This window comes from Aristolochia californica, unplaced genomic scaffold (genome assembly GCF_029961685.1).
Source record: "Aristolochia californica isolate CCGP_79_NKW_82.1479 unplaced genomic scaffold, dmAriCali1.0.hap1 SCAF_8, whole genome shotgun sequence".
NCBI lineage: Eukaryota > Viridiplantae > Streptophyta > Magnoliopsida > Piperales > Aristolochiaceae > Aristolochia > Aristolochia californica.
The window spans coordinates 1,725,955-1,864,514 of record NW_027182279.1 but is presented as its reverse complement, the minus strand read 5'-3'; the positions used below and the strand labels follow the sequence as shown (position 1 = coordinate 1,864,514).

The 138,560-nt window shown below is 40.4% G+C and overlaps 20 protein-coding genes, 1 long non-coding RNA gene, 1 other non-coding gene and 3 pseudogenes across 25 annotated transcripts in view; 7 read left to right on the top strand and 18 right to left on the bottom strand.

The window, feature by feature from the left end:
- The window catches only part of LOC137938800 (endoplasmin homolog), a 5,276-nt gene extending 3,214 nt beyond the window's left edge, over positions 1-2,062 (top strand). Inside the window, exons 12-15 of the mRNA XM_068783840.1 lie at positions 91-226; positions 359-509; positions 1,132-1,536; positions 1,631-2,062. Coding sequence (XP_068639941.1) covers positions 91-226; positions 359-509; positions 1,132-1,536; positions 1,631-1,879 — 941 coding nt within the window. The 3' untranslated portion in view covers positions 1,880-2,062. The remainder of the gene's footprint in view (positions 1-90; positions 227-358; positions 510-1,131; positions 1,537-1,630) is intronic.
- A 1,385-nt stretch (positions 2,063-3,447) lies between these two features.
- Positions 3,448-5,591, bottom strand: LOC137938803 (thaumatin-like protein 1). The gene is made up of 3 exons (XM_068783843.1): positions 5,250-5,591; positions 4,443-5,112; positions 3,448-3,830 (listed from the first exon to the last, which is right to left on the bottom strand). The coding sequence occupies exons 1-3, from the start codon at positions 5,305-5,307 to the stop codon at positions 3,620-3,622; spliced, it is 939 nt and encodes a 312-aa protein (XP_068639944.1). The 5' UTR covers positions 5,308-5,591; the 3' UTR covers positions 3,448-3,619.
- A 4,481-nt stretch (positions 5,592-10,072) lies between these two features.
- Positions 10,073-12,030, bottom strand: LOC137938624 (thaumatin-like protein 1b). Its single transcript, XM_068783592.1, has 3 exons — positions 11,559-12,030; positions 10,785-11,469; positions 10,073-10,623 (listed from the first exon to the last, which is right to left on the bottom strand). The coding sequence occupies exons 1-3, from the start codon at positions 11,614-11,616 to the stop codon at positions 10,437-10,439; spliced, it is 930 nt and encodes a 309-aa protein (XP_068639693.1). The 5' UTR covers positions 11,617-12,030; the 3' UTR covers positions 10,073-10,436.
- A 1,794-nt stretch (positions 12,031-13,824) lies between these two features.
- Positions 13,825-16,091, top strand: LOC137939304 (uncharacterized). Its single transcript, XR_011109938.1, has 2 exons — positions 13,825-14,018; positions 15,170-16,091. It is a non-coding gene; the product is annotated as an uncharacterized lncRNA (long non-coding RNA).
- Positions 16,092-19,164: 3,073 nt separating this feature from the next.
- LOC137938155 (auxin transporter-like protein 2) lies at positions 19,165-21,855 on the top strand. The gene is made up of 8 exons (XM_068783144.1): positions 19,165-19,364; positions 19,512-19,697; positions 19,797-19,909; positions 20,012-20,195; positions 20,300-20,397; positions 20,580-20,787; positions 20,937-21,194; positions 21,318-21,855. Exons 1-8 carry the CDS (start codon positions 19,206-19,208, stop codon positions 21,576-21,578), a joined length of 1,467 nt encoding a protein of 488 aa, XP_068639245.1. The 5' UTR covers positions 19,165-19,205; the 3' UTR covers positions 21,579-21,855.
- Positions 21,856-25,133: 3,278 nt separating this feature from the next.
- Positions 25,134-26,197, bottom strand: LOC137938156 (cold shock protein 2-like). The gene has a single exon (XM_068783145.1). The coding sequence runs from the start codon at positions 26,130-26,132 to the stop codon at positions 25,473-25,475; it is 660 nt and encodes a 219-aa protein (XP_068639246.1). The 5' UTR covers positions 26,133-26,197; the 3' UTR covers positions 25,134-25,472.
- An 898-nt stretch (positions 26,198-27,095) lies between these two features.
- On the bottom strand, positions 27,096-31,078 carry LOC137938702 (ferredoxin--NADP reductase, leaf isozyme, chloroplastic-like). Of its 3 annotated transcripts, none has more exons than XR_011109899.1 (11): positions 30,818-31,020; positions 30,498-30,732; positions 30,258-30,391; positions 29,930-30,008; positions 29,675-29,766; positions 29,419-29,496; positions 29,215-29,277; positions 28,906-29,140; positions 28,682-28,813; positions 28,223-28,359; positions 27,096-27,408 (listed from the first exon to the last, which is right to left on the bottom strand). XR_011109899.1 is itself a non-coding variant. In XM_068783708.1 (9 exons), the coding sequence occupies exons 1-9, from the start codon at positions 30,920-30,922 to the stop codon at positions 28,746-28,748; spliced, it is 1,089 nt and encodes a 362-aa protein (XP_068639809.1). In that variant the 5' UTR covers positions 30,923-31,078; the 3' UTR covers positions 28,411-28,745. The 3 variants fall into 3 exon arrangements, 1 of the variants encoding a protein (XP_068639809.1); XR_011109898.1 differs by having other exon boundaries at positions 27,096-27,394; XM_068783708.1 differs by lacking the exons at positions 27,096-27,408; positions 28,223-28,359 and having other exon boundaries at positions 28,411-28,813; positions 30,818-31,078.
- Positions 31,079-34,035: 2,957 nt separating this feature from the next.
- LOC137939308 (protein NUCLEAR FUSION DEFECTIVE 4-like) lies at positions 34,036-36,169 on the top strand. The gene is made up of 3 exons (XM_068784586.1): positions 34,036-34,365; positions 34,599-35,428; positions 35,504-36,169. Exons 1-3 carry the CDS (start codon positions 34,036-34,038, stop codon positions 35,979-35,981), a joined length of 1,638 nt encoding a protein of 545 aa, XP_068640687.1. The 3' UTR covers positions 35,982-36,169.
- A 1,786-nt stretch (positions 36,170-37,955) lies between these two features.
- Positions 37,956-40,721, bottom strand: LOC137938814 (uncharacterized). Its single transcript, XM_068783859.1, has one exon. The coding sequence runs from the start codon at positions 40,345-40,347 to the stop codon at positions 38,371-38,373; it is 1,977 nt and encodes a 658-aa protein (XP_068639960.1). The 5' UTR covers positions 40,348-40,721; the 3' UTR covers positions 37,956-38,370.
- Positions 40,722-55,441: 14,720 nt separating this feature from the next.
- On the top strand, positions 55,442-56,728 carry LOC137939283 (uncharacterized). The gene has a single exon (XM_068784552.1). The coding sequence runs from the start codon at positions 55,624-55,626 to the stop codon at positions 56,578-56,580; it is 957 nt and encodes a 318-aa protein (XP_068640653.1). The 5' UTR covers positions 55,442-55,623; the 3' UTR covers positions 56,581-56,728.
- An 891-nt stretch (positions 56,729-57,619) lies between these two features.
- LOC137939401 (L-ascorbate oxidase homolog) lies at positions 57,620-60,134 on the bottom strand (annotated as a pseudogene).
- Positions 60,135-64,356: 4,222 nt separating this feature from the next.
- Positions 64,357-68,889, top strand: LOC137938979 (translocase of chloroplast 101, chloroplastic-like). Its single transcript, XM_068784122.1, has 2 exons — positions 64,357-64,638; positions 64,886-68,889. Exon 2 carries the CDS (start codon positions 64,927-64,929, stop codon positions 68,635-68,637), a length of 3,711 nt encoding a protein of 1,236 aa, XP_068640223.1. The 5' UTR covers positions 64,357-64,638; positions 64,886-64,926; the 3' UTR covers positions 68,638-68,889.
- Positions 68,890-74,323: 5,434 nt separating this feature from the next.
- Positions 74,324-74,428, top strand: LOC137939631 (small nucleolar RNA Z279/snoR105/snoR108). Its single transcript, XR_011110007.1, has one exon. It is a non-coding gene; the product is annotated as a small nucleolar RNA Z279/snoR105/snoR108 (small nucleolar RNA).
- A 1,667-nt stretch (positions 74,429-76,095) lies between these two features.
- Positions 76,096-76,977, bottom strand: LOC137939324 (dirigent protein 23-like). Its single transcript, XM_068784606.1, has one exon. It carries the CDS (start codon positions 76,894-76,896, stop codon positions 76,318-76,320), a length of 579 nt encoding a protein of 192 aa, XP_068640707.1. The 5' UTR covers positions 76,897-76,977; the 3' UTR covers positions 76,096-76,317.
- A 1,166-nt stretch (positions 76,978-78,143) lies between these two features.
- LOC137939400 (dirigent protein 22-like) lies at positions 78,144-78,725 on the bottom strand. The gene has a single exon (XM_068784668.1). It carries the CDS (start codon positions 78,723-78,725, stop codon positions 78,144-78,146), a length of 582 nt encoding a protein of 193 aa, XP_068640769.1.
- A 2,070-nt stretch (positions 78,726-80,795) lies between these two features.
- Positions 80,796-81,540, bottom strand: LOC137939473 (dirigent protein 4-like). The gene has a single exon (XM_068784742.1). It carries the CDS (start codon positions 81,458-81,460, stop codon positions 80,918-80,920), a length of 543 nt encoding a protein of 180 aa, XP_068640843.1. The 5' UTR covers positions 81,461-81,540; the 3' UTR covers positions 80,796-80,917.
- Positions 81,541-86,159: 4,619 nt separating this feature from the next.
- On the bottom strand, positions 86,160-88,292 carry LOC137939182 (probable amidase At4g34880). The gene is made up of 5 exons (XM_068784397.1): positions 87,753-88,292; positions 87,424-87,638; positions 87,049-87,288; positions 86,709-86,907; positions 86,160-86,627 (listed from the first exon to the last, which is right to left on the bottom strand). The coding sequence occupies exons 1-5, from the start codon at positions 88,284-88,286 to the stop codon at positions 86,271-86,273; spliced, it is 1,545 nt and encodes a 514-aa protein (XP_068640498.1). The 5' UTR covers positions 88,287-88,292; the 3' UTR covers positions 86,160-86,270.
- Positions 88,293-92,426: 4,134 nt separating this feature from the next.
- LOC137939399 (probable amidase At4g34880) lies at positions 92,427-94,187 on the bottom strand (annotated as a pseudogene).
- A 3,178-nt stretch (positions 94,188-97,365) lies between these two features.
- Positions 97,366-98,400, bottom strand: LOC137939396 (uncharacterized). The gene has a single exon (XM_068784664.1). It carries the CDS (start codon positions 98,398-98,400, stop codon positions 97,366-97,368), a length of 1,035 nt encoding a protein of 344 aa, XP_068640765.1.
- Positions 98,401-99,430: 1,030 nt separating this feature from the next.
- On the bottom strand, positions 99,431-105,601 carry LOC137939393 (protein PSK SIMULATOR 1-like; annotated as a pseudogene).
- A 1,538-nt stretch (positions 105,602-107,139) lies between these two features.
- LOC137939204 (uncharacterized) lies at positions 107,140-109,116 on the bottom strand. Its single transcript, XM_068784427.1, has 3 exons — positions 108,866-109,116; positions 108,087-108,579; positions 107,140-107,756 (listed from the first exon to the last, which is right to left on the bottom strand). The coding sequence occupies exons 1-3, from the start codon at positions 109,014-109,016 to the stop codon at positions 107,405-107,407; spliced, it is 996 nt and encodes a 331-aa protein (XP_068640528.1). The 5' UTR covers positions 109,017-109,116; the 3' UTR covers positions 107,140-107,404.
- Positions 109,117-111,569: 2,453 nt separating this feature from the next.
- On the bottom strand, positions 111,570-115,797 carry LOC137938788 (eukaryotic translation initiation factor 4B3-like). Its single transcript, XM_068783826.1, has 2 exons — positions 114,677-115,797; positions 111,570-112,003 (listed from the first exon to the last, which is right to left on the bottom strand). Exons 1-2 carry the CDS (start codon positions 115,744-115,746, stop codon positions 111,955-111,957), a joined length of 1,119 nt encoding a protein of 372 aa, XP_068639927.1. The 5' UTR covers positions 115,747-115,797; the 3' UTR covers positions 111,570-111,954.
- A 3,751-nt stretch (positions 115,798-119,548) lies between these two features.
- LOC137938687 (probable magnesium transporter NIPA6) lies at positions 119,549-125,702 on the bottom strand. The gene is made up of 9 exons (XM_068783679.1): positions 125,264-125,702; positions 124,493-124,549; positions 124,292-124,382; positions 124,048-124,208; positions 123,718-123,845; positions 123,500-123,637; positions 121,260-121,352; positions 121,028-121,145; positions 119,549-120,023 (listed from the first exon to the last, which is right to left on the bottom strand). Exons 1-9 carry the CDS (start codon positions 125,409-125,411, stop codon positions 119,929-119,931), a joined length of 1,029 nt encoding a protein of 342 aa, XP_068639780.1. The 5' UTR covers positions 125,412-125,702; the 3' UTR covers positions 119,549-119,928.
- A 3,538-nt stretch (positions 125,703-129,240) lies between these two features.
- LOC137938675 (peptidyl-prolyl cis-trans isomerase-like) lies at positions 129,241-130,024 on the bottom strand. Its single transcript, XM_068783662.1, has one exon. The coding sequence runs from the start codon at positions 129,965-129,967 to the stop codon at positions 129,449-129,451; it is 519 nt and encodes a 172-aa protein (XP_068639763.1). The 5' UTR covers positions 129,968-130,024; the 3' UTR covers positions 129,241-129,448.
- A 783-nt stretch (positions 130,025-130,807) lies between these two features.
- On the bottom strand, positions 130,808-138,050 carry LOC137939044 (ARF guanine-nucleotide exchange factor GNOM-like). Of its 2 annotated transcripts, XM_068784214.1 has the most exons (4): positions 137,999-138,050; positions 135,174-136,020; positions 132,013-135,091; positions 131,755-131,842 (listed from the first exon to the last, which is right to left on the bottom strand). In XM_068784214.1, exons 2-4 carry the CDS (start codon positions 135,903-135,905, stop codon positions 131,835-131,837), a joined length of 3,819 nt encoding a protein of 1,272 aa, XP_068640315.1. In that variant the 5' UTR covers positions 135,906-136,020; positions 137,999-138,050; the 3' UTR covers positions 131,755-131,834. The 2 variants fall into 2 exon arrangements, with proteins under 2 accessions (XP_068640314.1, XP_068640315.1); XM_068784213.1 differs by having other exon boundaries at positions 130,808-135,091.
- Positions 138,051-138,560: the final 510 nt, after the last annotated feature.

The following is a 138,560-nucleotide window of genomic DNA, read 5'->3' as shown; positions in this document are numbered from 1 at the left end:
AGTATTTTTTTTGTTATACTTGTGAAGACATCTTTAATGACTTTACTCTTTTCTTCTGTTCTAATTTTCTTTTACTCCAACGGCAAACAGAGCTCAGTGATGAAGTGTTGTTGAAGAGAGGATCATATGCCAAGTTCTGGAATGAGTTTGGGAAGTCCATAAAACTAGGTATTATTGAGGATGCAACTAACAGGAACCGTCTAGCAAAGCTTCTTAGATTTGAAAGGTACGGAGATATTTTTTTTCCTTTTTGACTTGTAACATCTCTCTGGAGAATAATTTGGATACAATTTATCCCGAGTAATTCACTTGCTTTCTTATGGCTACATGGGTAACAAGTTTCTGTATTTTATTTTAGTACCAAGTCTAATGGGAAGCTAGCGTCATTGGATCAGTACATTTCTAGAATGAAACCAGAGCAGAAGGACATCTTCTACATTACAGGGAGCAGCAAGGAGCAGTTGGAAAAATCTCCATTCCTTGAGAGGCTCACCAAGAAAGACTATGAGGTATAACTCTATGCGAGTAGGGCCCAAGTGTTACGACCAAAAAGCAAGACCTTTTTTTTCGTAGAGCAAAAACAGACCGTTGATAATTTGTTTAGGGACTGATAGAAAATCTTACAACTTGCAATTATAACCATTGAGGATTTGTTAAGAGACTGATAGAATATCATACAACTTGCAATTATAACCATTGAGGATTTGTTAAGAGACTGATAGAAAATCTCACATTTCCATTGCCTTCCAAAGAGTAAAGATAGTCTGTAGGTTTTTGGTTTTTTTTTTTTTCTTTAAAGATAATCTTAGGTTGCTGGAATTACTGCAGCCAGCTGAAAGGACGTTTTCTTTTCACTTCCTAATATAAACTCCTATTGCATTCTAAGAGAAAGAAAACAAAACTCCAGATGATTTTTTCTTTTTGCAAAATTCTTATAATAGGTTTTTTAGTTAGGTAAGCATAATGTACTCCGTTTATATAGACATCTTTACCAAGTCTTAGTGTTGTTCACAGATAATTAAAACTGCATTGGCTCACATTTTCTCTTTTTTGTTTTTTTTGTTTTTTTTGTTTTTTTTTTTTTGGTGAAAGGCCTGAAGTACCTTAAATTTTAATCTATTATCATTGCAGGTAATTTTCTTCACAGACCCAGTAGACGAATACCTGATGCAGTACTTGATGGACTATGAAGACAAGAAATTCCAGAATGTGTCGAAGGAGGGCCTGAAAATTGGAAAAGAATCGAAGACCAAGGAACTCAAAGAGTCTTTCAAGGAGCTCACCAACTGGTGGAAAGATGTCCTCAGTAACGAAAATGTGGACTCTGTGAAAATATCGAACCGACTGGATAACACTCCTTGTGTAGTAGTGACATCAAAGTATGGATGGAGCGCCAATATGGAGAGGATCATGCAAGCGCAGACTCTATCTGATGCCAACAAACAGGGATACATGAGAGGTAAAAGGGTTCTCGAAATCAACCACAGACATCCAATCATTAAAGAGCTGAGGGAGAGAGTTGCCAATGATCCACAGGTAAAAATATTTTTGCCGCAGGTGTGTCTTTCCATCTCTGATAAATTTGTAATCAACTTACAGGGTGTTAACTAAAGTTGTGATTTGATTGTAGGACGAGAGTTTGAAACAGACTGCTCGCCTTGTTTATCAGACAGCGTTGATGGAGAGTGGTTTTCTGCCTAATGATCCAAAAGATTTCGCTTCTCGAATTTATGATACAGTGAAGTCAAGTATGGACATTAGCCCCGACGCTACAGTGGAAGAAGAAGCTGACGTAGAAGAAGAGGAAGCAGCTCCCAAAGATGCTGAAGCTAAGGAAGACGAAGAGACTGAATCTTCTTCCTTGAAGGATGAATTGTAGGCTATGTCATAAGGGTGTGCCTCTTAGATTTTGGTACCTAGGTTGAGAGCCCTGCAAATTGTTGCTCACCTTTAAAGGATTGTGAAGAAGTGAACTGCAGTCGTCGTGGTCAGCGGAATTTTGACTTGAATGTACTTGAAATATAATTAAATTACGCGTTAGAATTAGTTTTTTGGAAACATACATACTAGCTACCACTCCATTTTGATCTTGGAAGACAACGGTAACACAGCAAGACAGCGACTAGGTTGAGAGTTTGGCTTGATTTTAAAACTTCAAGTGAGCCTTAAATTGAGCTATTCCCTAATTTCGTGATGGCCTCGCTTTTATTGTCAAAGCCCTTCTAAAACCTACAGAGAGTTCAGAGGCTTCGTTTTTCCGTCCCAAAAGAGGTAATTCGTCGCAGAGATCCCTGCAAAAAGTTGAAGAGATCGGGCTGAAATTCAGCATCCAAGAGAAGCAAATGAAATGCTGCTAATCTTGTGTAGTTTATTTAACTATTATAAATTTAATTTCCCACGGAATGAAAGTGTGATTTGCGTTGCCAGTACAGTTCATGTTCGATCAAATGGATTACTGATGAATCATCTCAGTGCAGTTCCAAGCTATCATTGAAAGCTCAGAGAGACAGATCTAGTACTACACTACCAGAAATAATTGAATGTGAGGACCCATTTTCAGTCTAATCCTTCAATGTCATCATGTTTGGCCTGTGTTGTTATAGTCTTCGAGCCTGTGATTTCATTTGTGTTGAATCGAAGAGAGCCCAGCAAAGATGTTCATCGTAGACACAAATCCCACTAAATAAGGAATCTCATCTCTAAGCTCCTTTTCCACCAATTTGCATTTCTGTACTTTTGCTTTTGTCTCTCTTTCTGGGTCTAACAGATTCATGTTTTACCTAAACAAACAGTTTTAAACTTGCTGTGATGGAACCCAAAACAGAGAGCATCCATTACCCAGCTTCAATGAGTTTTACGACCAGGGAAAGAAGCATACGGAGATTCTCTTTCCATGTCGGATATTTTAGGGGTTGATGTGAACCCTTATCTCAGTCCCGTCAATGGATGGCTGACTCATAAACGTCCAGAGCCACTTCAAAACCCATCAAAGCTTGTCCGAGAACCATGTTTAAACATTAAAGACTGTTGAAGGTGGTCCACTTCAGTACACCACTTTAGTGAAAGTAAGAATGGGGATGGAGTAAAAGATCTCAGCATAACTTCGACATTTTCACAAACAGCTAGAGGGCATTTTTATAGAACCTTTACTGCTGTAATCAGCCATTCATTACAGGATGTTTCTCATCATTTCCGCGTCCAAAGAGAGAACAGGAACCATAAAATAAAAGAAAGAAAACGAAAAAGGTAGCAGCAGCACCCCAGCTTTTCCACGTAGAACCAATCAACCAGCCTACCTTGCAATTGCAGCAAAGTGGAGGCATCAAGATCCACCAACCATCGAGAACCCATTTTCATATTCCAGTACTGTGGTTCAATTTTTTATTGAGAATGAAATGATCTAACAGAGGAAGCTTTGCTTGGCTTGTGCTTACATGGACAGAACAATTCAGAATAAAAACTTCTTCTAATATTAACATCACTGTCTGAATCTCAAAATGGGTGTTACAAGAGGAAAATTTGTCTAATATTTAAAAACCCATGTGGTCATAGGCAGAGGAGCTTGATTGGTTCGCTTTTTCTCCTTCATTTGGAAGTGGGGGAAGACAGAGTACAAGAGTTACAAGAGAAGCAAAATGACTGACACAAGAATGGCGGAAAAGAATGAAGTTTCATGAGATAATGCTGGCGTCCCTGTCGCATCTCCAATCGCCAAGCCTGCTATGTCTGCAAGCATCACTGCACCAGCGCCAGTTCCGCCATTGTCAGTACTGGCAACGTTGCCAGCTGTTTCAGATGTCATTGGAGGAGGATCTTGAGACGATTTCTGACTGTAGAAGGATTAAAAAAAGAAGCGTCATTGTAAACACTTTACACTTTTCCTTTTCACCGCTTCTTTTACTCTAAAAAGACACCATCAAGGAGTGTTCCATCGTGAAAGGAATCTACAGTTGGAAAAGATAATGGATCCATCCTCACTAGCCCGGTGTTAAAAATTCAATAGAACACTCATCATACAACCCAAAAATCAAAAGAGAACAGTTAGCCTCTGAGATTTTCAACTTCTTTTTGAGAAATCCACTACGAAGTGGATCTTTTTTTCTCCAAGAAGCACAATGAAAACGATCAGATGAAATGAAAAACACCAAATCAATCTGTATCTACAAAACCAAAGCCAAAAAGCTAACAGAAGAAAGAATCATTAAAAGCTAGAGCAAATTGATAAACTAAGTCACCATTCTGGACCATGACAATGACAAGGGACTGACCTCTCTGCAGAGAAAAAGAACCAAGTTTTCTCAAGAAAAATGAAGGGAAAGATTGAGATTGAAAATACAGACAAAATATGTCAAAAACAAAGAGAAAACAGAAGACTGCGAAACAGAACAAAAACCTAGATGGCTTCAGTTTTGGTGCATTTCTGGGTGTGTAGGAATTTTTACCTAGGCGGACCAGGACAGAAGGTGATCTCATAATCCGCTCCAGAACATGTAAACGTACTGGTGGCGTCGTCGTAAGCGTAGCTATACGATTTCGGACACGCCGACTTGAACATCTCTGAGTATATCGACGGCCGGCATGTGTTCGGGGACGAATACTCGCCGCTGCAACAGTACTCCGGCTTGGCGAAGGCCTCGCAGGCGCTCCTACAGGCCTCCCCGTCTCCCACCCGGAGCTCAGTCGGGCAGCGGCGGTTCAGGTCGACCATACACCCGGTGGACTCGCAGCTGCCTGTCCCGCCACTGACGGTGACGAACATCGGGAGGTTGTACCCGTCGACGAGACTCACGTCGTAGAAATCCTGCGTGCCGGAGCCCAGTGTGAACTCCGCCAGGGTGGCAGGTGGAGCGGCTCCGGCGCCGTTGCATTCCACCTGGCCGGACCCACAGTCGCCGGTGGCACAGCTGCCTTGTCCCGATGAGTCGAAGTTGCAGACGGTGCGGCCCCAGAAACGGCCAGACCAGCCGGTGGGAGCTTGAAAAACCCGAGATGTACCTTTGGGAAGCTCAAAGCCGGTGCTTTCTAGCCTTTGGCTGCCTGCACTTGAAAGAATCCCCGGCCAGACCGTGTACTCGCAGCTATTTACGAACGTGAACGTCGCTCCCATGACCCCTGCGAAAACCAACAACAGCGCACGTCTGGTAAGAAACTGTAAGATCGAGACCAGTCACAAAAACCAAATCTTGCTACCGTCACTGAGTAAGAACCCAGGACAGAGCTCTCACATTGACATTTCCACTCCATTATACCTTTAGAAACGAGGAAAAACAAGAAACCCAGAATCTGAGAACAAGAGAAGACATCCATTGCTGCTATGTCCTTCGACTGTTCTTTTTATATCTCAGTGCCTTTTTTCCACCTGTTGAAACAATCCAGTGATTCTGCTTCTGGGCTTTCAGGATCCGCCCTCCTGGTTCAAAGAATCTGACTCTAAGATATTAAAAAAGCCGCATTGATTGAAACAATGGGTGGTTTGCTCTCGTCTCTAAGTGTAGAACAGTAGCCGAAACAGTGCAAATTGCAGACGATTAATGACGAGGTTGGCAATCACCCATCCACTGGTTTCTGAGAGACTGTGCTGGGCAGACTGCAGCCTGTGAGAGTAATCTCCTACTCTTTCCGCGAATCATATATTAATAACATAACCCGTTCGGTGCGCCGCGGGTCCCGAGGTACTACAGAAGCTGGTCAAGTTCTTTGACTCCTTTTTCCCAACTTTCCCATTTTTACCTTCTCTTAAAAATGAATACTAACTCGGATGAGTGGACTCACTCACGAATTGGAAGTGGGATCTGAAATTACATAAATGCCCTGCAAAGTGGAAAGACGTTGGGAGGAATATTTAAAGGGTAGTGATACTTTTGGAAGTAAAGTTGGGGTTTAGATGCTCTTAATTCTCAAAGAATCAAGGTGAAGGATATATTTGTCATTTTACAACCTGAATTACTACACATAAATAGGAAATTAATTTCCGTAACGCCTCGTGAACGGTCTTCGGTACAGCAGATACTTCAATCAAAGCATGACACGTGGACACACGTTCATCATGCAATGCTAAACGGTGCCACGCGGCGCTGCTGATCCCGGTCCACCGACCCGCTCTTCGAGATTCGACCGTTTTCGCCAAGCGACGACCCCGCAGTTAACGCCGTCACCTCCGCTATCCTCGTGTGCCGCGATTCCTGTTAACCAAAGTCGGCACCGTCAGAAGGTGACCGTTACGGGTTCGACCCGGCTTGCGGGTCCCAACATCACGTAAACCGCGAGTAATGGGAGAGTGGGGCCGGTTGAGGGAAGGAGGTGTTGCGAATCCGCGTCAGATGAACGTGGCGCAACAAAGTGGGCCGGGTCCAGCTTTGCGGCCCATGAAAAAGAGGGTTTGACTGGACGACACGTGGAATGTCAGCCCAGTGGGTGAGTGGTGAGTCTAATTGTGGTTTCACATAGATTAGAAACTCCGTAATTGTCTATGCATTAAGTAGATTATAATTTTGTTTCAAAATACAACTTATGTTGGAGGTGACAAATGATATGAAAACTCTTTGGCATTTCAATTCTCATATGGATACTACCACATGATCAGCTATGAAACACAGATGACTTTCGTATACAAATCAATACTTAAAACATTTTTCAAACTTATAAGTAAGGTATCAATTTAATCCAATTACCCGATTTTTTCTCCGCCATTTATTAATTAAACGAAAAACAAATCTTACCTATATATGTAATTAGGTAATTTTACCCGTTTATCGATTATGTAAAGGTATTAATATAATTTTTTATATAGCTATATAAGGGAACCTTTTTATGTATGTTTTTATATGAATTTTACTATCTTCATATATTTTCATAATTTTAAATTTTTTTATATATTTTAAAGTTATTTTTTACAAAATTTTCATTTATTTACTTGTTTACACGATTATTAACCAAGTAAATAAACATAACCAAAATGACTTAAAATAATAATCAGATGAAATAGATTTGGAATATTGAAATGATAATCACAATGGTATATAAGATAGCTTATATATTCCGTTTTGTTCTTATACTGTTTATACTGATAGAGATACACTTTACATGGTATCAGAGTAGGTACTCATATATAGGCCTCCACCCAAATTATCCACATGTAAAATCACAAAAAAAGACCTAAAAATGAGGGGGAGTGTTAAGGAATATCCCCCGTGGATTAGTGACAACAAAGATCTTGAGTTTATTAGTTGGGAAAGAGACATCCTAAGTTAGCTAGTCATTTTAGGATAAGGCCTTATACCCAACTTTATATGATATTAGATACTCATATATGGGCCTCCACCCAAATTATCCACACGTAGTCTTGTTTGAAGCAAAGCCACATTCTTTAATGAATCACATTGAATCCTTGATTATGAAAGCTTAAACATGCAAAACGCTGTTTTTTATACAATCTTCATGCATTTACCGAGAATAACAAAATAAATAACAAAAATATCTCAAGCTCTATTTACAAGAACAAAGCAATATCTTGCGTTTTCTTTCTTCTAAGCTGGATTGAAGTGAAGGGGAACAGATGTTCTTTCACTCCCTTACGTCGTTCTCAGAAATTTTATCAACAAACAGATCCTGAACTTTTTCTAAGCTGTCTAGTGATCTGTTCCAAAATCCAGTTCAACCAATATAGAATAAGAAGAAGAACGACCAATTTCCGATTATTTTCATTGAACGAAGTTTACAATTCTTCAAGTTACAATTTGAGATTCTGAACAAAATTCCGTGAGGTGCATGGCACTTTCCTGTAACCAGAGAGGACGCATTGATCTATCTTCTCTACCAGCTCAACGCCGCGGCCATATTATATAAACCCATCCGACGACCATATCCCTGGACGTCCACCGCTGTTCATGAGAGATAAGTTTTCCCTCTACTTTAATTTCAAGAGAACATCTCTCTTCTTTCTTCCCTTTTTTTATCGATCTCCTTTATCATAGAAAATCCATGGCAAACGCTTCTTCCTCTTCTTTTCCGCTGACCTTTACTGCTGCTGCTTTTTGTTTTTCTTTCTCTGCAGAGGATAAACCCAACTGGTTAAAAGAAGACACAGCCAACATGGGTCTAGTTAAATCCTTCATGGCAGAATCTGCCTTTCCAGTACGTAGAAAACAGGTCAAAGTTGAGAGATTGTTCGTCTCCTGTGCCACCTTTATTAGGTGAGGTGAGGTTGCTTGGCCAGGAGAGATCCGTCTCCTAGTCATCGATAAGGTAATAGATTCATGGCTCTGTGTTAAGATAAGCTGGTGCCCAGTAACGGAGAAGCTATCAATTTGAATTCCACCTTCTCAAGTACTAGGGTTTCATTCAAGACGAAGAAGCTTGAATACTCTGTCCGATGCCTTACAGGCTATACTATCAGCTTGATACATATCGACAGTGCTTAAGTAACATCAAGATTAAGAACCCCATGATGTTCCTGACACAGACATTCTTGGAAGTACCGTGACATACCGTAATGGGATGGTCCTACCTCCCACTTCCTGCCATGCATTTTAAGGGATTCCTTTAATGGGTCTCTTTCTTAATGAAGGGCACCTGCCCATCGAATATGGTTCGGACTTCTTCATACATGTGTAAAATGGTCACCTCCTTGATTACATAGTGCTGATTTCTGACCATGAGACACACGTAAAAAGCTACCTTCCTGAGTCATCCCCTCCATGAACACCCTTCCATGTCTCTTCTTTTTCTCTCCCTTCCCCTCCTCCATTAATATATCAACTTCTCTTTAAAGGAATTCTCCCACCTTAATTCCTGAGCCACCGTTTACACGTACTTGCAGATGTGACTGTGACTCTCCATCTTTGTTGGGGATAAACTCCAAGTTGCTGTGGCCTGTAGAACCTTGTGAAGGTGATTGACATTTCCGAATTGGCCCACAGAACAAAATGTCAACGAAGGAATAGCCAACTTTTTTGTTCTTAGTTCCTTCTAACCAGATGGAGTAGGAAATAATACTCAATCATGAATTGTCGTAGTGGGGTTAGGTTACTCTGCATTTTGTCGATTTAACTGAAATTTTTTGAAGAAGAGGAAGAAGAAGACCCACGTAATTGAATTGCAGAAAAGAGAGAAAGATTTATCTCCACGTTTTGAACAGAATATCAGCTCTCTGAAACTATAAAGCATCAAGCAAGCAAAACTGCTGCGGATTCTTCTTATTTGTATATTTCAGTTTCTGAGTAGCATAGAATTCATTTTCAGAGGTCACAGAAAGCGAAACAGCAGCGGAATCCCCCATCTCTGTTGGGCGTATAGAGACAGTGAACTAGTGAGAAGAAGAGCAATCAACCCACGCAACTCGGATCTCTCCCCGCAAAGCCACTAGAGGAGGAGGAATAACCGTCTCGGTCAGTTCTGGACCTTCACGTCTGCTTTCCGACCTCCGGCTTGCAGGAGGCCTGCCGGCGCTTTCAGTCGCAATCCCACCATCAAAATCACTCACTCGAATAGATTCGTCTCTGAGGGATTTCGTCAAACACCTTGAAAAACACCAAATAAACAACGTTCCGGTAAAAGCTCAGAAAAGAGTAAACAAAAACATGGGAAAAAGAGTTTTGACGAGCAGACATGGCACGAGAGACATTGGATCATCCCATGTAGAAAATCGGAATGGATAAAGTGGGCACATCTGTTTGGGAATCATGTTGTGGACCAGTATGGACAAAAGCTTTCAATGATCTACCCTTTCTACCATGTTTCACATCAGTAAAAGAGACCCAGACCCAGCTATTCTCCTCTGACAATCAGAACGCGGCGGCGAATTCTAGTCCTTCCATGACTTTCGTTCCGTGAAAGAATTCCAGTCCCAGTTTCACAGACTCATTTACTGATTTAAGTGTCTTTTCGTCAATGTAAATATCCAGAAGAAAAAAAGAGAACACAACCTCCAATCACTCCCATAGTCTTCTAACGATAACGTAAACACCCAAGCAAAAAATTTCCGATGGCTTTGAGCATTAATATCCATCACGACACTGCTCCATCAAATCAAAGTGTAAAGAACGATTCAAAATTGCAAACACAGCAACCCCTTTCTCTATTACCATTCCAGAATTAATTAATACAGAGTACTCCTAATTTAAATATCTAAAATATAAAGAAAAATTATAAAATAAAGAGGAATCCCCCCACCGACCAGAAGGCAGGGGGAGCGCTTCGTATATCTTTCATGGGTATCTGATTGAAGGAAAAGAACAAATGGCGATCTCGAAAGAAAAATTAAAAAAGAGAGAGAACGGGTTCAACTCGTTTGTCCCAGTCAGGTTCGTGTCACTTCCGGCCAAACCCCGTCGGTCCCGCAATAACCGAAATGTCCCGCCAGCCAGAAACAGCTCATGTGTGGCAGCCCCACCGGAGTGACGATCGATGCTAAATTTAGCAAGTAGTACACGCCACTCTCAGAAAAGCAGGAGTTGCCACACTGTCGACAAAATCGCAACGAAGATCGCGAGGCGGGAGTAGAACCCCAAGTGGGAGGTGGCGTCGTTCGCGTACTCCGTGCCGATGAATATCATCGATGAGTTCACCAGCGGCGGCTGCACAGCCTCTGGCCGCTCGTCGCCGTACTCAGTCGCCGACTTCTTGCTGTGAAGGAGAAAAAAGTCAAAAGGTCAAGAAATGCTTTCCAATAATAGAAACTTCTCCTGACGGTAAATTTATTTACGTTAACGCCATTATTGGCAGAAAAGGACAAAAGCAGTTGGATTTTTTCAGCTTAGTTAACTGAGTGGCGATGATGTAAATACCTGGAGAAGTTAGGGCAGAAAGTGATGACATAATCGGCGGAAGCGCAGGTGAAGGTGCTCGTGCTATCGTCGTACGCGTAGCTGTAGGCACGAGGGCACGCGTGCTTGAAGAACTCCGAGAAAGAAGAGGGTTTGCACGTGTCAGGGGTGGCGTAGGCGCCGCTGCAGCAGTACTGCGGCGTGTTGAACGCCAAGCAGGCGCTCTTGCAGGCCACGTTCTCGCTTCCGTCGGCGCTCTGCACGCGGAGCTCCGAAGGGCAGGCGCCGTTCAAGTCCACGACGCAGCCGGTGGTCGTGCAGTTGCCTGAACCGCCCCGAGGGACCACTATCATGGGTAGGTTGTAACCATCGACCAGGCTCAAGTCGTAGAAGTCGAGTCCGCCACTGCCGTTCAGGGTGAACTCCGCCAGAGTTGCGGGCGGTACCGCCCCGCCGGTGCACTCCACTTTTCCCGATCCGCAATCGCCGGTCACACAGGAGAATTTGCCGGTGGAATCCTCCGTGCATTGGGTTCTGCCCCAGAAGCGGCCCGACCAGTTGGTGGGTACGGAGAGCGCCCGAGACTCGCCCTTTTGGAGGGGGAAGCCCGTCTTCGACAGCGGCGCCGTCCCTGCTCCTGACAGTACTCCCGGCCAAACCGTGTATTCGCAGTAGTTCGTCATCGTAAACGTGGCTGAAAGAACACCTGAAGAAAAAAACATAACAGATAAGAGGACAGCAGAAAATACAAAACAGAGCAAACCGAAAGCAAAGCAACGTAAGACCATGACATACCTGAAATGAAAAGAAGCTGCAGAGAAAGGAAGTACTCCACGAATGATAATCTCGCCATTTTTAGAGAAACGAAAGAAGAGAATCTAACTAACAAATTACTACTAAAACGAAGACCAGAAGGAAGGGGGCAATCCTTCCTCCTAATCTATCTGTTTCAGTTCTTCCACTGTGAATCTCAGACTAAAGTCCCCCTTCTCCTTTTCTCACCCATACAGGAAACTGAATACAGAAAATGGAAGTGCTCCCAAGGTAGGAAGCAGGAGAAGGCAGAATTGAGCGAGATGAGGTCTGGAAGACAGGCAACAATCGCCAATTTATAGAGCGAGTTTCCTTTTCAGTTTCTTTCTCGGTGGGATATTCAGCGGACCCACATTTAAATCTTTCTCCAAAGTCGGCAACTCTCCCTTCTTCCCCCCCGGACCGTCAACGCAGAGGCGGTTCTAAGGCAGGAAGAGAGAGAGAGAGCGATGTGAATGGCCTCTTGGAGGGAGGAGCTAGCGATGACGCACCTGTATTTAAAAGCCTCCCTTGCCTTCCTCTCCCAACCAGGTTTTTGAATAAAGACAAGTTTCCCAAAATAACCTTCCGCGCAATCCTTTAATAAAGAATATTGTGAATTAAAATAAGGTATAATTTATTTTTATTAATAATTTAAATTTGAAAATAACTAAAACCTTAAAATTTAGCTTGAGATTGAGGGTATTTTAGCGATTGGGCCGGTTCACGTGAACAAGTGATCATATTCGTCTGCGTTCCGAACGGAGACACGTGTTGAATTTGACCGTTGAGATTTGCGTTTTTGGTTACCCGGGCTCGTGGATGCGCAGTTTGTCGTGGGCCCGGCCCAAATTGACAGGTAACATTTGATACACCCGCATTAGACCGTCCACTCTTCAAATTTGGTTGCTCAGTCACCAAATGTAACGTATTAATTAATTTAATTTACATAATTTAATCCTCAATTATGTTTTTTGAATTATTATTTTATTTACATATAGAAATATATTATATATTATATTTTTTATAAATATTATTATTTATTTTGATAATTTTGTTATTTTTTTAAAATTTAAATGGTTTTATAGCTATTTGTTTCATGTTTTTCCTATTTATTCAATTTTTTATATTTTTATTTTACCTATTTTATTTAGTGGTAATATATATGAGAAATTACATAGTTAACTTATTTTAGTCCAATAGTTAATTAAGAAAATGAAGTTTAATTATGTGGATAGAGCATTTAGAGCTTGAAGAAAATTTATTTAAGTACTTAGGGTAAAAAAAAAAAGGGTTGCTCCAAAACACTGGGGGGAAGGGTTCATACCATATCTTAAATATTTTGGTGAATCCTTTTTGCATGTGATAATTAATTGTCAAATGTTTTTGGGTCACTAGGTTTATTGAGTTAAGTACTTATGTCGTCCGTTCCTAACAGGGCGGTATTTTGGGTAGTATTGGCTAGGTGTTTAACATTTGGTATTAGAGCGGGCTCCCACGTCGCGAGCTCGGGTGATCGGGAACCCTAGACGCAGTGGCTATAAGGGATTATGGGATCCTGATTCGGCCCCCATCGCTAAGTGTTAAGCCATCGTGGACGTTAGATCGCGAAGGTGGGGTGTGATGTTATGGTCCTGCGTTAAGTACCTATGCCGTCCGCTCCTAATAGGCCGGTTTTTTGGATAGTATTGGCTAGGTGTTTAACAATGTGTAACCAACATGTTTGGATAAAAAAATACTAAATACCCTAAATTCTAGATCATATTATAAGCATACTGCAAAAAATAAAAAGAGTTAAATTTTTTTAAATATATAAATAATCCCACAAAGTAATTATATTTTAAACCGGGCTCATACGCCTCGTTTATTTATTTATATTAGGTGATATGACATCATTGTCCATGCTTGAAGCAACGGGACGAGTCCCTCGTGGTCACGTTTTAACCTTGATCCGCTGTTTAATGCCTTAATCTGTCATCTTCTCAATTAGATGCTGTGGGCCCGGTTAATGGACTTCCCAAGTTTGAACTTTGACTTCCAGAAAAGGATCACAGCCGTGGGGGCCCACATGGGAAAAACTCGTTGCTGTCCAACGACTGCCAAAGCGGATTCGCTGTCCTCCGAACTGCGGACATGTCCCGATTAGCTGACTCGATTCCGGGCCCGGATAGTTAGATACCGAATCTTTCCACGCAGGATTAATGCCGACAGTTGCGGGACCCTCTACCCTGCCTTTGTTTACACGTCTCAGATTTTTCGAACTAGGCCAGATATCGAAAGAATTCATGCACTGGGTTGGGCAATTCCAGAGATCAGAACGACGGGGACGAGCACACCGTGGGAAGGCGGATGGCGACGAAGGAAGCAAGCCAAAACAGACACGGTGACGGAATTAAATTCGGAGCCATCAGCCACAGTGTTCTCCGAATCATCGTCATTATAAATGGGGTTAGTTGGTTCTGGGTAAGGTTCTTGTCTTAATGTGGAATGCGGTGCCAAACCCTTGGGAGGCCTGGATTGATCTGAATTGGGGTTTTATTAATGGGGTTTAAGGGATCCCCATGGTTCATGGGTCTGAATCAGTTGATATGTTAAGGTTGAGATCGAACTCAATCACTGTCTTGGCGGTGGACGGTGAGGTTTTTTCTGGAGTCAGCCACAGACAATCGCTCCCTGACAGATTTTTGAGTTCGATTAAAAAAGAGAAAAGAAGCGGAGAGAGTTGCAGAGAATTATTTTTATTGGAGTGATGATTCATACTTGTTGTTATGTACAAATTATTGTGAAACCTGTGGCAACAGAAAAAAAAAACTCACCTTCCAGATGATCCTAACTATCCAGGAAAACATGTTAAGGGCCTCTAAAAAATGGTGAAATACCAGATTGTGACATGATCCCTTCAGGTTGAGGGTAGGGCTAGTTAGGCACAAATCACATAAACTTAGAAGGATACCCAAGTGAAGCTTAATATTTTGTTATTATCTCTTCTTCCTCTTCATGCTCAGTTTCTTCCTCATCCTCGTCCTCCTCTTCTTCATCACCAAATATCCAGTTCCCTTCACCAGTTAAACTTTGAAGCTTAGAGTTGTCACCATCCCTTGAGGCCTCCAGGCTGTACATTCCAGAGCAATTTTCCTAACATGACATACAATAGTTATTGAATTATAATGGGAATAAGCAAAAACATTACAAAACTGACAGAGAGTTTTTTTTTTTTTTTTTTCTGCCAAGTCTTATCAGCTAAATTGATCTTACACTTTGCTGAAAGCCTCTGCCTTTGGCTACTGCCCTGTCAGATCCACAGTTTTAGCATTCCACCAGCTTCGATGAGAGATCCTCAACATCTCTTCCTGCTGCCAAATCAGTGGCAAATGACTGCCCACCTTTAGGAAGTAAAATTGATGACAGGTGTAGTGAATTTCATGTTTCTTGTAAACAGGTTTATGTCTTGAAGTTGAATGAGAAAAGTAATCAATTGGACAAGTTGGGTTAGAGTTGAAGTGAACTGCACTTTAGACTCTAACATAATATGCTTCAAGAGTATGTTTTTTGAGAGAATGAAGTTGCATTTTGATCAATCTTTTTGTTTCCTCTGCCAATGGAATACTTTACAGATCATTCTCGAATCACTTCAGGAGAAAAGCTTGACACCATCTTACAATGACATAGTAATGGGCTTCGTAAAGGTAGAAATTGTTGGCATGAGCTGTTCCAGATGAGGAATTCATCCGTAATCTGGAACAGCAAGAAAAGAAGAAGAAGCAAGAATCAGTGACACTTCGAAGCTAAACAGAAATAGAAAATATGAAGGTGGGGGTGTTAGAAAATTTCATGGCAAAGAAACCGCAACGGAGGCTTGCCATCAGAAAATCAAGGATGGCGTCAGGTACGCTTCTTGCCGTTATTCATTTTCTAAATTTTCTGAGAATGTTTTACAGGGGAGAAAAAACTCAACAAAATCTTCACTAACATGATCGCGTCGAAAACCTCTCGGTCGACGGAAGCCACCCTGAAAGCCACCAATATATAAGATTAAAAATTCGAACTTTAACGAAACCTCTCGTGCCTACGAGGCTACGAGATGGAGAAGCAATGTAAAACCTGGGGATTCGTTTAATCTGAGGAGTGGAGAAGCTAGTCATTGCGCCAGCTTCGGGCCTTCACCGCGTTTCCACTCTTCTTGGCTGGGAGTGCAGACCCGAAAGTCTGATAGAGATCCGCATCAGGTAGTCTCAGGCCGTTGGATCGAAAATCTATTGCTCGAGAGTAGAGAGAGGCGATTCTCCAGTGGACGCACGGAGGGGAAGACGCGAAGAACGGTTGGAAGCTGTCGGAGAGAAAGCGTCAGCGGGCCTGGTTCTCGCGTCGCGACTGTGGAAAAAAAGGATCCGGCGGCCTGGGTTCAAGGTTTATCGGTTCGGAAAATTGGGATCTTGGGTTGAGTTGAGTATTGGGGATGGTCTGGTTGAAGTATGTGGCTTGTTACTATCAATTAATATGTTTTATATATTTTTATAAATTATTATTTTTTCCCTCCATCTAAAACCCATCAAAGGGGAGAACCTCTATTTGAATTTTCAATTTTGTGTTGAGTTTTCACAAAGATGGATTTTAAGTCAGGTTCATAAGATAAGGATCGATTGACCCGAACTTAACCCATGACCACCCCTATTGAGGGGAACCTATGGTAAATTTTTTTAAAGATTTTTAATTAAAATTAAGTTTTATTTCTCATGTTATATATTTTAGTGGTAAATAACTTCTTTCTATTAAGAGAGGTCTCTAGCAATGTTGTTAATGTCAGAGTGGTTCCGTCCACTTTTGTAGGAGGAAATTTTTCGTATCTAACAGATCGGTCTTTATGGGTGTATTAGAAGTACTAGATTGGTGAGTATTCCAAAGGTGACAAATTAAATTTGATCAGTATGACTCTCCCTCTTGTTTTGAGCTTCAAGGCAGACCTCAAGAGGATATTTATTTTAAAAGGAAGTACTTAAAACTTTCATCAGGCCCTAGCTATTATTGTCATGTAAGCTGCTTTTCATCATGTGGGTTTAGTCCTTGGTCTAGACCTAGACCGAGCCATAAATAAATGGGCTCCTCGAGCAAAACACTCAATTGCTCCTGTTTCAGCTTTTGCACCCGCATGATGTTATATTTGTTTGAAGCTCAAGTGCTGAAACCCCTTCATTGATTTCTGTTCTTCTCTTAGGCTTTTATTAGACCATCGATGCCCATTTGCCTGTAAGCAATCGGCAAGGCACAGCCTCTCTAGATTCACGGAAATAATTACAGACCTTGTCTGTCACCCAGAATTGGACTGATTTGCTTAAGTTTGCTCAGGCTAAGCAAAGCAAGCGTTGAGAATACTCAAATCTTTTGAGATGCTAATCGATTCCCCTCATGCAATACCTAGACAAATACCCAACAGCACATTCTCCAACATATGCTTCATGCTTAACAAGATAGCAAAAGGCATTTCATCCGCACAAAGAAAGAGGCCATCATGCTCTACAGTCAAAAGAAATCGATTGCCGAACTTTAAAATTACACGGAAAATACTGTGGTGATGTAGAGCGATAGCAAGTAATGGACAGAGAATTCCATGAGGCAACATGATACTGGTTGTTCCCAATTGACTGCAACTCAATCATACTGAGTATGGCAAGAGGGACAGGTGGTTCTCAATTGTGTTCACAGTCGAAAGGAAGGAGAGCTTCCCAGAAGAAAGCTCGTCTCCGTATTCTCATTCTCATTTTCTTTTGAGATGATGAGAACGAAAAGAGGACGTGCTTAAGAGTCAACAAAAAAGACCCATGGATGTGATCCCACAAGCGATGGATCAGTGGAGCTTCAATGATTCCCAGAGATGAGCTTTCAAGTCCATGAAAAGGTCTAATTTGAGCTATGTGCTCAAACCTTTGTTTAAAAATGGATTTGTGGGAGATGATCGTATCTAAGGCCGGTCTAAATTGGATCAGATCATGAACGGGCAAATTATCCAGTTAGTTTCTCTGGATGGATATATATATCAGGCGTGCTGCATGTCTTCTTCCTCTCTACTAATCAACCAGAGCTGCATATCATGACAGGAAAGCCATTTATGAAAGAGAATAATTGTTCATCATGGTTGACTTGCCATGAATTCAAAGAACTTATCATTCCCTTTCTCTAGAATCTCCACTCTTCAGCCTACACGACTAAGAGAGCTCTTAAAGTTATAATTGAGAGGGAGACCCCATTGACTCGCTTTAAGCGCAACAATCTTGGTGAACTATTAAAAGAGACGATGAGTACAAATTGATTATGACGAATCGATTTGAATCATGTGAAGGACAAGTCTCAGCCATTAATCGAATTTGTTTTCATACGAGTCAATATTCAGAGAAGTTCTTTTCTTTTCTTTCTTTCTTTCCTTCTGTAAGAAGAGACAGAATCTGAAGACAGGTCTCCCTGCGTAGACCATTCCTTGTCCAAATTCGATCAAAGGGCGGCCGGTCCTTGTCCAATTCAGTTCTGAACTTCTGAACGATTGGTTCCAATGCCTGGTTTCCATCACCAAACAAAGAACAAACAAGCCTACAATTACATGCAGCATAAAAGGATTGAAAACACAAATTGGGAATAAAAAACAGCAAGCCCCTGTCGGTCGTGGGTCTATAGCAATGATAAATCCAGATCCTATCTGTTCTTAAACAAAAGAGTTCACATTGAAATCCAAAACCTAATCCTCAAACCATTTGCATCATCCCCACGTAATAAAGCTGCAAATTTAGGCACACCCCAATAGAAAAAGGAGGTTCAGGGATTCTTTAATCTTCCAATAAAACAGAGTGTAAAGAGGGAAAAAGAATGGAGAGAAAGACTCGAAAAGAGGTGCTGGGATTTAGGGGGAGAAGGGGAAACAGGAGAAGAAGCGTATTAATAACTCTGCCGTTTCCCTAGGGCACATCACATTTCATTTGCTAAGGGGCATGTGAGAAGGCTTTGGCCTCTTCTCTCTGTCTCCATTCCCGCACAGACCCATGTGGGGGGAAGAAAGCTACTTTCCCTTTGCATCTCTCAATTTTTTCTTCTCTTAAAGTGAACACGCCCGTTTGGATGCAATAATGTGGTCGTCCCTGGAATAATTCTCTCCCTCCTTTTTATTATTTCCTTTACTGTCTTGTTCTGTTCTTTAATTATTTCTAAAAACAGCCAAGTTTTTTTCTTCTCCCAAGAAGCCTTTCATGGCTTCAAATGGTCGAGAAATGAAATTGTTCTTTCGTAAAAAAAGTATTTGGGTTCTGTGAATAGGAACTAGTAAGGATTCTCTGAGCAATTATGAGAAAGCTTAACAATCCAATGCATGTTAATCAGCTCGGGAAATGAGTAAAACCCATTCGTGCGGAGTTACCAGCATTAGCGTAAATAGACTATTTCAAGCTAATATGAACAAAAGTCGATTCGTCAAAACCAGCTTTAGGAGCAGGAAAAGCGGTTTTGTCTGTGCTGCAAAACCACCAATCTTTTGGAACAGTAGTGTCCCGTAAGTTAGAGCTTGTCTTGTATAAATACACCATCTAGACCTCAGCTTCTCCCCGACATCCCATTCCATTTTTTTGTTTTTTCCTTCAGAGAAAAGAGAAGAGATCGAAGAAGCCGAGATCCATGGAGCCCTTGGATAAGGTGGTGGAGACTGTTATTGTAGGCAGCTATGTGGAGATGGAGACTGAAGGAAAGCCTAAAACCATGAAATCCAGATTGTCCAAGTTCTTCTGGCATGGTGGCTCCGTTTATGATGCATGGTTCAGCTGTGCCTCCAATCAGGTACGTCATGTTTCTTCTTGTCTACATTTCCGGAAAGAAATTTATTTGGTATTTCAGTATCTCCGTTCTGATTGATTTTTTGCAGTGGATGATGATGACAAGCTCTTCTCAAGATTGAAGCTTTTTTTCATTCTTTGTCTATTTCAGGTTGCTCAGGTTCTACTCACTTTGCCCTACTCATTTTCTCAGCTGGGAATGACGTCTGGCATCCTCTTCCAGCTCTTTTATGGGTTGATGGGTAGTTGGACAGCTTATCTCATCAGTATTTTGTATGTAGAGTACAGAACCAGGAAAGAGAGAGAGAAAGTGGATTTCAGGAACCATGTCATTCAGGTTCATCTTTCATTTCTTCTGCTCTTTGTAACCTATCTTACTTACTCATTTTAGACGCTTTGAATCGTTATCTAACTAAGACTTCTGGGTTCTGAGAAGTGGTTTGAAGTTCTTGATGGGTTGCTTGGGAAGCACTGGAGAAACGTGGGTCTGGCTTTTAACTGCACATTTCTACTCTTTGGATCAGTGATTCAGCTCATAGCATGCGCGAGGTAACTTTCATCTTCTTCTCTTACCTCGTTCATTTATTTCTTCCTTCTTCCTCCCTGTTTTCATGGAACTAACTCGCTTGTCCTACAATGGAAAAATTGCAGCAACATTTACTACATTAATGACAATCTCGATAAGAGAACTTGGACGTACATATTCGGTGCTTGCTGTGCGACAACAGTCTTCATTCCATCCTTTCACAACTACAGAATCTGGTCGTTTCTGGGTCTGATAATGACTACATACACTGCCTGGTACCTCACCATTGCTTCCCTGGCTCATGGGCAGGTAACACAGCAAAATAAAACGAAATCGGGACCATATTCCAGATCGATGAAATACCTTTTTGCTTCTTTTCTCGGAAATTTTCTCATTTGTTCAAAAGGTTGCAGATAGAGGGAGTGAAGCACTCAGGACCCACCCAGCTTGTTCTCTACTTCACGGGAGCTACAAACATTCTCTACACGTTCGGAGGGCATGCAGTCACAGTGTAAGACGACCTCTCCCCAATGTTTTTTTCTCTCGTAAATCGTAAAATTCCATTGTCGTCTTCAAAAGAGTCCGAAACACACCTACCTGGGTTTTTTTTTTTTGTCACGTTGAGAAGAAAGCAGGCATTCAATGTATCCGATGAAAATTTTGAACAGAAGGGGGAATGGTTTTTTGTTGCAGGGAGATTATGCACGCCATGTGGAAGCCCCAGAAATTCAAAGCCATCTACCTACTGGCTACTCTGTACGTGCTGACACTGACTCTACCTTCGGCTGCTTCTGTTTACTGGGCTTTCGGAGACATGCTTCTCAATCACTCCAACGCCTTCGCACTGCTCCCCAGAAGCCCCTTCAGAGACATGGCAGTCGTTCTTATGCTCATCCATCAGGTCTTTCTTTCTTTTCTTTCATAAATTGAAAGGATTTTCAGCCATTTATGGACTGCTTTTTTCTTAAATGGGTTCTTAATTCTTATCTATCGACGGTGTTTTACCGTTTTCCTTCTCTCTCTGATCTGCTTCTGCTCCTGTTTCTGCAGTTCATTACGTTTGGGTTTGCATGCACGCCTCTGTATTTCGTGTGGGAAAAGGCGATAGGGATGCATGAATGCAAAAGCATGTGCAAGCGTGCTTTGGCAAGGCTGCCTGTTGTCATCCCCATCTGGTTTCTCGCCATTATTTTTCCTTTCTTCGGGCCAATCAACTCTGCCGTTGGATCTCTTCTTGTCAGCTTCACTGTATACATCATCCCAGCCTTGGCCTACATGTTCACTTTCCGCTCTGCCGCTGCCAGAGAGGTATTTCCTTTAAAATCCTCTTCTGTTCATACAACGACAAAGCTATCTTTTCTATCTTTTCAATTAAAAAAGAAGAAGATTGAGAAGTTACAGTTTATTTAAGGTGATCTGTTTGTTCTGCAGAATGCTGTGGAGAACCCCCCATGGTTTGTGGGGAGATGGGCGGGAACCTATTCGATCAATGTGTTTGTGGTAGGCTGGACACTTGTGGTGGGATTTGGGTTTGGAGGCTGGGCGTCCATGACCAATTTTGTGCACCAAGTAGACACTTTTGGGCTCTTCACCAAGTGTTACCAGTGCTCTCCACCTCCTCTTCTCCACAATGTGACTGCTCCTCTTCCCCCTCCTTCCTTCCAGAAACACTACCACCTCCACAGCCCGTGAGCAGGCAGAGATTCCCTGCAAGCCCTTTTGGCATCTCCCTCGAAGAAGGAAAGAGAGAAAACAGAGGAAGCAGAAGGAAAAAGAAATGCTCCACATCAAGAAAAAAGTTTTGAAAGTATGATAGCTTCTGTTATCTTCCCATTTAAGAGCTCGTTTCTGTTTAGTCAGTTGTAAACCTTTCTGAGGCTTCTTGAATCTGCAAATGTCACTCCAAACTTGGCCATGGGCATGTCTTCTCAGATGGAAGTTTTTAGAGAAATCACATCATATTAAGTAATGTTTTTGGTTGTGAATGCAACAAATGTCGGCTGCTCAGAACCTTCCCTTCTTATTGATCGATCTCTTCCCACACATCTGCTACAGTTTCTCGATCTGTCATTCACAAATAACTTACTTCGATAGGTAAAATCAAAGTTCCCTTTCATTGTAAGCTGAAAATAGACAATTCTCTCAGCAGACAACTTTTGAAACTGTTGGGTAACCAAAGCCTGTTCATCTTCCCCACTAGAAAAAGATGAAGATCGATACACGGAAAGAATCCCAGGAGATATTCGTTTCATTGGCTCCAATGTTATCGAGGAAAAAGGGGTAGCCGGTACGGGATGTAATATGGTTTTTTTCTCTCTTTTTTCTATATTTAAATGACAAAAAGCTCCGAGTTGCAGAGCAGCAATGGAGAAGCATGAAAAGGTTCAAAGCATGAAAAAATGTAAACATCTTTTTATTCTCCTTTTGCGATTCGAAGACTGTAAGGCCAACGTCATGAGATGATGGATAATTGACCTATCCATCAAAGGGTCTGCATAGGTTACTGTTCAAAATGATGAATAGAGATGCTGCCATGGCATTGGAGGGAGGGAAAGGAAGAGGGTGAATAGATTCTCGAGCAGGGAATCTTTGAGAATGAGAAAACGCATCATTCATCAGAGATTGAAATGTCTGCCAATAATAACGCATGCGCATGCGAGAAGCTTGAAAGTGCCGCATCTTTCTGTATAAAGCTCTTGAAATTTCACTGCGTCGTCCCTTTCATTCTGCTTTTTCCTGTTCTGCTTTCTCTTTAATTTCGTAGGTTCATCCGGGTGAATGACCTAATCTAAATACCAGTTGGCACCTTTCTGAAACAAATCTATTCAATAAAGAGTGCAGATGCTTCAAATTTATAATATAGTTCAATTGGAAACTGAGACTAGTTTGCGATCATGTGGAAGCTTTGTGTAAAATTAAACAAAATCTAATCTTTTGCAGCGTAATTGCAAAAACGGGTTCTTATTTCAATCAGCATCAAATCACAGATAGAAAACCGCAAGAAAAAACTGAAAGAAGTTCTAAATGGGAAAGGATAAACAGAAAGAAGATTAAAAAATGAGCAGCTCTGGAATTGAATGCTGATTGACTGAAATGAACAATTATCACTGACGAAAATCATTTTTTTAGTCTATTCAATCACTGTACACTTTGGTCGGTCTTTCACTTCCAAGATCTCTGTATCGTTTCGTTTCTTGATCTCTGCTTTGCTGCTTCAGTTTTGATTCGTTTCAGGTAAGTTCATGTTTTTTCTTCATTTCGTTTTCTGGGTCTTTCCTCGACACAGGTAACTTCAATATTCATTCATTTTTTTGAGTTTCATCGTCTGTTTTTCTGTTTCAGTTTCATTCAAAATTTACTCTTTTTTTTTTCAGTTTCTCGTCACTATTTATCAATGTAGAGCAATGTCGATCTCTAACCAACAACAAGATGCTCTTCTATTGTCCTCTTACTGTATACTATCAGTTTACTTTTGATTTCCGGGATTACTCTTCCTTCTATTTTGTGAACGGTAGTGAACTGATAGTAAACTGATAGATTTTTTTTCTAATTCTCTTTCTCTGCTGTTAATCACTACCACATTGTTCTTCTTTTTCACTTCGTTTTTTCTCTAACTTCGTGTTGTTTCTGTTGCTATGCTTAACGATCCGTCTGACTACTTTTTTTGCTCTGTTAACTTTATTTCTCTTTCTGGTCGATCTTCTTCTTCTCACTGTCTGTGTTTTTTCTTCTATTTTTGCTCTTCTCAAATTGCTACGAACTCTCTGCTACTCTCTTGTGCTTTCTCTGTTAATGTTTGTCGCAGTTTTTGTCTACATTTGTTGCTCTATCCGTTTCACCTTCCATCTCTGTTTATGCTCAGCCTTTCCTTCTGAGGCTAAAAACGAGCGGAAAGAACCAAGAAGAGTAATGAAAGAGATTGGACGGATGTCCGAGCAATCGAGGCGGAATAGGGTTCCACAACGACCAAGAGGGAGGAGCCACCGCTATCCCTCTCTTGGTTGGTAGGGATTAGGAGAGCCTCTTACTCTCTGGCTTGCCAAAGAGAAGAAGATGACATCTGTTGTTTCTTTTAGAGCAAGTAATTCTAAGTTTTCTAAGAAGCTCCACTAATCTTAATTATCTATTAGATATGAATTATAAGAAATTCACGCCAAGCTCACAGAAATGGCCGAAATGGCAAATCGAGAAATTTTTGAACAGAAGGCCATTTCTCCCTTTCTTCACAATATCGAAAACATCAATTGCAGTGTTTTTGAACAGCTCACAGAACTTCAAGCATCTAACATTAAGGGCAGAAATTATAAACAGAGAAGAATAAATTGAAGAAGACGAAGATTAACATGGCGTAAATAATCTCCTACTTTCTCGTCTCATCGAAACAGCTCTCCAAGATATGCTCGAAGACCCGGACATCTTGGAGACAGACTAGAGAGATGTGTTTCGTCCGGTTCCAAACATCGCATTCACATATTTAAGAAGAAATCTCGGTCGAGTTCGGTTCGAACAACATCAAACTCAAACTATTCATGAATCGGCAAACTCTCTCTCCTCTCCTAATTGGATTTTTGGTTGGGTCAGACACTAATAAGCCATTCACATAGTTCAAATTCCCTCTGAAAGCATGGTCTTAATCATGATTGGCTCTAATGGCCACCCCTGGTCGTAATCTAGAGACATGATCCTTCCTTTTGAATCGGAAGAAGGGGTGAAAGAAGAGGAGAGAAGATAGGTAACAGTGTTTCATGTCCGCTTTAACTCAAACATAATCTTCTCAGCCAAGCATCGTCCATGCATTATATAGTTCAAAGAAGCATTACTAAGGAAACATATCTCCCAACCCTGACATGGAGTTCACTACCCTAACCCAAAAATCAAATCTCACGTTTCTGTAAAAATTTAATCCCCCCCATAAGAACTCAGATCTCAAGCATACCAGACGTTTGTTAAAATGCATCATCAAATATTCAGACTACAGATCACTACAAACAGGAATAGGAAGCACGGGTAATGCTTCATCGTCGGCCATTAAAACCAACACTCCGCTATCATGATATAACATCAGTGAAATATCTCAGTGAACTCCAAAGAGAAGACATCTTTATCATCACACAGATACTGAAAATGGGAAGTTGCAGCAAGTAGATGAGAAAGAAAATGGAGACACATTTTGCAGAAATATCAAAATAAAAGAATTAATGGAGGAGAGCAGAAGTGGAAATTAGAGGCAAGAACATGGCACTAGCATTTGGGCAAACTATGTTTGTATATCAAGACCAAATATAATTTCAAAAGAGAAACTGAAATCTGTCTGAATATCACAAGCAGCTGTTTCTCCCCTTTTGAACATTCCATCAGCAAGACCAAAAACACTAAAAACATTACCAGAAGATTAAAAAGAATGAAAGACGAAAGGACACATCCTCTACTTCCCCTGGCTTTCTGGCCGGCAGTCTCATCGGTGGCCAAACACAAAAAGCCCTCTTTCAAATACCCTAGATGAGTCAACATAAAACCCAAAGAACATCAAAATCCAGAAAGAAAATTAAACATAAGTAAGAGAAAAAACAAGGGGAGATCAGATAATCATCCCCTATTTGGGCATTCTCTAGCAAAATGCCCCTGCTCGCCGCAGTGGTAACATCCATCACCACCACCTCCGCCAGCGCCGCCGCCACCACCGTATCTCCCTCCACCGCCTCCGCCGCCGAATCTTCCGCCTCCGCCACCACCGAACCTCCCTCCGCCACCGCCACCGCTACCACCCTGGTAGCAATCTCTCGCCATGTGTCCGGGCTCCCCACAAGAGTAACAGGTACCACCGCCGCCGCCGCCGCCGCTTCCATTCATCCCACCTCTTCCTCCTCTTCCCCCGTATCCCCCCCCACCATAACCACCCCCATATCCGTACCCTCCAGCACCTCGGCCACCACCGGAGCTTCTCCCGCCGCCAAAACCACCACCACCGCCGCCAAACCCACCGCCGCCGCCACCACCCCTCCTATCCCCTTGCACAGGGGCGCCATCCGGACCCGTCACGTTGACTGCCTTCGTCCGGCCGTCATCACCGTTCTCGATCTCAAACTCCACCTTCTCGCTCTCCGCCAAGCTACGGTACCCGTCGGATTTGATCGACGATTGGTGGACGAAGAGATCCTCGCTACCGTCATCAGGGCTAATGAAGCCGAACCCCTTCTGGGTGTTAAACCACTTCACCACCCCGCTCATCCTGCTCTCCTGCGCCATCACCACAAAACCCTAATTCTCAAACCTTCTGCCTCTCTCCACTTCGCTCTCTCGTTTCCCTCGGCAGAGCTGCTTTCTTTATACGCAGCTTCCCCAGCCACGTCATCCTGGCCGTTCATTTCACGCAAAATAACAAATAATCAAAAGAAGAAATTCCTTTCGAAGAGATTCGATGCGGTCTTCTCAGATATTTTACCGATCGGACGGCTAGAGACTCTCGGATGAAACCCAATCGCGCCCTAGGATCAGCTAGGGTTTTGTAAAGAGATGCCTCAATTCTCCCTGGCCCTTCACATGTGTCTCACATTTGATGCTTTTGATGGCTGGTCAAAGAGTCAAAGGATGGTCAATCCGGTCAACGGGATGGATTCGTGGGAGGAATGGGTGAGGGGGAAAAGGCTAAAAATGGGTATAGAAGGAGAAGTGATTAAATGAAGGTTTTATTTTCACAATGGGACCTACTTGCTTAATTAGGTTTCCAAATTTTTAAGCACGTTTAGATTCATAATCATGTGTTTGATTATGACTCTTTTTCATTAAGCCAAGGAGATTCATATAAAAAATTAATATGTATACATGTATAAGGGCATGTGTACCCCTTATCATCCTTATCTAAATGTACCCCAAAGGAATAAACATTAATTAATTATACTTGTTTTAATAAAATACCAAATTAGTGTTAATAATTAGTGATTTATATTGGGTTGACATATTAATTAATTATTTTTAATTTTTTGGTGAAATTTCTTTGTAACAAACTTAATGTATAAAATGTTACAATATGTAATGATTAAATATTTGTCGGGGTGTCGGTTCGATAGATTAGTCTCGTTTGTGACGGTTCAACATGTAGTCGGGATAGTAGGAGATTTTTTAAATACAAGAAAAAACCCAATCACCAATTTTTTTCATGTAGATAAATAATTATTATATAATAAGATTCACAAGTCTATGTAATAAAGTCTTTAAATACTAAAATATAATAATTAAAAAAATGAATTAAACTTTCAAATTTAATTCACACATAAATTACATGAAGATATATTTATGTTAATAAAATAAAGCTACTTAAAATTAGAAGGACTACTTGACCTTTGCTGCCCTTCATAGAATAAGCAAGGAGCTCCCACCATTGACCATCTTACTAACATCCATGTGTGTAGGGAGGGCAGGGCCTCTCTTGCTTCTTCATCCTCTTGTCCATGTAGATATTATTCCCCACCATCATGTCCAGGGACACCGTTCGATTCTGCCTGCCTCTTCTGAGGACCAAGTACTTCAAAATTAATTGTCATTTAGTTTGTGAAAAAATTCAAGCAGACATGATTAAGACAACACACATACAAATCAACAACCAAACTATAGACTTATTCACTAAGACATTGAGTTTATCCCAATTTGACTTATTACTTGACTAGTTAGGTATCATTAACATATCCTCCAACTTGAGGGGAGTATCGAAGATAGACTTGAAGATTGAAGATAAAAACGAAAATCTAGTATGTAAGTAGGATTTGTATTTTTAAATTGATTCGGGATATATCCTATAAATCTGTAACCTAAGAACATAATCATTATCGAAAAAGAAAGATTAGTTAGCCTCCTCTCTCATCTTTTAAGTCCACTCTTTACACAAATAAGAGGCAAGAGAGAGAGCCCTTCTCTCCTCTCTTTAGGCTCAGTCGGGAGTGGCCCCTGCCCTCCCTGACATTGATGGTAAGACAGCAGGGACACCTTCCCATTGGATTGCAAAAAAAACGAAATGGTAATGGTCCCTCTCCCCTTTGCAATTGCACACAGAACTGGATATCAGTATCAATTCCGCAGTGATAACATTGCCCATGGTAGACCGTAGAGTATATACTCGTTTTGTTTTCTTGCAGCTGAAAGTAATAAATTCAACTCTCCATCCCTATCTTTCTCAGAGAGGTTCTTGACCTTCTGTGGGATATGATATTATATAGTTCCTACTGCAGCTGAAAGCACCCTAGAGAGACTTGATACTGCTTTTGGAGTACTTGGCACTGTGACGAGTCCACTCTCATTAAAATTTGCAAATAAATTGTTAAAATGGTCTTAAGCTCATTTACCTTCATCCCAGTTACTGATTGAAAAGTTCTTCACGAAAGAGTATCTGAGACCTGTTGCAAGCAGTACACTGCTACCAGAAAGAGGCCAAGCAGCTCCCCGTTCTGAAATCGGAATTGCTTGGAGCAATGACAGATGCCTACCAAAATTTGGAATACAGCTCAATCATACAAAGTACAGTTGGTGTGCTTTCTCATGGCCACAATGTGGTAATCTTGATAAACAATTAGGCAAAACAAAACATTGCAGTACCTAGTTGCATATCCTAGTCAAGGATTTACATAACTCACTTTGGAAAATTGGGATTACTATTAACAAATGAAAGTTGAGAATGATTACAACCAAAGACAGTTTGTGATAATGGCATTGTACATTCCCTCTTCGATAAAACTAACGAAGTGGGCACTAAGAGACAGCTACCTTTCATGAGAATAACTTAAAAGTGCGAGAGAATAAGCTACCTATCTACAGACGATGAAACCACAGGAGGATAGGCTCTTCAAGAAATGCAATTATATGAAGTCCTTAGTACACTTCAACATTCCATTGTTCTGCTTTCTTCAATTGCTTCTTGTAATTGGCCCAGTCGATTCCTGAAAACCAACAGGTCACAACCAGAGAATTAGTTATCATTACATCAAATCTTTTCGATACCTCAATGGAAGAGCTTCAGTGTGACACTCACCATCTTTAGCAGCCAAAGACGTCATAATGTCATCAATTCCCTTCTCCATTCCCTTCAATCCACACATGTAGACATATGTGTTGTCATTCTTAAGAAGTTCCCACAATTCTTCAGCATATTGAGCCATTCTTGTCTGGATGTACATCTTCTCTCCCTTTTCATTGGTTTGTTCTCTGCTCACAGCAAAGTCGAGTCTGAAATTATCAGGTGCCTTCTCCTTCATCTTCTCAAATTCCTTTACAAAACCAGAAGTATAGTCAATAGTCATTTTCCCCCTTATGGAAAGGAAAACCGAGTATAGATACCCACCTCTTTGTAGAGCAAAGAGCTACTTGTGGGGACTCCCAAGAATAGCCAAGCCAATCCCTTGAACTGCATAATGAGTTAAAGTGGAATAAAATGTTGCTTAGCCAAGGAAACCAAATCATTGTAACATATGTCCATAGTTGTGTTTCAAGCACCATCAAATGCATGGTTAGTCCATATGATTCCGTTCCTTAATCTGGCATTTACCTTGTAGTCATCATGTTTCTCAAAGAACATTTTCCACAAGAATGAACGGAAGGGTGCAATTCCTGTTCCTGTTGCAAGCTGCATAAAATAGTTCTTGCATAAGCAACTTATTTATGTCAGTCGATTTTTCTGGGTTCTTTTCCTATATCAAATTATGGATTTAGTATGCAGCATAGGAAATGTCAATATAGTATAAAGGGACAAATTATCACTGGTACAATAAAATTAACCATGATTTTGAGATCCCAGGCTTTACCATTATGACTGTGGCATTAGGATCTTTGGGCATAAGCATTTCTTTCCCTACAGGTCCGGTAATCTTTACTTCAGCTCCAGGCTTCAGGTCGCCTGAAAAAATAAATGACTTGAGATCCAGGAGGGCAGATACCTATCTCATTAGGCAAAAACCCTACAGTTTGTCTGCCTCTTGTATCACATTATGGGAGTTCTTATTTATACTAACAAAGCCAACTTTATTCAAGGACTGAAGTGAAAACTTTGAAGTTCTTACATAGAAAATTTGAGCACACTCCTTTTACTATTTCTCCCTGCTCATTGGTGTATACAAGCCGCTTCACGCACAAAGAAACCTAAGGTAAAGACATGAATATTGACTCAAATATCTGAGGTGAGAGGAATGAACAAAATTGAAGCCACTCAATTGTTTTCTAAAAGAGAACTAATGAAACATTAGCTAACTCCACCATCACATCCAGATAACGAAATGCATGAAAATAGCCATTTCCACAAGAAGAAAAACTGCTAACTAGATGACGATGAAGTCCTAAAACAAACTGACAGATTAGACTTGTGCTGAAAGATTATGAGACAACACTCACAGTTTTGGAGTCTCCAAAGTCTCCGAGGGCACTGCTTGCAATGGAATAGAGCCTCAACTTGTGGGGCTTCCCATTCTTATCGATTCCATCAGCAATAACGCCAATTGACTGCCCCTCTCTGTATGGAACTTCACCTGTGATCCAAAAATAAAAATAAAATCAACAAACGGGAAATGGAATACAGAATCCCCTCTAAATACTCGTTTTTTTATTCAGTCAAATCGTAAACAGTTAGCATACCTTCAGTGCTAAAAACCATGTGCCATGTCTCTCCAGGTGCATCATCACCGGTGATCTTAGTGTTAAGCAGGCATCTGCCAATGTACGGGTCCTTGGGCCTGAACTTGTTCACCACCACACCTTCTTCATCCTTCTTCGACACCTTCTCTACCTTCGCTGGAGCCTCCGTGGTAACCTGCGCTCTGATGGGACCGACCTTCCCGACAGTAGACACATTTCTGGTGTATAGACATGTCTGGAAAGCATTTCCAGAAGTAATCAGATAATTCTAGTTTAGTTCCCATCGCACATAATTCGACTTTTCTAGTCTCAGCCCTTACCTTTTGGAAGCTGATTCTTTCTGAAGAGATGATACATGTTCTGGCCGGTAGAGGAGATGACTTGGTCGTAGAGACAGAAACTGCAGCCGTGAGGGCAGCAGCCATGGATTTTGGAGCTGATGGAAGGAGCTGGGAAGAGAGAGAAGTTGAGTTGGTCGACAAGGGAGGAGCAAGGAGAGGACAGAGAGGAAAGGTGGATTGGAAGATTACATTGGGTGGAGGGGATTTGAAGGGAATGCAGTGGTCATGGTTGTGAGCGACTGGATTCTGTTTAGATAAGTCTACGATTACCGTAGCTACTCTCATTTCACCCACAAAAAATCTTCCATTTTACGCTAACTAGAGAGTTGAAATCCAAAGAAATCCCAAGGAGCCGATCGACAATCAATTTACGGCAATGGCCGGACGGCGGGAGAGCCATGAAGGAGGTGTTCCTTCCGGTGGCCGACTGTGGTCGTGGGCTTAGAGAAGCGGCCCGTGGGTACAAAATTTCAAATCCCAAATCCAGAAGTACACTGCCCAACACGGTAAGACAACCTCATATTGGCCCATAAGGATAGGATCAGACTCTGTTACCTGGTTCATTCTTCATTTACTTATGGTAACCAACTACATAAATAAAAAAAATTAAATTTATACATGAAACCATGTTAAATTTTTAAAAACTATAAAATAACATAAAATACCATAATATTATTAATTAAATATATAATTTAATTATTTTAACTAAATTTATAAAATATTTATTTAATTATTTTTAAATAATTAAAAAATATGTCTGAATGTATTATGAGTATTTTATTATAAAAATTAAAGTAAAAATAAGGATATTTTAGTAGGTTAAATTTATAAATCGTCGTTTAGAGTTACAACTAAATTATTAATTTTGTTACTACATAATAATTAATTATTTAATTATTTAATTATTGACCGTTTATTTAGTACAGTTAGCAAGCAACTCATTCTCGATAATATTTTCAATTTTCCAAGCTGATTAGGGATGCCCATGGGGAAGCTTTTAAGAAATCTAACTCACCTTGCGACTTCTCCTCATAACCCTACTCCATCCCTGCCCACAATGCAAATCCTCGTCTTTCTCTACGGGTGTCAAGTTTATGTAATTATCCAATTTTCATCCGTCGTTTATTAAATGGAATGAGTTTTGAACATAATATTTCACCCGTATATGTAATTGAGTACTTTTTTATTAAGCGAAACCAAACTGGGTAATACGTATTCCATACTTGTTTACCCGTTTACCGATTATGTAAGGGTATTATTATAATTTTTTCATACCTATGTGGGAGGACGTTATTATATGATTAGGGGTGGGCATTGGGTAAGTTTTTACGGGGAACTCGATCCAACCTGACCCAAAAAACCCAAGTTCAGATTTATAATTTCACCTGGTGGGTCGGAGACAGGGTGGGGTGAAATTTTTGACCTCATTTGCTTTAGATACATATAATTTTTTTTAGAAAATAAAAAATAAAAAATTAGAGATATACTTGTATTTAAAGTACTTTTGGATTTATGGAAAACCGACGTTAGGGTTTTGTTTGTAAAGAAGAACAGGAAAAAGGTAAAAACCTAATTTTATCATAAATTATACACAAAATACCACTACAACTTAATTATAGAAATACCTTCATCTACGTATCCCCTCGTATGTTCGTATTCATTTATTTTATTAACAGTTGATAGTTGGTAAAAGCTAGGTATTTCAAATTAAATATTATATATATTAGAAATTTCAATTGTTATATTTTTTTTTTAATTAAAAGGTCTATTGGTCTTAAGGGAGGGCAGCTTCCCCATCTCTAGAACATAACCTTTCTCTACAAAAAATTAAAAGATCAGGAATGCTTCCCTTTGGAGGAAGAGAGAGTGGAAGCCTCATGCCCTCCTTTACCCTCAAATTGAGATAACAAGAGATTTGGTGAAACAAATACATGTAAAAACTCTGAAATAGAGGCTTTCAACAGCTCCCATGATCCTTGTACCTGGTTGGTTTCCTGTTACTGTTTTGATTTCTCTCTGTCTTTGCGCTTATGCAACTATTACGATCATTCCCCATTGATTTCTACTTCAATTTGCATCTCTGCAACTAATATTTCGGCCATTGCAGGAATGTGCAGACGCTGAGATTTAAAAAATATCCCAAACGGAATCGACAATCAAATAAGAGAGCATCCACACAGTGCCCCGTTTTCAAGTCTCAGTGATTCACTGTCTGGTATGGATTCGTCTTAGTTTCGTACGCCCTGGCCATGCAGGTCCCAAAACAAACCAGACAGTCCCATCTACGATCGATTGATCGTGTCTGTGACTATCGAATTCTCAGTGGAGCTTCCACCGCGGAGCTCTTTCATGGTATCATCGTTCCGATTGTTTATGTTCGTCAATTTTGCAACGATAATGATGCCAGCACGCGCAGGCACGTTCTTCGCTAGTTGCTTCCCACTTCTGGAGTAGGGGTCATCTTGATTTTCCTATTTTTGGCTCATGAATCTGCGTTTTATTCCGCCTATCAGAGCTTATGTCAGTAATCAGATCATACTCCATCTCTCTGTAAGTTATCCTCTTCTGTAACCATTGAAGTTTATTAAACAAAACAGCCGCACAAGCTCCTTTTTTCCTCCCCAAAACAATTCATGGTTGAAAAATTTGGACCGCAGCTTCGTCCTTCTGGGTCACACTTTGCACTGCGGAAGGTGGGATCGCCAATACGACAATACCCTTTCTGCTTGATCCATTAACGAATAAACAAACGATTGACTGAAACAAATGGTCTTGCTCATTCCGGTTTTATAGTGTGTTTATAATCAAATGTCGACACCTGGGAGAAGTTCCTTCTGTTTCATCCGCCAAGAAGATAAAAAAAAACAGAAATTTACAGAATCGGCGAAGGGTCAACCTCGTAATGATATGGCGTACATTCACCAGCCTATTGAAAAAGCAGAAATGCTCGGATGAAACAACTTCCATAAAGCAAGAAAAAACGCCGAAAAATCTGATCATGTGTTCATAGTATGGATTTGATGTGTCTGGGCACAAAGTTTTCTGGGTCTGAGTCACGCCACTGAGATCTCCTATTCAAAAATCTGTTGTAAACAAGAACAGATAATTAATATAAGTAGACGATCACTCCCTGGTGTTGCTCACATCTCTCTCCCTCTTCTCTCCTCTCCTCTCTTCCCCCCGTACCGGAACTGAAAATGATGGGGCTGTTTTCTCCGAGCTCCCTAACCGGGAAATGGATGGGATTCGTGACGGCTGTTTGGGTTCAGTCGATTTCCGGCAACAATTACACCTTTCCAAATTACTCCAACGCCTTAAAATCTCTTATGGGTCTCACTCAACTGCAGCTCAACAACCTGTCGACCGTGAAGGACGGCGGGAAGGCCTTCGGTATTCTCGCCGGCCTCGCCTCCGACCGTGTTCCCACCGCTGTCATTCTCCTCATCGGCTCCATTGAAGGTTTGATCGGGTACGGAGCTCAGTGGCTAGTCGTTAGCCACCGAATCCGCCCGCTTCCTTACTGGCAGGTACATTTTCTTCTCTCTTGAAAGGGTGCTCTGCTGCATGCGTGGCGACGCAAAAGCTCATCTGAACAAAAAATTACGAAAGGATGCAATTGAATTTCGTCCTTATCATCCACGTCCTAATTCGATAACCCTATTTTCACTGGTTTGATCCTAATTAATTAGAGTATAATAATAATATTATAAAATGTCATACGATATAAGGGCGTATTCACTGTTGGTTTGCTTAAATGCAGATGTGCATCTTCGTTTGCATGGGAGGCAATAGCACGACATGGATGAACACGGCCGTCCTGGTCACCTGTATGCGTAACTTCCAAAACAACAGGGGCCCCGTTTCCGGGATTCTCAAAGGTTTCGTCGGCCTCAGCACCGCCATTTTTACGGACCTCTGTACCGCTCTCTTCTCCAAGAGCCCTTCCTCTTTTCTCCTCATGCTTGCCGTCATCCCCGCCGTGATCTGCCTCACCTCCATGGTCTTCCTCCACGAGGTCGACCCTGCGGCCGTGGAAACAGCAGAAGAGAGAGAAGAGTCCCGCTACTTCGCTTTCTTCAACGTCGCTGCTGTCGTCGTGGCCGTCTATCTCCTCCTCTTCGACGTCACCGGCAAGCACGGCCCCGTCCTCTATCGCGCATTTGCTGCTGTCCTCCTCGCTTTACTCGCCTCTCCGTTGTGTGTTCCCATCTATACCGCAATAAAGTTTCCTCAAACACGTGGAAAGACTACGGATTTGGAAGGAAAAGGAATCGAAGTAGTACCAGTTTCGCCCACCCAGCAAAGTGTGGGCAGCAAACAAGAACAACAGAAAGGAGGAAGGGCAGCGAAGAAGAAACCGGATATAGGAGAAGATCACAAGCTCTTGGAGGCGGCGAGGACCTTTGATTTCTGGATTCTGTTCCTCTCGTTCCTTTGTGGGGTGGGAACGGGCATGGCGGTGATAAATAACCTGGGGCAGATTGGACTCGCGCTCGGTTACGCTGACGTCTCTATCTTCGTCTCGCTCACAAGCATCTGGGGATTCTTCGGCCGCATTGGCTCCGGTTGGATCTCCGAGTATTTCATGAAGTACGTTACGTACTCAGCCTTACTTATATTCCTGTTGTACTCTACCTTACTAATCAACCTTGTTTTTAAGTGCAGAAAGGCTGCCACTCCGAGGCCCGTGTGGAATGCAGCTTCCCAGATTTTAATGGCAGTGGGGTTCATAGTAATGGCCATGGCCCTGCCCGGATCCCTTTACATTGGTTCAATCCTTATTGGAATCGGCTACGGGGTGCGGCTTGCAGTCACAGTTCCAGTAGCCTCCGAGCTCTTTGGCCTCAAGTACTATGGCCTCCTCTACAACATTCTCATCCTCAACCTTCCCCTCGGTTCCTTCCTCTTCTCCGGCCTTCTCGCTGGGTTTCTTTACGATGCTCAGGCGACACGGACCGCCGCCGGCAGCAACACATGCATCGGAGGCCACTGTTACAGGTTGGTTTTCATTATCATGACCGTTGTATGCTTTGTGGGACTTGGACTGGATGTTTTATTAGCATTCAGGATGAGAGATCTGTATTACAAGATCCGCATGAGGACGAAACCGAACGAGGAGACAACTGAAGACACCAAAAGTTGATTCTTTCAGCAGAGGAGATGGCTGGCATCTAAGGGGAAGATTTTCCCATTGTTGAGAGAAGTAGATTGTCTGTAATAAAATAAAATAAAATCTGTGTTTCTTCTTGTTCTTGTTCTCAGTTTTCTCCACTGTTTCTGCTTGTTCTTCACTTGTTCAGTTGTTTATTTCCAATGAAGACAATCGTCTAAGACTGGTGTATAGATGAAATTTCAAATTTCAACGTGGCAACACATCAGCCTTATATATTTTTCTTCTCTATGCTGGTGGTCTCGGTTGACATGGCTTATTGACCGTCCAGGTTGGCAAGTCAATATTTTGACTCAGTCAAAATTGGGTATTTTGATGAATAAGTCTAGAAAAAGGGCGTTTTACTAATTATTTTTTTAAAATAGGTATTTTCCCAAAATTCTCTTATCAAAATTAGAATCCTGTTAAATGGTCCAAATAATCAATATTGATAAATGATCAAGATTGGAGAAGCGTTATCCAGTAGAAACAGAAAAGAACGAAGGTTGCCATGGCGTGCCAGAGATTCGAGAGGTATCTGACACATATAACTGAATCTGCTTTAGCAAGGTTTCCTCTGTAATAGTAACTGGGTTCCTAATCGGATTCTCCATTACGGAAAGATTTAACTTAAGAGACAGAGACATGAATCAGGCAAGACTGCATTATGATCAGAAAGAGAGATGCATGATGTGGCTGTTGGTGAAACACACAGTTGGCAATTTGTCTGGTTCGGCTTCTACTTCTCTCTGTACACCTTGGATTCTGCCTCTTCTCCTAGCTTCAAACGTGATTTGCTGGTTAATATCTCAGCAAGTGAGAAGCCTTCATTTTCCAGAATTTCTTACTCATCGTCAAGGTAATTCTTTTTCTGGGCCGTCTATGATCAACAAAAGTCGATTCCAAAAACTGAAACAGCAGTTCAGCCGTCCTCGGTATGAAGCTTCTGTCTTTTTCCACAGTCAATGGGCCATTAGATGTTTATGTGTCTGGCAAACAAACAACTGGACCGTCTAAAGCATAAAAATATCTTAAGATAGAAATTGTTAATAATGCAAGCTCGTGTCGCTGAAGCTTCCACAATCAGCGTGTCCATGACAGTAGAGTCTCGACATGTTGCACCCATTTCCTTTTCCGCCATGAACTCGCCGGTGAACCGAGACACCCATTGTCAGAAACAGATCGAAACGAATCCTTTCCGTCAGTACTTCAACTGGCAGCGTCTGTGGTCACTTCCACGGCCAGCTTTCTGCATTAGATTTCGAGTGACAGCAGCTTCGTCCCTTCTCAATGTGATTGACAATTCTATTCAACTAGATCAAGGGCATCCTGTTGGTTTCAATAATGTAGATTGATATTTTTTATAAATGACCCTATAATGAATTGAACTCTGAGACTTTTTTTCATAGATTCGGACAAAATGGCTCTGATGAAACCTATTATTGAATCGCAGTTTCCAGGGTGTCCATCCCCTAACAACTGCGAGAGACGTCCAGCCACCTAATGATTTTTAAAAGAAAATTCAAAGCAGATCTTCACCAAAACCGTTTACTCTGGTTTTCATTAATCTACGGAGAAAAAAAATCCTATCCCAGACACTACTCTCCCAATCACAGATTCACAGGGATTATTTGGGGCAGAAAAAAGACGGGAAATGTTTGCAGCAAAAACAGGGAGGACTGTTTTCTTTGTCAACATTTTTCTATTCAAAGATTCTCTTTCCAGAGATGGAGACATTCCTCACTTGAAACTCTGGCCCTGATTCATTGGCAAAAGCTAGTGGGAATCCACTCGCAAACCAAATTACTTAAAAAGTTATTTGGAGATTTGACGCTAAATCCATTTTCGATCGTGATTGAGACGCTCCCACGAACCAAGATCCCCAACATCCACTTGTAGCTTTCTGGAACCTACAGGACATTCTGAGGTTCTGAGAACCATGGCTGGATGGTCATCTGTACTGGGTCCAGGCAGGCACATGTCAGCGAAGCAGAAGCTAACGGCCAAGACAGATGAAAGGAAACTTTCAAGGCTAAAAGTTTGAACTTTTCCGCATCGAGCTCATCGCAGCAGCGAGAATGCAAGTTATGCAAATGCAACCGAAACAGTTCGGGCTCTGGAACTCTGGATAAAAATAACAGGAAATGCAGAAAGAGAATTGTAGCTCTGAATCAATATGAATGATGAAATTGAAAACAGAACATAGAATCCTTTTACCTCTAAGAGCTAGCCTAAGGACCCAACAAAATCAAATACAAATTTCAGCTTAATCAAACAACATTATGAAACAAAGTGGGTGTTTGGGCTCTGCGATAACCAGCATAAATCTAATCTGTATATACACTCCATGAAGGATGAGAAAAGAACAGAGAAAGTTAATTTATCAGTGAAATCCTCTAGACCCTCTCGACTGGTACAGCTCCAGTCTGCCTTTGGCCTCCGGCAACAAGGTTTCAACATCAGGATTCTGCGCCATGTATCCCTGCTTCGAAGCCCACTCGAGCACGGTTAGGACTTCAGCTTGGGCCAACGCTTCACTGTCTGGTACATGAAGGGCGGTGCAGCAGAGAAGAACTAGAGATACGATTTGGATCATCTGCTCCCCGAAGTAAACGAGTTGAACCAAGTGCTTGGCTCCGCCAGCAGTTAGAATTGCTTTGGAATGATCTATATGAAGATAATTATCGGAACAAGCAAATTTCGTCAACGCGATTACCGCTTCCCTTGTCACATCTTCTTCTCTCTCGTCGATTAATCTGACGAGCGGCCCGATAATCCTCGTTTCAGTAGCTCGAAATGTTCTTGCTAGAGACCCGATTGCCTTTATGCAGGGGACGAGAAGATCCGAATCAGCTTTCTCAACGATCCGCAACAGTTGGTCTACCACGGCCTTGGAGGCCGGAGAATTGGGCTTAAAAGCTGAGCGACGTAAATCAGCATCCTGCTCTGCAACCGCTGCTATCTCCATCAGTGCCATGGCAGAGTTGTATTGGACTTCTTCAGGGCCCTTCTCCAGGAGTACTGCAAAACAGAGGAGTGCTCGGGATTCGGTGATACTGCGGCAAATTCCACAATTTCCTTTGCACAGCTTCCACAGGGCTCTAGCTGCCATGGCCTTCATCTGCGCTTTGGTGGCCGGGTCTTCGTATTCCCTCCCCTTAATGCTGGTCCCGGAGAGGGAAATGTTCTGCTTAGTGCCGTGATGGTGGTGGTGATGGTGATTAGCCGCGGAAGAGTTTGTTTGTTTTTGAGGAAGCGGAGGTTTGGATGGATTTTGGTCATTTGGATTGCTAGCGTTAGCGTTGGCGGCCATCGTTGATTTGACAATCGAATGTATCTGATTCTGGGCATGATTGGCTCCCATTGGATGAGATATTTGGCTCTGCAATAGCTTGTCTTCTTCATCGTTTGTTGTCTTGGCAGCATTGTTGTTGCCAGCATTGTTGTTGTTGGCGAGAACGATCGAGTGGATGGAGGGTATGGCCTTGCTACTGACTGCATACTTGCTGTGTTCTTGAACGGTCTCAAAGGCAAGATGGCTAACAAGGAGACGAATGATGTTGTTTTGGGCAAAATGGTCTTGACATTTGGGGTGGCTGGAAGCAAGTTCAGAGATAGCCCAGGCAACTACAGATTGTACCTTCATCGACCCTTCTTTGAGAATTTTCGCAAATACAGAGCAGACGCCGGCAGGGATCATCTGCTCGACACTTTCCGGGTCTCGGGCAAGGAGCCCAATCGCCCGAGCAGCATCCTCCTGCCCCTCCTGGCGGCCTTCCTTGACAAGCCTCAGGAGAGGAACGACTCCGCCTTCTTCGATGATGAGCTTGCTGTAGCGGTCATTGTCAGCGAGGGACACGAGGGAGGCAGCTGCGTCGGATTTGGCCTCCATGGAGCCCGTGTACAGGGTGGCGATCTGCTCCCAGATCATGCAAAGAATCGGTTCGTTGGAGGCAATGGGAGGCAGACCGACTTCCTCGACGCGAGGATTGGCGGAGACGGCGAGGACCCAGGTCACATCCCCGATGGAATTCCCCAACTGGGCGGTAACCTTCTTGAACGCAGCGGCGGGGATGATGGTGAAGACCCGTTTCATGATGCTATTGGTGCGGCATTTGACAACCAGGGTGAGCGCCTTGTCCAGAGCCTGCTCCGTCTCATCGATGATCCGGCGCAAGGGACGCTCGTAAAGGTCAGAGCCAGCGCGGGCCGCCTGCCGGAGCAACGTCGCCAGTTTCTCCGTCTTGGCTTTGAGTTCGACGCACTCCGCCTTAAAATTGGAGACGTCGTCTGCCCCTTTGGTCACCTGGTCCGCCAACTGGATGGGCTTCGCCAAGATCTGCTTCACGATGTCAGCCATGGCGAAAACCCAAACAAAACCAGACCAACCAAAAATCTTGACGATTCCCCTATTCCCACACAAATCAACAAACTTTAATCAAGCAGCGATGATCCTCACGACCCTCATATCACAATAATCACATTTATCAAGAAAAGACCCTCAAGAAAAAAAAATAACAGCAATCAAAAGCAAGCAAGAAGAAAAATAAGGGTATCGATCAAAATTTCTGAGTCCTCACACGCTCGTTTCTTTTCCTTTCCAGTCCGAGAAAGAAGATCTGCAACTCCCAATTTTGGGTTTTCTCAGCCCAGGAATGACGGAGAGCGAATGTTCATTCGCTCGTCCGCGAGAGAGAGAGAGAGAGAGGGACGATTAGGGAGAGGGAGAGAGGCGTCGCTGGCAAAGAGGGTTGAATGAGATGGTATTGGTCTGGCTTTGAATACGAATAGTCGACGAGTTTTACAAGGTCAAACGCGTTTTTCCGACTCGTTCTCTTTTGCGTGCTCGATACTTTGATCCGAGTCTACCCTTCCGACTTAAAATTGTAATTGAGTTCGAATCCAATAATTTTAACTGAGTTGAAGTTCGATAGTTTGAACTCTAACTTATAATTAAAAATTTGCATAAAATATAAGTAAAATAAATTATATATAAAATTATGCATACATTTTACATAAAATTGGACATAACCTCTACTTAAAATTAGACATAACCTCTATATATTAACCTAACATAAAATTTTTTATATATTATGTATAAAACTATTCATAAAAGCTACGTAATTATGTATAAACTTTATTCAATAATCAAACACAGAAATATTCTTTTGAAAAACAACACTAGTTTTATCTATTTGTACTCAATCAGATCGTTATGATTCAAGGACTGGAAAACCAGATCATGGAGACAAAGAAAAAATTTAAGAAAAATGATTTTGGATGACTTAATCGTATGCCCATTTTTGTTTTTTCTTCGAAGCATGTATTCATATAACAACCGTTCTGAAATGCTACTAATATGTTCTTCTGAAAAATTTGAGTGGAGTTAGCATTAAGAGAGTACCTCAAACAATTTGAGTCTCTTCAAGAGCTATCAGGGCTTGAGTATAATTTGAGACATGTATCCCAGATTTGTTTAGTTGTCTCTAGATGGATTACATTATTAACTATATGCTCATGTTGTTTATAAGCCAACTAATCACCAAAGTATCAATTTTCAACCACTTATTGTAATTGATATCTTCTTCATTAATAGGTGGTTCTAGCTTGGTTAGGTGACCTAACAGGTTTCGGGTGATAAGGAATCTCCTAATCGATTTTGACTAGCTCAAGTAATGAAATAACCCTCTCAAGGGTATGGTGGTAATCCTAAGTGTCAGAGGTGCTTCCAGTCCACCTCTCTAGAGTAGGTTGACTTTCTGCATTAAAACGACTAGTCATTTAGGTTGCATTGGCCAGCCTTTTGACATAGTATCAGAGCTAGGCGCCCACGTTTCACGTTTGAATCCCGGAGTGCAGCGGTTAGAACCCAGGAACGGTGGGTGTCAGAGTGGTTCCGTCCACTCTTATTAGTCTCTGCTTTCCACACCTAACAGACCGGTCTTTTGGGTTGTATTGGCTAGGCGTCTAACTCAGAGCTCTAAAGTCAAGCGAGCTTGGGCGAGATTAGTACTAAGATAGGTGACCTCCTGGGAAGTCCTATTGGCGAGGTGTCTAACTTAGAACTCTGAAGTTAAGCGAACTTGGGTGAGAGTAGTATTAGGATAGGTGACCTCCTAGAAAATCCTATTGGCTAGGCGTTTAACTCAGAACTCTGAAATTAAACGAGCTTGGGCGAGAGAGTAGTACCAGGATAGGTCACCTCCTGGGAAGTCCTATTAGCTAGGCGTTTGACATCGGTTCAAGAGAGAATCTGAGCTCAATCCTTCAATTTCAATCTTCAATTATTGACTTTAGTCAATGCACTTAGTTGAGGAAACTCTTGGTTGGTAAAAAAAACATATCTTTCTTGATTAATAAAATCAATCCAAATATTCCACCTTATCATGATCTTAGAAAATCTTTCACAGAATCAACCACTTTCAAATATAAATAAGGAAATTTTCCCTTGTATTATTACATCACTTGCCAAAAAACTAATCTTTCCTTGCCTTAATACTCAAGGATATAAAATTTCGTTCTTGTAATCTTTCTAAAATTCCAATAAAATATTTCAAAATTCATGGCTGGCCAAAAAGGAGTCTAAAAAAGATAGTTTCCTTGAATGGCACCAAGAGAGGTAATAATAATAAAAAAATTCCTTGCCTTTTTTTTCCTAGAGATCTTTGGGCAAGTAAATCTTCTCTCATTCGCAATGTGTGAGGGAGAGAAAGGAGATTAATTCTCAAAATAAAAAATACCAAATATTTCTTCAACAAACCAGAAAAGTTCATTCTTCATGCTCGATTTGAGAAAAAAAAACTTGATAATGCCTCTTCAAACTTAATATTCGATCATTGGAAAAATCTTGAGTAATTTTTCATGCATGACTTTGTGAAGAATCATAGAATATCATAAGTTTGTGGTGAAGCAAAGAAAAACCAAGTAATGCCTCAAGAAAGAACTTCTATCCTCACTTGTATCATATCGATTTTATTGAATAAGAACCAATGAAAGAAACAACATATAATTGATGTGGTTCTCTTTTAGGCCTCAAGACTCCAATCTTAAAATCACAATAACCGCGAGATGGGTTTGAAAAGAATATAATTATCTAAGCATTAGAACAAGTTCATATTATGAAGAGATAGAATAAGGATAATGAGCTTATCCCAACGAGCCTGCTTCTTCAAAGAGCCTTTAATGGATGACTTGATCATCAAACTTTTAAAGCATCTTCTTTTGACATTGGGATCCTAAATTCACTGTTCTGATACCATGTTGAATTTAGGACCCATTGATTAGGACCTCGAGCAAAGAAGAGTGTGAACAAAGGAGAGAAGAAGAAGATAAGAGAAGAGAAGAGAAGAAAGAGAAAGAAAAAGAGAAAGAGAGAACTCGGATAGAGAAGGAAGGAGGGAAAGAGAAAGAAGAGAAGAACATTTAGGCTTGCAAAGGGAACTTGGACGAATTGAGAGAAGGTGATAGAACTTGATACTCTACCCCAAACCATGGGCTTCTATTTATAGTTTTTTAACTAATGTTACAAAGCTTATAATGCCCTTAGGGCTATAAGCTTTGCATCAGGAAAGACATAATAAGTAAACATGTTTCTTCTTGACTAATTACATCTTTGTGTTATCTTTATGAGACATCTTCTTATTTACCATGATGCCACTTCTCTTAGACTTGTGGGCTTGAGCCCATCTTCTAACATGTACATAATTTTTTTTTATTTTTAATATTATGTTTAATGAGAATTTTGTAATTTATTATATATATTATCTAAATAATTACTTTAATAGATTTAATTTTATAAGATATTTTTATTTAACTAAACTAGCATAAATTTTAACTTGGTTTAAGTGAATAAACAATTTTTAAAATTAAATTAAGATTATTTATTCATTTAAATATATAAAAATAAAATAATTAAACAAATTATTACTTATATAATATCAAAATACTTAATGAAATTGTTACTTTTGTAATATCTAAATTCTCACTCTTAAATTAGAAATCAAATATAATATTAAAATCATAAATTTATATAAATAAAAAAGAGGGTATTTTATTATATAAAATTACTCTACAAGATTTATTTTTTATAAAATATTTTTATTTAACTATTATATTCATAAAATAAGATAAATTTTATTTTTAAAATTAATAAGTAATTAATAAATTAAAATTAAGATTTTTTAGTTTAATTAAATATATAAAATAAAATACTTAAACAAATGCTAAATACAAGAGTGAGAGGGCAGAGTGAGTAGAACAAGAGTGAGAGAGCGAATGTGCACGGGCGAGTATGAATTAACTTTCACTTGCCAATTACTATGCACACTAAGAAGTTTTGGGTTCCTTTCAAGTATAAAAGTACTTTTACTTTCACTTTCAGAGTACACTAAGAGGACCTAAGGAATGATCTGCTTCACTTATGAATTATTATATTTAATGATTTATTAGTACTATTATTTGTGCTTTCTTCAATGATTAAATATTTTTATAATAATTACAAGGTAATGGTAACAAGATTAAATAATTAGTTTATTAATTTTTTTTAATGATTTTGATATATTAGATTATTATGATGATGATCTATTTATTAACTGTGAATATATAATTAATATATTTATTAACTAATATGATTATGAAATATAATTGAATGGAAATACTAATTAAATAGTGGCTAGCAAAGGAAATATTTTTAGTAAAATCTTAAAAATTGAATGCGTAAGTAAAAATTATAAGATAATTAAAACACGATGTAGATGTAATCAATTTATATGGTAGTCTATTGTAAAATGATCAACACTCAATAAAATTCCAATAATAAAATAAATATAAAATAATAATTATTATTATATAATCAACAATTGATGGCTATAGTTATTGATAATAATAATTTATAAGTATAATAACACCAGTTCTAATAATACTACTAATCTCCATAATTAATTTATTATTAATAACAATAAATTTTAAAAATGATAATTAATAACAATAAATCATTCATTTTATCAATTATTTAGTGCATTAGATTTTATTTAGTTATGAGTGATGGGATTGTAGATTTGAAGCTTGTGGGGTCACGATTCACCCGATTGAGTTGGGATTAGGACATACCAAACTGGGTCCTAATCCCATGTCACAAAACTTGGTTGAAACTATTACGCCTTTTTAAAGATAGTTTGACAATCTAAAGTATTACTTTATATTTGTAATTTTTATGTTACTAAATTTAAGATATGTTTCTTTCTCTCTTGCCAAACAGGTACTTTGACCGAGATTAGTCAATGTGCCACGTTGGTGAAACTTGGCTATGTGGTGCTACATTAGTGAAGCCTGTCCATGTGGTGCCATGTCATCTTGATATTTGAAATCCAATTTTTTTTTGTTCCCTCTTTCTTCTTCTTAGGGTGGTAGTTGAGCATAAGAGAAAATAGAGTAGAGAAAATATGAAAGAAAGAAAATTTTGGATTTTAAAGATCAAATTGATGTGGCACCGCGTAGATAAGCTTTGCTGACGTGGTGTGCTCACTGATGCCATGTAGATTTCAATGATTGAAATCCGGTATTCATGTAAATAAGTTTATAACTTTGGTATTTTTTAAATGTTCCTTCTAAAAATCATGATTTTTATAAGCCTGATACTTTGTCTCTTTTGCTTCTACTAAACCCTAAATCCTAAACTCTAAACTAACAATCCAACTATATTTATGCTAAAAAATCATTATGATATTTAAATAATTTTATATAATATATTATATATTATAATGAAGATATATTTATTTATTTTTGGTTTTTTATATTTTTAAATTTTATTTCCGATTGAGTCACAAAATGGGGTCAAAACCTTAATGACAATAGAAATGAAAAGGAATCAGCCTTTGAAATAGATTTCGAAAGACACATAAAAAAATGTGACTGCTACATACCGTGGGTGGAGAGGTCTTTAAAAATAAAGGGAATACGCGTACACAACATGTATGCGCACATACTTAACTGCTCCATTTATTTTAGTACATACTTAACTGCTCCATTTATTTTAGTTTCACATTGCTAAAAGTACTAGGGACTTCCTGGCTTAAATACATCTACCCACTAGTCTTCCTTGAGTTCGTGTGAGACTTACACACATGCGTGTGCAAGACTGTTATGCTCGCACGTGTGTGGTAACACATGTTCGCACGTGGTCAAGTGGGTCCGCAAATCACATTTGTGACATGTTGGGATTTGCCAAAGTAAGATAATTTTTTTTATTGGATCAATCTAACAGTAGGGAATGGATCAAGATCAGAGTCAATGGATGAAAACGATTACATTTCTTGATCATCTAATCAGGACGGTTACAAGATCTGAATTGTTGGATCAAGAAGTTACAGATCCGAACGGTCATATTGTGCCGTTACAGGTATAGTAGTTAGATCAAAAGTATCTGAATCGTTAGATCAAAGCAATTACAGATCTGACGGTCAGGTTCATATCAATGATATGAACCATCATCGTGATCAAGAGTCTCTATAAATAGTGTTTTAGACTGTTAGAGAGATAAATCTATGGGTGAAAAATACGCATGGTAGAAAAATCCATTTAATTTGTATTTGTTGAAGTGTTTTTTGAAGTTATTTGAGTTTGCATCGTATCTATTTCCAACATTGGGAAGGTTCCATATTTGTAAAGGACATTCATCCCATGATCTATTTACACTTTTATCGGAAACATCCTCTCGTATTTCTTCTTCCCAAAATGCAGAGCAAAGCGAACTGCATATCATCTTCCTTTCTCACGTTGTTATGATAATAAACTGCACGGGTTGGCATCAACGTACAGAGGATGGAGTGTCTTGGAGTCATTGATGAGTACCGAAGCCAGGCCAGAGCCATTGATGTGTCTGCGACAAAAAGGAAGCTCCTAGGCAAGCCCATATCGAAAATTTAGCTCAGTATGTTTACCCACGGGATTGGGGTATGATGCCTTTCCGGTAAGCGCAGACAACACCAAGAACTATCAAGTTTGTCCATTTTAATGGATTCTTTCCCTTCTTGAGTTCAGGAAGAAGAAAGGAAAGATTCGATCTGAGTGAAGATTGTTTCTACGTGCAATCCCTCTCATGTCTTTTCTCCGTCCGACAAGTATGGTGAAGTCCCTGTCCGGGGCTACCTCCTCTAAATTCCTTAACGCTCATAAACATTATCTGATACAGTTGTCGTTACATGCATGATCTCTCCGAGAGAGGGCAGTGAGAGATGAATGAGAAAACATTTCTCTCCGATTGCGAGAACAGTATGAAAACGAAAAGGGAAACTGGGACGAAGGAAAGATCATGCAGACAACACTAGGAACTATCACGTTTGTCCAGTTGTAATGGATTCTTTCCCTTCTTGAGTTCAGAAAGAAAGGAAAGATTCGATCAGAGTGAAGATTGTTTCCGCCTGCAATCAATCCTTCATGTCTTTTCTCCGTCTGACAAATTTGGTGTAGTCCCTGTCCTGGGCTACCTCCTTCAAATTTGTAAACCCTCGTAAACATTATCTGATATAGTTGAATGGTAGGTTACTCTGTAGTTCGGTTGACTGTTAGGTCCTCTTTGTACACGTGAAGAACAGCCAAAGTGAATTTGAAATCAAATTATTCTCACTTACCCAAAATCATTACTCAGTCCCACGATCTCTGTATTCTCCTCTCTCAACACTTTCTGCATCCCTCTCTCTCGAATGCTTTTTGTTTCCCAACACTTGTCTCTGTGGCTCTCTCGACACTCTCTCTCACCGTTGTTTGGCCTTACTCTCACCCTCGACGTCGTCGCTGCACCTTCCCTTTCGTCAATGCTAGGCCACGGCCTCGGCCTTGCCCTCTCTCTCGCCATTGCTCGGCTTCGTCGTCACCCTCAACCTCGCTGTTGCTCCCCTCCCTCTCGCTCGGTCTTGCCCTCTCTTGCCACCGTACGGCTTCCCTCTCCTCTCACTGGCCACTTTCAAAACCGAACCATGAATAATTTTATTTTAATTATTTATTAATTTTAAATTACACTAAAATCTATCTTATTTTATTAATAAAATATTTTATTTATTTATTTTAATACTATATTAAATTACTAATTTAAGTGTGATAATTAAGATATTGTAGAAGTAAGAATTTGATAAGTATCTAGACATTATACAAGTAAATTTTTTTTTAAGTATTCTATATTTTATAATTAATTAAATTATGTTGAATTTATGAAAAAGAGAAATACTTCATTGAGTTATTGTAATCAGAATACATGAACTTTTATTTATAATAGAGGAAGATAGTAAAGTCTAATTACAATTAAACCACACTTGTCCCAATTACACCCAGACTCTAACACTTAAAGATAAGTCCTAGCATAATTAAGTAACCCAATATAAATAAAAGACTAATATGACTAAAACACCTTTAAACTGAAACTCCTCTATGAGACCTGATTCCATAATAATCGTGGCTTTGTTAGGCTTCTTATTGTGTAAGACTTTATATGCTACCCCACATGATCATGGTGGGTCCCATATCTTATGGGTTTGGGCCCATCTTTCAACACTCTTGGATATGTGGACTTCCTTGGTCGTGTGGGCTTGGGCCCATATTTCAACACTCCTCCTTAAGCTGGGGGTAAGAAAACATCATGAACTCCCAGCTTGCTACAAATGATGTATAAGATCTTCTCGTATAAAATGACAGTTTTCCATATCTTCCAACACTCCCCCTCACACTGGTGCTCTCTTCCATGATGTTCAACTGGCATAAGATAAGTGAAAGTAATATGACTTTAAGTTGTATGACATCACTCCATACTCTAATCAAAGCCCATGTTAGATGTATGACACACTCCTATCATTCTCAAATAGTGACACTCATATATTTCGTAGGTAGTGGGTCTATACGTAGTGCTCAGAAGTGTAGTAAAACTCCTTTATCACCGTGTCCCTCCATAGGACAACGACTCTCAAGTGGAAAGAGTAATAAATGCCAATTAAGGAAGGTTACATATATGTAGTAATAAGCTCCTCCATCACGGTGTCCCAACCCGGGCACTGACAATCATAGGTAGAAATGAGTGATAAATACCTAACATTCATAAGACAGCGATAAAAAACATGATCAATGAGTAATGTCTGTCATTCACAAGACGACAATAAAATACTCATGGGTATATATATTAGTCTCAATGGACTTAAAATACCCAAACATGATGGACTTAAACTCCCAACCGAAGCAAAACACAAAAGGTTGGCCTAAAGATGTATGAGAGAGTCAAATAAATGATTGTAGGAGTAAGGTTGTCAAATAACCAATAGGTAATGGGTAAACAGGAAGATAAGATATTGAAACCACCACTTCTTCAATAATAATGTGTCATCCAAAGAAACACAATAGCTATAGCTGATATGGGCCTGGGCCCATATAACACGAACCAAAATAATAAAAATCCTTGTAAAAAAGACCCATGAAATAATTCGATGCAATATGTTGACTAAGGAATATGTTGTGAATACCTCAAAATAATAATTCAGCCAGAGAAATAGAATCGAGTCAAGCCGAGTCAGGTATCACTAATAATTACCACAATTATTATTGCGGTTAGGATTCTTGATCTTCAATTTTCTTTGCACAACATATGGAATAAAATACCTCTTTCTTGTACTTCTTCTACTTCTCCCCCTCAAGTTGGGAGGTAATGGTAGTATTCAGCTTGAACCAAATAACATAGATGTAGTAACCAAAAAAGGGGTAAGTGAGATATTTTGCTAATATAGTTGATTAATAACAACAACTCAAAAAGTGACACAAAACAATTGGCTTAAATTCAGATTTTTCAATGCAACAGGATACCAGTATGACCTTTGATTCTTCCGATGCCAATATATCCTTAAATATAGATCAGATTGACATGAAATTTTCTCCTTCTGAAATTATACTTAAATACCTTTCATCCAAGTATAATTTCTCTTCATAAAATATACTACTTTTGAGATATATAATCTAATAGATTTCAGTCTTTGCTAAACTAAGTATTCTTTCCCTTTTTTCCAACATGACCATTGACTCTTCCACGATCAATATCTCCATATAAAAAACTCATATCGAGAATCAGTTGAACAGGTAAAAAAATATACTTACAAATCTTTCTTTTGATATGTAATTCTCCATATAAATTCTCGTTCTTAATAGCATAAAATAGCTCGAAAGTTGAAGTTTTTTGCTGCTGTTCGAACCTCTTTTGCAATCTGACCTTCACTGCTTCAAATATCAAATTCTCTTTGTAGATAACTCCGATTGGAAAAAAATCGTTTTTACTTTGAAATTAGACTCGAATATCTTTCCTTCAATATATAATTTGAAATATGAAAAACTCAGTATAGAGATGAAAACTTAAAGCAAATAATGGGTATAGGGATTGAAAGATAGATAAATATAAACCTAAACTACTAGAGATAATAAATTAGAAAAGATCACATACCTCTTTGGGTTGACCGAGTCGACTTACAGAACTTACTCTGATACCATGTTGAATTATGGAAAAAATAAATACTTCATTGACTTATTATAATCAGAACCTCTATTTATAATAGAGGAAGGTAGTAGAGTCTAATTACAATTAAACTACCTTTGTCCCAATTACACCCAAACTCTAACACGTAAAGATAAGTCCTAGCATAATTAAATAACCCAATATAAATAGAAGACTAACATGACTAAAACACATTTAAAATGAAACTCCTCTATGAGACCTGCTTCCATAATAATTGTGACTCTATTAGACTTCTTATTGTGTAAGACTTCTTATGCCACCTCACGTGATCATGTTGGGTCTCATATATTATGGGCTTGGGCCCATTTTCCAAAAAATTAATAACTTTATTTTAACTTTTAATTATTGTCTTAATTTAAACTAAACTAATATTTATCTTATTTTATTAATAAAATACACTATTTAATTATTTATTATATTAATGATTTTGGATTTCAGGTAACAACAAGCATTACAATAGCAACAATAGAGTTAATTCTTCTTTTGTTGGCAATTTCAGTTAACTTGGGGAAAAATACTTCAAGAAAAACAATGAGTTAAAATCCAGAAGTATGTAGCAAAAAGTCTATACCAAACACATTCAGAAGGTCTTTACACGCATATGTTAACATTATATACCTCTTGAAATGAAATTATAGGATATGTTATGGTTGGAGCATCTAGTGGCACAATGTTGTCTGCAACTATATCCTCTGTCATTGCTGCATCTCTCCCCATTAGTCGTTTTAGCTGAAATTTGAGCAGAAAAATCAGTTAATGCAAAAATTATTAGCACTATGAAAAAAATATAAGATTAAGTATATGCGGTGAGAATGAAGAAAATATGACAACACAAAATCATATGTGACCATATTTCAGCTACACGGGCTTCCGTCAGTGCCAAATGATAAGCCATCAGCAGGGACAAAAGCTAACCTCTTCCGGGATCAGTCTTTCTGCACCATCAGGGGATACCTCCTTTGTCAGCTCCTCCACTACCTGACCCAACACCTTGAGAGTTGCAAAAACTCTCTTTCTTTTCTCAACTTTACGCTCCAACCTATAGTGTCATTAAATAAGTTCATATGTTAAGAAGTTGAAACAAACAAAGAAATAACGAAGGGCCAAGCAGGTTTCAAACAACTAAGGGTGAGTAGTTAAGAATTCTAATATCCACATGTAAAATAGGCAAGGAATGTACGATTCAAAGCAAGAACATTGATAAGGCTCAGAATGTGCTACATAGTTGGTAAAATCATTAAAAAATAAATAAATACCGGATATATCAAGTCTGGAGCCCAGCCCGATCTGGTATTAATTGGATCAAGTAAACAAACTGGAACTCAACAGTATTATCATTTGGGTTGGAATGGGATCAATGGAAAACGTAGGGTTTGGGTCAGGCTAGACTTTGTCACCCCTAGCTAATACAGTAGAAGGTAGCACCCCACAAGCTGTTGACAGGAATTTCCTCCAAGCCAAACAATCAGCATGACTGTTAGAACTTCCAGGACTGTGAGTCTATATGCCGGGTAAGGATTTGCCCAGATCCATAATCACATCGGGGAAATGCAAGAACCAGGTGGCGTGCAAGGGACAGAGGAATGCCCATTCAAGGGTGTAAAGATCCATTGATTCTTGTGATTATAAATGCATCACTTCCTTCACAATCTAGCAAAGAGCTATTTATACACCAATAATAAGATTTGACTATTGTTTCTAACTTTAATGCTCACATATAGAAATTTACAGTGAAAACAATCTCCTCTGCTATTAATATTTAGAGGATGGGGAAGAGGGATCAGAATGACCTTTTTCCTCCTTTTCATCAGCTAGCATTGACAAGTGAGCGATGGATAAAAAATAAAAATAAAAAAAAACAATGGAAGAGAAAAGAAATTCCCCTCCTCCCTTCCTTCGACCTGGGAAGATCCCCACCCCTAATTTGAATGCTGGTAGAGGGGTCGACGACCCTTCTTGTAGGGTACAAAACGCGGACTCATTTTCCTCCTCCCCCCCCCCTAACATTGTCGGCGGAGCCCCCGTTGGAGTAAAATTTTAAAACAAAGGGAGGCTATATTAATGGCCACGGGACATCTCTATCAATTTTTTAAAATAAAACTATCACCATTTTGTGATTATGTAATGTAAACTAACTTATCATTCCATGAACACAACAAAGCAACAAAAAATCAAGAAAGAGTAATGTAATCTCTACCATAATAAAACAAAGAAAGGAACTCACCATTTGTGAGTATCGACGGCTGTCTCAATGACAGTGATTTGGATCCTAATCCTTGGCCAGAGAAAAAGCTTATTGCATTTGTTTTTCCAGGATTTTAGTCACCGTGGACGCTTCCGCTTGTTTTTCCACATTTGACTTTGAAAAAATCCACTCACATTGGTCTGTGGCCTCCACTACCTATTCTTTCTTTTTCAAATACGCAAATTATCAACAACTGATTGATGCAAATTGCTTCCTCGTTGGCGGGATTCGTCCTTGCAATCTGATCTCTTGAAACAGTTATATAACTTCAGCTCAATCAGTAAGTTGTGAATATTATTCAATCATCTTCAGTTATGATCCTAAGTTATGATCTGGTTAAGATAAGAGACGGAGACTAAGACAATCACTTCATAGAAGAATATTACTTTATTGGAAAGTCCTTCCAAACAGACAAAAGGCGTCACGATGCTTCGAATCCAATTTCAATGATGCATTGAAAGAAAATCTGATATTCATACCCAGTCCACTGATGGATTCATATGTTTTACCAATTACGTAACGGTAACATGAAAAGAAACGAGAGTTGTGTAACCAATTACGTAACGGTAACATGAAAAGAAACAGAGTTGTGTAACCAATTATGTACACAAAATCGTGAACAGGTGAATCATAATTTCACCTCCTCAGTCTCCGCCACATACTTGAAACATTTATGACAGCACTGCTACTCTGATCAGCCGAGAAGACGATCGTGCGTGGTATTCTGGCTTCACGAGATCTCGGCCGTTAATCTGTGTATTCCAGATAACCGCTTACTGAGATATTTCAGATAAAATCTTAGTCGGAATTTCTGATCTCGCGATGGCCGGCTAAAAAGGAAAGGCAAAATCGAATTCTCGGTCCTCAGTCCGAAACTGCTCCTCCAAATCTATATACACCGGTGTCTATTTCCATCAGTTGAGAAGAATTCACCTCTTACTTCATTACCAGCACTGATCTGTCTCCCAGGTCCGACGAGAGTAACCGGAGAAGGACAAAGGGGTCCTCATCGGCACGCGTGGTCTATACATCCGATCGTAGTCGGCGCGCTTGCTCGGATCGGAGAGAGTCGAATAGGCCGCCTGTATCCGCATGAACTCCACCTCGGCCGATGTGTCCTTGCGCACGTCCGGGTGGCAAACTCTCGCCAATCTCCTGTACGCCGCTTTGATCTCCTGTCTGGTGGCTCCGGCGGTGATCCCTAACACATCATACAACGAAGTTGAAAACGCTCTTTTCGGCGATCCGTACCGCAGCGGGCTCTCGGCCGTGGTGTACGCTGCGGACGCCGCAACTCGCGGCGATCCAAATCCGACGCGCGAAACGGTCGAAGCCGTGGACAACGATGACCGGAGGGCGCTCTCACCGAGGAATTGAGAAGGGCGCCAGGAAAATGAAGCAGAAGCAGCCATGGCTGTGAGCGACTCCGTTACAGTAAGAAGAGAGTCTAGACGAAGGATTGGCCAGGAGACGGAAGTGGATTGGAATTTATAGGGGAGTGGGGAAAATGGAAGAGTTAACCATGGTTAATTTAATCGGAGAAAACGAGGATCCAGTTGTCAGACTTATCCACTTATTCTATCTTGTCCTTTGCTGACTCAGCTGCTCGGCCCTTACCACCCCCAGCGCGTTGAGTTGGGTGGGATTGGTTCACCATTTAACCAATCTCAAACTATGTGGCTTAGGGGCCCATTGCCCAAGCTAACTACCAAACAACCACTAAATCCTGGAATTAAGAGCTTCTTTGAGAATGAGCTTGTAATCCTCATCCACGGTTATAAACAGAGCAAAGCAGAAGCAGTCCTTTCATCGTCTTCATGAATCTGATGAAGTTCTAACTTTTCCTTTCTTCAGCACGTCTTCTGTGCAGTTTCCTCTTTGTTTCTTGATATTCATAAAGCTCCCAGACATTGATGAATCTCCATCTTAGCATATTCATCATGGTTACTTGGATATTGTCGCGTATGAGAGCCAAAAACGCTATTTTAATGCCTTTTCTCTGTTCTCTACTTTCTGCTTCTTCTTGTAGGTTTGTTTTGTATCTTCTTCCTCTGCAGGCCAGACTTAGCTCGGCGTTCAGAATCCTTGGAATTGCTGCCCTTCACTTGTTGACGATACCTGACGGTCATACCCAGGTTGGATTTCACAATGTCTCAACAATCTATCAAGCATTCATTACAGTCGTTCTTCGGGTGAGTTGGGTTACATTGGGTTTCTTCACATGTTCTAACCCAAACACTACCAATTTGGACACCTAAACAATAAAGGGAATCGTTGAAATTGATTTATATCATCATTTGAACTAAAGGAGTAGGGGAACTTACTTTAGAGTAGAAGGAAGCTGGAGAAGAAAAGGCTAAAGCGTCCAGAGCGAGAGGAAGCTGGAGAAGAAAAGGCTAAGATGCCTTGGATTTCACTTTTGACTCCTTACTGAGTGAAAATGAATTACAAACACTCCTGAAGGGACCAAACAATTCCCAACAGGGATTAACAGTTTCAGCCAAATCAATAGAGAGATTACCCAAGAACGTCATCATTCTCCTCCAACTACCGAAAACGACCAAATACTCGCTAAACCTATGATACAGTTCTACCCAATCCAACAAACACAGCGCATCAACCAAATCAAAGGGCATAAATCACATTAGAAACAAAAGAAAGACAGAAAAACAGACAAAGCAGAAGAAAATCTCTTTCGTTTTTTTATTTTTCCGATTTACAGCTTCAGCCATCCTCATTGTAATCTTCTCCAAAGCCCCCCATGCCACCTATTAAATTCAACACCCCACCGTTCTCCTCCCCTCGCTCTGCAGCAATCTCTGTCTCCCACACAGGAGGTCGACTCGGTCGTCGCCATGGGGGCTCAGATATCCAAGCAGATTCTGCGACGAAAGGCCATATTCACCGAGAAGAAGACGCTCATCGACCTCATACACAATTCCGGCATGGAATTCCCCGGCGCCGATTACCACCCAGAAGATCGCAAGAACTGGATGTCTCTTCTAGACCTCCAGAAGCTTCAGATTTACAAGATCATCTGGCCGGGGACCCACGACTCTGCCACGAACAAGATCGGTACCCGGTTCGTCTCCCGTCCTTTCGCTCAATGTCAGTCTCTCTCCATTTACCAGCAGCTCGTCAAGGGTACCCGCCTGTTGGACATCCGAGTGCAGGAAGATCGACGAGTCTGTCATGGGATTCTCAAATCGTACAACGTCGACGTCGTCATCAGGGACCTGAAGAAGTTCCTATCAGAAACCCAGTCGGAAATCGTTATTCTGGAGATCCGAACGGAGTTCGGCCACCAGGACCCTCCAAACTTCGACAGTTACTTGGAGGAGCAGCTGGGTGAGCTTCTGATCCATCAGGACGACCAGGTTTTCCAAAAAACAGTCGCGGAGTTGCTACCCAGACGTGTGATCTGCGTGTGGAAGCCGAGGAACTCCCCTCAACCCAAGGCCGGGAGCCCGCTTTGGAGTTCTGGTTACCTGAACGATAACTGGATTGACACCGACTTACCGTTGACCAAGTTCGAGAGCAACCTGAAACATCTGAACCAGCAGCAACCAGTGTCTTCGCGGAAGTTCTTCTACAGGGTAGAGAACACCGTGACGCCCCAGGCCGACAATCCTGTTGTCTGCGTGAAGCCGGTGACGAATAGGATTCATGGGTTCGCAAGACTGTTCATCGCTCAGGCTTTTGCTCGGGGCTGCGCTGACCGGTTGCAGGTTTTCTCCACGGATTTCATCGATGATGATTTTGTTTATGCTTGTGCGGGTCTTACACACGCCAGAATTGAAGGAAAAGCTTGAAAATTATTTGGTTCACAGCACAGCTTCTTTCTGTAGATACTGTAACAGTGTGTCTTCATTTTGGCTGTTCTTTAGGTTTTCAACTTTTTTTTTTTTGTAAATATCTGGAGATTGATTGAATAATCGAATTCTACGTTCGTGTGTTTCTTTGTAATGCCAATGATCTGTAAAGAGAATTACACGATAGCTCCAGATGTGTTTCCATACTTGACGGATCTCTCTTTGGTCGCAGGAAATAAAAGCTTCTTTGAATCGAAGAAATTTTTAAGAAATATGACAAGAACAACATACTTTAAAAACAATCAAGAGATAAAAACACCAATAGCTTCCAATAATTGAAGCAAACGGAGACGAAGATGATCAAAACGAATCTACTTAAAAAAATATAAAAAAAGACCAAATTAATTAACAAACACACCTCCTTCTCCCTTATTATACTTTGGCTTATTAAACTTTGTTGCCACTTTCATGGAAAACAGGTCACTGTCTGATATACAGTTTCAATACAGACTTGTTAAGCTGTAGAATGGGGCCTTTCTCCCTCATGATAAGACATTATGATGAAGACTTTCACATGGTAAGGTGGTGGAACAGCCACAAATTCATTAATATCTATCATAGGTTTCTCCTGCCTTTTATCCCTCGTTTTGGTGGTTGAAACATCAAAAGATTGGATGAAAAAACTAGGGCTTCTTCAAACTGAGATGGAATTAAGATCATTAATCCCCTAATATTCTTCCCTGACATTTAAAAATAACCCTTTGGAGAAGGCTTGAATTACTAATTTAATTCACTTCAGAATAGAAGCAACTTAGATTTCCCTGTTATCCATTAATGAACTTCATTTTGACAACAAGGAGAGAGAGGAGAGGGGGAGAGTGGAAGAATACACCAGTTTGCAAGAAATATTGAACTCTCCAGGAATATATATTGAACAACAATGAAGTCAAATGATCACCACCAAATCATCCCCATCCTAACTCTAATCCCAAATAACTTGAAGAAAACAAAAAATAACAAGGAAAACAAGAGCCAGTCTTTAGTGAGCCCTTCCACATTTGATGGCATTAGGAGGAATTGGTTTCAAGACCCTGGGTGGGAGGATCGGAAGGTTCTCTATTCCATCATCGTTCACTCTTAAATATAACTCCTGCCCTAAATAGCTCCTCTCTGCATCCTGTGACCTCAAGTTCCACACCTCATAGTTGTCCATCTCTACCATCACGGTAGTCCACGAACTGCGATAAACCTGGTATACCCAAACATTTTGTCAATTTCAGATATTCCTCATTGATACTCCCCCTTGAACTCAAATAATTGAATTAGGGTTTGTCCATGTTAAGGAATAATCTCACATGGATTAGTGAGTACAAATATCTTGAGTTAATTAATTGGAAAAAATACTTCCTAAGTTGGCTAGTTTAGAAAAGTCGGGGTGATCTGTCTCATGCTGAGACATGGTTTAGAAAAGCCGGGGTGATCTGAAATATGAATAACATGAATAGATGCCCAAAATACACCCAACAAACTAGAAGTTGTGATGGTTAAGGGTATTTGTGAACCTGAAAGGTGGAACGAGATACAACATCAAACAAATTGTATGACCGTCGTTCCTTTTCTGTCCATTGTCCCTCACCCATTCTGTCAATAAAAATATAAACTCATGAATTTGACAACGCAAAGGTGTGATCATAAACGAGAGAATGACAATAAATCAATAAAATTTGTGTGGAAAAACAATTTCGGAAGGACTGCATCCCCTACAATAAAAACACTGTAACCATCAAGGTGCCATGTCTGAGACTAGTTTCGTTGTTCTAGAAGACAAATTGGATGAAGGATTGGTACTTGAGGTCGAGGAAAGAAGAACCTAGCTCTGGTTCACGATCGTCGGGCGCGTCAATAAGTGGTGTGTAAGTGTCTGTCTCGTTCAATCCAAAGTAGTTCGCTAACATCATGGGTGTTTCAAGATAGACGAACGAGATGCTGTTGACGGTATACCTCGACTGGTTACCCATCATAGCTCCCTTGTTCTCGAGGATGATCGTTCGAGTGACATTGATATGACCGTAATAGAAGGTGCCCTGAGGGTTCGGCCTCGCCGCCCTTACTAGCAAATTCTCCCTGCAACAGACAATAATAAACCTCTGAAAACACTTCAAAGAAGTTGACCGCAACAACCAAAAATGAAGTGAAAGGTACCTGATCGAGAGAGCTTGTTCTTTGGAGGAAGCGAAGTCCAGAAGGAAGGAGACCGACCGGCTTGCCTTCACGGCCTTCGTAATTCAGAGTTGCAACTCCTGCAATCTCCTTATCAGTGAATTTCAAGCTGGTGACGATGTAGAATGCAGACTAACAATCGTTATTCATAGTAACCAGGATTGAGTAAGATTGCCCGACATGGACATCCAAACTATCATAGTACGCTTTCAGAGTATAGGATCCTTTCGTCTCGATTAACTGCATTAGATGGTCCTGAATTATGATGTATATCGAGGTTTTGAGACCTACGTTTGAAATCCTGAACCAATACGTTTCACCTTCCATCAAGAAACCAGAAACAGTAAATCCTTCCCTCTTTCAAAGGCAATACTCGAAACAAAAATTGAAAATGAAAGATTAGCTTTGATCACCAATATGCTTGGAAATACTTCATTTACCTGGTTTGACAGTGCACTTGTCTAAAAAGACGCCCGACCATTGATCAGAATTCCATTCGGATTCAATAGTACTCCCCTCCAAAGTCAAGACGAGATCGTAAATCCTAAAACCTTTAAGATTTCGAAGTATCATCTCCATTAACACAAATCAAAATAGTCATTTATTAGCAGAATGATAGGGAAGTGGGCGGTACTCTATGGTCTCCATTATACCAATCTCCGACCAAGACGTCGAAGTTTCCCATAGGAGCAGGAAAAAGGCGTCGAAATGACGACCCTGTTATTGATGTGAATCGAGCCGTAACCGCCTCCAGCTTTCTGGAAGAACAAGGAGGGATAATAGAAAAAAAACTGCCAATCTGATCTTTCATCTGAAATTCGTACGTCCAGTTCTGTCCGAGAGGAATCGGGCATTCATTCCCTGCACTCCGTCTTGCCATGGATCTCTCCTATGCTAAACTCCGTTCCTGAAACACATGTACACCAATTAAACACATAATGACTATAATTATCTAAAACCAAATCTCAGACCTGGGACAGTTCCATTACCAGGTAAGAAGGAACGGCTACATCAAATTATTATGAACATTTACAGTCACAACATTATTGATTGTAGTGTTCAAAACGGGCCCTAAAAACTGATCGTTGATGACAATAACCTGTTTATATTTTCATCATAGGTAAGGAACAGAACAAAAAAAATTAACCACACACCTACACAATACGTAGGAAGAAAGAAACTACTCTTCCTACCGTTTTTTCCACTCCAAGAGGTTTCCTCTGAGCAAACGAAACCGTCTAGTCATAGCTGATTTGGTTATTGTCGACCAACACAAATGCCTGCTGAGCAACAAAAAGGAGAAGAACAGCGGAAGCCCACCGTCTGGGGGCCATTCAAACGAAACCCAAAAGAAAGCGCAGAGCAGTGAGAGAGACAGGGCCAGAAGAAGCAAAGACAGAGAGAAATTCTAATGCGAGAATTGAGGGAGAAAATAGTCTATAAACGAGAGAGAGAGCTCCTAGATCTCCAATCCCTCTATTTATATAGAACAGCAAGAAGGGCACGTTGATCATGCGAGGGAAGCAAGCAAGTGTCTGGAACTCGATGCTGTATCTGACGACTGGGATCGCACGAGATATATGAATTAGGGTTCGCATGCGAAAGAAGAGGAAGAAGGAGAGCATTGCCTGTTGAAAATCAACCCCAACCCACTAGAGGGGCCTAGCCCATTTGAGCTCATCATTTTTGTTTTAGTCCTAGGGGTGTGTGAATGTGCAGTAAGTTGAAAAATCAGAAATAGAAAGGGGGCGATTTTTCGAGACAGATATAGAGAGGAGAAAAAAGAGAAAGGTAGAGCACCAAGGAGAGAAGAACGAAAAGGGGCACTACGTGAAGAGAAGTTGTGGCGAGTTTCTGAGACGACTTCGACTGCTGGAGAAATGAAGGTGGTTCAAGGGAAGGCGGCCACAGAGAACAGTGTGCTGAGAGTCACCGTCCCCGAGCAGGAAGTCAAGGAACGCGTCAAGCTTTGTTTTTTGTTTAATACTATGTTTGTGGGTATGTGTTTATCCACTGTGATGATCTGTTTCAGTAGCTGGATTTAATAAATCAAAAGCTTTGAGGTTATGCATTGTTAAATTTCATTCAACAATTGGTATCAGAGCGGGACGGTTAGGGACTGTTTTTTTTGGTGAAGTTATCTTGAGTTGTGAGCAGTAAGCTACTCTGCAAGGTTTTTGGTCAAACTTGTTCGGTATAGTGTAAGTTCTGCCAGCATAATGGGTGACCTTCAAGTGGTTGGAGGAATCAAGAAGTTCAACAACAAAAACTACAACACGTGGTCAACATGTATACCTACAAGGTCAAGACCTGTGGGAGGTTATCGGTGGCAGTGAAGTTACATAACTGGCGACAGAAGATGCCAATGGTATCTTGAGAAAATGGAAAATTAAAGCAGGCAAAACAATGTTTGCTTTAAAAACCACAGTTGAAGAAGAAATGTTGGAGCACATCCAGGATGCAAAAACACCGAAGGAAGCATGAGACACTTTTGCTACACTTTTTTTAAAGAAGAATGATATAAGATTGCAACTGGTCAATAACGAGTTGCTATCAATGGCGCAATGTGACATGACTATTGCTCAGTATTTTCACAAGATGAAGTCGATATGCTGGGAAATTTCGGAATTAGCCCAACAACTCCTATTGGGGAAACCAGGATAAAGAGAATAATTATCCATGGTTTGAGACCCGAGAATCAAGGGTTCATTGCTGGTGTACAGGGATGGCCAACTCAACCATCACTTGTTGAGTTTGAAAATTTGCTTGCTAGTCAGTAAGCTTTAGCCAAACAAATGGGAGAAGTCTCGCTGAAGGGTAAGGAAGAAGCACTCTACACCAGTAAGAGCAGAGGTACTTTCAAGCAGTACACTGGCAGTGGATCTAAAAGGGATAGTGACAAGGTGAAAAGTCACCAAGAAGAGGGAAGCTCTCGTCCAGAGGGAGCTTCGAAGAATCGTGAAAATAGTAGAAAGTTCGATGCCCAAGTGTTACAATTGCGGGAAGATGGGCCACATGGCAAAAGATTGTTGGTCCAGGAAAAAGTCTGTTGAAGGTAATACTGCAACTCACAGTTTTCAGGAGAACAGTGAAGAGGGTTGGGATGCTGAAGCGCTATTTATTATGGGGGAATAAGAATTAGCTCTCACTGTAACAACACCTGAATAGATTGACTACAAGGATGATTGGATCGTAGATTCGGACTGCTCAAATCATATGACGGGTGATAAACAGAAGCTGCAAAACCTATCTGAGGACAAGGAAGGTTGTGTGGTGGTGACAGCCGACAACTCAAGGTTACCGATAGCTCACATCGGTAAGACTATAGTTACGCCTCGGTATAATCTCAACTAGGTGTCACTTCAAGATGTTTATCATGTCCCAAGAATGAAGAAAAATTTGTTATCTGTGGCTCAATTGATATCATCAGGCCACTATGTTCTGTTCGGTCCCCGAGATGTGAAGGTGTATCGTGATTTCAGAATTTCAGAAACACCGAATATGGAGGGGCGAAGATTGGAGTCAGTCTACGTAATGTCAACAGAGTCTGCATATGCAGACAAGACAAGGAAAAATGAGACAGCAAATCGATGGCACATCATTGAATGCCACATATACCCTCCATTTTAATTTACCTTTTTTCTCCCTTATTTAATGATTGATTTAGGTTATTTTGTAATTATTATTTTTAAATATTAATTTCTGGTTTTAAAAATTCTTACACATTTCATTTCATTACCTTTACTTTAATATAATAAAAAATATAAAATTTAATTATTAATTATTAATTATTAATTATTAATTATTAATTTTAATATAATTAATACTTTGTTTACTTTAAGACGTTATTTAATTTAATGCAATATTTAGTAAAACATAATTTAGTTTTAAAATTCTTATTTGTTGGTACAAATATTCTACCTTTTTATAATAAAAACATAAAATTCATATTAATTAATTAAAAAAATATATTTTTACCTTTTTAACACCTTTTATTATCGATATAATTTAGGAAGCTTACAAGAAGCTTTAGAGTGAGAGAATCCGAAGATGAGAGTTCTTACTTTTAAATCCTAATTCATAATAGGGAATTTTAGGATATTACTCAATTTTTTAACATAATAACATAAATAACCAACTCTTTAACTTATTTGCACAAATACCCAACTTTGACTAATTAACTGCACATGTGTACAGTCAAGAGTGACATGTAAAATTTGACCGATTATATGGTGCCATATCATCACGCTACATCAACACTTGAAGAGTCTTATGCCACATCATTAACAAACCATTTGTCCTCCATGTAGGATGACATGTCATCTGTCATGTTATTGAATGCTACAAAAGCCCACCACTAAAGTTTACTTTTTTTCTCCCATTTTCTTTTCATGATTGATTAAGATTATTTTGTAATTATTTTTTTTTTAAATATTAATTTCTGGTTTTAAAAATTCTTACACATTTCATTACCTTTACTTCAATATAATAAAAAATAAAAAATTTGATTATTAAGTATTTAATTTTTAAAATATAATTAATCATTTATTTTACTTAATACCTTAATCTAATTATTTTATTTTAATATATTATTTAATTTTATACAATATTTAGTAAAAAAAATATAGTTTTAAAATTCTTATTTGTTGGTACAAATATTCTACCTTTTTTTTATAATAACAAAACATTAAATTCGTATTAATTAATTAAAAATATTTTATTCTTACCTATTTAATACCTTTTATTATTGATATAAAATATTTTTTAATTGAAAAAAATTAAAAAAATAAATTTAGAGTTTAAAATTATAATTTATCGGTACAGGTTTTATTACCTTATATATAAAAATATTTTGTAAATCTAATTTTCATAACTTAAATCTAATTTAATATATTATAAAAGTTTTAATTATTTGAATAATATTTAGATTTTATTATTTTGTTAATAAATATTTAAATATTTTAAAATAAATTATTTAATAATTTTTAAAAATTTAAATTGTGTTTGTGTTAAGGTGATGTGACATGGTTTGTCAATGACATGGCATAAGACTCTTTGGGTGTTGATGTGGCACCACATAATCGGTCAAAACTTATATATCACTTTTGACGGGAAATATGTGTAGTTGATCCCTCAAAGTTGGGTATTTGTGTAAATAAATTAAAAAAATTAATTATTTGTGTTATTATGCTAAAAAATTAGATAATATCCTAAATTTTCCTTTAATCAATTACATTCTAGCATGAAGCCGACGCCATGGTCGAGAATGCGGGATGGGTACCAGCTGGGTCAAGTCGAGTTTCTAAGTACTCAACCCAACCTAACCCCAAACCTTGACTTTTAACCGACCGTAGAAAAAACCAGGGCTGGACAATCTTGTTCCCACCCTATCTCTCTTTCCCTCAACTTTGTTCCTGCTTCACATGAACATCTTTAAAGAGTCTCAAATTTTCAGGTCACAGGTTTCTAATGTTTAATTTTGTTATTTAATGCCGGCACCGGAACGGCGAGGCTGCCGACGGGATGGGCCAGCGACCGTTTCGGAATCGGATGCTTCGAGTTGCGACTACTCGACGACCCTGACCCTTTGTTACTTAAACACGAGCACATGTGAATAAAACCAAGTACGATCTGACGTTGGCGTGTTCCACGATGAAGGCCAACCACGACAGCTCGCCGTCCGATCCACCTTCTCGCGTCCTCGGCCGTCGATGCTTCTGCACCCGGGTTCCCCTAAGCACTTTTTATAAGAAAATAGAGGGAAAGAGACAGATACATGGTTCGAGTGCGGGACAGGGGAAGAAGATAGGGCTCTTTATCGCCTCCAACTGCTCTCAGGTTAGCTCATTTTTCGCGTTCTTTTTTACGGGTTTTATCCGTTGTCGAGTTATTTAAATTGGTATGTCATACCTGAATCCGTAAATTCTTCTTTTCTGGATCTGACTGTTTTTTCTGTTTTTTATTTTTTTATTTTTATGATAAGTGAATTCTGCAAATTACTGCTATTTTTGGTTCTTTTGGGTGGTTATTTCGTTTCTTGTTTTTTGTTTTGGTTTTTCATGTTTGGTGATTGTTGTGCAACTAGGTTATCATTCACTATCAATTTTGTAAGATTAAAGAAGCGTGATGGAAAACAGCGATGGGATTTTGGAGGAAAGGGTTTATTTAGGGGAGGGAGATGACCTGAAAGAAGGGAGTTCGGAGTCAAGATTAGGAAACGGAGTTATTTGTGTTTCTGATGATAACGAAATGAAAGATTCTGAAGCGCATGAGGTTTTCGAGGAGGCGATGGAGGAAGTCGTTAATACTCCTTCGCGGCCCTTGGAGCAGCAGCAGAAAGAATCAGAGTTCAAGAATTTCGCTAGTGGTGGTGACGTGATTGAGGAAAATTTTGATGAGAGGATGGTAAATGGGGACCCTCGGAGAGGGCATGAGATCGAGCACTTTGAGAAGGCAATGGAAGTGCCCACTGAAGATGTCCCTCTGGAAGATGTTCCGATCGCTGTTGGGAAAAAAGTAGATAATGTTGATGATTCAGATACTGATCTTCTCAGTGTAGGAGCTGAAACCTCCAAAGAAACGCAAACCCCAATAGAAACAAATGGTTTGGGAACTGATGATAATGGTAACACAAAAGAGGATGCTCATGCCGAAGAAGCTCTGGTGGTTCATTTTAATGGGGGAGCAAATGCTCATCTGGATGAGAATCTACCGGAGGAGAGACTTCTATCTGAAAATGGAAATCTTGGCGGCATACAATGCGGTCTAGATGTAGTGGTCCATGAGAAATCTGAAAATGGGGCTTCTGACAGTGTGGCCAGAAATAAAGATGGTATGGTAGAAGTTCCTGTTTTTCATGTGGATGAAGAAATGAGAGTACGTTTGGGCATGAAACAGCATGATGAGGGGTTTGAGTCCGAAAATGGTAATGTTGATGATACCGGTTCGTCTATCATGTATATCATGGACCAGGAAAACTCTGAAATTGAAGGTTCTGAGATGAAGGTGGACAAGAATGAGCAACCATCAGAAGTTGAATGTAGCGAGCAGGTTTGTCCTTCAGTGGAAGTTGAGATTGACAAACAAATTCCACAACACGGTCAGAGTGAGATAGTGGAAGAAACATCAGTTGCAGCAGACAGTAATAATGATGAGAGAATAGAGATTACGCAGGAGGAAACTTCATCATCTCAGGAAATGTATATGAAAGTTGATGAGAAAAATGAGGCCACTCAAAATGATAGAGGGCTTGGTCGTGGAATTGGTACACAGGCGGAGTTGGTAGCTGTGAATCAGAGAGGTGATTCGGAGCACCCTGAGATTAGTGACCTCACTGATGAGTCTGCATCTATTGAGGTACCGTCCATCCTAGCAGAAAAAGATACACCGCAGGCCAGTTCCTTGGAAAATTCAGCTGTCAATAGGTTATCTGAAGGAGACTCTGTCTCCATAGAAGAGTATGATGAGTCAAGCTCTACTGATGAAGGAAACTCTGATTCTGTTGTTGGTGTATCTTCTGAAAAATCTGCAGATGCTGCTCCTGCTGCGCCTGCTCATCGTGCTCCTCCTGCAGGCCTGGGGTCTTCAGCTCCGCTCCTTGGGCATCCTGCCCGTGTTTTGCAACAGCCCCGGGTAAATGGAACCATGCAGCATCAGCAGGCCCAGAACCTAGAAGAATCAGCAAATGGTGAAACAGAGGAGTATGATGAGACTCGTGAGAAGCTTCAGATGATTCGAGTAAAATTTTTGCGGCTTGCACATCGACTTGGACAGACCCCTCATAATGTTGTTGTGGCTCAGGTTCTTTATCGACTAGGTCTTGCTGAACAGCTTCGTGGGAGTAGGACCACAAGCCGTGCAGGGGCATTCAGCTTTGACCGAGCGAGTGCTATGGCTGTGCAACTCGAAGCAGCAGGTCAGGAAGCCCTTGATTTTTCATGCACAATAATGGTTCTTGGGAAGACTGGTGTAGGTAAAAGTGCTACCATTAACTCCATTTTTGATGAGAATAGGTTCACTACTGATGCTTTCCAGCCCAGTACTAAGAAAGTTCAAGATATAACTGGGACAGTAGAAGGCATCAAGGTTAGAGTCATTGATACTCCTGGCCTCTTATCATCATCAACAGACCAGCGCCATAATCAGAAGATCCTCCACTCAGTTAAGCGCTTTATAAAAAAGACTCCACCGGACATTGTTTTGTATCTAGATAGGATAGATATGCAAAGCAGGGATTATGGTGATGTTCCACTTTTGCGTACAATTACAAATATATTTGGGCCTTCCATATGGTTTAATGCCATAGTTGTTCTTACTCATGCTTCATCAGCCCCTCCTGATGGTCCAAATGGAACTCCACTAAGCTACGAGATGTTCGTAACTCAGAGGTCTCATGTTGTTCAACAAGCAATTAGGCAAGCGGCAGAGGATGTGAGACTCATGAACCCTGTTGCATTGGTTGAGAACCATTTAGCCTGTAGGACGAACCGTGCTGGGCAGAGGGTTTTACCAAATGGGCAGGTTTGGAAGCCACAGTTGTTGCTACTTTCTTTTGCCTCAAAATTTTTGGCTGAGGCAAACACACTTCTGAAGCTGCAAGAAAGTCCACCGGGAAAGCCTTTTGGTACTCGCTCAAGGGTACCACCTCTACCTTTCCTCTTATCATCCCTTCTCCAGTCAAGACCACTGCTAACACTACCGGAAGAGCAATTTGGGGATGAAGATAACATCGATGAGGACTTGGATGAGGCTTCTGACTCAGAAGCCGAGTTTGAGTATGATGAGCTGCCACCCTTCAAGCGTTTGACTAAGTCTCAGCTGGAAAAATTGAGCAAAACACAAAAGAAAGCTTATTATGATGAGTTAGAGTACCGTGAAAAACTTTTCATGAAGAAGCAGTTGAAGGAGGAGAAAAAACGCAGGAAGTTTTTTAAAAAAATGGCTGAAGCAGCAATGGAATTGCCAAGCGATTATAATGAAAACGAAGAAGAAGAAAGTAGTGAGGCGGCATCTGTACCAGTCCCCATGCCAGATTTGGCCCTGCCCACTTCTTTTGATTCTGATAACCCTACCCACCGGTATCGCTACCTTGACTCATCAAACCAGTGGCTTGTGAGACCTGTGCTGGAAAGTCATGGTTGGGATCATGATGTGGGTTATGAGGGTATAAATGCTGAAAGGCTATTTGTGGTCAAGAACAAGATACCCGTATCCTGTTCTGGTCAAGTAGTAAAGGATAAGAAGGACTGCAATCTCCAGATGGAAGTAGCTAGTTCTGTAAAACATGGAGAAGGAAAAGCTACTTCAGTAGGTTTTGACATGCAAACTGTTGGGAAGGATTTGGCTTACACTTTCAGAAGCGAGACAAAGTTTAGTAATTTCAGGCGCAATACAATGGCAGCCGGTCTTTCCGTCACAATGTTGGGCGAGGCTTTAACTGCAGGAATGAAGCTTGAAGATGTACTAATGCTTCACAAGAGGTTTCGGCTGGTTATGACTGGAGGGGCCATGACTTGTCGCGGGGATGTTGCATATGGTGGGAGTTTGGAAGCCACGTTGAGAGACAAGGACTATCCTTTAGGTCGGACCCTCTCAACACTTGGACTTTCCATTATGGATTGGCATGGTGATCTTGCAATTGGTTGCAATATACAGTCACAGTTCCCTGTGGGCCGTACTACAAATATGGTTGCCCGTGCTAATTTGAACAACAAGGGAGCTGGACAAGTCAGTCTCCGGTTGAGTAGTTCGGAACAACTTCAGATTGCATTGGTTGCCATTGTTCCTCTTATCAGGAATATCATGAGGTTATATGGTTTTTCTTCAGAAGAGATGTAGTGAGTTTTTTGGGAATGTACTGTGAGTGCAGCTGTGCCGTAACAAATGGGGAGCATATGCCTGTGAGCGCTTGGTTCCTTCATGGTGCTACAGCATTCTTTTCCCCTCAACTGGCACTTATGACTCTGGGGATTTGGGGATCCAGGAATGGTTCATGTTCTGTTAATGACTTAAATGCAATGTTTTTCCATCTAGGTAGCATTGTAAAATATATTTGATTGATTGAATATAAGGCATCCTTTTTGCTGAGCGTCTTTTGGCCTTTTCCAACATGGTTGACTACGATCTGACGATAATAACAACCAATGTCACAGCCTCAAGGAAGTTTTCTCTAATCTACTGAACATTATCCTAGATGTAAATGACCTTTTCTTTTTATCGTTTTTTGACAGATGCATTGATTGATTTCTTCCTGGCCAAAACTAGTTCACCTTTCGAAATGCATCTCTTATTATTGGCAGTTTCCGGTGGCAGATAAATGTGCTTGCAATGAGCAGTACAGATGTCTCTATGTTGTATCTCGTTTTTTGATGTATATACCTTGCGCAGTTTTTCAGTATACACGTCCTGGATGACAATGTTGATGTAATGGCGCAGTGCGGAGATTCTCGGGAGACCTCTGGGCGGACCAACTCTTTGGTCGCCCACCCCCTCCCGTCTCTGCACCTTCGCCTAGAATCGGACAAGGTGGCGACCTTGACGGTGATCGGGAGTTTACCCAGTAGCTGCTGCAGAACGGAAGACTTCTGAAGACCGGGCTATTGGAAGACAACTCTGGTGAATGGCAGACGATCACCAGCAGATCAGTAAGAAGAAGACTTCGACAGACCTCGACCAACAACCCATCCACCTTCTCCTTCAGGTTCGGTTTTTTTTTTCTACTCCTCTCTCGCTTATCTCGGATTCAATCAAATGCTTCCCCAGAAATGGTCTCAACACCAAAATTTGGTCCCATTGGTTGTTGGGAGGCAAGTCGCTGTTGGAATTCTACAAGGCTCTCTGGAGCCTTTCAAACCGTCCTGCTGCCGCCTGATTTCTAGTGCCATCCGGAACCTCCACTTTCACAGAAATCTTACGGTTGAGGACGCAGGACACCCTGGCCGAAAGGTTTTTTTACTGCTGTTTCCGCTTACAACCACTTCCCAACTGCAGTTGCTTGGTCTCTTCAAGCCCCCCTCGCGTGCTTCCGATGTTTTGCTTCACCACGGAACTCCTATTACCAACCTGTCTTTCTTCTCCTTTGCCACAACTCGCCGGAAAGCGCCTTTTTCAATTGCAACTTGGCCCAGTCGGTTTAGGCTAACCTCCTGAACAGAATTGGGATCCATTATTGCATCGCTCGTGACCTTCCTTCTATGATTCAATCTTTTATTAGCTCTCGACTTCCCATGTTTGTTAAACTCCTCATTTCTAGCTACACGGGGCATATTAATTGGGCGCTTTGGAAGAGTGGAATAGACAAAAAATCCTCTCAACTTGTTGAATCTATTGTGGGTGGGGTCTCTAAGCTCAAGAAGAAAAACTTCTTCTATCTCATAAGCTCCTATAAGGAAGTATCGGGGCAGCGCTAGAGAAGTGGGCCCTTGATACTTTCTCTCACTGTTTCGCGTGTGTTACATGCGAGGGAAATTAAGTTTCCTTCCCGTTGATATTTCGGTGACACTTTGGGACTGACGGTCGCAGTGGAAAAATAGGGTATCGACGTAAGTGGGAGTTGCAGAAAAGAGTGTCTCATAGGGAAGAGAAAGAGAGAGAAGCTCAGAACTCTCTCCCCCGTTTTGTATCGGTGCCTGCGTGCGTGCCAGGAAGACGAAGCGGGGGAGAACCTTCAGTCCGCCAGAGACGCTTTGGTGAGAAGCAGCGAGGAGGCTCGAGCAAAGTCGTCGCCGTTGCCGGAGAAGAGAGAGTTGTGTAGGCTTGGATCTTGGCGCAATTAAAGGAAGGCAGAGGGCCTAGAGACGACGCGTGGACCTATGAAGCTTCGACAGTGCTGTTGGAACAGAGAGGGGGTTCGGATTCCCATAGACGACGTCGGTGCTGTCGGAGCAGAGAGGGGGTTCGGATTCCCACAGACGACGCCGATGCAATCATTGGCGCCGTTGCCGTAGAGAGGCGAGCCTCTCTACGAACCTCAGAGGCTCACCGTTGCCGCAGAGAGGCGAGCCTCAGAGGCTCGCCATCGACACCGTTGCCGGAGCTGCTAGGCAATGCTGTTCTGGTGAGAAGAAGCAGAGAGTCTTTCGAGACTGAGAGACCTCTACCGTCGTCCAGAGTGACGCAACGAAACGGAGGAGGAGCTCGGGCTCGACGCTGTTGCCGTCGCCGGAGCTTGGAACTCCGACGTTGTTACCGAAAACCGAGAGACAGGGGGACTCTCGGTGTTGTAGTGGCAACACAGAGGAGCCGCTCCAGACTCTGCTGTGAGATACAACAGAGAAGCCGCTCTAGACGCTGCTGTGAGATACAACAGAGGAAGCGTGAGCACTGTCGTGCGATGTCGGAAGAGAGAGTTTCGTCAGGAAGACAAACCAGTGAGCTTTGGTCTCACCAGGACTCGCCGGTGCTGAAAGAGAGGATAGGCTCAGATCAGAGGTTGGAGTCGTAGAGACTCGCCGTTGCCAGAGGCTGGAGTCGTGGACTCGCCGTTGCCAGAGGCTGGAGTCGTGGACTCGCTGTTCCCAGAGGCTAGAGCTACGAACACTCGCCGTTGCCAGAGGACAAGGAGTCGTTGATTCCAAAGGGAGTCATTGTAATAGGGAGTCCTTCCAGTGGCTGCAGGCAGATGCAACAGGGAGGTCTTCCAGTGGCTGCAGGCAGATGTAGCAGTGGCTACAAGCAGATGCAGCATTGGCTGCAGACACAGGCAGAGGCAGAGGCTGCAGTGAGGTTTTCCAGGTGTTACTAGTAGAGGCAGTAGGGAGTCGTTGTTGTGAAAGATAGTGGGACGACGTTGCTACTGTAATAGATAAACCTCTTTATTGCATTGTAATCCTCAACTGATTTGAAATGAAATCCTCTACAACTCTTGTGGACGTAGACAATTTGTCGAACCACATAAAACATTGTGTTGTACATGATTACCATTTACCTATTTTGTTTGTCATTGTCAGTTTTGTTTCCCTAACAACTGGTATCAGAGCCGAGGTTCGGGTCTGAGGGAAAACGATGGCAGAAGAGAGGGCTCAAATGCAAGTGGGAGCTGGCCAGGTGTACGCAACCTCATTTGGTCTTCTAGCATGAAGACAGGGGCAGTGAGTTGCAGAGGTAGGGGATATCATGATTGAGGAAAAACTATCGCTTTGATATGTGTGAAGACAAATTGAAATCAATCTTCAAGTGGGAAATTGTCAGAAAGTATCGGGGCTAGCGCCAGAGAGGTGGGCCCTGATACTTTCTCTCACTATTTCGCGTGTGCTACACGGAAGGGAAATTAAGTTTCACTCTCGTTGATATTTTGGTGACATTTTGGGACTGATGGTCGCAACGGAAAAACAGGGTATCAGAGTCAATGGGAGCTGTAGAAAAGGGCTTCTGTGGGGCGCTCAACGCCGGGGAAGAGAAAGAGAGAGAAGCTCGGAACTCTCCCCCCCGCTTCGTATCGGTGCCTATGTGTGCGCCAGGAAGACGAAGCGGGGGAGAACCTTCGGTTTGCCAGAGAAGCTTCGGTGAGAAGCAGCAAGGAGGCTCGAGCGAAGTCGTCGCCATTGCTGGAGAGGAGAGAGCTGTGTAGGCTCGGATCTTGGCACTGTCGCAGGAAGGCAGAGGGCCTAGAGACGACGCATGGACCCGTGAAGCTTCGACGGTGCTATCAAAGTAGAGAGGAGGTTCAGATTCCCAAAGACGACGCTAGTGCCATCGTCGGCGCTGTTGCCTTAGAGAGGTGAGCCATAGAGGCTCGTTGTTGCCGTAGAGAGGCGAGCCTCAGAGGCTCGCTGTTGCCGCATAGAAGAGAGAGCCGCAGAGGCTCGCCGTCGACGTCGTTGCTGAAGCTACTGGGCAACGCTGTCCTGGTCAGAAGAAGCAGAGAGTGTCTGGGGACTTCGGGACCTCCAACGTCATCCAAAGTGACGCAACGAAACAAAGGAGGAGCTTGGGCTCGGCGTTGTTGCCGTCGTTGGAGATCGGAACTCCGACGCTATTGCCAAAAACCGAGAGACAGGAGGACTCTTGGTGTTGCAGTGGCAGCACAGAGGAGCTGCTCCAGACTTTGCTGTGAGGTACAACAGAGGAGCCACTCCAGACGTTGTTGTGAGATACAACAAAGGAGCCATGAGCACTGCCGTGCGACGCCGTTGCCGTTGCCGTCGTCGGAAGAGAGAGTTTCATCAGGAAGACGAAGCAGGAGCTTCGGTCTCGGCAGGAAGACGAAACAATGAGCTTTGGTCTTGCCAGGAAGACAAAGCAGTGAGTTATGGTCTCACCGGGATTCGTCGTTGCTGAAAGAGAGGATAGGCTCAGATCAGAGGCTGGAGTCGTGAAGACTCGTCGTTGCTAGAGGCTGGAGTCGTGGAGACTCGCCGTTGCTAGAGGCTGGAGTCATGGACTCGTAGTTGCCAGAGGCTGGAGTCGTGGAGACTTGCCGTTGCCAGAGGACAGAGAGTCGTTGATTCCAGAGGGAGTCATTGCATCAGGGAGTCCTTCCAGTGGCTGTAGGCAGATGTAGTAGGGAGGTCTTCCAGTGGCTGTAGGTAGATGTAGCAGTGGTTGCAGGCAGATGCAGAGGTAGAGGCAGCAATTGCTGCAGTGAGGTTTGCCAGGTGTTACTAGTAGAGGCAGTAGGGAGTCGTTGTTGTGAGAGATAGTGGGACGACGCTGCTACTGTAACAAAGAAAATCTTTTTATTGCATTATAATCCTCAATTGATTTGAAATGAAATCCTCTACAGCTCCTGTGGTGGACGTATACAATTTTCCGAACCACGTAAAACATTGTGTTGTGCATGATTATCATTTACTTGCTTTGTTTGTCATCATCAGTTTTTTTTTTCCTAACAGCTCCCACCTCTGAGGATATTTGTGTCTTATTGCTGCTATGGCCGGGGCCTATCACTCTCCTACTATGGTGACTTGAAACTTTCACCTTTTGGTTACCTTAAACTAAACTTTGATGGTAGTACCTTTGGGTGTCCCGGTCCCCGGCCTAAAAGCTTTGGTGGTATTATCCATGATGCCCACAACAACCTCCTTCTCTTCTGTGCTAGCCCTTAAAGGCATCTCGGACTCTACCATGGTGGAACTTGCATCGCTTCTTTGGTCGCTTATTTGGTCTCTTCATCATTGACAGGTGCACCGAGTCAGGGTCCGGTTCCTTTCGTAATTTTTCTCTTTCTATACAAATTCACACTTTTCATAAAAAAAACAACGAAGATTTGCACTGTGGAGTACGGCAGGATAATTTATTTACCTAACCTCTGAATTCTTATATTTAATCAGCAATATGTGTACATCCATTCGCCTCCCTGTATGTATGTTAAAAAAAAAAATACTATTATAGTCGTTCATGAATTTTTAGGGGGTGGAACGTTTTAGATTTTAATATGGGTAAAATGATTTGGAAATTTAAGATGCTGCTGCATACACGTTAGTTTTAGTCCCATATAGTAAGAGCAGCAGAGGTTCAAGTGCGTATGCTCTTATAAAAACGAGGAAGAAGACGACGCGCAGGTATGATCCTTCAGGCAGCAAACGGGATGTGATGAGTGGTCAAAACTCGCCATATGTTGCGAGATGGGTGTCCGCCCCAAGCCTGGTTACGACAGCAAGGACACTCCAGATTTCATACCTCTGATACCTATTTCTTATGGAATCCCACTGCTAGTTCCTTGAGCCAATGGAGAAGTAAGTTGTGATGTTTATTCTTATCCATTCAAGTCTCTGGAGGTTTTTTTTATTTTATTTTTGTGCGTTGCTCTGTACTATATTAGTCCTCCGGCCTTACAGGCCTATCTGTACCTGTCCCTCCATTTGTGGGTATTGGAGTAGGAGGATGCACATTAGTCTGAGGATTCTCCTTGTCTTCCTAAAAGCTCTATCACGGATGCAATCCTTTCAGTCCACGAGTACCGCAAGAATGAAGCTAAAATGTTCATAAAATTAAATTGTTTGTGATAAAGTAGGTTACTGATTTTATATGCAATTGCTTAGTTTGATTATAAAAAAATTCTATCAATATAAAGATCATGAAAGGGGAAAATCCTATACCTTGTGGGCGTCAAGTCTTTTGCTCATCTCACGAACTCCTTTTCTGTCTGAAGATTTTCTTGTTGAAGGATGAAGGCAGTGTGCAGAGACGTGAGCAAATTACTTCAGTATCTGGTATCATAGCAAGTCGATAGGAAGGGGTTCTCTGTTTAGTTTTTTTTTATCAAAATCTATCGCAAATGGTAGTTTTACTGCCATCTCAGGATTAATAATTGACCTATGCCTGTTATGTGTGACTACAAATCAGCCATTGGATTACCTAAACATCCAGGCTGAGTTCTAAATCTTCCAATCACTAACAGTACATCCTTTTATTTGAGACAATCCTGAGGCTGGCCAGAAATGGCTCCTCTACTGTGTTTAAGCGTTCTGTTTTCGTCTTCTCTCTGTTGTATTTCAAACTTCTCAGATGTTTGGATTTTTCGAAGCTTCCAATGGCAGAGGAGGGGGTGAAACGAGTTCACTGTTCTCACGGTGATGAGCTTGTGTTTCCCGGAGGGGAAGCACAATGGCAGTTCCATCAGCATGCTCAGCCGGAAACCCATCACGAACCTAGTTCGGGAAATGGAGATCGTTGGTGGCACCGTTTTGTTTCGCCTGGCGCGTGGATTCGTCCATGCTAAGACTTACTGGCTTAATTTCACAACAGAAGACGCCATTGTTGAGCGTCATGTTACAGCGCTACATTACTACTAACCACTGCAACTTCTGTTGCTTGATTTCAGCATGTTTTTTTCACTTCTCAGTTGCTGTTATGGTTGAAACAATTGTTGCTTGTTTCTTCCTATTTTAATCAAATCAGATACTGATGGAATCATAGGAATGAGACTTTTGCAGATTCTGTTTCTGGGACTTTTGCTAGTGATTTTGAACTAATGTTTGAGAAAAAAGATCGTATTTGTCTATAGAGGGAGCAGGCAAGATTTATACCAAACTCTTGACCTAAATGCCTCCTGAAAACAATAATCTAATACTAACAAGAAACGTTGGGAGGACGACTACCCCATAACCACTCTCTCTGACCTGCAGCATAATACAACAGCTCAATTCCTCTGGTTCATAGCCGAGGTTGCAAATAAACTAGGAATAATCAAAAATGCACGGTCAAGGCTTCTTCCTTCTTCCTTCTTCCTCTCTGCCCCGATTTGGATTTACCCGTTTTGCTTCTGAAAGTTGAAACTTGTTGACGGAAAATGCTCACATACCTTAATGAGTTAATTTTGAACGAGTTCATGCCGTACGTCTGAGAGCCTAAAAAGAAACATTAAATCTGGAATCCTTCATTGCTGTCTACAACCCAGAAGAGAAAAAGGGAAGAAAAGGGAAGCGGGGAACAAGAAGCCAGAAGAGAAAAGCGGAGAAAAGATTCTTCTGCAAATACAACGTATAGCAAAGAGATTCCTTTAAAAAAAAGGATCTGATGCAACAATAGTGGGCAGTCTGCAACCTTATTTTCCTATTCATTACATAAATTCCAAGCTCAATAATGCACAAGAGTGGCATTATACTCGACAATGGCGTCGCCTGAGGTGCTGTTGAACCAGTACGTCTTCGCCACGACGTACCCTTGAGACAACCTAAACACGCCGGTGCCGCCGACAATGGCCAATTCCCTGACGGGGTTCAGAGCTGGGTTCCGGCTCATCAGGCTGAAGGAGCTCCCGTTGTACTTCCCCTCCGTGAAGGAGAAGCTCATGGCCATGATCAGACTCAGCCCCTCCTGGCCAGCCGACCCGTATATCCCCTGCGCCCTTCCCACCTCCTTCGACGTCGGCTCCGGTCCTTCCGTCAAAGGGTCGTCGGCCATCAACACCTTCCCGAACACCGTCGGCGACTTGTCCGTCATCTCCGCCTTAGCAATCGGCACCGCGCTGGGTTTTTTCCCGCTCAGAGTGTCATGGAAGAAGAAATGCAACTGGGTTATCTTCTCCTTCCCGAGTCCCAGCCTGTGGCGCCAGTTTCCGCTATGGGTTAACTCCTCTGCGAAGGAATGGCTTCTCGCCATGGACAAAGCGAGCAAGGCGAGAACAAGCAAGACTCCCTGTGCTATCTTCCCCATCTCTCGGTTCTCTCCTCCCAGACAGAGTTCAGGAATGACAAATGGGGGTTTACAGGGTCAGCTTTATAGGCAGCCTGCTTTGGACTTGCGAACTTACAGTAATTTTGGTACCCACTTTGATTCTCAGACATGGTTTAGGTGGACGGAATTATTGATTTGTGGGACGACGACGATGGAAAAGAAACTAATATAAGCCACACGTCTTCAGCAACCGGATTTTTCAGTTCAAACAATCTTATCTCTGAGAGTACAACAACTCATCAGAAACTCAGAAAATCATAGCCAGACGGTAAACTCCCGCGATTCTCTTAAAAAATATAATTTCATCTGAAATCAGAAGATTAGATACCAATACCAATTCTTTTTCTCTGAAGTTCCTCAACAAGAATTGACAATGAACAGAATCAGATGCGTCTATTTCAAATCATAATCTTCATAATTTTTTTTTCCAGGTAAACGCTTCTAAACAATTGTCGAATGGTAGCCTCCTCGCCGCCATAGAATAAGCTCTCGGCCTGAAGTGAGTGATTCGCTGATTCGAAGAAGGAGAAAAACCAAACTTCAGACGGTAAACTCGGAGCAGTTGTGTATTTATAAACTATGAGGAGAAAACTCGGAGCAGTTGTGTATTTATGAACTGGACATACGAATTCATGCGTGAGCTTAATTCCTTGTCGTCTTCTCAGACGAAAAGTCTAAGACGACGATTTGATGACTCCATTGCTACCGTCTCTGCGAAGGATACTGAAGGTCTGAACCAGATTTTTCGAATTGAGAGTATCTGAATTAAATTAAGATCTGTTCGTTTTATAAGCAGACTAAGCTTTCAAGATTTTAAGAAAAATTTGTTCATTTATGTGTCTAGAATGAAATAGAATTGCAGAAATTGGAACTAAACCCTTTTAATTAAGGATACTCGAGCTCGAGCCACCTATATGCAAAGGGATTAAAAATTAAAAATTACTTATATCCTTATTTAGGTAATCAGATAATTTTCTATGAATAATCTGTGATAATATCATCGTTTCAATAAACAAATAATTTACTGGTAAATGGGTAAAATCATATACGGTCCTATGTCGTATCCTCCTTCCCCTGTCAAGCGCAAGGGAAGAAGGCGGGCTGCTCCCCTCCCCCTTCTACCCTTCTAACTCTAGCAGAAGCTTCGGCCGCCTGGCAGGAGCCTCACCTGCGAAAAGAAGGGGAAGGATCCTCGTTCTCCTTCTCCGAGAACCCTAAGTATGTTACTAGCGATGAGCCACGGTCACATTATACTCGACGACTGCGTCCCCCGTGCTCAGGTCTAAAGAATACGTCTTCAGAACAGCGAACCCACGAGCAAACCGGAAATACCCAGAGCCACCGAGGACGGGCATTTCACGGAAATCGTCCAAAGCCGGGTTCCTTCCCAGGACGGTGAGACTGCTACCATTGTACTTCCCTCTGGTGAAAGCGAAGTTGAGCGCCATAAAAAGTCCCAGATTCTCCTGATCCGCCGACCCATACAATCCCTGTGCTCGACCCACCAACGTCGAGTTTGGCTCCGGTCCCTCTGTTAAAGGATCGTCGGCCATTCTGATCACATCGAACTGAGTCCAGGAGGAGTTGGTCATGGCCGCCTGCGCCACCGTCACTGACGTTGGGGTCTTGCCGCTGAGTACATCGTGGAAAAAGAAATGCAGACGGGTCAGCTTTTCTTTTCTGGCTCTGAAGCTCTCCGCAGCCCTCTCCTCTGGCAGCCTAGTCGTTGGGTCTTGTGCTTTGATGCTTATGAGAAGTATCATCAAAACAAGCAGCAGCAACTGGGAACGCAAAATTACTTGGGCCATGTTTCTTACACAGATGGAAGAGAGGCGAGTTCATGGATTTATAGCGAGTTAACTCATAGGTAATTACAGATTTCTGCGGATAGATAATTTCGGATTGCTTCCTCTCGTGATCAAAAGTTTTGTATGTTACTTGTGGAAGGCTATGCTCTCGTCGGAGTACAAAAATGGCAGCAGTTGGAGAGGATCCATCCTTCACCAAAAGTGATTAAAAAATTGAGAGAGAAAAGTCAGGAAGAGATTCAAGATATACCGAGGAGACCCACTTGGATCATTGCTGCCAACAAGTAGGGCAGGAACATCAGCAAAAGAGAGTAAAACATTCGATAATTAAAAAATCATAATAGTTTATTGAGAATTTTCACTAATAAAAATGATAATAAACTAATTAGCTCTTTAAATAATTGATCATATTATTCATAATAAGCTTTATTATTCTATTATTCAGACGAAAAGTCTAAGATGACGATTTGATGACTCCATTGCTACCGCCTCTACGAAGGATACTGAATGTCTTAACCATATTTTTTGAATTATCAGATGAGAGTCCATTGGATTTATCCCATGTATTATTTATCTTGTCAAATAAAGCTTATCTTCTCTATTCTAAATTATAAAAATATCACCCTTAGTCAATCTTAAAGGTGTGATTCAATTCAATATTTAACATGGTTCAATCCCTCTATTTGTCGTCCTCCCAATTTTTTTTCTGTTTCCTGCCACTTCCTCCCAAGATGAGCCACCCGGATGATTTACTCTCGATTTTGTCCTCCCCAACCGCTACCAAAGTTGTTGCTCTTCCATTTCTTCATCGATGATGTAATTCCCCCTACCCACTACCAGTGTCGTTCCTCTTCTACATAGATTCACCGGACAATGCGATTCTGTCCGCCCTAGTTGCTACCAGTGCCACTACTCTTCTACATTTCTTCACTGAACGATGCGATTCCGTCCACTCCCACTGCTACCAATGCTACTACTCTTCCACATTTCTTCACCGGACTATACGATTCCAACCTCTTGAAACAAATCTCCTTATATAGCTTGTGATAAGTTCACAATTTCAGTTGCTACTAGACAAGATTGGCCTATTTAATAAGTTCTATTGGATTTATCCCATGTTGTATTTATCTTCTCTGTTCTACATAAATACCACCCCGACTCAATTGTAAAAATGTGATTTAGTTTAGCATGTAAGACAGCCGGTGAAGCCGAAATCTATGGTGAGCATGAGGGAGAAATTGTAGTTCTCCCTGTCTCTACTTTCTCTGTAGAGTACCATGACAAGCCATTAAATACAGAAGAGAATCTTGCCAAAGAGAATTCCATATCCCCAAAAGGCAGATAACGAATTGAAGATGGATTCCATGAATTTAAACCAGGAAAGAGCGCTGCTTACTGAAGATCCCTCCCGCCGTTAGGGCGTACCTGGGGGTAAACGAAGGCGGCGAGCTCCCGAGAGGGCTGCTGCGGCCGGCAGCGAGAAGTAGAAGGAAGAAAGAAGAGAAACGAAGAAAGAGAGGGAGGTAGAAAAAGGAATCGAGGGAGGAAAAGCTGGTTGGGAGGGAAAAGAAAGGAAAAAAAGGGAGAAAAGAAGAAGAAAAAGGTAAGAGAAAAAAAAAAAAGGGAAAATGAGGCTGCCATGCCACAACTTTCTAAAATCAAAGAATTCAAATCAGGGAGAAAACTGAATCAAAAGCTACATGTGCGATTTCTGCCTGTGTCGTAGCAGATCTGACCCACATTAGAGTTTCACTTTCGTATTCGTATTGATTTATCTGTAACAGAGCAGAAAAGAAGAACCTTTTGTTTGAAATTCTTTTCTTTTTTTTGTTAAACTAATGGAAGGCCAGAAGCAGATACTCTATTCTGAAGACTGGGAATTGCAGGCAACGATTAAAGATATGAGATAGAGGGAGTGTAAGAACGTGCTTCTTGAATCGTCGGTATGAGAAGAAATTTCACCTTCTTCTGCGTAAGAACCCTCAAATTTCTCTTAGATTTCAACCGTGGCTTCATGCCATTTGAGTTCGTTTATTTAGTAACTACAGAAAGAAAGAACTTGCCCATGGGCGAACCAGAAACGACTTCATTTTTATTCTTCTGAAACAACAAGTGAGAGCCCCTTCATGTTACATCAATAGCTTTTAAAATCTCCTTCCTTGAATCAGAAAAGTATCGACGCGAACGAGTTGTCAGTAATGGAAAAGAGTCACTTTGTACTCTATTATCGCATCGCCATTAGTGTGATTGAAGAAGTAGGTATCGAGCAACGCGAAGCCCCTCGCCATCCGAAACTTGCCCCGTCCTCCCACAACCGCCAGCTCTCTCTTGTCATGCGATATGGGGTTTCTGGACAGAACGCTGAAGGAACTTCCCTTGTAGGGGCCGCTGGTGAAGCCGAAGTCCGTGATGAGCACGAGGGTGAGCTCCTTCTTGCTGCTGGAGACGTAGAGCCCTTGAGCGTTGCCGATCACCTCCCCGCCGGGCTTGTCCATGATGAGGTCGTCGGTGGCGTAGAGGTAACCGAAAGGGGTTTCGGCGGGGCCTAGGGTGACGTTTGGCCGAGCCAACAGTACTACCATGGGGTCGTCGCCGCTGAGAATGTCGTAGAGGAAGAAGTGGAGATTAGTCACCTTCTCTTTTCCGATACAGGCGAAAGTTTCGTCACCTTGAGAAACAACAAAGAAACAAACGCAGAACAGCAAAGCTACGAAGAAGGACATTTTCCTAGCCATTTTGCAGACAACTCGGAGAAAGAAGGAACAAAGATGAAAGATCAAAAAAAATTCTTGATTTCAATTGTTTACGATTCAAAGCTCTGGCTTGGGTATTTATATCTTCATTTAATGATTTGTAACCAAATACACACCAGAAGACTTCCAGACGCCATTAAATCCAAAGAAGAAGATAAAAATATTGCCATTTCCGTTCCCAATTCCCAAAAAGAGGGGGTGGCGGTAGAGGAACCATTCTGTGAATTAAAAACTGCAAAATAGGTGCCGACATCGAGAAGTCCAGTTACCGACCATAACGTTGAGAGCTTTGCTTCACAAATGGCTTTAGCTAAGACGAAAAATTATTATATTTCGTTTTGAGGGAAGATCGCAGAATAAGATTTACCAACTTGAGATATATTTCCTTCCTTAAAATGTTTTTTTTGTTTGATCTCATATTACATTAATTTCCTTAAGAATAATATTTCCCATTATAAGTTTAGTTTCGTCTTGTGACAAAGACTAAAATTTTTGAATTTGAAAGTCTCGTTTGTTCATTCTAATTTTCAAATTTTAGAGTCTTAAAACCTCTGTCATTCCAACAAATATCTCTTGAATATTTTATTTTGAAATTGGTTAAGTTGTGTTAAAAAGTAATTGCCTTATACGAGAAGTCTATGTTTAGAAAGTTTCTATTATTATGTTCCATCTCAAAACTTTCTTATTGGGTTTTTTAATTTTTGAGTTTTTTTATCTAACTCTTGAGTCAAACCTGGTCACTTTTTATCCATCTATTGGTCTAAAAGTGTCTCCTTCTTAGTTGGAAGTATGAAAAGTTACATTGTGCGCCTCCTTCCTTTTGAAGTATAAAAATTGTAATTTTTTATTCACACCTTTAATTTCTCAATGTACTTTCTTTAATTTTTTTTTAAATCACTTCAGAGCAATACCTATAGACCCACTACCTAAAAAGTTAGTATAGGAGTGTGTCAAGCATCCAGCTTGAGTTAAGTCTTTTTATTCTTCATCCAAGAGGTGTTTTTTGTTCGAGCTACCCTTAGAAAGTGAGTAGTCTCTTTGTTGTGCCCTAAATTTGGGCTATTTTTCCGCCATTGAAATTGAGCGGAGTGTGTTTCAAATTATGACCATTTTAACTGGTATATGGAACTTTGTTATATGGCTAGGAGTGATTTTTCTTCTCTCACCATTATGTTGTACAAGTTGGGTCTCTTGGTAAATAAACAAGAGATCCCTAGTTTGAGGGGGAAAAGTACAAGAAGTACAAGAAAGAGGTAACCAACAATAAAGAATTCCACGTGTTCTGGTAATCATGTTTTATGTGGCTAGAATATCCAAGTCAGGGGGAGACAAGTTGGGAACAAGATAAAGTGTACAAGCAAGATGTGAACAAGAAGAAGATGAATAAAATTAAGGCAATCAAAAATTCCTTTTCAAACACACAAGTTTCTTGACCAAGATTATTTGCAAAGTGAAGTTACAAATACTAGCTTGAAGGGGAGTGTTAAAATACACCCACGTGTGTAGGAGTGGCATGACTAGTAAATAAGGAGAAGGTTCATAGAGATGACATAGAATTGTAATTATACAAGCTGGTGTATGTCTTCTTATGTCTTTTTTCTTTTGAAGCATGTAACCCTAAAGTTATTGTAGTCATTGTAAACTCCTTCACACAACTATAAATACAACATCAATTCATGGGGTAGAGTATTCGAGCCTCTTCATCTTGGCTCAAATTCGTCCTTACACCTGTCTCTCTTTTCCTCTTCATTCTTTCCCTTGGTTTCTTCTCCTCTCTCTCCCAAAAGCTAGAATTCATTTTTTTTCTCTTTCCTTTGAGATCTCTTGTGTTTATGTCTTGTTTGTGTTTAAGGCTTATCCTTAAATGACTAGCCATATTAGGAAACTTCTTTCCCAACTAATAAACTCAACATATTTTTTCTCACTGATCCGTGTGGGACTATTCCTTAACTGTGATAAAGAAGTTGAAGTGTTGGAACCTGGCACAAGGAGTTTGCTTGAGACCATAGAGAGCTTTCTGCAACAGACAAATGCGAGGTGGAAAACGAGGGTCAATGTATCCAGAAGGTTGTTCCATATAAACATTTTCAATGAGGGTACCATTGTGCGACACATTCTTGACGTCAAGTTGGTGAATAGGCCATTTGTTGGTCACAACATTAGAGAGCACAACTCAGATAGTGGTAGCCTTTACAACAGGACTAAAGGTGTCAGTGTAGTCAAGACCAGGTACCTGAGTGTAGCCCTTGGCAATGAGGCGTTCTTTGAGACGCTCAATGGATCTCTATTTTTGGATCCTACTCTTTACAGGTCTCTCATTGGAGCCCATCAATACTTGACCATTACTCACCCTGACATAGCCTATGCGGTCAACTCTGTTAGCCAATTTCTGCATGCTCCCATTGAAGATCATTTTCGTGTTGTTAAACATATTATTTGTTATGTTAAAGGCCCCATTCACTTTGGCATTACCTTTCGCCCATCTGCTACTGCTGGTGCTTTAGTTGCTTACTCTAATGTTGACTGGGCTAACTAACACTCGTCGCTCTACCTCTGGTTACTCCATTTATCTTGGAGACAATTTGATTTCTTGAAATGCTAAAAAACAACCTACGGTATCATGTTCCAGTTGTGAATCTGAGTATCGTGCCCTTGCACACACTGTAGCTGAACTTATTTGGCTTACGGATCTCTACATGTTCCTATTCCACAACCACATATTCTCTTATGTGTCAAAAAAAGTGCAATCTTCCTTCACTCCAATCCAGTTTCTCACAAGCAAGCCAAATATGCTGAATTAGATTATCATTTCCTTCGAGAACTTATTGTTGTTAACAAACTTCACATGCAATATGTGCCATCTCACCTGTTAGTTGCCGATATTTTCACAAAAAGTATTATATGCCTTGTCTTTGAATTTTTTCGCTCCAAACTTCACGTTTGTTTCAACTTACGTGTGCACCGGGGGGGTTGAATGACTGGATCACCGAGTGACAAAAATAACAATTTTTTGTTTTCGAATTATGAAAATTTTCATCTCTTTGGTTGTTGTGTTTATCCTTGCTTATATGATTTTATGTTTACTAAATTTTTACCTCACAGTATTCCTTGCATCTTTTTGGGTTACAATCCCTCTTATAAAGGGTTTCAGTGCCTTGATCCCATCACCTCTCGGATCTACATCACTCGCCATATTCAATTTGATGAACACAACTTTCCTTTAATAAAATCATCTCAGGCTCAACCCCCTTCCCCTCCATTTTTTTTCCAACTTTCTGGAACCCAGTCTTATCCAAACATCAACCCCTCCTTCCACCTTAGACCATTCTCCTCACATTACTCAATCAGCAATGTTCTATTTGTCCTGATCCGATCGATGAGTCCATGCAGACTACTGATTCTTTTGCAGGTCCCTCCTTGCCACACTAGTTTTCTAGTCCAGAACCTATTGAGGCACGACTCACTCCTTCTGCTCCTACTTCTACACTACCGTTGGGTTTTCGCCCTACGCTTACACGAGGTAAAGTTGGTATTGTCAAACCATGCCATCCGTTCAACCTCAGTATCGTGGGAACCTCTAGACTTCTCTCCGCTCTCCTTTTCTCTACTGCGCCAAAATGATTCAAATCTGTCTCTAAGAATCCTGCTTGACTTGCTGCCATGGATGAAGAGGTTCAAACTCTACAAAATAATTGGACCTGGATTTTAGTCCATCGACCTGCCAACTCCAACATTGTGGGCTCCAAATGGGTGTTTCAAACCAAATATTTACTTAATGGACCCAACATTACATGGTATTAGAGTAGGTATTCATATATGGGCCTCAATCCAAATTTCCCACTTGTAACAGCCCAAAGGGCCTACACATGAGGGGAAGAGTTAAGGAAAAATCATATGTGGGCCTCTACCTAAATTATCCACACTTAAGAGTCTAGAGAGCCTACACGTGAGGGGGAGTATTAAGGAATAGTTATATGTGGGCCTCCACCCAAATTATCCACATGTAAGAAACTAGAGGGTCTACATGTGAGGGGGAGTGTTAAATAATAATTCCACATGGATTAGTGAAATATATTAAGTTTATAAGTTGGGAGAGAGGTTTCCTAAAATGGCTAGTCATTTTGAGATAGGTCTTAAACCCAACTTCACATTGTCCCTAGAAATGAACGGTTAGACATGTAGAACATTGGTTGTTGGATGTTAACAGCTTAAAGAACAAGACTATTTTCTCCATTCGACCTACAATTAGTGATTGATTATCATTCTGTCCAAAAACATCTCACTCAAATAATTAGAGTTAATTTTCATTTCCAAATAAAACTAGAGAACCGATGTCTTTAAGCATTTGGACGTGAACGACACTACCACACTACCACGAATTTGAAGGGGTGTGTTAATCATAAGCCATTGATTCTACATATAAACAACCCCATATCATATGGGTACAATTGTAGCTATAAAAAAATGGCCAATATTACAAAGAAATACCTTAGAATTAACTCTATGGAATAACTCGTTCTTATCCTTATATTTTTGTTCCTTAACAATGAAGTTCGTTTTATCATTTGTAAATTTACATTATGAATTCATCCATGGAATAACTCATTTTAGGAGCATTATGAGTCATGTAACATGCAAAGTATAGAGAACAACACTGTGAGAAAGCAAATCCTTTGTTGGACTCGGTAATGCTCACCCCTGCATTGGAGCCTTGTACGAACCTTAAAACCCAGAAATCAACAAGTTATTACAAGTTTTAAATCTGCTGCTAAAATGTCTCTTGTAAGAATTTTTAAGGTTTGAAAGTTGGTTGTGTTCTGATTCTGGTTGCTTGCTCAAAAGCATAAGCTATCTCGATTAGTTTTGGTTCAGAACCCTTCAAGCCTCCAAAACAAATCCCAAACGGTACTCCATCCTTTCCATATCCTGCTGGAACGCTAATTCCAGGGTAGCCTCCAATGGCGAAAACTGGAGAAGCTCTAGCTTCAGGAGTTATAATTGCATCCAAATTTTTTTCCTTCATTAATTTCTCGATCCCATCTTTTGAAAGCCTTTCCATGTTCTCTACTGCAAGTTTTTCTGCCTCCCCGAACCCGTTTGTGAGCTCGGAAGCTAGGAAGATTTCTTGACCGAATTCGTCGATTTTCTCCTATGAGGATGCCAATCACAGATTAGTATTTGAACCAGTTTCAACAAGTTCTAGCAAATATGGAGATTAGTGGATTATTACCTGAGCAGAGTGATTTTTGTTGAAGGCTATTATGTCCGCCAAAGATCTGACAGGAGACCGAACCAACTCCGACAGATACACATTCAGATACAGCTTGAACTCGGCTAGAAGTGCCGTTATTTCCCCACTGGCGGAGGGATTCATAATCGTGGTCTCATTTCTTATTTCTAGATTGTCCACCAAAATAGCTCCTCTTTGCCTTCAGGAAAATGTAAAGATTGTTTACTATTTCATGATCAGCAATGGGATTGAAAGCCGAGAGTGTCCAGGAATGTGTTTTCAAATTAAGATAAAAAAAAGGTGCAGAGACTGTTTAATTTCAGTAATTAGACGCAATCACCTGAGTGTTCCGAAATGCTCCTCAAATGTTTTATTACGAACCGTCTCATTGGAAAAATCGAAGAAATTTTTGAGAATACCGAGTCTCTTCCCTTCGAGTCCGTTCGATTTTAGAAAGTTTCTGTAACCTCCAGGAGGAATGAATTCTTCAGCATTTCGTGTTGCTTCTGCGTCTCTTGAATCAAAACCAACAATGGCATCAAGCACATGAACCGCATCCGAGACTGTCCTGCATATGGGGCTGTAACAAGCAGGACGAGATACCTCCATTAATGAAGTTCCGTATACACAGAAGTTGAATAAATTGAGAATCATAAGAAAAAGGAAATGATTCGAGGTTGGGATTGAACAGAAGACCTGTAGTGAATCTGCTTACCCAACCGTGTCTTGACGTGGAGAAATTGGGATCACCCCGGATCGACTTGTGAGGCCCAGTGTTGGTTTTATCCCGACAAGAGAATTCGCGCTGGAAGGGCAGAGGATGGAACCATCCGTTTCGGTTCCTAATGATACCATCACCAGATTTGCAGCCACCGCGATTGCAGAACCACTGCTCGATCCACATGGATCAGCCGATAGAACAAATGGGTTCTGCAAACACATAACGTCGATTTTCAAGGAAGATCAGAAAATTTCTTCATTCCTGAAAATGAAAGCATGAAAAAAAATCTAAAAGTTTGCAAAATTCTGAACCGTGCAACTCACCTTCCCTTGTCCACTTATGGCACACCATCCACTAGGAGCAGTGACAGAACGAAACTGAGCCCATTCAGAGAGACTCGCCTTGCCGAGGATAACAGCCCCGGCTCTTCTAAGCCTCTCCACAACGCCTGCGTCTCGAGGGACCACCGAGCCCACCATTGCCAGAGATCCGGCAGTTGTGTTCATCCCGTCGGCCGTTGTGTTCATCCTGGCGGCCGTCGCTATGTTGCCCTTTATAAGAATCGGAATCCCTTGGAGCCCAGATGAAGACCCACCCATTGCCTGCCTCATCTTGTCTGCCTGATCAGCCTGCGAGAGAGCCTGGGGGTTGAGCTCGAGCACGGCACGAAGCTGTGGGTTGAGCGTCTGAATCCTTTCGAGATAGAACTCGACGAGTCTCCTAGAGGTGAGGTTGTTTTCCTTGAAGGCCATATGGATTTCGTCGATGGTAGCTTCTTCGATGAAATTGGAGGTTCCATGACGGATGAGAAGAAGCAAAAGCGGAAGCTGGAAGAGCAGAATGAGTTTCACCGCCATAGATGCTCAACGCCTTGCAGTTGCACAGGTAGCATCGAGTAAATGGCAACCTATATATAAGGAGAAAGGAAGCTACAGGTCCAAACTAGTGCGTTTTGAATTGGAAGTGACGAAGCCAAAGAGATTTCAAGTGAAGTATCAAATTCTAATCGAGATAAATGTTAGAGCAGGCAAAACTTGAGAGATGAAGCTGGTCAAAATGAACATTTTTAAAAGTCCTAAGCTCTTTGATTGGCTCACTAAGGCAAGAATTAAATATCATCTTAATCCCAATGAAGTTGATTAACCAGGTGAATGGGTTGAATGCAATCATAGAGCATGACAAGAGTTTTGTCTTAGCAATCTTTTCTTACGAGTAGCAGTAATTGAGAAATACTATCTATAGACCTATTACCTACATAGAACAGTATTGCACCCAACATCTAGCATGAGTCAAGTATTTTTATTCATCCATGTGGTCGGTTTTTTAGTTACCCCTAAATAATGAGTATCCTTTTTTGTACACTACAATTAGGTCTTTTTCCACCTTTGAAATTGAGTGGTGTTCCTTTTAAAGATTTAGATGATTTTGACTAGTGTGTGGAGTTATGATCTTTGATTAGGAGCGATCCCCCCCCCTATTGCACCCAACATCTAGCATGAGTCAAGTCTTTTTATTCATCTAGTATCCTTTTTTGTACCCTACAATTAGGTCTTTTTCCACCTTTGAAATTAAGTGGTGTTCCTTTTAAAGATTTAGATGATTTTGACTAGTGTGAGGAGTTATGATCTTTGACAAGGAGAGATTCACCCCCCTAAATATTTATGTTGCCCAAGTTAGGTTTTTATGTCCTTTTGATCCTAAGGTTGAGGGGGAGAAGTAGAAGAAGAAGTATATAAAAAAGGTATTTGATGGTATTTATTATAACCTACAATAAAGAATTTTAAGTGTTAGGATATAATTTTTTTATGTGACTAAAATATCCAAGTAAGACAGAGAATTGAAATGAAGACCTTTCATCTTTAAAGAGTGTAAAGACCGAAAATTTTGTCTTTGAAAGATGATGTTAATCACTCCAACTTGAGGGGGAGTGTTTAAGAGCAGATATAAAAGAATTTTGCATAACTATCATAGGAAGAAATCTCACAATAGAAGAATTAATATGGTAGAGCCTTATTGGAGTCTCATAGGAAGGAGTGTAATGAAGGAGGTCTTTTAGTGTTACTAGTTCTCTATTTTTGTTACAATTGTTTACTTGTTTCAGGACTTAAATTTAGGAGATATAGTTTGGCTATAACTGGGACACGAGTCTTTGAACAAGTGTGTTAGGAGTATGAGATTACATACGGGATTGTCAAAGATGTTCTGGGCTAAGGCTATTAGCACCACTACCTATTTGATCAACTGAGGTCCCTCAACACAATTGGATTACAAAATACCAAAAGAGGTTTGGAGCGGCAAAGAGGTAAACCTTTCTTTCTTGAAAATTTTTGGTTGTGTTTCTTATATTCATATTGATTCTACTATTAGAAGTAAACTTGATGTTAAATCTAAGATATATTTCTTTATTGACTATGGTGGTACAGAGTTTGGTTATCGCTTCTGGGATGACTAAAGTCGTAAGTTTATTAGGAGCATGGACATGATCTTCAATGAAAGTGTCATGTATAAAGACAGGATGAGAACAAAGTTTGATAGCACAAGTGATGAAGCCAAGAAGTCTGAAGTGATTCAATTTAGAGAACTTCTAGTAATTGAGATAGAGAATATTACTCAAGAAGACTAGGAAAATATACCCCCAGAAATAAATCAAAACAATCTTGGGACTGAACTCAAGAGATTTGTCAGAACTAGCAGATCACCACAGAGGTACTTCCCTGTACTGAATTATATTCTTTTGACTGATAAAGGTGAACCAGAGAGTTATGAGGAAGTTGTGCAAGTTGATGAATCAACCAAGTGGGAGTTAGCCATGAAGGATGAGATGGATTCATTGATTATCCAATCAAACATGGCAGTTGACTAAGCTACCAAAAGGGAAGAAGGCCTTGAAGAATAAATGGGTGTACCGAATAAAAGACAAACATGATAGCAACAAGTGGTACAAGGCAAGATTGGTTGTAAAGGGCTTTCAACAAAAAAAAAGCATTGACTACATTGATATTTTCTCTCGAATAGTAAAATTGACTACTATTAGAACAATTCTTGGATTAGTGGCAAATGAAGACTTGTACTTAGAGTAGTTAGATGTAAAGACAACCTTTCTTCATGGTGATTTGGAGAAAAAAATTTACATGATGCAGCCACAGGGATTCAAAACAAAGGGAAAAGAGAAAATGGTGTTCAAACTTCAAAAGAGTTTATATGGTCTCAAACAGGCTCCAAGACAATAGTATAAGAAGTTTGACACCTTTATGAGTAGTAATGGTTTCTTGAGGTGCTAAGCGGATCATTGTTGTTATGTGAAGAAGTTTTATGACTCCTACATCATTCCATTGCTATATGTTGATGATATGTTGATAGCAGGTACTTGCAAACAGGAAATAGATAAGTTGAAAAGGGAATTGTCTAAGAAGCTTACAATGAAGAATTTGGGTGTTGTAAAACAAATCCTTGGGATGAGGATTACTAGAGATACTAATGTCTTAAAATTGTCACAAGAAGAATATGTGAAGAAGATGTTGAGTAGATTCAACATGAACGATGTTGAGTAGTTTTGTTCTTGGAAAAATTAGGTTTCAAACATGGGAAGAATGTGTTATATTGTGACAATCGAAGTGCTATTAATTTAGCAAATAACCTTATTTATCATGCCAAAACAAAACACATACAGGTGTGTTATCACTTCATCAAATCATCTCTGGAGGATGGATTCTTAGAACTTGAGAAGATTCAAGGGAGTCAAAATCCGACTAATATGTTGACGAAGACTATTACGATCGAGAAACTGAAGTTGTGTACAACTTCAGTTAGACTTCTCTCTGAGGATTGAGAAGTTGTTGTCACTGTAGATGAAATGTTGATGATGGATTAGTCTCCAAGTGGGAGATTGGTAAGTTGTGGAGCTTAATCAATACCTTACGCAATTTAGAAATTTTACTCTTGTAAAGCGATTGCCCTAGTTTTCTCTTTATAAATGGGGGGTGGCGGCTATTAGGGTTTTATCATTATCACCTAGAAGTAGGATCTTGAGTTGTAACAGAGAGAGGTTAGAGAAAAACCACATATAAGTGTGTGCAATTTCTATTGTAAACTATTTCATCTTCATAGTGGATTACTGTAGCGGTGGAAGATAGGACATAGTCTCACCTTGAAGCGAACTTATATAAATCTTGTTTGTTCTTGTGCTTGCTTTTTCTTTCTTCTACGTTTATTATTATTGCTCTCTTTATTTTGGTATTAGGGCATCTAATTCCTAACAGCTTAGACCCAACTTCACATTGTCCCTAGAAATTAACAGTTAGACAGGTAGAACATTGGTTGTTGGACAAGATAGTTATATTGAAGATCTTTTGCAACGAAAAAAGTGTATTAGCCATTGCAGTGAACTTAATGTTTCATGAGCATAACAAACATATAGTGATTGATTGTCATTTTGTCCAAGAACATCTCACACAAATAATTAGAGTTAATATTTATTTCCACATAAAACTAGAGAACCAATGTCTTTAAGTGTTTGGACGTTAACGACACAGTCTACTTAAAAGGAAACTCATGGGTGACCATACTACCACGAATTTGAGGGGATGTATGAATCATAAGCCATTGATTCTACAAATAAACAACCCCAAATCATATGGGTACAGTTGTAGCTGTAAAAAATGGCCAATATTACAAAGAAATACCTTAGAGAAGGATAAGGAGGTTGTTTTTATCCTTATATTTTTGTTCCTTAACAATGAAGTTCATTTTATCATTTATAAATTTACATGGTGAATTTCATCCATGGAATAACTCATTTTAGGAGCATTATGAGTCATGTAACATGCAAAGTATAGAGAACAACACTGAGAAAGCAAAAACTTATTGTACTCGGTAATGCTCACCCCTGCATTGGAGCCTTGTACGAACCTTAAAACCCAGAAATCAACAAGTTATTTCTAAGTTCTAAATCTGCTGCTAAAATGAGAGAACATTCTCATTGAACTCTTTGAGAATTTTTAAGGTTTGAAAGTTGGTTGTGTTCTGATTCTGGTTGCTTGCTCGAAAGCATAAGCTATCTCGATTAGTTTTGGTTCAGAACCCTTCAACCCTCCAAAACAAATCCCAAACGGTACTCCATCCTTTCCATATCCTGCTGGAACGCTAATTCCTGGGTAACCTCCAATGGCGAAAACTGGAGAAACACTAGATTGAGGAGTTATAATTGCATCCAAATTTTTTTCCTTCATTAATTTCTCGGTCCCATCTTTTGAAAGCCTTTCCATGTTCTCTACTGCAAGTTTTTCTGCCTCCCCGAACCCATTTGTGAGCTCGGAAGCTAGGAAGATTTCTTGACCGAATTCGTTGATTTTCTCCTATGAGGATGCCAATCACAGATTAGTATTTGAACCAGTTTCAACAAGTTCTAGAAAATATGGAGATTAGTGGATTATTACCTGAGCAGAGTGATTTTTGTTGAAGGCTATTATGTCCGCCAAAGATCTTACAGGAGACCGAACCAACTCCGACAAATACACATTCAGATACAGCTTGAACTCGGCTAGAAGTGTCATTTTTTCCCCACTGGCAGAGGAATTCATAATCGTGGTCTCATTTGTTATTTCTAGTTTGTCCACCAAAATATCTCCTCTTTGCCTTCAGGAAAATGTAAAGATTGTTTACTGTTTCATAATCAGCAATGGGATTTGTTGAGAATTTAATATCGACCGGGCCGATCCCTCTTTTATTCATGTTGCGCCTTCACTATAGCCTCGAGGTTTTAGTGCAATTGGTTTCAATATGGTATCAGAGCAAGGTAGGTCCCGAGTTCGAGTCTCACTCCCACCTATTTCCATGAGCCACAAATGGCAACGTGCAGGGGAGTGTTGAGAATTTAATATCGACCGGGCCGATCCCTCTTACATTCATGTTGCGCCTTCACTATAGCCTCGAGGTTTTAGCGCAACTGGTTTCAATAGGATTGAAAGTTGAGAGTGTCCAGGAATGTGTTTTCAAAATCATATAAAAAAAGCTGCAGAGACTGTTTAATTTCAGTAATTAGACGCAATCACCTGAGTTTTCTGAAATGATTCTCAAATGTTTTATCACGAACTGTCTCATCGGAAAAATCGAAGAAATTTTTTAGAATACCGAGTCTCTTCCCTTCGAGTCCTTTCGATTTCAGAAACTTTCTGTAACCTCCAGGAGGAATGAATTTTGCAGTATTTCGTGTTGCTTCTGCCGTCTCCTGAATCAAAACCAACAATGGCATCAAGCACATGAACCGCATCCGAGACTGTCCTGCATATGGGGCTGTAACAAGCAAGACGAGATACCTCCATTAACGAAGTTCCGTATAAATAGAAGTTGAATAAATTGAGAATCATAAGAAAAAAGAAATGATTCGAGGTTGGGATTGAACAGAAGGCCTGTAGTGAATCTGCTTACCCAACCCTGTCTTGACGTGGAGAAATTGGGATCACCCCGGATCGACTTGTGAGGCCCAGTGTTGATTTTATCCTGACAAGAGAATTCGCGCTGGAAGGGCAGAGGATGGAACCATCCGTTTCGGTTCCTAATGATACCATCACCAGATTTGCAGCCACTGCGATTGCAGAACCACTGCTCGACCCACATGGATCAGCGGATAGAACATATGGGTCCTTGAAGGCCATATGGATTTTATCGATGGTAGTTTCTTCGATGAAATTGGAGGTTCCATGATGGATGAGAAGAAGCAAAACCACTAGCTGGAAGAGCAGAATGAGTTTCACCGCCATGGATGCTCAACTCCTTGCAGTTGCACAGGTAGCGTCGAGTAAATGGCAACGTATATAAGGAGAATGGAAGCCACGGGTTCAACTTGTGCATTTTAATTTCGAAGTGACGAGGGCGACAACCAGACAAGCCAAAGACATTTCCAAGTAAATTTTCAAATTATAATTGGGATAAATGTTAGAGCAGGTAAAACTTGAGAGATGAAACTGGCAGTCGATTCATTTGGGTCATCCATTCCCTTGAGATTCATCTCAATGAATGACCTAATTAACGTCTCACATTGTGATGTGTATAAGAAAACCCCGAATGCACATCAAAATGAACTACTTTAAAAGTTAAAAATGTAAACTTGTTTTTTTAAAAAAGAGATAGATCACTTATTTCATTATCCTAAGCTCTTTGATTAGCTCACTAAAGGGGGGTTAGTGCACATGACTCAAGACATGATCTTCATGCGCATTACACAGTTCATGTCCTGATGTCGTTAGGGGGCGCCGAAATTCATATAATGTACATGAATATACATGAATCATTGGTTCATGTCTCAAGAGTAACGGGCGAAAAGTGCTTTCAACCCGATTTTGAGAATCATCCACTTGATTCTCTCGCGCGGGCTCTCTCTGGCTCGACCGTCTCGCTCTTTTTTTTTTTTCATTTCGCTCGTTTCGTTCCCGTAGCCCTCTGTCGTCTCCGTGAAGCCCGAGCTCTCTGCTCGCTCTCTTGTCTCCGCCGTCCCTCTCCGGTCTCCCTCTCTACTGCCTCCATCTCTCACTGCAAACGTTGTTCCGGCGTCCTTCTCTTTCTCGGACTTGCTCTCCCTCTGAACCTCCCGCTCGCTTCTCCCTCTCTCTCATCTCTCTGTCTCTTCTCCCTCTCTTCTCCCTTTCGGCATCTCATTCCCTTCTCCTTCACGCTATCATTTTTTCCCCCAAAAGACCTTCCAATTTCTTGCGATTTCCCCTGTTTCAGTTTCGTTTTTCTTCGATTTTGACATTTAGACTTCTCGGCCTCCCTCTCTTCTCCCTCTCTGTGTACCGTCGGAGCGCTGCCTCTATCGGCGTTGCCCACCGCCATCGCCGTTGCTCACTGGCCCGTTGTCGTTGCCCGCTGGCTCGCCCCTGAGGAAGACGACGATAGTTTAAAACTATCGTCATTAATTTATAAAATTTATTTATAAAATAATTATTTTTATTTATTAATACATTTATTTTATAATTACTATATTAAAAATAGTGATTTAATAGTCATAATTAAAATATTTTTAAAATAAATATTTGATAAATTATCTTGGCATAATTATCCAATTGCTATAGTTAATTAAACCAATGGTTTTAAATTTTGTGATAATATATTATTAATTAATAATACATAAAATATATTATATACAAATATATAGTGTGTTAAATTTATGATTAGATCAATTTTTTCTCTTAAATTATTCATTTTTAGGTTAAAGTATATCATATGTTATTAATAATTCCACGTATTACTCTCATTTTTTTATTTATAACGTTATTAATAACTCCACGTTATTTATTTATTATTTGTAATTAATCATGTGCGTATTTCATTGGCTCATATAATTACCATATTAATGCATAATAATATATCTAATTCAATTAATAAATATATTAATATATTTAATTATACATAAAATAATTTATTCGTGTAGTAATAATGGTTGTTTTACTTAATTTGGAGTTTAAAGATTATATTGTAATTAAGTGTATTGTAAAGGTTTAGAGATTCTCTTGTTTTTTATGTTTTTCTCATGTTGGGGCACTAACACTGGAAACTGTTTTCCAGTGCACATCAAGTTGTCAACACTAACACCAAATGTGAAGATGATCTTCGTGTATATGACTGACATGATCTTCATGTTGGACATAAACTTGATCTTCATGTTGGACATGAACTTGATCTTCAAGAATCCATTTGGGGCACTAACCCCCCTAAGGCAAGAATTAAATATCTTCTTCTTCTTCTTCTTCATATTCCTCTTCTTTGAGTTATTTCAACTTGTGGTGTATATCAACCAGAGATTTAGGACTTGGAAGGACCGCCTTCTTATCACCGTTGTCGACTCCTCCTTGCCGATTCTCTGTTTTCAAGCCGCAATGCAGTTCGCTCGCGAGGATCGTCCCAGTTCAACCAGTTGTCGGACTTCAACATGGCATCGACTGGTAAATCGGAACCTGCGAGGAAGCAACAGGGAAGTCTCCGTTTTCTCTACTGCAAGTTTTTTTCTGTATCCCCGAAGCTGGGAAGGTTGCTTGGCCAAATTCGTCGATTTTTTCCTTCAAGGATGCCAACCAGAGATTGGTTATTTGAACCAGTTTCAGCAAGTTATTGAAGGCTATTATGTCTGCCTAAGATCTTACAGCTGGAGACTGAAGCAACTCGGATAGATATACATTCAGATATGTAGCTTGAACTCTGCCAGAACTACTGTCATTTGTCCACTGGCAGTTAAATTCGGAATCGTGGTCTCATTTGTTATTTCTAGATTGTCCTCCCAAACAGCTCCTCTTTGCCTTCAGGAAAATGTAAAGTTTCATGATCAACAATGGGATTGAAAGGTGCACAGAGCCTGTTCAATGTCAGTAATTAGGCATACCCACCTGAGTGTGCTGAAATGCTTCTCAAATGTTTGATTACGAGCGGACGCAATAGAGAATTGAAGAAATTCCTGAGAATTCTAAATCTCTTCCCTTTCAGAAACTGTTTGTAGCCTCGCTGAGGAATGAACTTTGCAGCATTTCCAGCAGGGAGAGGCTCTCTTCCTCCCCTACTCCATTTTATGATGTGGGAATGGAGCAGAGGAGGAGGGCCTGTATGTGATTTTATAGTTTTTTTTTTTTTGTCTTAACTATATATTATATTTTAAATACTTAATTAACCCGTTATCGTGGGTAAATAAATGGGTAATAAAATACCAAATCCCAAATAAATTATACAACTAAACACGTTTAATAATTCAATGGACAAATTCATGTAAATACAGTCAACCGTGCTCATATATCCTTGAGCCATAACCCGACAATTTCACACTTTCATTCCAACAATCACAAATTACAAAGAAATACTTGCAAATTCCCTCTCTACCGAGCAGTTTACGCAGTCGATAATTCTTAGAAAGACAAAGGAACAAGGCAGAGATCTTCCACCATGGAAGAACTTTCAGAGGACACCATAAGCAACCAGAGCAGCAATCAGAACAGCAGAACCAACTCCATGCTGGGAAGCCAAGTGGCGCGAGGACGCGCTATCAAATGGGGAGTTGTCTACCAGAGGCTGCTGGTTGTTCGCCCCAAATGGTTGCTGTGTCAGTCCAGAGAATGGCTGGGAGTTCAGTGGCTGTTGGAAACCAAGTGGCTGCTGCTGAGAAACCCCACTTCCACTACCCTGCTGTTGATTGTCCTCCGGCTGCCCAAACACCGTCCTGTCGCCGATCGGATGAGCAAAGGGTGCGTGGGCTGCGTTCAATCCAGGCGAGCCTACCGACCCACATTCCTGGTTGCTCAACGGGTTGTCGCTGGCCTTCCATGCGAGTTCCCCGTCTTTATCCCTGATCTGCATGTCGCCAGTGTCCACCATCACCAGCGTCTCCAACTGTTCGCCGTCGGCGTCTGTGTCCCACGACGACCGGGACCCATCGAAGATCTCCAGCCCGGCGTCAGAGAAGACCAAGCTACAAGTGTTGGCGGTGGTCACAGGTGCACACTCCGATTCCCACACGCTCTTCCCCCCTTCTTGGATTTGTATGTAGCAGAAGTCGTTGCCAAAACCGCCTGCGCCCGGAGCTGTCTCCCGCCGGAGTAGGTAACCTTCGAATTTCCCGGAAGGGGAAGAGAGGAACAATTCAGAAGCTCCACCTGTTGGACCACTGGCTTCCGAAGAGGGTGGAATGCTTACAAGAATCTGCTGCTTCGTCGTCCTCTCGATGGTTCCTGGCGGTGTCACGGATTGCACCGTTGCAAGTAGAAGAGCGAAGGAGAAGAAAACGAGAAGGGGTGCTTGAGTACTCTTGCGGCTCTCCATGTTTGTACTGGATTGTTGCTGGATACTGATGAAGAAGAAGCAGGAGGGGCTGGTATATAAGGGTGAGGAAGATGATGGATTTGGTGGAATTTGCATGGAAGTGGAGTAGGAAGAGTTAGGAGCTGACTTAAGTACAAGAATAGGTTGTTCGTTTGGATTAAACATCCAGTCCATTGTTTACTGGACTAACCAAAGCAATAACCAATTTAGAAGCTGAAAATCCTTTTATATTAAGCCTTTTGGTTTAGTAATGAAGCTTCTCATGATCTTCTCTCTACTGCATCTTTTAATCTCTTGACTGTCTGTCACATATGGAATGAAGCAATCCAAGTGTCACCCTGCTCTTGTTTATTCAAGGTAAATATGTCATAAAGGGTTATACAAGATTTTTCTTATTTTGGTATCTATATTATTAGGTCCGGATAATAAAAAAAAAATAAATTATTATAAAATAAACATACTATAATGCATAATTATGTTTAACTAAACATTTAAGAAATCCTTTAAGGGTAGAGATTTTTGTTCCAAAATGGGTGTCGAAGAGGCTTACATGACTTTCACAGTAAGAAATCTCACAAAGTTAGAATTAATATAGTAGAATCTTATAAGAGTCTCACCAGAGGAGGTCTCATAGCAAAATTTCAGTTAAAAGTATTTTAGTTATGTTAATCTTTATTTAATTTATTTTTAATTGCTCAATTATTCTAAGACTTCTTTTAATGTTTAACTTCGGTATAACACGGCCAATAATAATTTAATTGTAATTGGATTCTACTGGTGGCTCATTATATTTAAATTACATCAAGTCAATGAAATTTTTCTCTTTTCTGAAAATTCAACAATATGTGAATAGAATGAGTAATAATCGAATAAAAATTTCACCCTATCTATAATAAAACCCAATTATTATCGACCACCAAAACCGAATATTCGAAATTGGGTGAATCAAACAAAAAGCCTTGGGGTTAATACAAGTTCTACATGAATGGATAGTACTAATTCAATCTCTAGCACATTCTTTGGGTTGAATCCTTAGAATTTTTTGTCCAATTTGAATCCTTCAATGTTCCTAAGCAAATTTATTAGTTGTTTATGTAAATGGGTCAGATCGAATTAGGAAACTATTCAAACTATACCGTGGATTTGTTATGTTACCATAAACATTCTTGTTTTTCCAAAATGATTGATGTAGAGAGTTGTTCAAAGCAGACATCAGACAGGAAATACATGATCAAGTGTTTCCAACCCATCAATCACATCTAAAAGCTTACTCTTCTCAGGTTTTACTGAACTGAACTTCTTTACTGGTGAACTACCACTACTTCTGGTCAATCCCCTTCTGCTGCTCTTCTTTCTGACTACAAATTCCTGGCTTTTGCTGATTCCTGGGACCAACTTCCTGTGGATAACCCCTTCCAGCATCCGTTTTTCCTCTAGGGAGAGATCAAGGACCTTCTCAATTTTATGGTGAAGCCATGTCACTAATTCAAGTATGTGTTCGTCCATTTGATCTTTTCGGGCATGATGGAGCGTCTAGATGCGGATTATATTATTCGGACCAGTAGCTTTTGTATTCTTTTCAGTTCTGAAATACAATATTACATGGTATAAGAAGATGTTCATTCCAAAACAACTGCCAAAGATGAAAAAAGAAGATCACAAGACGCCTGAACTCACCCTATGTTTACCCATTCTCCAATCCACCCGAAGCCTTGATGTGCACTGTTTAAGATTTTCATAGATCAGGAAAGCAAGAAGGTAAACAATATAACTAGATGAGGTATCCATTACAGAACCACATTCCAGAAAGTTAAGCAACCGCAGGATGCCCTGCTTAACTGATCCCACATTCATGGGCGCACTGCTGCTTTAGTGCAGCCACTCTGTAGCATAACTTTTACAGGAAGAAAAGCAGAACTGAAACGATGGTAGATTACTCAAGTCAGTCTACCTACTTGGTAGTATTTTGGGCAATGGGACTATCCAATGTAGATTTTTTTTCATTTCAACTTTAATCTTGGATGCATTTAGCTGTGGAGAGGCAAGCAGGAAACTGGTAAGCTTCTGCTATCATGCTGTCTAAATGACTTGATATCTAACATATTGGGGCCTCACAAGGAAGGACAATAAAGAAACAGAGTGTACCTCTTCCTTCACTTGGAAGGGTTGTAACCTGGAACGAATAGCTGCCTTAACACTAGATGGAAGTGCCTGATATAATGTATCCCTTGCATCAGGAGGAACAGAACTTGGACGACAGACCTATTCAGAAGAGAAGGAAAAAGTGAATCATGAGACCATTAAAAATCGATATTCATCTATTTATATGGAAAGCAAAAACCACAATGACCTCCACAAATTCTGGCAATGTCGGTGAGTCAAAAATTGTCAAAATTCATTGGAAATGAGAAAACAGGACAAAAAACTGGTGGATCAGCTGAGAATGTTTCATAACCACGGTATGGATTATGAAAAACCGATTTAAGTCTGAAATACTCACAATGCTATCGATCTGAATGACGACATTAGCATAATGCAATGCAAGACCAGAAGCACCAAGTCTTTGAGGATTCTGAGAGGGAACATTGTCTAAAGGTTTAGAAGGAGCCATACCTTGAAAAAGGATGAAACATCATTAGAGCATCTATGGAAACTGATGAAGGGAAAGTACAAAATAACATAGATCCTCTTTTGAAAGCTTGCCAATTGGATAAAGCTCATAATGTTACAACAGGATCCTATCAGTAATCAATAGCTAGTTACCTCTAAAACCAAAGGCTTCTGAGATTTTTTGGTTTAAAAGGATAACTAAATCAACAAGTTTCTCCATGACCTGCAATAAATTCAACACTGTGTTTAATTATATTGCAGCCAATGGTAACAGCCGTATGGAACCTTCCAGTTCCCCAAGCATGTCAAGACTAGAAGTTTTGAGAAGAACAAAATAAAATGAAAATAAAAATAAGCTCCACAATGGTACAATCTCTAGAAAATCCACATTGGTAAAGTTAGAATGCTTTACAAAAAGACAAGGTAACTGAGAGAGGATTTGTTCCTTTCAAAAGCTTCCACAGTAACTCTGAGCAGAAAATGAACATTTTAATAGTAATAATAAAAAGTTCATAATGGTACCTCCTCCAAATTCTTTGACCAAAGCGATTTCTTTTTCAAGCTCCTCACAACTTTCTTTGGCGTTTTAACTCGGCCTGTAAACAGAAAAAATCCTCCCCTGCAACCCACAAATAAACCACATGTTCAAAATTATAATGCCGTACATGTAGTCAATGTTGGGCATAAAAATGGCTAAAAGGATGACAAGACAAAAGACAAAAACATAATGCATGCATAGAAGGTATCAAGTGATTTCATTAACTGACCCAATTGTAAATTACTATTAAAAATTTTGGTCGTAATGGAGTCATTCAGTGGAGGTGAACCTGTGTAAAAGCTCTAAACAGATGACTAACAGAAGTAGCTAAAGTCATAAAGAAATTATTTCACTCTCCATGTGACACGTACTGCCTCTTCTTCTTGTACCTTGCGGTGATAATCTAGCTCATATCTATCCAATGCATGTAAGTCATGGTAAAGTTCCTATACATGAAGAATGTCAGCTTATCTTGGTCTCAGCCATCTGCTTAAAAAAGTGCACAATGTGACCTAAACATGTCTAAATGACAATATTAAGTTTGTCGGTTTTCAGGTTGAATTATCAGATAAACTGATGAGGCATCACCAGAGCAGGGGGTAACAGGGAAGGAAACATCTAGTGGATATTTCTGATCATATGCAACAAGTGACTAACATAATGACAAAATATCAAAGAAAGTGATTAAAGGATAAATTAGAAATGAATTACAATATACTATTTAATTAAGACCATAATACTGGACCAGTTATTCAATTGCCAGGCACTAAACATTTCATGCAACAAACAGGAAAGTGTGCAATAAAGAAAAAAAGTTGATCAACAGAGTGAAGAAATAATATACTTACAGAGGTATTTTGAGCCAAAGACATGAGTTGTTGCATTGTTACCTCAACCTCTTCCATGAGCAGTTTGTGAAGCATCAATTCCGAGTCCAAGCTGTGAAATGTTAAAAAATATTTCAGAATAAGAATTCTTCCGTCATTCCAATATAAGAAACCAAGTTTCCTATCTTTCAAGCACCAAAACAGTAAACCATCTACCTTACTTTTGAAAATAATGACCCAACTGGTGCCACTGAGGATCTTTACATAGGTCTCCAAACCTAATTACTTCTTTGGCAAAGATATCCAATTCCTCCCTGGGGAAAAATTGGTAAAAAATTATTAGGCATTTAAAATATTCTTCAGAAGAAAAGAAAAATTATTAAGCATTTAAAAATATTCTTAAGAAGAAAAGAAAAGCAAATAACTAAAGTGAATTACAAGCAACTAAACTGGACTGGAGAAAAAAAATCAAATATATAAACTGAGTTACATTGAGCTACTGAGCTGAAACATCAATGAAGCTTACACAGACCAAATCCTCACCTTTTATCACCAGCAGCAATGATGAGAAGCTCCTCAATATCTGTCGAAAGTAGCTTTTGTACTCCATCTGAATGTAAAATCTCTTTTTCCCAGAACTGGATATTTCCTTCAGAGAGAGATTTCAACAGATTTGAACCTTTAACAATGGTATTAGCCACTTCAAATGACAGGATAGATATCTTATTTCCACGAGATGCCAGTCCAGAAACAAATCCACTGCCAGGCTTTAAATTTGACATGCTACTGCCAAGCATATCTAGGACATCTACAGCCACCTCAAAGCCAACAACACCAGCTCTTCCTATAAGGGAGCCTATCTCTGGCACCTGCAGGCAGAAAATACAAAAGCAAAATTAAAAAATAGATGTCACTCACTATTATTAACAAAGTGAAGAAATAGCATAAGAACGTCAAGGATAATATCATAACTTAATTTGTTGTGCAGTTATTGGTTTCTTCTGTACAAAATATGTTCTGCATGAATAAATGCAAGGCTTGTTACAAATTTGCAAGATCCTTTAGACAACAAAAAGCAGATGCTAATTATGTCAAAGGATAACATCGATCATGATTCCATTAGAGAGTTTTCTGCACAAATAATTCTGGACCAGCACAAAGCACAAACAGTGATCAGGGTCCTAATTTCGAGTCATACATAAGACAGGTCCAGAGGAGTATTATTTACTTCATAAAAATGTGATGTCATTTGTAAAAGAAATTCCTACAATTGTTAAATAGTAAACATGATGCAACTGAATGGAGATGCCACTTCATTATTTGATTAAAATTTTATTGCAAGTAAGAAATTGATTACAAGCAATCATACTTGCAACGTCTGCAGCAACAGCTCATAACCTAACAATTCTGAACTCTCCAGCATCAGAAGCTTTTACATGCTCCACAACCAACATAGGAAGTCCAAATGCAATACAGATTTGTCATTAAAACTCAACTTCCATGAGAAAACTCAATTCCTTGAACTAAATAGGGTTTTCCTCTAGTCATAGAACCTTTAAAAGGTTAATAACTAAATTGGCCAGAGCATTTGTAGACACTTCATCTACAAATCCTGCTGATTTTTACCATCAAAATCGAATTGTGAAGTCACAACAACATGTAAACTCTTCAGTCCAGACATGACTGTATTTATTAATAGGCAAATTCCTCACCAAAGAGTATAATCAAGAAGCCACTCAAACATACATATATATTTGAAAGATGATTGTTATAAATTAGAAGAAAATTAAATCAGGATTGATAACCTGTTTAAATAAAGGATGTCTCTCATCCAAAAGAGAACTGACATCAGAACTCATAAACAGAAATCATAAGCTACATAATAGCTCTTTCTGAGTGGCATAACATGTATACAGTTATTATGTGACTTCTCTTTTTGAGGGAGAAAAGTGGAAAAGCAACCAAAGGGCTGTTGCATCTCACCAACCCAGGGCATTTCACAAACAGAGAATATCCTGCACAAGTTTGTGCTGGTTATCAAAACACCTCAAGAAGCAGAATTTCAATTGATAATAACAGATCATAATGGATCAACTACCCCTTTCTACTTCCAAATTCAGCTATCAGTCACTCAATTTGGTTGATGAAACTCAACTTTCATGAGACTTCTCCACATATAGTTAGTTTAATGATGTAACTATCTCTATTTCCAGGAACTGAATATTCCACAGGACATTTTCTATTAAGAGATTCTGCTTTCCTGTACCCCATGCTCATGTGTACCCACAACTGAGTTGTTACACGACAAAAATCAAGAATACAAGCTCAAAACATCAGGTGCCGGCAAAAGTAATAACAAGTACAACTAAACAATTTCATCAAGTCAATTACTAATTAGAATTTGAAAACAATGTCAGAAGAGTTGTTCAATCAACACTTTTGTTTCTCTACCTTAGGCATAAAGATTGAACCCAGGATACCCTATAACAGACATCTGGATGTGGCCAACTGGATCAAACCAAATAAAGGAAAACATCTAGAAGTGTGATAGAAGTACAGCAAAAAAAAAGGTATCTTTGACCAGGAAAAATACATTCACTGTAAGTTTTACTGCCTGAAGACACTCTTTCTTTTGCTGTTTTCTGGCAGCAACACCCTCAATCTACTTCAGTGACTGTGACTAGTCCAGAGTGTTTCGTCAGGTTGGGAGGCAAGAAACCGCGTCAGGAGGGAGATCAGTGATTTCCATAGAGCCCTGACTCATCACTTGTATATGAGAGTTGGAATCAATGACTTGAAACAAGGACTAATCATGCAATGTGCTGCACAAAAACTACATGCATATGCGAGCGGGAATCTTACTGTTTCATTCCAACTGGGAAACCTGTGTTGATAGGTTTTGATGACGAGATAAAACATGAGTTGTTATCCAGCAATGATTAATTCCAAGATCGACATGATATAGGATGCAGCCGATGTTCAATGGGATGGTTTTGCCTTCCAAAAAAAGTTTCATAGCTAATTGTTTTCCGTGGTCTGTGTCATTTAGGTATGCTACAAAAACAGCAACTGGTCCTACTTCAATATATGTACCTCATATCTAGATTTGATTATGTCAATAAACAGAAAGTCGAAAGACTACTCAATAAACCGTGGAAACAGCGGCAGAGAAACACACGGTACAAGGAATTGCTCTAAAGCAAAGGCTACCAACCTTACTAGACGTGGTGCGAACAGGAGTCCTCATTTTACGCGAGTCCACTAACTTCAATTCACCAGAGTCGTATCGCTCCGACACCGGGAAGACCTCTGGCTCTTCTATCTTCTTGCCGAAACTCCGCGGGCCCTTCAGCTTCCCCGAAAACACCACGTCATGATCAGCGGACCAAATCCCACCCATATTACTCCAGATATCTCCCAACTCCCAACTCCAGAGAGTACAGCCCTATACTCCAATTCCTCGAGTAACAGAAACAGCTCGTCACAACAGAACAGGTAATAAGCAACGTGACTGAATCAATCAAGGGAAACAATTCTCTACACAAAATACACAACTATTATCAACCAAGAGAAAAACCCAAACAAACAAATACTCCTGCAGCAAGAAAATTGCTCGTGCATGAAATGAATGCAGAGAGAAAGAGCGGGAGAGAGTAAACGGAAGACTTTTCCATTTCCCTGTTTGTTTTCCTGTTCATATAAAACCGCGCGCGCGTGCGCCCCCGCCCTGGGGTTAGTCACCGAGAGGGTTTTGATAAAAACCAAAGGTGAGTTGGACGATGAATTTATAATCTTTATAATGTCATATATAAAATATTATAATTAATCTAAAACGAAATGGCTAATTATCCTCAAAAGAATATACAAAAATGGAACATTGAATCAATGTGATATATCTTTAACAATATCTTCAACACTCCCGCAAGTGAAGCGTAGGATTGGAATGAACGTGAAGCTTGGATCAAAAAAATTCAAAAAATGGTCGAGAAACACTTTTGGTGAAGATGTCAGCAACCTGTAGGTGAGAGGGCACAAACTAGGTGTGAAGTTTGCCAGTGATAATAAGTTCCCAAAGAAAATAGTAATCTAATTCAACATATTTAACCTGCTTGTGGGAAACAGGATTGGAGCTTAAGAAGCACTTTTGTTGTCGTATAAGAGTAGGGGCGGTTGTGGAACTGGGACCTTGAGATCATGCAGAAGATGCGTAAGCTAAAGAAGTTCAGTAGCGGTCATATAGGCACAATACTCAGATTCACAACTGGAGCGGGAGACAGTGCATTGCTTCTTTGCACTCCAAGAAACGAGATTGTTACCAACATTAATGGAGTAGCTTGATGTGGAACGACGAGTATCGGGGCAGCTAGCCCAGTCAACATCTGAATAAGCGATTAGTGTACTGGGAACAGTGGATGGACGAAAAATTTAGAATTGCTCGACAGAGACAGGTTAGAACGTCTGCTCTGATACCACGAGAGGATTTGATAAAAACCACCACACTTCGAAGGTGGAGTTGATGATGAATTTATAAGTTTTACAATGCCATAAACATAATATTACAATCAATCTGAAATAAAAATTATATAAAGAATTAGGTTGTAATCAGGGCTAATTATCTTCAACGGAATATACAGAAAATGAAACCTTGAATCAAGGCGATATATCTTCAACAGTTACGTCTTGTTAATGCTATCGTACTTCGCACTTTTTTACCAAAATACTCCTACTTCTACTCGACCCCACTCGTGAAATGATAGTAGCCATCCGATGCAATCTTCTCAATCGTTGTGTCTCTAACGTACGCGGTGTGTGGGGGGGAGGAGAATTTCAGTCCAAGTCAATGAGGGAAAGTTGGAGATAGTGTTTGATCCTTTCTTTTTCTTGCATCAATGCATAGAAGTCTAAGAAATGAAAACTAAGATAAACCCAAATCCGATTAATCCAACAAGTGCTAAATCCTTTTATTGAATACAGAATGAGCAAAAAGTCATGGAGCTAATCCAGTCTCCCTTCTCTAGATCAAGAATATGATCACTTTGCAAGCTGCAGGCTTCAGGCCCCAGCAGCTCCAATGAAGATAATAATAAATCGGGCATAACAAATACAAATGTCTTCTTCACTTTACTCTTTACTCCATAAATGCTACCTCAGAATAAAATCACCCTACTACATTAAGAATTTAAAACTAGGATCAAAGAGGATTTCACTTGCAGGTGGTGAAATTGCAGCGAGCATCGCCTGCACCGTAGTTGGCCCTCCTGAATCTCAATGCAGTCAACAGAGCATCCTGGGATGAACCCATCAATGCCGAGATCATGTGGTATTTGACACTGGGAGGAGAATACTTGAACTGTATACTGTTGAAGGAATTGAGCAGAGCAGTTGTGGCTTCCCTGAGGAGGGTTCTGTACACGTCTCCTTTTCCGTAGAGCCCTTCCCAGAGTGTCATCTCCGTCCCGTATCGTTCGGCTGCGGGTAATCCGAAGGCTAAAGCGACTTTCGTCTCTGGAACTACGATCCTCCAGTAGCATTTGTACTCGGGCATCAGCCAGTTTCTGGAAGAATTGCGACCATCAAATGAGCAATGGAGGAATTTGCTAACGAAACCCAGAAAAGAAAACTTCATCGAGAATATAAGCCACCGGTTTCCATGATTATCTTCATTCAGGTATATTAATGGGTCCTCACAGAAATGTTCTAATTGCGGGAATTGAATGTTTTTCTTCCTTTTTCTTGCCAAATTTCACCATAGACCAGAAAATTGAAGCTCTAATGGAACACCAGTAAAAGCAGGTAATTTGCATTTTACGCCAAACTTTTTATCTGCAGAATCTTTATCAGAAATTAAATTCCATGAAGAATGAGAAAAAGAGAATTGTTCTTACTGGTAGGGACACGCAGAGGCTTGGAAGAACGGCGGCAATGGCGGGAGTTTGACCGACGGGCTTGGCGGAGGAGGAAACGTTACCGCTGGGGTTGACGGAGGCGGAAACGTTACCACCGGGGTTGGCGGAGGCGGAAACGTTACCGTGGGGGTTGACGGAGGCGGGACCTGAAAGGCGGGAGGGAATGGGCTGCCGGAGCTCCCATGGGAGCCTGAGTTTTGGCAGAAGCCCATCGGTTGTGAAGGCTGGGAGATCAAGGAGTCGACTCTGTACATGTCCATGTTAAACAAACTGAAGAAAAGGTCGAGACTTTGAGCAGGTCCGGCCACTGCTCCACAGCCGGACGAGCCCGGAACCACCTGAGCAATGCAGTTTCTCAAATCTTGGCTCCCGGAAAACCTGACAGCATAGTTTCCGAACCAGTTTGTTGTCACTTCCTTCCACACCGTCATCTGCCCATCGCTTCCCGGACATGCCACCGCCACCTTTGCCCCTGTACACAAATAGTCGAGAACACTGATTAGTAGTCTTTCTTCCTGTTCTATTGCTTATTGATCAATTTTTTTCAGTTCAGATATAAGTGAAAAAAACTAAAAAATCATCTGGGAACTGATCTCGTTTGCTTGAATGTGGGAAAAAAATCAAAACCAGAAGAAAAATATTCAAAATGTACAGCTGCTACTGGACCATTCTATTTCATGGGAGCTCCACTGCCTCCTCTACCCATAAGACACATTCACATTCTCGAGAAAATGGAAAATAAAAAGATTTAAAAATACCGAATAACGGGTAGTCGAAAAGGGTCATCTCCCCGTCTTTGCATTGATCGCAGATGACGCCGCCTGTAACCATGGCATCCCCCCTGGCCTTCTGTACTGCGCAGACCAACAGCACAAAAGCTGCAAGCTGAAGCTTCAACATGGAATCCATAAAAAACAGTAACAAACCAAAGAGGAATGAGAGCAGCGACGCGTTTTCACGTTATGTAGATGGTAAAGGAAGAGGGAATTTAAATAATGGAGAGGATCCGTAGTTCAACTCTCAACTGTCACCATTTATTGTAAGCTTGCGATCAAATGCTTGCCACTTACTCGCCCATTCTGATGCATGTACGTCCTTCCCATTAAAGAGGGGAAAAGCAAAGGTGAACCACAGATGAGGGAGGGATTTGGTGATTGTGTGGTTATCGTCGTCGATGAGCTTTCCTCCTGTTAAGGAGAATACAGGAAACCCATTCGATCACCTGAACATTGGTCTAGGATTCTCATTGATGTCTAGAAATAGAAAAACTTCTTTGATGATAGTTGGTGGACAGATCTTTACTCGTCAGACCAGTGATATCAATCTTCCCAGCATTTGTAATGCAACAATCAGAGCTGAACCATGATTACAGACATAAATTAATCAAAATTTTATTCCTTTTGTGTTCTCATGACCATCAGTTGAAGAAAAGAGGTTGCTTCTCCAGTAGTTACAGGCAAGCTTTCCTCTTAACTTCTGGGCTTTGGACAAAGAAACAGGAGTGAGAAGATGATTAGCAGATGAGCTGTCCGGGAGCAATGTCCACCATCCCAAAAAAACTCATAAGGATCCGTTGCAGATGAGAGATGAAATAACCCTGGCGGTGTGCATTGATAACCCACCAAACCCATTAAAAGCCATTGACAAATACCTGGCGGTTATTTCTGAAGTTCTAGCCTCCGTTTCACACTGGTACCATTAGTCCCTCCTCCGTCTTCTACTCTCGGAGTTCCTGCACTTACCTTATGTATGTTTTGATTCTTTTGCTCCTTCTGCAAATCGTTTGTGTCCATTCGACACAGTGCCCAGAAACGGTGGGGAGCAGAAAAGGAAGCTGGAAAACGATTTGTTCAGCTCCGCTTAATTCATTTGATGCAGTGTAGGGACTGCGGTAATGCAGTGAAAGGGACCTGGAAATGAATTTGATAAACCGGCCGGTGATATTTTCATTTATGGCCTCATATTGCTGCAATTTTGTTGTAGCGGTTAGTGTGCTTAGAAGGTTGAAACTAGAGTGCTTCCATGTGTACCTGGTCGCAGTTTTGGTTGGTCCTCCAACGTTTCAATCCATCGCAAACTGGTGGTCTATATGAATTTTTCCTTGCACTCCGGCAGGACTATACCACTACCCAGCTATGCATGAGCTCCGCCTACCACCCTTAGACGGATGGCTAGACCGAAGTGGTCAACAGATGTCTGTCCACATATCTCCGTTGTTTTGTGAGTAACCACCCTCAACATTGGCTTAAATGGATAGCTTGGACAGAATTCTTGTACAACACCACCTTCCATCGAGCCACGGGCATGACACCTTTTTGAACTTTATATGGTCGAAACTACACTACTTCGCTACTCCCTCTCCACATCATCAATAGACGCAGTTGACCAACAACTTCAGGACCGTGATGCCAAAATATGCTAGAATGAAGATGCAACACAAAATAAAGGGACAAACACTTCTAAGTAAGAGATCTGGTCTATCTGAAACTACAGCTCTAATGAGAGACTCCAACTTTCATTTTTATGGACCCTTCAAAATTCTGGCCAAAATTGGTGAACTGCTCTATCCACTTGACCTCCCATCGTATGCTCGCATCTACCCCGTCTTCCATGTCAACCAACTCAAAAAGCTGGCTCATCCTCCTAGCTCTAGCCAAGCCTTGCCTCAGTGCCTCATCGATGACATGGGACTCTCTGTCTAACCCGCTCACATCCTCAGTACCTAACAACTCCAAGATGGCACCTATGAGGTATTGGTCCAGTGGAAAGACATCCTTGAATTTGAGGCTTAAGACACCAATCTGACCCAATTCTCTTCCTTCCACACAAAGTGCATCTCAACCAGGGGGTGAAGGTAGCCCCCCCCCCCCCCCCCCCCCCCCCCCCCCCCACCCCCAATCTTACAGGTGTACAACAGAAAAAATCGAAGGGGGTAAATCAAGTAGAAGATTGGCAGCGAGAAAGGAAGCTTCCAGACCCTCGAAGTTTAGATTGGATCATCTTCAGCAACCCGGTTACAGCAGGTAAGCCTTTTGTGATATGGGTCTTTAACATAATTTAAATTTTTATTATGAATTAAATTGGTATTAATTTATTTACAAAAAAAAGATAAATAATCATAAAATTTTCAATTAATTTATATAAAAACATAGACTAATAAACACTTATCTATCAAGTAACCATGAATTAAAATTAAATATATAATAATTGTTTATAATAGTTAATATAATAATTTTTTGATAAAAAAGTTTGAATTAAATAATATGAATTTAAATTTAAATTTAAATTATTAATATAAAAAGCAATAATGTTTTAATCAATATTATTACTCTTGCATGTCAACCAAGAAACAACTGGGGATTTTTAAGGGTGGTTCCATATCAGCAGCACCACTGGTTTACAAAATTAGAAAGCAGCAGTTTCCATTATAATACAACTCCAGACATATTTCTGTAATGCAAATTTCAAACATAAGAGATCCTCTAGTCTGAGAATCACCAGACGGCAGAGAGATAGCATTCAAGTCATATCACAAAGTCACCCCTCAATTCAACAAAGCAAGCATTTTCATTGACCCAACAGGAGGATCACCAAAGTCTCGGACAAGAAAATTAGCTCCCAAAACAACCCTCCAAAAGAATCTCCAAAACAACACCAAGACTAACAATTAACGGATAGAAAAAAGTAGGTGCAATTTCACCGGTACAACAAAGCCTGCCTTCTGGCTCCTAAATGAAACTAAAACACTACCAAAACTGACAAGAAGAAAAAAGTATTAATTTGCTACTGTCCACCTCCATAAATACCAGAAACTTCCGTGTAATTTCAAGAGTTTCTTCCTAATTCTTCAATTTGCAGCAACTTCCTGGGCAATTGTCTCTGTCTCAGCTGCAGACCTACATTCACCAAGAAACATCAATAAAAACTCACAAGTCCAAAATATCACACATAAGCCACTGGCGCATAATATATCATACAAGAGGGGCCACCAACAGACCTGCTTAAAAATTTCTACCGACTTACAAACTGAAATAAAATAGCAAAGCAAATGAGCGGAGATCTAAGAACTTGAAATATGATTGTATAAAAATGTTGTCTTCATCACAAGCAGCAGGGGTTCAAACTAAACAAAAGAAGCATAAAAGTTCTCTCAAGCAGGTAAATAGCAAATTCCGCAAGTCAACAATCCAGTTAGTCTGCTATATGTTACTAGACCTTGACTTGCTTAACTGGTCAAACAAGAATCCCTTCCCTTTTTTTAATTTCCTGAATGGTGTATTTAAATAGTTTAAAACCAAGGCAATGTGAAAGATAATATATGATTCAGTGCCCCTTTCTTCACATGGGAATGTCTGTAGAAGACTGACAATGTTCTTTCAGAGGACATCTGAGATCACTCACCACTTGACACAAATCTGTATCTTGTAGAGAATTTATATCCTCTAGACCACTCAATTACAGTAACTTGGTTATAATTCTCATTGTACCATGATCATCTCAGAAGATGTGAAACAATTGAAGGTATCATCACCATGGGTATCCACTCCGTAGCACATGCCATTTGAAACTACCCCCTGAAGACTCCCATCCACATTGAAGACATGCAAACCATTCCTTAATTTAACATAGTGAACCGGAGCCACATTCCCAGCAAGTATTAGACCATCTGCAACAAATAGATCATGACCTCCACAACATCCACTCACTGCTATTGCTTCAGATTTTACACACAATGAATGCCATAAACTGACAAATCTTAGACATCATCAAAAATTGTTTGTAGCTTCTCCATCTTAAATTCAGTAGACAACCTTCTGCTACCATGCAAATCTTAAGTTTCCTAGTCCTAACAAACATGCTAGAAGCCTTCTACTTGCATTTAGTCATAGCGGTCTAAAATCGTATTAACCAGATGTAAATCGTGCTTCTTCCGTCCATGTTATTCATTCCACTCCAAAGTCCTTCCATACATTACTTACGAGACATCAATTGAATGAACTTCCCATTCATATTTTTCAAAAGATAAGATCATTTACCAGCAATTGCACATCACCCAATCATGCAAAATCAGTCTTCACCTCCTCTAAATTGATATCTCTTCAAATCAGATCATGTGGGTTTTATAAAAATAATGGGAACATTCAACTAGCAAATGTTATTCATTCCACTCCAAAGTCCTTCCATACATTACTTACGAGACATCAATTGAATGAACTTCCCATTCATATTTTTCAAAAGATAAGATCATTTACCAGCAATTGCACATCACCCAATCATGCAAAATCAGTCTTCACCTCCTCTAAATTGATATCTCTTCAAATCAGATCATGTGGGTTTTATAAAAATAATGGGAACATTCAACTAGCAAATGTTATTCATTCCACTCCAAAGTCCTTCCATACATTACTTACGAGACATCAATTGAATGAACTTCCCATTCATATTTTTCAAAAGATAAGATCATTTACCAGCAATTGCACATCACCCAATCATGCAAAATCAGTCTTCGCCTCCTCTAAATTGATATCTCTTCAAATCAGATCATGTGGGTTTTATAAAAATAATGGGAACATTCAACTAGCAAATGTTATTCATTCCACTCCAAAGTCCTTCCATACATTACTTACGAGACATCAATTGAATGAACTTCCCATTCATATTTTTCAAAAGATAAGATCATTTACCAGCAATTGCACATCACCCAATCATGCAAAATCAGTCTTCACCTCCTCTAAATTGATATCTCTTCAAATCAGATCATGTGGGTTTTATAAAAATAATGGGAACATTCAACTAGCAACACTCAATTAAAAAAAAAAATCTACTAAAACAGGAATACAATCAATGAAGACAAGAAAAGAAGAAAATTGAAACGGAAAAGAAGGTATTACTGTTTGACCAGTTAAGCAAGGTATTCCTAAACTTGAAACGGAAAACAAGTTTAGGAATACCTTTTTTTCTTCTGAACACCACCAGACTTGAAAAAAAAAAAAAAGAAAAAAAAAAAAGAGCAGAAAATAAAAGAACATAAAAAGGTATAGTATGGTCCATAGTAAGACATTAAAGAGAATATCCTAGAGCTAACAAATCAAGCCAAATAACCAAAGTGTATGCTCCCATGAGATTGAGATTAGGCCGCGATGATCATAGGCTACATAACCTAATCCCATCAATCAAAACAAATATAGGCCACAACCTGTCTCTGTTCTTCTAATAAATATACCCAATCGCCACCGGCAAACCAACAAAAACATTAGACAAAAACTGACACTGTAAAAAGTCAAAACCGTAGACGAGGGTGCCACCATAAAAACATATCATGCACACAATATAAAATATTCCATTGACGTCTCATAATTCCTTCAGGAAACCACTATCTCAGGAGCATATGTTGTAGGTACAGCAATTAGAACTTCTCAGAAAAAAAGAATATAACAGTCGAAAGGAGACCGTGACACAATTTAACCTCAACAGCAGTATTTACAGCCATTTCGACCAAATCAGCAATAAGGACACATAGAACAGCATTTAAAAAATAAATATCAGATACGAAAAATCGGATATCAGACCTTGGAGAAGCATCAACAGAAGCAGGTTTCCTCCAGGTCCCCTCCATTCGATCCAAAGAGTGATTGGTCATCCCGTCCCCCAACCCGAAGCTTTTCTTGCCAGACGAATTCCAATCACCAGACCCCACCTCTTTAAACTTCACGGATTCGAGATGCTCATCGATTTTCTTCCAATCTTGTCCTTTCTCAGCTAAAACCTCCTCTCTGGGCCTCGCCTCCCCAAAGGGATTGGAACCCTTAGTTTTTGCTGACCCAGGATTCGCCTCCCCGTCGCTCAAAGGGGCAGACCTAGGCTGCAGAACCAAACGAGGCCGCCCGCTGGACTCTTCCGTCTTTCTGCCCCATGTATCCGAGGAATCGCCACCATTAGAAGTCTCTTTCTGGAACATCTCAAACCCACCGCGCCTCTCTCTGCGAGGCTCCGACGGCACGGAGCTCTTACCGGATTTCCAGCTGTCAACCTCGTCTGCCCTAGAATGCGAATCAAAAGAAACCCCTCGCTCCTTCCTTTCAAACGACGGCGACGGCGTGAATTTCTTCGCGGCGCCCCAATCATCCGCCTCGTCGGCACGAGACGGGCCAGACTCCTTCACAAAGCCTTCCCTCCGCCTCGGCTCATCAGAAACCCTACCCAAACCCCATCTAGTGGTCCCCGACTCATCACTGCCGCTAAAACCCCCCCTCCGATCGGAATCCCTTGGCCCATTGCCAAACGACCTAAACCCACCCCCGAGCCGAGACCGCTCCAACTCCTCCGCAGACCGCTCGCGAGGGCCCGTCGGCAAGCTGAGCACCTCGTCCGGTGTGAGCCCCACGGAACGGGACTGCGCCGGCAATTTGGCGGCGCCATGGGTAACCTGCTTACCGGTGGTGAACTCCGCCAGCGACACCGGCTGCGCCTTCTTCTTCTTCGATGTCTTGCTGGTGGCGGCGACGGCAAGCGATGGGAAATCCGCGAGCGGTTCTTGATGGGTCTCAGCAACTGCGCTATTCATTACCTCCTCCTCTTCCTGCTGCTCCGAGTCCAGAGCCCACGCCCCGGGTTTCGCCCACGCAGAAACAGTCGCCATTCTTCTCCCTCGCTCTTCTCTCTGTCTCTCCCGGAATCGAAAACAAACTCCGACTCGAGCACGAGAGATGAGAAAAAAATAAAAAAGAAAATCGCGCGACCACATTTATACGCGAAAACCGAAACGAATCGACAATGGCCATCCTTACGACACGTTAATTACGAAAAGAGGATATTTCCAAAACAGAACAAGATTCGGAGAATCGAATCTGAACGAGTGAAGTCGGTTCGGGAAAATAAAGCAAGGCGGGGAGCTTCCCACGTCAGATTGTGTGCGTGAAAGAGCGAGGACTCGAGGTAGGGTTGAAGAACGCCGACTTGATAAGGGGAGGTTAGTCCAAAATGAAATGAAAATGAAGTGAAAAATTGAATTGAAGTGAGATGAATTGCTTCCACTTCAATTCATGTTTAGGTGTTAGTATAGACGAGTTCAAGTGGCTGGAAAATAGATTTAATTCATGTTTAGGTGTTAGTATAGACGAGTTCAAGTGGCTGGAAAATAGATTCCAGTGTTAGTACCCTAAATGAAAAATATGATATAAAAAAGAGAATAAGTAATATTTTATAATATATTTAAATAGAACATATACCTAAATATATAATTAACAAAAATAAACGTGGTTATTTAACGAGAATATATTAATATCCTAATTAATAAAAAATTATATTATATTACTTAATGATTATAATTTATTATAAATTAAAATAATAATTATGATTAAATTAATTATAACAATTGGATAATTAAACCAATTAATGATTACAGTTTATTATAAATTAATATATTAATTACGTGTGACTAAAATAAATTATTTAAAATAAATAAAAAAATTTAAAAATAACATAAGTGAATATAATAAATAAATAAATTATTCTGTAATAACATAAGATATAGTTTAACATTAAAACTCATTATTTTAATAAAAATAAATAAATACATAATAAATAAATAAATATATTAATTTATCAATAACATAATATATATTTTAAATATTATTATTTAATAATATATTAACAAAAAATAAAAACTAATGGTTTAATTAATTGGATAATTAAACCGACGATGTTTAATTTTTACTAACTTAGGAAAAATTAAATATTGTCTTCGTCTTCCTCTGCGGCGATCTTGGCAACGGCGACGGCAGCGGGTAACGGCGATGGCGGCGGCAACGGCGACGGAGGCGACGCTCCGACGGTGGGCCGAGAGGGAGAAAATAGGGAGGCCGAGGGGCTCTGGCCTCCCGTGCTCTGCGACGGAGGTCGAGAGAGGGAGGAAGGAAGGCCGACAGGGGGGGGGGGGGGGGGGGGGCGGAATGAGAGGGAGGCCGAGGGGCTCTGCGACAGAGCCTCCCGTGCTCTGCGACGGAGGTGGGGGCAGAGGGAGGAAAAAAAATCGTGGAGGACGGGGGGAAGAGAGGGAGGCCGAGGGGGCTCTGCGTCTGGAGAGGCTGACGAGAAGGGGGAGGCGAACGAGCAACGCGCGTCGCGTTTGGAAAGCAGATGATTTGCAAAATAGGTAGGAAACAGCTTTCTCCCGTTTTTGCCTGAGCAAATGAAATGGTGTTATCTCACTTCAATTTAAGTCATTCTAGACTAATGCCATCAATGGGATGAACTAAATAATGCGGGGGTAATTCATTCCACTTCATTATAGACTAACCCCCCTAAGGGGGTTAGTTAACAAAATAAAAATTTGATCTTCATCTTCATCTTTATCTTATGTATCTACATGATCTTCATCTTCGAAATGGGTGTTAGTCAAGACAATTTTATCTTCAAAATCTTTGAAATAGGGTGTTAGTCAAGACAACTTCATCTTCATCTTTATCTTATAGAAATTTAAAATTATTGATTTTAATAATTATAAAAATGAACTAATTAAACCAAAGTGTCTGAGTTAACAATATTTTAATTACCACTATTAAATCACTAATACAATAGAGTGAATAAAAAAATTCTGATTAATGAATAAAAAATATTATATTAATAACATAAGATAGATTTGTATTGTATTAATTAATAATATATTTTGACATAATTAATGATGATATATTAATCAAATGCATACTTTAATTATATTTTATTTACCAGGGAGGATTGAATTTTGTGTATTCTTCAGTCAACTAGCCTAACCAAATATGATGAATTAATCTGAACTAAACACTAATTATATCCTAAATTATCAAGTAATAATTTAATTAACTACTTCCTAAATTGTCAAGCAATAATTTAATTAACTACTTGCACAACAGGAAATGTCAACTCTGGATTTTACCGTGATTCGTGCCTCTCTCGAGCGCCACGTAACCACGAATCCGGATTCTCAATCCTTGCGTTTAGCCCCTCTCGGGCGCCTAGAGTTAATGACAAAGATCGGATTACAATAGAATGCAGAGAATCAATTTCCTATTGTGATGATGCTAAAATTATCAACTTTGGATTTTACCGTGATTCGTGCCTCTCTCGAGCGCCACGTAACCACGAATCCGGATTCTCAATCCTTGCGTCTAGCCCCTCTCGGGCGCCTAGAGTTAAAGACAGAAATCGGATTAAAATACCAAAATCTAACCTCAATTATAATCTTACCCTAATTAGCTAATTTAATCAAATATCAAGAAAACAAATCTTAAATAAACCTTAATTATCAAATCAGATTCAATTAACATTCAAAACCTAAGTTCAAACTATATGAAAAATTAAATTCAATAATGACGAATTACTCCCCTTCTTCCTCCTCTCGCTCGGGCAACAACTTGTTCTCACGGGTGCTGCAATTTCCGGAAATTGGTGGCGTCGGGTAGCAATAGTGAGTGGCCGGAGATAGAGACGACGCCGGCGATGACGGTTAGAAGCCGACGGACGGAGGTAACGTCCGGTGAAGAGCGAAACAGAGCTGACGTTCTCCAACCGGTTCTCTCGAGTCTCGGTTGGAGTCGGAATAGCTCCGGGACTGGTCGAAAATACGTAACCGACGCCGGAGGATGGTCGGAAAGCGGAAGTTGCACCGGAGAAGCCCTCTCGGATCTCTTCTCGGCCTGGCGAGCGACTACTGTCGAACTCACCTCGACGGAGACTCTCTCGAGCTCTCCTCGGGTTTGTTCTCGGTTGCTGGACGGCGGTGGACGACGGTGGCGCGGCGAAAGCTATTGGCCCGGTGAACGACGGTGGGGAAGGGATTGTGGGAGAGGAAGAAAAAAGAAAAAACGATGCGCGATGGGGGGGTCCGAGGAGAGAGAGCGAGGCTGAGGGCGTCGCCCGTCCTTCAATTCGAAGAAGATCAAAAAGGCCCTTCTTCCACATGATTGAAATTAAACCGTGGAGATGAAGGGCCCCTTCATCCCCTGCATCGAGATGAAGCTTCATCTACGCTCCACTAACGACTTCAAGTGGAGGAGAGTATGTGATTGAAGATCATCTTGTCCTTCAAGTTGACTAACCCCCCTAAAGAAATAACGAAAATAATCCCGTTGATGGCTCTAAGGAAAATTTGAAAAAAAATTAGAATTAGAAAAAATCGACAGAGCACATAACGTCTATAACTATTCAAATAATTAAATCTTAGACTTAATTACTCTCAAGAAAAGTTGAAAAGATGGTTCACACTTCATTCCCATTTATTTCTAGTTGGTTTACTTTCAAAGAGAGTTTCCCTGCATTAAGTTTGAGCACATGAATGTGAGAAGCCCCCCTTCCCCCCTCACCTCATCTACTTACAATTGGAACATAGTAGCAGTAAGAATTGATTGAATTCCATGGGGGTTTTGATCAGAATTGATTGAATTCCAAAAACCCATCAACAACATACTAACCATTAAGAAACTTGTGTTAAGTTTGTCAATGGCAATTACACTTGACTGATAATTCCTAAAAAAAGAAAAGAAAATGATAAGACTGTCATGAATAAGGAAAAAACAACGAAATCTCCCCCCTCTATATATGAATAAATTGAAGTGCCGCAAGTCTCTGAACACTGGATGAATCAGTCAACTCGTAAGGACCAAGAATGTACAAATACATGTACAGGACAAGCACCACTGCAGAATCTTTATTGCTGTCATGGCTCCAGATCAGAACCGAGTTGGCAAAGTACTGTATAGACATGCTTCCCTTCCTGAAGCCATGGAGAAACACTTGCGATATAGAATTGAACATTGTTCGAGCATCTGTTGGAAGAAGGAAAATGCTATTCAAAATAATCTGAACTCTGCAGGGTAATAAAATGATCATCCTCGAAATTCTTCAATGATTCTCCACTGCACAAGTACCAGGAGAGGGATGCTGCAACAGTAAATGAGACAAATCATGAGTTGTGATGCGTGCAGTTAATGGTACACAGAGAAATTGCTAGGCCTCCTTGGGACTGAAAGTGAAGCTGACCAAACATATTATAACATTTGATGATTAAACCTACTCAATTTCCAGTAGCCGACTTTCACTGGCTCTGTATAAGTGAAACAACTGAAGATTCCAATACATACTAGGAACAGGTAAGAGAGTACAGATTCTCTGAGTAACAGTAAACATTTATAGACATAAAAAATGCATAGAGGTTGATATAACATAGAGAATATTCCAACCAACAATAAAACATAATCCAATTACATGCTTATAGTGCATTGGAACTTCTTTTTTTTAATATTAACCACAGCTCTCTTTATAGATTATACACGTGGACAATTTTGGCTGGAAGCCCACATACATGTACCTACTCTGATAACATATTAAAGTTGAGTTCAAACCCGTCCTGAAATGGTTAACCAAAGTTAAGAGGCAACTTTCCAATGAATAAGCACAAATTCTATTCAATTTTAGATCAATTGGGGTTATTCTTACAGTCAGTTCACATTTTAAATTTGCTTTCTTCAATGTATGTTGTGGCTTGGGCTAGGAACATCAGGCTAAAGTTCCTTTTGCTACTGAGGATCAAACACAGTATGCCAATTCAATGGCATGACTTCATACTTACCATCAGAAAAGCTTATCATCTTACTATGCAACAACCATTCAGGTAGTAGTAAGAGGATGGTGGTATAAATCCAACAGATCACAATCTGCCAATGAATGACATTGAACAAGGCAATAGGAAAGTATCTAGCATTAACTGATTTTAAAGATCAAGGGTTCTCAGCAGCTCAGTATACAGCGAATAAAGGGTTCACACATGGAGTAGAAATCATCCCGCTACATTCCATGACGTGTCAATGATAGAAATCGCAACACATATATCACCCACAGGATAAATGATTGACATTTAATACCTGAACTGTATGGTTAGTGTATACCTGGTGCAGGAGTTGTTTCCTGATCTCTGGTGGAATGTAATATCATAGTTCCAGACAGAACAGTAATAAATCCACACAACTCTGAAGCAATACTACTCACATTTTGACCAGACCAATCCTGACCCAACATAGAAAGAAAATCAGGCCCACGCATGCAAAAAAAAAAAATCTAGAAAATTAAGTAATCTTATCAAAAGAACACTCCATGTTGACAGAATAAAGAACACCTTACCTTAAACATTATGGCACTGGCAACAATCGTTAGAGTTGTAAACATTACGTAGTAAATTGGAGAAACAATTGCTGTGTTGAAGGTATCCAATGCCTGAAACACTAAATATCATAAGCACCTGAAACTTCATAAGTTTCTGAACAAATTAAAAATATAGATGATAGAATGTAAGGATTGTCATTTCCATCAACCGGAATTTGCTAAGTGATAAATGCAAGGACACTGCCATGTCAGTACATCTTCATCTTAGAACTTAAAAAAAAAAATCCTAACTTATCTTCATTGAGACATGCAAACTGTGATCAAGATTGCTAATCACATTGGACTACAAATTCATGACATTTAACATCAAACTATAAATGAACAGACAAATGCAATGAATAATTACATTGCCTACAAATAAGTGCTAAAGAATAGATGATGAGCTGAAGTTCATATAATGGCTGGAAGCACATATTAAGATCAACCGCTAAATGTTTTCCAAAAAAAAAAATCATCCGGTTAACTGCTTTTCCTTTAGAACACCACATAATCAACCAAATCTACCAAGATATTGAAGGATAAGGTGCCAACAAATTTATGCCCTAGAATGTTTTGAAGTACTAATTCCTTCACAGCAAATTTCAAGGCAAAAATAAACAACTGCACTTGTTTTCTACTTTAGCTCAGTATTTTATAAGTATTTTGATAATCTTGGCAAACTAATTGTCATGGCAAAGTAACAAGTTCCAAAAAGGGTTTAGCTATGTTAATTTACTTAGAAGTGGCCTTGCACCTTTGGCCCAATGGGTCATATGGGGGGGGGGGGGGCAATGAGAGGTAGTGGGTTCGAGATTCGGACACACCAAGGGATAAGGGGTCTGTGCCCGTGTAATAAACATTCAAAAAAATAGAGGCTTCAGAAGAGCTTGTAGAATTTTGAGAATGATAAAGATTGACCTCCAAATACACTTGACAGGAGAACCGATGTTTTTATAGGTTGTCATCTTGGAAGCCCACTTGTGGTTGCCTGATATCAGGTGTGCAGGCTCAAATGTACACCAAGAAACAGCCTATGGAACGAGTGTCCCTTGAGATGACAAAGTTCCCTCAACTCAGTGACACAAACGGGCCATGTCCATTCTGTAATGTGTCTTTGTAGATATATAGGGTCAAAAGAAGGTGTCCCTAGGTAACCATTCCTTTTCCTTCCACAGCAGTGGTTTGGGATGGAATTTCCAAGGGTTACACTGGTTTCTGCAAATCAAGTAACCAGCTGGTGCCAATCCTAGCCAAGTGCCACAAATGGTGGGAATAGGATGTGCACCACCCCTGGACATTGTCCTTTATATAAATGAAACGATGGACTAACTAGAAAATCCTTCCAAGAGTTGGACTCCAAAATAGTAATTTTGCAGGATAGCATGTATAAAAGCTCATATTTGAGCTGAACCTATATTTTAATGCATAAATAATCAACAAGAAACATCCATTAATTGATCCGCCTAAATATAATGTTCAGAACATGGACATTAGTAAATAAAAACAAAAGTTGCATGGTAAAGACCTAAAGCTGCACGGTCTCTCTGAATTGCAAACAAGCATTTCTCAGAGCTTTTGGCTTTTTAGTGTCCCCTGAAGCAGACTTTTCTCTTTACACTTTCAGAAGGAAAAACTCATAATACTGAATTTCAGCCATTCCAGTCGAAATGACTAACCGAAGTTGGAGGTCTTTCCCCAACTAATAAGATAGGATCTTTTCAAACCCAAACCAGTGCAGGATAATTCTGCCACACAACAACTCTCACTTTTAGACAATCATTCTAAGTCGAGGAGCACATCTACAACTATAGATCGGTAAACCTTTTTACCCCTCAACAAACCAAAATGATCTTTTGTCCTAAAAAATTCACCTTAGACAGATACAAGGAAACTCTGAATTTACTTCTACATAAAGATACTCAGACAGCACTAGGAGCAACCCTATAAAACACATTCTAGATGATCACTGTAAAACTCAAAAAATGCAGACACTGCAGTTCCAAACTTAGTTATTTTGTGAACATTTTGGTCAACACCATACATTATGAATCCCTGATGAGTCATAGTTTATCAACTCTTATGAACTTGTGCAGCTAGTCCGGGAGAGGTCATAATTTCAAGCTCAACTAATAGTGAATGACAACAGAAAAATAGGGTTTTGTCATAGAATTTAAACCACTATATATCAGCTCTTACAAAATAGATATATCTCTACTGACCTTGTTCAAGTAGTTCAATTGAGTGATGACACAGAAAACTGCAACTGTTACAAAAAACCACGTCTGAGGATAAGCTATCTGACTTATTCCTTCTATAGTAAGCTTGATCGCAATTCCAATTGCTTTGATACTAATCACCTACAGAAAAGCACCACAGAATTATAAACATAATGAAATGATAAGTGGCAAACCTCATGAAACACTTGAGCACAACTTACGGTTAGGGAGCCCACTACAGAACAGATTCCCAAGTAAACCAATACATTTGTCTGTCCATAACGGGTTTCAAAGTGGAGAACAAGAGCTAGCACAATTGATAAGGCAGCTGCCGCATAAATTAAAAATGCTGCAAGGAGAAGACAGTGCAATTGAAATAAATTCCCATGCCAGATAAAATTATACTTGAGCAATATGCATAGATAATATATCATAAGTATAACATGACAAAGTGAGCACAGTTACATTAAAAACCCAAAACTATAAAAAACAACCATAAGAGTTGAACCACCAAAAGAGCAACTGCCAAGAGCCAATGGCATACTAATTACCAGGTTGAGTCGCTAAATTCCAAATTTCTTCCACAGAATTTGGTGTGTGCTCCTCAGGCGCATGGATAACAATCACCACTGAACCCACAATGCAGGAAATACATCCCAAAACACCCATCATTTGCAGTCTCTCTTTCAGTAAAAAATGTGCCAGAACAGCGCTGCCAGATTCATCTACAGAGTTAGTCTAGAAGTCACTAAAGAATCTTTACTTTTTCATGAGAAAGAAAACGATAGTCTTAACCTGACAATTATACTCAAGGCACCGAGGGGAGTTACAAGGATGGCTGGAGCAAAGATGTAGGCAACAAAGTTGGCAACCTCTCCAAGAATCACTGTTGTAAAGGAACTCGATACCCAAAATCAATAATATATCTGATTACCACTTCCATAAAACTTAAAAAGAAGATTATGCAGAAGCCTCCTTCCCAGAGTCTGTGCTTACTTGTCACCATTCCTGCCCACCATAGTGGCTCTAAAAGGTAGGTGTACCCACCAACTCCTATGGTAACAGAAAATCAAAAGAAAGCCATTACTGAAGTACCTTTAACTTTCATAAGCGAAGGAATGAATGACACACGGGGAAAGAATAAAGTGAAGAAAAGGAATGGTAAGTTTAGACTGGACACATAACAAGGTCCATGTTTCATTTAAGAATCAAGAGAAGCTCCCACTGGTTTCAACACAATGGGATGCCTTCAACATAAAAAACATGAAACAATATTAAGTTTAAAGAGGGAACCGAAATAAAAAAAGTAGATAGAACATTAATTAGACACCAAGCATTATCGTCATTATTCGGCCAACAAGTTCCACATTTAGATGCCAAATATCTAAAATTATGAGATATGTCTTCTTTACGTAAGCCAACCAGTATAGCAAATCCCAGAATAACTGGATCTTGGACAATGTTTTTTCTTGTTATTTCACACCAAACGTAGATCTTTTCTTCCAGCCATGAACGTTCTGACTCCGTGGCTCAACCAAATACTCTCCTCGCAGCACACTTTCTCTAGGCCACTCGAAGATTAATATCCAAAAGAAACTATACCATCAGAAAGGGCGAGACATGCTCAAAAGAATTCTTGCTGATGAGTCAAATAGATCGTGTAACTTCAACAACACGTGTCCAACTCTAAACGAACGAAAACCCATACCATACGTGGATCACGAATTTAAGAAAAACTCTAAAACACGTTGACGAGAATTCTCTTACCAGCGCGCAAACCCGAAGTCGCAGCACGCTTAAGCCCCTTCTTCTTCAAAATGAAGCTGGCTCCGATAAAAGCACTAGAAAGGATGGCAAGAATAAGACCCCTAGTATTATCCGAAAGAGGTGCCTTCCCCGTCATTCCCCACTCCATCAAAGCCTCTCTCCTTCCACAGAAGGAGAAGCTTAACCTAAAGAACTCCCTGAAAATCGCAATCTGAGACTGCCGCAGATCGAGTTCCCGCCAAATAATTTGAACGATCCAATCGATCAACGACGCAACCGACACACAGAGACCGATCGCGTCGTTATGCGGAACGAGAAGCGATCTTCTCGATGCTTTTGTTGAACTTCAACGAAGATGATAACCCTAAACTACTGCCGCATGAACGCGGATCGCCAAAATGTGCTCTTGTCGGTAGGCTCTGGATTCCAGTGGAGCTGCCGAAACTTCGTTGGCCTATGCAGGCCTCGCCACGGTCCAACTTCCCAGGGATACCCTTCATCTGTACTTCAAATTACAAAAATGCCTCTCTCGCACTGTGAATGGGCCGTGAACCGGTACGAGTTGCGATCCGTGCTTGACCCGGGGTCACGTTATGAGAAAAAAATTTCTGCACAAAGGAATTTAGAGAGAGTACCTTATGTGCCACTTACCCAACAAAGTTTACACAAAAATGGCCTTAGTAGTATGGATCTATGTATGTGGCATGAGACCGCTAAGCCTGCAAAATTTGTCACAAATTTTATCGAATATACAGATTTTGTATTTGAAAGAGGTCTTTACGGAGAGGAACTCTTCAATGTCGGTTTTCTCAGTAAGGGTTCTATATAAGAGCTTAGCGAAACATAAACTTAGAATTGGAGTGCCATTATGAAATACTTTCGAGTTAATACAATTACAACTTGAATACCTATTTTTTGTAGTAAATTAAATGTGATTTTAAACCGTTGTTAGAAAATGATTGACATAAGGTTTAAAAAACTCACAAGCAATAAATAAGATATCTAATTCCTAACAAGACAGACATCAAACGAGTTGTAAATAAATAATTTTTTTAAGTGAATAGATCAAAAAGAAAATCAAATTGAACGAACCAATCTTGTTTCTCGATGAACCCAAACTAACAAATCTAATATTGATTGATATGTAATTGATTTGGCACTATTAATTGGTAAAACACAAGTAATCGATCAAAATCTCAATAGAGTACATGAATGTTGTGTATCTCTATCGATTAAATCTCACTTATTTATAATTCGATCAACTATATGGGGTGAACTAAATGCACAAATCCCGACTAATAGTGCAGCAAGAGCCAAAATTGAGTCATTAATTTGAAAACTCAATAACAATGCTACATATAGATTTCCAATATAGTAATGGTGACCCTTTTTAAACAAATTTAGACAAAATTATAATTGGACCAAAACCAACCTAAACCCGGTTTACATACATCCGGAATTTTGGTTCTTCCAAACCCAACCAGGCCAGAGCAGCTTCACGTAGCCCAGAGAAAGACAAGCACAATGGCATTTAAGAAATTTTACGGAGACATATGGGCCTTCTTCTGGACGGTATATGCTGGAATGACGAGGCAGGTGACAGAAACGAGGAGGGGCTATTAGAATAGCGTATCACTCCTACATTTCTCGCACGCCCGGCCGCCGGCGTCGTCAGAAAGTTGAAGTACGCCGAATCCGACACGGCCACGTATCGGATTGTATCGGGAATCCGTAAATCGTATCCTGTTATTTGTTTATTTGTATTTTTTGCTGTTTAATTTTAAAATTTTCAGCGTTAAATTTGCTCATAAATGCTCTCCTTCTCCTTCTTTTTGCAAGGGGAAAAATATTAAGAAAATATTTAATAATTTTTTTAAATTTGTAATTAATTTTAATAATAAATGGATAAATCAATAAAAAATCAATTAATTGATCAATTTATCTTAAATAAAAAATAAAAAAAGTCTCTTGATGTGCTTGATTAGTGAGAATCACATAATTGATTGTATTAATTAAGGAGAATTGTATTGATTGGTATATCTTAATTTTAAAAATCAAGAAATAATCACTTGATGTGCTTGATTAATGCAATCACTTAATTGATTTAATATATTTATAATTAATTTATGTGATAAATTGGTCAATCAATGACAAATCAAGAGAAATTTATTGGATTCATATTATCCCATATTTGTTAAACGCCTAGCCAATACTATCCAAAAGACCGATCTATTAGGTAGCGAAAAACAGTACTTAATCCAGACAACAAACTCTAACAATATTTACCTATAAATATACATGAAATTGTCATAAGAAACCATCCTGATTAAATAAAAATCTCTCCCTTTTTCTTTTTACCTCTTTTGTACAAACTTGATGACTCTGCCCATCAAGTGAGCCACTAAACTATCCATTAGACATTAGAAATAATAATTTTTTATTTATATATTTTTACTACTTATAAGGCCATAATTATCCATAAAATCTTAATTATATTTTAAAATATCACATTTGGATGGTTGTATATGAAATACAACCATCTAAACAAGTCCAATTGCTAATAAAGATCAAACAAAAAGGGATGAATGGACCCTTTATATAGTGTAATTTTAAATATTTGAACATGGCTAAATGTTAAAAATGACAAAAAAAGGTGTCCCTTGTCTTTTGTCCATTTACCATAAGAAGTACTCCTTAACTTTTAAACCAAGCATGTGGAGATTGTTATAGATTTCCCGAACTTGCACACAATCTCCCCTTTAGCTAAAAACCCTAGTGGTTGTGTCATATAAAACTCTTATTAGAGGTAAAAAGAAAAAAAAAAAGCAATTAAAAAGATGAAAACACGTACAAACTTGAGTTTAACAACAGGAGAGAATGTTCTTTTATAATGATCAATTTTATTGAACTAAGTGGATGATTTAACTACTAACCTTGCTTTGAACCGACCAATGCTATCATCATATAGTGTTTGACACTAACCACCCACCTACATCTTACAATTCTAATTGCAACCATACAAGCATGATGGATTGTCATGGTCTTGCTATGGACACCCGGAAGGGGCAACCTAAAATGGGAAATATTTAAGTGTCTAACTTTCCCTTTTCCATTAATTTTAGAGATTTTGATATATTTGCTAGGCGGGTTTTAAGAAACCTCCACCCACCCACCAACCCACCCACCCCCACCACATAACCCTAATTTTGCTCGCCCCCACCATGTAGCTGGTTTTTCAATCCCGTTACTACCTTTCAATACACAACCCTGTCTTTACCGAGTAGACTGGTTCAACCTAGACGAGGAATCTTAAATAGAAAAATAGAGAAAGACTCCAGATTGCTGCATCGGTGTTCCTTTTCCTTGATTCATGCCGTACCTTCCTCTGTGACTGTAATTTGAATATTATTTGCTCATGCTTGGGAACATTATTTGAAAGAGGCTCAACTGATGGCCCTCCTGATCCAATGATTCGGCCGGTAAAGCTTCAATTCCCCTTTATTTCAGTCCGTGGCAGCTGCTGTGCTCGTACGGCCCACTGAATATTATCTAGCCGTCTGCACAGTTGGTTCTGCCATCATTTATCGGAACTTCCAGACTTCAAAGATTTTGAGACCGGAAGAGAAAATGATCACAAGATTTTCTGCTTTCAATAACAATACCGAGATCCAAAAGACTAAGTGATTCGTTTTACAATTGTATCGATGTTACAATCTGAACAGATCACTATTCAATTTCCAAATTGCACTTGACTTTAGATTAGAAAAGACTTTCCGTTACAAGGGACGAAATAAGATGCTTTTTCTACCTAGATAAAAAAATCAAGCACTTCGTTATCAACGCCTGAACAAGGAAAACCGAATCAAACATACTGGCTTCAGTTTGAATGAAATTGATTACTCGAAAATTGCAGATCTGATTTTAGTCTTGGAATGGGAGATAATAGAAGAGGAGTTAATTAGCAGGTATAATGCTCCTTGTTTGAGAATTTTTTTTTTATTTACTGGTAAGATGCCACAGCCATAACTTAAGATAACTCTCCATCAAGATCGGAACCCAAATTGATGGCATATAAACCCATATCACCAGACAACTTCACACCCTCACAGAAACTAGCATCAGAAAAAAAAGGGGCTAAAAAGCAGTAAAGCCCTAATTAGAACAGCCACTCGAAAAAACACGCGCTCAGGAGAGCTGACCAGAATCAGCGACCGTCACCTCTTTCGCGGTCCTTCCAGACGACGATCCAACCTTCTCGATCGCCTTCACAATTTCTAGTCCCTCAACGACCTGCCCGAACACCACGTGCTTCCCGTCGAGCCACGGCGTCTTGACAGTGCAGATGAAGAACTGCGATCCGTTAGTGTTCGGCCCAGCGTTGGCCATGGAGAGGATGCCCGGTCCAGTGTGCTTCTTTATGAAGTTCTCGTCGGCGAATTTAGCCCCGTAGATGGACTCACCGCCGGTACCATTTCCTTGGGTGAAATCTCCACCCTGGCACATGAAATCAGGGATCACTCGGTGGAACTTAGATCCCTTGAAGTGCAGCGGCTTTCCGCTCCGGCCGACGCCTTTCTCGCCAGTGCAGAGAGCGCGGAAGTTCTCCGCCGTGCGAGGGGTCGTATCAGCGTAAAGCTCCATCACGATCCGGCCGGCCGGAGCGCCACCGATCGCCATATCGAAGAAAACCTTAGGGTTCGGCATTGTAGGCTGAGAAGGCAAGAATCAGATGTGGCTCACTACTGTGATAAAGATAGGGTTTTGTTGCTCCCTTCGAGACTATTTATAGTGTCGCCGGTGAGGAATATCTTGGACTTGACGATCTGGACCGTTTGTTTGGAAGACGTGGCCACATCGAAATACGTGTGGATGAGGACAAAAATGAGAGATGAGTTGACCGCAGTTAGATCTGGGAGCGGTAAAATGGGTTAAGTTAGAGGAATATGCTTTGACTTATTCGCTAGGGGAGTGCCACGGTGCCTCGCGTCTGATCAGCCACTTGTGAGTAATGCCAAGGGACATCTCGCATGCGTACAGTAAGTAACACGTGGTCCGCCGTAACAAGAAGGGATGCTATGGATCAGTTATGGTCTGTGGATATTCCTAAAATTTAATGGATTAAGTTAGCCCGGAACGGATTGAACCGGATTGAAATTTAGACCAACTTGGGTCAAACTTATGATGGGCTGGACATCGGTAGCCCGTTGAGCCCAATTCAGGTAGAAGGAATACCGTGCCAAATGGTGGTACCAAGCCGAACCGAATTTGGCTCAGTGTAATTTTTACTTGAGTTCGGTTTGAGTTCGGCTTGGGCCGGGGTGCCGGATTGGACGCGGCAAAATGACGCGAGTCGCCTTCAGAACAAAAGAGACGAATCGACCATCTACTGATTTTTATATATAAAATACATGTATTTCCAATGAGCAAAAAAGGTGCGATGGTGATGGAAGAAATATCAATCCTTTAGATCGTTTAGCCACTGCACACAGCATGTTTGATTCATTGCTTGAGACGCACAATGCGAGTCAAATCGGATCTGATGGGCATAGAGGAGACTGGGTGGGTCTTGATTCGCGACAACTGGATTGGTTTGAAGTGACAAGGGAATATATCAAGCCAGACTGGGAAGAGAAACTTTGGGTGTATCTAAAAGAGTACAGATATCAATTAATTTTCCTAGTTAAAACGTCAAACAATATGCTGGAGCAGTACATTAACATCAACCAAAATAGGCTCTTCCTCAACAATCAAGGTTAGAGGAAATGAGAACAGAAATGAGGGGGAGAGAGAGAGAGGGGGAGGGGGAAGGGGAATGATGGATCTCCAGAACTGTGGTTTTCTCAGAAGAAAATTTGAATCAGACATGAGCTCCAGTTCAGGTCAGTGAGTCATGAGTGGAGACCAAAGATCATCAGGTAGGAGTTAACATGGCAAATCACCGGTGTATTTCTATACATGATAGTTAAAGGAAGGGAAACGCCTGAAAGAAACCAATGTAGGGGGCCAACAGGTCAATTACCTTTAGGATAAATGATCATTTTCCACATAAAATACCTCGACTCGAGAGCTCTTGTCTGTGTCTGTTGAGGTATGTGGCCCCCAATCTAACCTTCCACTTCTGTAAACCTACAAATTGTGCATTTGTGCTGTTCGGTCCCTTGACCTCAAAATGGAGGATACCATACTATTGAACATGGACTTGAAAGTGATGTACCCGTATAAAGGCAGGAGACTCACAAGAAAGATTTCACAACCCTAATTATCTGACCACCTTCAGGATCCACCCTGTGTCACTTCACCATTCCCTACTTCACTATGTTCTTCTTCCGGAAAGACCTCGGATTGCAAAGATGGTGCTATGTTCTTTACATGGTACCATGTCAATTCCCACAAACTATCCCCACCAAGGGCGGTCCTCTGTACAAGAATTCCCTTAGTTTTCATCACAAGCAAAGTATTCTTGAGGAGTTCAGGCACTAGCTCCTGAAGTTTCTCACTCTTTTTTCCTCTCACCTTGGCCTTCAAATATTTCTCCATGCGGGCCAGAACCCCAAGCCACAATTTGCAGAAGCTAGTTGCCTGAAAGAGATCATTTAGTAATTGTAAGAACACTTTGGATTGTAATTTCATGGCAAGCACAAGAGTGCCCTCTATGTTCCTATAGTCCTTAGGGGAGTGGCCCTGTGCAATCTCAAGCAAGTCATCAAGCATTGTAAACATCACTTGGTCAAAGCACTGCAACCACAAACCTTGAGTTAAGCAAATTCCATCCACTCCTGTTAAGGACCTTTGCAAAGAGAAAACTGCATGATTCCTAACCTCCTCTCTCTGATCCAAGCACACTTTTCTGAGCCCTTGGACCAACATAAGCCAAATCTCACCTATTTCTTGAGAAAATTTTGAACCCTCCTCTCCAGCCTCCTTAATTTCATGACTCCATTTTGCAAGGCTTGCGGCAGACTCTGCCATTAAGTCTAAAGAACGCATGGATCTATCAGCCAACCCGACCCTGGATTCGGCAAACTGCCTTGAAGCATCCACACACAGTACATAATTGGATGGAGTGAGGTGAGCCCCATCAGTCATAATATATAGCAGAGCCTCAAAACCTGCTTCAGAAGCTTCTGGGTGGCGGGCAGTGATGGAGAGCAGGGATGTTATGGTCCGCCACCCCATCTGAGACCTAATATGCGTAGCATTTGCTTTCACTAGTCTCAAGACTTCTTGTGTTATGTGATCACAATAAGCATCAGCAACCCTAGCATCAAGCTTCAGTATTAGTTGAAGTGACCTTAAGAGCTCATCAGCTAGATTCTCCTTATATGGAAGCAATCTCTGACAGATACGGAGGAGTCCAAAAACAGCTTTCTCCACCAGGGCACAAGGCATCACAGTCGATTGGACTATATTGGCTATATGTTCATATACCCCCTGCCAAAGAAGAGTAATCCTGTCTCGGTTGTTCAATGTGATAGCAATAAGCAATTCCAAGCAGAAAACAGCAGTATCTTCATCCTCAGGAGAATTGTTCCCCTTTTGAGGTCGACCTGCTACCCATATTAAAGCTTTTGCAAGATGCATAAGTGAATCTTCCTGAAGAAATTTGCTCTCCGTAAATATACCATCAATGTGACATTTCTGTATTGTCTGAAGAGTTCGCTGGTGCGCTGCTAATTGCTGTTCAGTTGGTTGTGATCTCGGTTCCTCTGTGTCTAGAGATAATAACTGACTGAATTTTCCCATCAACCCAGATGATCTTCGAGGAGTACCCATGGTAGGAATATGAGAGGCGGATAAAGAGGTAGCCACGACTGGTTTCCCATGGGCAGGGTCGAGGTCTGAATCATCAGCTGCATCACTAGCAACACGGGCTGGAAGAAGGCCAAGCTTGTGGAGTCTCAAGATGCAATCCAGGATGTTTCTCCATGCTGTTCGAATATAGTCCCCATATCTGTTTGCTATGGTGAAGACAGTTACAGTAGCCATTCTAGCTTTCACGTCATCTCCAAATGCCAGAACGGGCTCCTCAACAGAAGAAGGATTCAATAAGGTTGTGAACTTACAAAGAGAAACAACCAAATCATCCAAGACTCCTTCCAGATGGTGACATGCCGAGATCTTAGCCATGGCCACGAAACCCTCAACACATGTGTTCAAGACATCTTCTTGCTCTGCATGGTCAAACACAACAGATATAGCAGCAATTGTTGAGCCAGACATGATAGCAAACATGTCGTGGTCAAGGTGTGCACTGCCATCACATAGAATGAATGGTGCAGTGTTCTTGGATTTGAGCATAAGATCAATCCAGCGGCTTGGGGTCATTTCAGCATATCCAGCACCCTGTTCAGGAATTGTTCGTATCTCATTCTTGCATATTGAATGGTAGAGCTCAGAGAGAAATTCACGTGGAAGGTCAGTTCCACCATTGATCTGCCGATTGTTACGGACGAAATCCTCTTCAGTCATCTTCTTCTTAACCTGTATATTGTGTTGATCTGTATTGAGCAATATAAGTGAGTAGGACAAGAGGAGTGCAGCATCTTTGTTAGCCAAAATTTGTGGGGACTGCTCATAATATCTCTCAGAGAATGCCTCAAGTACCCTTTGGATTTTTTGAGACTCCCCAGGGAGCCTAAATGTTTCTAAAAATAGCCTCAGTGCAGTATCCAAATTCATGTCCTGAAAATCAAAAGTTCCAGCAAATTCGTGAAGCACTTGTATACAAAACTCATCATGGTTCCCCAAGAAATCACCCACAAGATTTTTATCTAGCCCAGCAGTATATCTGAAAAAGCAAGCCACACTCTGAGGATCAAGTTTATCAGGCAAAAGATGGTTCCCTTGAAGAAACTCCAACCCCTTCTCTGGATCTCTGTTGAAGTGATCAGCACCTATTGCCAACCTACCTTTGATGTACTTCCTTCGTTGTACAAATCCAACCCAATGATTCAGATCAGAGTAGTTATCACACTTAACTGTCCAGAAAGGAGAATACTCTTCAAGTTCCATATGGTTATGCTCTTGAGCAGGAGGCCCACTGCCAATTCTTTCAGCCATTCCCTGAATAACTGCAATCAGACCATCCAAGGCAAGGACATGCAGTGCAGAGAGTGGACTGTTCACAGGAAAAGCACTCCTGGAAAGCAAATTTACCAGATCTTCAAAGACATTACTACATGTTATGTCACAGTCCAAATTAGCATACATCTCAGGCAAGAACTGCTTCTGTCGGCAAAAATCTACAAGAGCCTCCATTACAACCTCTTGCTGCTGGTAAGAAGCCCCATATCTGCTCTGAGCAAGCCTCAGAATCACGCAAGAAAAGAAAGCTTCAAGCTGCATTTTCAGCTCTGTGCGCAGATGGTGGTACAAGTTGAGAACAATGCCGCAAACCATTGAAAGGATTAGTGGGCTCATAGAGAGACCAAATTGCATCAGATTCCGTAATAGTTCATTCTGTATCAGAGACAGTAGCTTCGGGTGTTGATGTATAGATGGCCCCCCCAACTCAATGGCTGAATTAATCAAGCCCAAGGCAAAAAGTGGAACGTCTTCATCAAATGTGATAGGGTTGGACCTTGGTCCCATCTCAATCTGCTCAACAATGTTTAAGAGAGAACACAGAAAATGGAATATCTCCACCATGCAAGGGATCCCATATGGTTCTGTAGCAAGGTGGTCATTTGATAACTCCTTGCTGCTAGCGAACCCTGATGCAGCTTCATCTCTCACATTTGATGCTGAATTATTTGAGCCAAACACACCAACAGGTGGTGGGTCATCATAGTCTGAACTGCAATTGCCATTCTCTACACGCAAACCGCCCTGGACATGAAATTTGGGCTTCATCAGGAATCAGACAGAAGAAAGCCTTTAAAAATAATTAAAAGTTGCAATGAGAATTTACCTCTTGTTTCACAGGTGTGCTACCATTGATTGCTGGATGTTTCGTTTCATCAATGTCTGGTACATGTGAAAATATACACCTAACAAGCTCATGCATTGTATGGCGAGCTATTCTCTGCAACAGCTCACCCTTAGTCCCTGCTTGGTGAACAATGCGGAAGCATGTATTTACAATAGTGCATACGTGCTGATTATTCAACGCAATGGATGCCTTGCTTTTCATGCATGCCAGAAGAACTTGCAATATCTTCATCAGTACCACCTCTTCTGAAGCAGGGTCTGTCACCTCAAAGCGGCAACTGGTCACAGCATCAACCACCAAATGCATTGCATCAATAACATTTACTGTATTCAGATCAAGGTTGTCAAGAGTTAGAATCTTATGGAGAGATGATAGTGCAACACCAGTGATAGGGGCTCCAGTTTCATCGGATTGTATCACATCCAAAAAGGGCTGGAGATAAAGAATTGGATTGATTGTATGCCATTGGTGTTGCCATGAGAAGACTTGCCTTCGAAGAGACTTCAAATTTTGGATCAGAGAGTGCTCTAGTTGGTCATCACCAGCCATGTAACGACCTCCCCATCTCACATTTCTCCTCATGACTGCCAAGACTGCACCAATTTCGGAGTTTATCATACATGATAGAGCAGCACTGTTAGAAATAGACTCAAAATCTGACGGCTCTTCCTCAATTGCCTTAATTCCAGACTCTAGTTTTAGCCGCCCCATACTTTTATCCTTCTCTCAGTACCAAGTCCGACAGAGCAGTTTAAACCATTAAAAACCAAATCTTATTTGCAGGACTTGCCAACACAGAAAGCAAAGTCAATCTACGCCGCCCAACCTGTAGAAGAAACCACATGTCACAATCATTGAAATGGCATTTGAACTCATAAAAATGGAAAACACACTAGAGAATTTCAGATGATTTCAAGCATAATGAATTTATTTAAACTAAAAATGTCACTGAAGTTCAAATTAAATGTTTAAATAAATAGATATCTACATAAACATCTAAAGTTAATTCAGAATTTTCATGGATGAAGCCAACAAAACAAAGATAGCATATAGGAGTTTCATCATAAGTGGAGAACAAACCAAAAATATGAAAATTTCTCCACAAAAAAGGAGCACAAACTCATTTCTATGCTAGAATAGTACTACTCCACTAATAATGGAAAGTGGTAGCTAAATGATTAAATACAGAGTTTTCTACAAAATGGCCAATGCACTCAAACTGAGTGAGGTGGACAAAGTGAAGCAATACATAAAGGACAAGAAATGCAAGACAAGAATTTAATTGTATACTTCTGTTAAAAAAGGTAATTTTTTACAACAACGAAGTGGTTTTGTTCTATGTAAATAACAATAACTTGGAACAACTGTTTTCTTTTCCTGTTGGATACTGTAAAAAATACTGGTTCTACATTCTCTACGTTATTACAAAAAACATTAAAATGATCTGAAACATCAAAACAGATGATTATGGTAATCTGAGCCACCTGATCCTTCAAGCATTATTTATGTGTCTAATGGTCCAAAATGAAAGAGCTATTTTCTCCTGTTAACTCTCAAAACACGCACAGTACCCCCAGTTATTCCAACCAATAGAAAGATAGAACACAATTTACACCAAGATCTCTTCATAGTTTTCACTGATTCTGTTTGCCCACCTTAAGTTCTACAACAGAACTTTCTTGACTAAAACATCTAGCGAGCAGCAAAAAGATTTTGGAACACATGAACCATGATATACGATGTAACTTTTTCCATCTTATGCATTTTATTCTCTCTTCTCATTGTAATAAAAAATAAAAAAATAAAAACATTCATTAAGCAAACCTCCTTACAAGTCAATGTTGAAAACTGTTTGTCCCTAACAAACAAAGGATGACGAATGCCATTGCAGCAAAAGAAAAGGGAGTCTTAAAAATTAATTTACAGAAACATTTTTTTAAAATGAAAAAAAATCAATTTACACTAAACATTTCGATCAGTATATTGGAGACCTTTCACAATTGATCTTCATTAGACAAAGCTCAAAGCCATCAACCCAGGGTTCAAAAGGAACAGGAATTTATTACCCACAACAATTCAATAAAAACCCGGCATTTGAGGGCTTATTAGTTTCTGTAGATATAAACTTCTGAATGGACATCTAATTTCACTTACAGGTGTTCTGTAACTTTAAGTCGTCCACAAAAAAATGTAGCAATTAGACCTTGGGAGTTTGTAAGACCACTAACATACTAACTAGTAGCAAATAGGATAAATCCATATGCATTAATTGTAATAGCCAAAGCAAATAGGATAAATCCATAAGCATTAATTGTAATAACCGAACTGTAGTCACAATCCAGAGTCTAAAGATGAACCATTAATAAACAGCGAAATTCGCTACTCCCAAAATAGTCATTCTAACTAAGTACAACTAGTTTACTCACTGAGGTGACAAATACCATACAGCATGGCATCTAAAAAAAAAAACTGTTTACCATAAAAGGGTTTTCTATAACAATGCCTCCCAGAAATAATGACTTAAAATCGACAAGAATGAAAACAGAATCATAATAAATACAATGCACTCATTCGCATTTGAAGATCAAATACTAAACAACCGGTTCCTCTCGCCTTAACTAAATTCTTGTGACCCAGAGCATTCGCTTGGGACAATATAGACTTGCTTCTTGATGTTGAAAAGGTAGTAAAGCATTTTTTACGCAAAAGGCTTACATGATCCAAGCAACTGTGTCACATTCTGCCCACTCTGAAAAAAGGACAAAACATACAGAGGATTTAAAAAAAAAAAGCAAGCTAAATACCTTTAATAGTATCGCCTTCTGAAGAGCATCAAGCATGACAAAACATAATTCGAAGACATGAAAACTCTTATTAGGCAGCAGAATTGAGCGGCTCCGAGAGCTTACAAGGAGTTCAGTATTGTGAGATTCGAAAGAATAATTGGGCATAAAATAACCTCATGTTTAAAATAAATGCCAACACATGGGATCCAAGACCCTTGTAAACTAGAATTCAGATCCGATCTGCAGGACAACCAAACCATGACAAAAATTGTTACTAAGAAAGAGACATAAACCACGACTAACATTAATAATTTATAAAAATTTCACCTTCACAATGCAGACGCAGCAGCAGATGGAGTCAATTAAGGCTGGCAGTTGATTTTGCGGGAACAGTGAAGGAGGGAGGAGACGGGGGGCTGCTGCTGGAAAGAGGAGTCAGAGACGAAGAGTGGGTCTTTCTATTCGGAAAATTGTAAAACGATACCCCAAATGATACAAATGCTAAAACAGGGCTTAAACATTGAACAATTCCTCAAAACTACCTCTTGTAAAGTTTTGACGAAAAAGGTCCTCTTGCCTT

Bases quoted from the DNA above. Each gene is read 5' to 3' on its own strand.
- LOC137938803 (XM_068783843.1), bottom strand. From the start codon at position 5,307: ATGGATGTCTTCTCTTGTTCTCAGATTCTGGGTTTCTTGTTTTTCCTC. The intron at 5,113-5,249 runs GTATAATGGAGT...TGGTTTTCGCAG, and splicing joins GTTTTTCCTCGTTTCTAAAG to GGGTCATGGGAGCGACGTTC. The intron at 3,831-4,442 runs GTAAAAATTCCT...ATCCTTCTACAG, and splicing joins TTCTGTCCTGGTCCGCCTAG to TCAGAAATCGTCTCAAGATC.
- LOC137938624 (XM_068783592.1), bottom strand. From the start codon at position 11,616: ATGGCGAGATTATCATTCGTGGAGTACTTCCTTTCTCTGCAGCTTCTT. The intron at 11,470-11,558 runs GTATGTCATGGT...TTTTTTCTTCAG, and splicing joins GCAGCTTCTTTTCATTTCAG to GTGTTCTTTCAGCCACGTTT. The intron at 10,624-10,784 runs GTATTTACATCA...TCTCCTTCACAG, and splicing joins TTCTGCCCTAACTTCTCCAG to CAAGAAGTCGGCGACTGAGT.
- LOC137938155 (XM_068783144.1), top strand. From the start codon at position 19,206: ATGGAGCCCTTGGATAAGGTGGTGGAGACTGTTATTGTAGGCAGCTAT. The intron at 20,196-20,299 runs GTAACACAGCAA...AAAAGGTTGCAG, and splicing joins CTTCCCTGGCTCATGGGCAG to ATAGAGGGAGTGAAGCACTC. The intron at 21,195-21,317 runs GTATTTCCTTTA...TTTGTTCTGCAG, and splicing joins GCTCTGCCGCTGCCAGAGAG to AATGCTGTGGAGAACCCCCC.
- LOC137938156 (XM_068783145.1), bottom strand. From the start codon at position 26,132: ATGGCGCAGGAGAGCAGGATGAGCGGGGTGGTGAAGTGGTTTAACACC.
- LOC137938702 (XM_068783708.1), bottom strand. From the start codon at position 30,922: ATGGCTGCTGCCCTCACGGCTGCAGTTTCTGTCTCTACGACCAAGTCA. The intron at 29,141-29,214 runs GTGGGTATCTAT...GGTTTTGTAAAG, and splicing joins GCTCTTTGCTCTACAAAGAG to GAATTTGAGAAGATGAAGGA. The intron at 28,814-28,905 runs GTGAGTGTCACA...GTTGGTTTTCAG, and splicing joins GTCTTTGGCTGCTAAAGATG to GAATCGACTGGGCCAATTAC.
- LOC137939308 (XM_068784586.1), top strand. From the start codon at position 34,036: ATGATGGGGCTGTTTTCTCCGAGCTCCCTAACCGGGAAATGGATGGGA. The intron at 34,366-34,598 runs GTACATTTTCTT...GCTTAAATGCAG, and splicing joins GCCCGCTTCCTTACTGGCAG to ATGTGCATCTTCGTTTGCAT. The intron at 35,429-35,503 runs GTACGTTACGTA...TTTTAAGTGCAG, and splicing joins ATCTCCGAGTATTTCATGAA to AAAGGCTGCCACTCCGAGGC.
- LOC137938814 (XM_068783859.1), bottom strand. From the start codon at position 40,347: ATGGCTGACATCGTGAAGCAGATCTTGGCGAAGCCCATCCAGTTGGCG.
- LOC137939283 (XM_068784552.1), top strand. From the start codon at position 55,624: ATGGGGGCTCAGATATCCAAGCAGATTCTGCGACGAAAGGCCATATTC.
- LOC137938979 (XM_068784122.1), top strand. From the start codon at position 64,927: ATGGAAAACAGCGATGGGATTTTGGAGGAAAGGGTTTATTTAGGGGAG.
- LOC137939324 (XM_068784606.1), bottom strand. From the start codon at position 76,896: ATGGGGAAGATAGCACAGGGAGTCTTGCTTGTTCTCGCCTTGCTCGCT.
- LOC137939400 (XM_068784668.1), bottom strand. From the start codon at position 78,725: ATGGCCCAAGTAATTTTGCGTTCCCAGTTGCTGCTGCTTGTTTTGATG.
- LOC137939473 (XM_068784742.1), bottom strand. From the start codon at position 81,460: ATGGCTAGGAAAATGTCCTTCTTCGTAGCTTTGCTGTTCTGCGTTTGT.
- LOC137939182 (XM_068784397.1), bottom strand. From the start codon at position 88,286: ATGGCGGTGAAACTCATTCTGCTCTTCCAGCTTCCGCTTTTGCTTCTT. The intron at 86,908-87,048 runs GTGATTGCGTCT...ATTTTCCTGAAG, and splicing joins GAGCATTTCGGAACACTCAG to GCAAAGAGGAGCTATTTTGG. The intron at 86,628-86,708 runs GTAATAATCCAC...GCATCCTCATAG, and splicing joins ACAAAAATCACTCTGCTCAG to GAGAAAATCGACGAATTCGG.
- LOC137939396 (XM_068784664.1), bottom strand. From the start codon at position 98,400: ATGGACTGGATGTTTAATCCAAACGAACAACCTATTCTTGTACTTAAG.
- LOC137939204 (XM_068784427.1), bottom strand. From the start codon at position 109,016: ATGGATTCCATGTTGAAGCTTCAGCTTGCAGCTTTTGTGCTGTTGGTC. The intron at 108,580-108,865 runs GTATTTTTAAAT...ATTTGTGTACAG, and splicing joins TTTCGACTACCCGTTATTCG to GGGCAAAGGTGGCGGTGGCA. The intron at 107,757-108,086 runs GTAAGAACAATT...CAATTCTTCCAG, and splicing joins GCCTCTGCGTGTCCCTACCA to AAACTGGCTGATGCCCGAGT.
- LOC137938788 (XM_068783826.1), bottom strand. From the start codon at position 115,746: ATGGCGACTGTTTCTGCGTGGGCGAAACCCGGGGCGTGGGCTCTGGAC. The intron at 112,004-114,676 runs GTCTGATATCCG...TGGTGAATGTAG, and splicing joins TCTGTTGATGCTTCTCCAAG to GTCTGCAGCTGAGACAGAGA.
- LOC137938687 (XM_068783679.1), bottom strand. From the start codon at position 125,411: ATGGAGTGGGGAATGACGGGGAAGGCACCTCTTTCGGATAATACTAGG. The intron at 124,209-124,291 runs GTTAAGACTATC...TGAATCTGGCAG, and splicing joins GCCTTGAGTATAATTGTCAG to CGCTGTTCTGGCACATTTTT. The intron at 121,353-123,499 runs GTCAGTAGAGAT...TTAGTGTTTCAG, and splicing joins AATTGAACTACTTGAACAAG to GCATTGGATACCTTCAACAC.
- LOC137938675 (XM_068783662.1), bottom strand. From the start codon at position 129,967: ATGCCGAACCCTAAGGTTTTCTTCGATATGGCGATCGGTGGCGCTCCG.
- LOC137939044 (XM_068784213.1), bottom strand. From the start codon at position 135,905: ATGGGGCGGCTAAAACTAGAGTCTGGAATTAAGGCAATTGAGGAAGAG. The intron at 135,092-135,173 runs GTAAATTCTCAT...TTTCATGTCCAG, and splicing joins GCACACCTGTGAAACAAGAG to GGCGGTTTGCGTGTAGAGAA.